Source organism: Mustela erminea, chromosome 11 (assembly GCF_009829155.1).
Source record: "Mustela erminea isolate mMusErm1 chromosome 11, mMusErm1.Pri, whole genome shotgun sequence".
Lineage (NCBI taxonomy): Eukaryota > Metazoa > Chordata > Mammalia > Carnivora > Mustelidae > Mustela > Mustela erminea.
The window spans coordinates 15995114-16139292 of NC_045624.1; the positions used below are offsets into that span (position 1 = coordinate 15995114).

General features: G+C 42.5%; 1 protein-coding gene across 2 annotated transcripts; it reads left to right on the plus strand.

Annotated features, from left to right (window-relative positions):
- The first annotated feature begins 10099 nt into the window (after window positions 1–10099).
- Window positions 10100–111524, plus strand: PTN (pleiotrophin). Of its 2 annotated transcripts, none has more exons than XM_032304973.1 (5): window positions 10100–10388; window positions 86364–86479; window positions 88120–88293; window positions 90275–90436; window positions 110976–111524. In XM_032304973.1, the coding sequence occupies exons 2-5, from the start codon at window positions 86365–86367 to the stop codon at window positions 111026–111028; spliced, it is 504 nt and encodes a 167-aa protein (XP_032160864.1). In that variant the 5' UTR covers window positions 10100–10388; window position 86364; the 3' UTR covers window positions 111029–111524. The 2 variants fall into 2 exon arrangements, with proteins under 2 accessions (XP_032160864.1, XP_032160863.1); XM_032304972.1 differs by having other exon boundaries at window positions 10104–10388; window positions 110973–111524.
- Window positions 111525–144179: the final 32655 nt, after the last annotated feature.

A 144179-nucleotide genomic window follows, 5' to 3' on the forward strand; every position in this document is an offset into this window, starting at 1 on the left:
TAGTCTGGTATGTCCTTGAAAGGAAAATTGCTTTATAGACATAAGATACTGTGGGTTAACCCTGGACAAACAAGGAACTCAGTATCTTAAGGCTTCTTTTGCTTTCTCCCTCTCGAATAAACTAATGACCTCTAAATTGCATCTCCAGGAGTAGCGATTTTGGCAAACAGAATTTGTGGGCACATTTGCTTCCATTTCTAGACATGTGTGTTCGCGAGTACCTGCGTGTATAGCTTTGCTCCCGATCCTTCTTTGCATGTGTGTGTGTGTAATTGTGTGTTTGTGTGAGGGTAGGTGATGGATGCTTGGCAGAATCCATCTGTACTAATAGGTCCTGGAGCCACATTCTATTTGAATCTCCGAAACTGTTCTGCTGAGTTCCAAAGAGTAAACTTTGGTCTCAAATAATAATCATCTTGTCTTAAATATTCATATGCAATGGAAACTGAAAGTCATTTCCAAAATAAAACTAGGACTATGAATTGCTAAATAGCAACTGATCTTAAAATAAACCACAGAGCCTCAACATATCATAACAAAATGACTCAGGCTCACATCTCTTTGCCTGATTCCCCTTAAAAAATTTTTCAAAAACCCCTTTCGATACAAGAAAGGAAGTATTAAAGTCTTAAGGAAGGTCTAAATGGAGTGCATGTGCATAAGCTTTTCGTTCTATTACAGAACTGTCATTAGTGAGAAATTAATCTCAGATATGAAATATGCATACTTTCTGGGACCAGCTGAGTGGCAGAGGGCGTCAGTGAAGAACCGGGAGAGAGGACATATCAATGCCTTTTGAAAAGCTGTCACTCCCCTCTTTCCTCATTACTCGACTAAGCTGTGTTTCCCCAGCTACAAAGTAGTAATAATGATATCCATCCTTATAAGCTTCCTGATGTGTATCCAGTGAGAAAATATATGTGGAAGACTCCCTGAAACTTACATTATTTAAGGGGGGGGGTGGAGTTGCAGATCCCTTGGGGATGGCCCTGCTTAAGAGGAGAAATTAAAAGAAAGATGGATTTTGTTCCTATGAATACACGTTAGGACTTCCAAACTCCTAAAATTATAGTAAAATGTCTAATCTAATCCTACACCCAGAATGGTAGGAAGCTTGAAGATTCCTGGTCTTACTATATTTAGTGATAAGAATATCAACATCCGGGGGCGCCTGGGTGGCTAAGTCATTAAGCGTCTGCCTTTGGCTCAGGTCATGGTCCCAGGGTCCTGGGATCAAGCCTGGCATCGGGCTCCCTGCTCAGCAGGAAGCCTGCTTCTCCCACTCCCACTCCCCCTGCTTGTGTTCCCTCTCTCGCTCTGTCTCTCTCTGTCAAGTAAATAAATAAAATCTTTTAAAAATAAATAAATAAAACCCCTAAAAAAAAAAAAAAAAGAAAGAAAGAAAATCGAGATCAAGAGCCATCAGCGATTTATCCGAAGCCGGAAACTAACCAGCGGTCGCTGGAGGGAATCTCACTCTTCTAACCCTGTATTCTTTATCTTCATTCCTTACTAAGGACAGCTGCCTGGGTTTTGTTGTTGTTGTTTGATAAATGGATTATGAACTCTGAGAGAGGTGGCCCTGGTGATGGGACAGCTCCTTGGTTGTGTCATTCTGGAAGGCTTCCTGGTACGGGAGGAGATTGACGGAAGGGTAGGGTGTTGGCAAATGCAGAGCAGGGAGGAATTATCTTGCAGAACAGAGCTAGAGCCCAGGAGGAGTCACGCAACACGATGTACCCAGAGGGCACTGGGGACAGCTACCTGGCTGCAGTACAAACAATTCACTGGAGATGATAAAAAATTAAGCGTGTTATCAAAGGCCAAATTTTTGATGATGCCCTTCAAATAAATTTTACTGGGTTCTATCAAAGCTTAGGCTCTCAAATGACAGATTGAGGAGATGACAAGTTCTTAGCAGACTTTCTTTCATTGAGGCTGCCTCCATGCTTTACACATCAGTCGTCCTAAATGATACATGAACATGGTCAGTCTGTTTTAGAAGCCCCTGTGTCTCTGTCCCGTCCGCCACAAAGTCAAGTTCCAGATCTGCCGCACGTGAACCTCACTCCAGCTCAGGTTTGCTCCCAGACCTCGCCCCTTGCTTCAGCCAAAGGGTCTACAAGCCATTCCCATTATTCTTGTTGGACGTCGTGAGCTTTACCCGCAACTGGAATGATTACAGTCTCTGACTCCGTCCGCCTCACTTCTCTAAACCCGTTCTTCAAAACCCACTATACATCCTTCCATTTCTATTAAGTTGTTTTTTTACCCCTAACTTCTGATATGGATCCTTTGACGGAAGGGTAGGGTGTTGGCGAATGCAGAGCAGGGAAGAATTATCTTGCAGAACAAGAATGGAGGAAACCACCTTTTATTATAAATTTCTGTACTTTTATCAGTGATGCTGTATGCGTATGTTCTTTGAGGACAGGGTACATGTCCTTACACATGGAACTGTGTTTGTAGTCCCCTTGCTGCCCCCGCAGGAGCGGGTCCTGGGGCAGAATCTCAGAGGGTTGCCTGGTCGGGCATCTATACACGGCAGACATCCTTCTGGGTTAACTATCAACTGAATATCTATTAATAACAGCAGTTGGCAATCTACTCTGGGAAATAAGCAAAGAAAAATGGATTTCTTAAAATAAAGAAGTTGGCTCTTGGAAGTCTTAGGATATGGTTTTTTTTGACATGGATCTATTCTAGCCCAGAATTTAGGGTGGTGATTTTAAAGCTTCTTTGTTAATGTGACAGATGGTGATACCGTGTTTATTAATTAGCAAGTAATGTTCTAAACGGTTAAAAGCATAATTTTCTCAGCAAACTTAGAAGGCAGACACTGTCATTACCCTCACCACACAAATGGTAAACCAAGGCATGGAGGGGTAAATTTACTAGTCAAAGTTCAGACCACCAGCAAGTGAAAGGTCCAGGCTTCGAAGCCAGGTAATCTGACTTTAGCCAATGCTGTTAAACACTATCTCTTTATTTTACTTTCTAAGTCAACTTTATTGAAACACATGTAATAATTTTAGTTATGTACAATAAAATGTACCCATGTAAAGCATACAGCCTGATTTTTGACAAATGTGTATTTCTTTTTTTTTTTTTTTAAGGTTTATTTATTTTAGAGTGAGTGAGAGAAGGTGCAGAGGCAGAGGGAGAGGGGCAGACTCCCCGCTGAGCACGGAGCCCCATGTGGGGCTCGATCTCATGACCCTGAGATCATGACCTGAGCCAAAATCAAGAGTCAGACACTCAACTGACTGATCCACCCCAGCGCCCTGACAAATGTATATTTCTGTGTAAACACCACTTTAATAGAATATTTGATGATTCTATCAACCTCTCCCCGATCTCAACTTGATGTCACAGGTACAACCTCTGATCTATTTTTTGTCAATGTAGATTAGATGAGTTTTTTCTAGAATTTGATAGAATGGAATCATCCAGAATGCACCTAGAAGTGTCTGGCTTGTTTGGCACAGTGCCATGTTTTTGAAGTTAATTGAGGTTGTTGCCTGTATCAACATTTATTCTTTTATTTCTTAATACTATCTCCTTGAATGGATCCACCAGATTTTAGTAACACGATCATCAACTGATGGATTTGCAATTTGGGGCTATTATAAATAAGGATGCGATGGACATTTATGTCCATTGTGCGGGACACACCTATATGTATTTAACTGGAGTTAATATCCAACAGCAAAATGTCTCCATCCAATGGTAGGTGTATGTCTAATTAGGAGAAGCTGCCAAACTTTTATCCAAAGTGGTTGTACCATTTTATATTCCCACCAACACTTGGGATTGTTGGTCTTTTTAACTTTAGCCCTTTCAGTAGGTATGTGATTGTATCTCCTTGGGATTTTAGTTTGCATTTCAAACTTGACAAGGAAAATGATGTGAAGCATTTTTTTAAAATATGCTTATTGGGATTTACAGATTTCTCCTGTGAAGTGTCTGTGGAGACCATTTTTTAAATGGGGTTGATGGACTTCTGATTATTCAGTTACATGAAATCTTTAATTTCCTGGATCATGATCTTCGTCAGACATACATGTAGTTGAGAATATTTATTTGCATTCTCGGGATTGTCTTCTTCTTATTTTAATGGTAGCTTCCAAAGAACAACATTTTATTTTTATGAAATTCAATTTATCAATTCTTAATAACAATTGATGTGTTCTTCATATTTTATCTAAGAAACCTTTGCCTACTCCAGGGTAACAAAGATTTTTTTCCCATTATTTTTCCTAGAGATTTTATAACATTCACTTTTACATTTAGGTCCACAATCCATTTTGAGTTTATTTTGCTCTACAGTGTGAAAATGTATTTTTTTCCCATGATGACTCAGTTCTTTGGGGACCATTTGGAATGACAATCCTTTCCCCATGAAATATGTTTGAGTCTATTCATAAATTGGTGGTTTTGTTCTCCACTGATGTGAAAGTCTATCTCGATGCCAATATTGCACAACAATCTTGATTATTTTTGCTTTATACTGGGATTTGATATCAAGCAGTATGAGCCCTCCAAATGTGTTCTTTATTTTAAAAATGTTTTGCCTATTTGAGATCCTTTGCACGGCCCTAGAAATTTTGGCTCCAGTTTGCCAATTTCTATTAGAAAATCTGTTGGCATTTGGTTTGGATTACACTGAATCTGTAGATAAATATGGATCAAATTTATATCTTAGCAGTGTTAAAATCTCAGATTGATGAACATAATGAATTTCTCCCACTTATTTCCACCACTCCCATCAGAAATGCTTGGTGTTTTTCAATGTCTAAGCCTTGGACATGTTTTCTTAAACTTATCTCACTACTTGTTCATGTTCTTGAGATACAGTTTTTAATATTTATTTTTTCAATGATTAATTGCTAGAATATAGAAATAAAATTGAGTTTTATAATTTAACTTGTATCTAGCTAAGGGCACTTGGTTCTAGAAACTTCTCTGAATTACTGACAATTTTCTGAGTGTAACTCATGCCACATAACAATAAAAATTGTACCTCTTTCCATTATTTTTATTTCTTTTTCCTGGCCTTATTTTACTGGCTGAGATCTCTAGTATAATATCCATTGAAAGTTGTAACAATGGAGATTTTTGCCTCGTTCCTACTCTTTGATGTAAAGTATTCGCTTTCTCTAGTAAGTGTCCCAGTAGCTGAGGGCTTTCTGCAGAACAAGGATAATCAGTTATATTCTTAACCTGCTGAGAATTTTCACAATGAATGGGTATTGAATGTTTTCAAATGCCTTTTCCTCCCTGTATGTATATGTATTCTTTTTGTTCCTCTAATTATTTTGCTAATATAGTGAATTATGCTGTATGACTTTCACGTAGAAAACCAAACTTGCTTTCCAGGGTTAATCACCCAATGTGGCAGAATACGGTCATATTTTTACACATTCCTGGCAGTGATGCAATGATATGTGTTAAGGGCTTCAGCATTTATTTTCCCGAGGGATACTGGTGTGCAGATTGCTTTCTTGTAACTCTTACGCTCCAGCTCTTGGCTATTTCAGGCCTGATTTGCTGGGTGAGTGTGGAGGAGGCCCAAGGCCTGGTCCTCAGATTTGCCAGTTTAGAACCTTGATATTTTAGTCACTCTTGATAAGAGAGACAAGACTGACGTGCTTAAGCCAAGCAACTGAGACTCATAGCTGCTTGACTGATAAAAGTGTAAGTTTATAAAATTTATAGGCATTGTTTGTTGCTTCCCAGATCTGTTCTACCTCTTCCTTCTGTGGGCGTGGTCTCTGTGGTCACAGTGACTGGGGAGGCTAGATTTTTCTCTACTGGGTTTGGCCTAATTTACCTATCTTTTTAAAATTTTTGATTTAAATTCTATTTAGTCATATGGAGATATATATATGTGTGTGTGTGTGTGTATAGTTTCAAGTGTAGAATTCAGTGATTCATCAGTTACACATAACACCTGGTGCTCATTACGTCCCGTGCCCTCCTTAATACGCATCACCCAATGGCCCCAACCCATCCCAACTACCTGGGCCTTATTTGCTTGAAGCCAAATATGCCTGAAGCTCCTCAAAACCATCCAGAAAAGCCTCGGTTCACAAACTGAAGACGCAGAGTCAAAGATGGAAACACCTGGGTCCTGGAAGGCTTTGAAACACTGACTTTACCAAGTCTGGTTGAGATAAAGTCCCAAAATATTTAAGCCATTTTGGTTGAGTTTTCTGTGTTTTTTTTTTTTAAAAGATTTTATTTATTTATTTGACAGATAGAGATCACAAGTAGGCAGAGAGGCAGGCAGAGAGAGAGGGGGAAGCAGGCTCCCTGCTGAGCAGAGAGCCCAATTCAGGGCTCAATCCCATGACCCTGAGATCATGACCTGAGCCAAAGGCAGAGGCTTAACCCACTGAGCCACACAGGTGCCCCTACTGTTTTTTTTAAAAATAAATTTAAAAACCCACAAACATTATGAAAATTATCTAATAGAGAAGTACATTTTGTAATCCAGTTACAGTGATCGAAACAATACAGGTTTTTTTTTTTTTTTTTTTTTAATCTTTGGGATATTTCAGAGAGATGAGGAGAAGTGTATTAATGGGACTTCCATCAAACCGAGGGAGCCTGATGGCTTGTCCTTTTGCATTCTAGGGGTACTGCAGCACTCGGAATGGTAATCGAGAATCCAAACATCCTGCCAAGTAGGGGATCTGCGAGACACGTGACAAATTTTTCATCCGGTTCCTTCACATTTTTTTACTCCATGCTGATCACACTTCTCCTTGTATTTGTCACTGCAAAATCAGTGGCCTCATTTTCAAAGCACCCCTAGGACACGTTTTAATTGCTATGTCTTCAGATTGTATTGCGTGGGTTATATTTTAGCCTGGTAGCCCTCATGCAGGGGACCATTAATTACACCTGGAGAGGCTGGCCCCTGGCAGGGAGGGTGGGCATTTGCAAACGCTGGGGCATGTCTGGGGGCAGGGGAAGTGTGAAAGGGTGTTTGCAGTTCATTGTTTTTCACAGGAAACAGGGAGAAGAATTTTGGACAGTGGATTACTATCGTAGCCTTCTATCTGGGACCTCTGGTTCTGCACTTGCCCACCTGTGGGCTATTCAACACAGAGAGACCATAGTGAATCGGTCAGATTTTGTCACTCTCAATGGCTTCCCACCTCATTCAGAGCAAAAGTAGAACTCCTTACATTAGACAAAGGCCATGCATGATTTGGCCCATTACTTGCCTGGCCTGAATGCCTTTCTCCATGCACTGAGTTCCTGCCATAGTGGCTTCCTTCCTGGTCCTCTAACACATGGGGCAAGGTCAGACCTCAGGGCCTTTGCACTGACTGATCCCCTTGCCTGGTGGTCTCCTCCCAAATATTTACATGAACAACATTTTATAATTCTTTTAGGTTTTCACTCAAATTTCACCCCAGGACCTTCCCCCCCCCCCCCACAAATTGGCAATTTTATCTTCTTTCATTGTCTTTTTCCACCCCTACGGCACTCCTCACGTCTTTTTAAAATTTAATTAATTAGTTAATTAAACATGTTTATTTATGTAAACAAAAATTTAAACTCTATCGCAGGAGGGATTTTTATCTGTTTTTGCTCATGGCTCTATTCAATCAAAAACTTGAGTCTTCAAAGGTTGTTGGCTAAAGGAACAGAATGAGTTGAAATCTTGAATCGGCAGACCCACAATGAGGCAACAGGAGGAAGGTTGGATTTGGAAGTGAACGCTTCAGAGTCCCGGTGAAAACGTCTTCCATTTGAACTTTGGTGTAAATGCTGTGTTGAAGTAAATTATGACTAATCTCAACCTCAGAGATTACTATTCCTTTAAAAAGACTCTTTAATCTTCCTTTATGTTTTAAAAGTACGATAGTTAATAAGGGATTCATAATTTCGGCTCTATTAACATATTGGGACAAATAATTCTTTGTTATGGGAGCTGTTCTGGGCATCATAGAATGATTGGCAGTATCGCTGGTCTCCACTTAGTAGATTTGCCTGTAGCAACCGTCCTCCACCAAGCTGTAACAACCAAAAATGTCTCCAGACATCGTTTGATGTCACCTAGAGGGCAATGATTCTTGCTCCTGGTTGAGAAGCCCTGATATCAATAATTCTCATATATCTGTATTTGAATAGAGGGTTCTATTTTTTATATAATACATGTTATGGCATGGAAATCATGGGGATACCATTGCTTACGTTATCAACTCTGTAGTGTAAGCCCCGTAATGACGAGCAACATGTTATATCTGTAAATGTTAAGATAAAATTAGGAAGAAATAGAAAATGAGTAACCCCTTGTTTAAAGGCCTAGAAACTCTACACTTCAGGAGTGACAGTGAATGTGGAGAAGCGTGTCTCAGAAAAGAGCCTTGGCGAAATAAAAACAGTAAAGAACAAAGTGCGTACCTCTCCAATTTATCCAAGTGAAATCACACTGAAACCAACATGGCTTCGTCAAAAATTTTCCTCGTAAAAATGGAATCACAAGGAGAAAGAGGCAACGTGCAGTCCGTGAGTCAAGGGGACACAGCTCCTTATTCACTTATTTCTGCTTTAGGATGGTGTGTGACTTGTGTATGAAGACTTTAGGTAAAGGGATAGACTGGAAGTTTGTAAGCAAATTTCTGCCCCTTTTGACAAAAGAAATGATTGGTTGACTGACTGATTAAAAGGTCTACTGGTGGAGACACCTCTTTGACCCTAACTGGCGCCCTCCTGGGACATTTGTCCAGGTGGCGGTCAACCTAAGAACCCCAAATCTCTGGGAACTACTCGCCACAAAACGATGCTTCTAGTTTGGGGGGTTGGGTATGGGGCTCAGCAAATGCAAATTTTCAGAGTTACTTAAGGCATTTAGTAGATACTAACCAGACGGAACTGAAGGGATGTAACCTCAGAACTGTGGAAAACGGAAGTTTACTTTGCAACCATGTGTAGGAGGATGCCGTCCAATGATAGGTTGAAAGGAAGTGAAGGAGAAAGACCAGCAGCAGGCAAGAACTGATAAGTGGCAGAAAATCTCAAAATTCACTTTTTTAAAAAAATGTATTTTATTTATTTGCTAGAAAGAGAGACAGAGAGAGAGAGCAAGTGCTAGTGAGAGAGGAGAGAGCGCAGAAACAGAAACAGAGGGAGAAGCAGACTCCCCACTGGGCAGGGAGCAGGACCCTGAGATCATCATGACCTGAGCCAAAGGCAGACGCTTAGCCTACTGAGCCACCCAGGCACCTCTGCAAAATTTACTTTTTGAAATGTTTGGGAACATTTGTTTTACATGTCACGATTATGACATGTAATACTTTTATCTCATCGGTATCATAAACATCTACATGCTGCCCAAACAACCCCCGCCCTAGTATCTTAGCCTGGTTTCTCAACTCAACATAATGAAAATCCGGAAAGCCACGCAGCCCAGCCTCCGAGTTTCACGGAGACCAGAGTCTGAGCTCCATTCATTAAGCCTCTAAACCCTGGGGTGTCAAAGGCCTGTCACTAAATAGGTCACTCAAGGCACCAAGGAAGCCAAAAAAGGAAAGAGCCCCCTAAAGGAAAGTGGCATTTAATTGGGAACCTTCAGACATCTGTCACTCTTGGTGACAAGCGCGAGGAAGGACTTCGCACATTTGTGACGCGCAGGTGGGACGGGGCTGACAGCTGGAGGCACTGGAGCCGGGTGCGGGCGAGGGTGTTGGCGCGTGGGGAGGAAGGAGAAGCTGCTTTTGAAGTCAGGGCTCTTTCATCCCGAATATCATTTAAACAAAACAAAACAAATGTCTGAGGCCATCACTGTATCCTAAAAGGCCATCCGCTCTCCACTTAAGCGATCCTCTCTGTGAAGGCGGGCGCGCACCCACCTAAAGCACAGGTCCGCACCAAGTTAGGAAAAGAAAGGTTGTGCGGGTCCCTGCTCCAAACAAAACACAGTGTCTCCTCTTCCGGCCTCTTGGTTCAAACCCGCGTGCTGGCTCCTGCGGGGAGAGCGGCCCTGGAGACTCCAGCCTTTAATGAGCTTCCCAATCAGCTCGCGAGGGAAAGGCGCGCTCCCTCCCTCGCCCAGCCCGCGTCCTCGCCCTGCCCGCTCCGCTCATCCCTCCCCTTCTCCATTTCCCTTCCGTTCCCTCCCCGGCAGGGCGCAGCGCAGGCCCAGGCTGGAGCAGGCTCCCCGCCCGCCCGTCCCACAGCCCGCCGACCGAGCCGCCGCGCGGAGCCCCAGCCGGAGCGGGGACAGGGGAGCGGGAGCCCGGGGAGGCGCGCTCGCGGACGGAGGGCGCAGCAGGCGCGCGCGGGCAGCGGCCACCGGCACCCGACCGAGCGCACAGCCTCGCCGCGTTCAACAAAGGCAGCCGGAGCGCGCGCGGCGTTTGCAACTCCAAGTAAGTGGGAAGCGGCGCGCCGCTCCGCCGCCGCCCCGGGGCCACTTTCCCTGACCCTCGCCCACCCGCCCGGGGACAGCCGAGGATGGCGCTGCGAGTGGGAGCGGGCTGCCTCCGAAACGGATTCGCTGCGGGGGCCAACTGAGGCATGGGGGGGCGGCGCGGAGGCGGGGGGGAGAGTCGGGTGCGGGAGTCGGGGTGCAGGTAGGTGAGCGGGGGAGAGCAGCGGGGGCCATGCCCTGCGCGCCTCCGCGCCGCGTGCCAGCGGCCCGCGGGGTCCACGCCGGGGCTGCGCGCTCCGGAGGCCCTGCCGTAGGAGGTGTGTCCGCGTCTGGGGGGAAGCCAGAGGCAGGGAGGCGCCCCGGCAAGCGGGGCTCGGCTCCGCGTCCTTTCTCCGCGCCTCCGCCTGCACCTGGGCTTGCGGGCGGCCGCCCGTCCGCTGGCTTTTGTGGGTGCGGTGCCCGGGGGCGGGGGCGGCGGGGGCTGCGCCTCCCAGGGCCGGGGGACGTCGAGAAGCCCTCACCGAGCGGGGACACTCCTCGTCCTGCCCGCCAGCCCGGGAGGGGCTCCGGAAAGGGTCACATCCAAAGTTTAGAAAGACACACCTGAAACCCATCTCGTTTGAATGCGGACTTGAACCACCGCCCCGGACACAGGCCCTTGAACTCTGAGGCTCCCGCACAGAAAGGTGGGGTGTGTTCATTACGAAGTTGCCCGAGTCGTCGTTTCCGAGTTGATGTTTCTAAGAAATGAACGTTTTTAAAGCAAGGAATATACCCACCTCCTTCCTTGGTTCCCATACGAAACCTAAAACTTCCTCTCCTGAACACACACACATACCTCTTTCTCCTTAACAAAAACACACAGAACACACACCTCTCGCTGATACACACTTGGCTGTTAACTCTTTTTCTCTGTTAACAGCTGCTTTCTAAGTTTGGGGATACACTGAAAAAAAAAAATAGGAGTGGCATGGGGGGAGGGGGAAAGGTGGCCGCTGAGGGAGAGTGAACAATGGGCGGGACCTCGAAGTTTCTTTTTAGCATCTTTCCTCTCGGTGGGTTTGTTGGTGTAGCAGCTTGGGAATGGTGGTGTGTGCCCGCGTGCGCCTGCGTGGGAGCCACGGGCCTGGGAGAGGACTGAGATGCTAGTCACCAAGCAGGGCTCTGGGACTAAGAACATCAGGAAGCAGTTTCATGGTCCCGGGCAAATGTGAAGTTTGATGAAACAGTAGAGCCCATTCAGCCCGGCGATCGCTGGGGACTAATTGATATGTGGAGATATTTCAAGGTATTGATAGTGAAACAAAGACGTGTCTCCCAGCACAAAATAAAGCATGCATTTTCCATCTTCATTATATGCCCTTTTAAGTAAATGATGCACTTTAAAGACCAAATGATTAAAAAGCACGCACAGGAAAAAAAAAAAAAAAAAAAAAAGCACGCACAGTCCAGTTAGATTCAAAGGAAATTAGAGCGGGTATTAGCTCTCGTCCTCTTTGGGGCTGTGTGTGCCTTCAGAGTGGTGAGACTTGCACTCACTGAAACTATAGGATGCAATTTTTTTTTTTATTTTATTTAAAAACAAAACAAAAACAAAAACAAAAAAACACCTCCTTCCATTACCCTGTGCTTAAGAAACTTTTGTGCTGGGAGTTCTCTAATTGTGCTTTACGTCTTCTGAAGGTGATCTCCCCCGACCCCCTTCCGTTCCTAGACACCCTTGGGGACAGTTTTCTTCCCACAAGTGAGATCTGTGAGGCGTGCCCACCTGAAGCCATTCAGGACCACAGTAGGCGCTCTCTCTGCTGGTCACGCGTGGATGCAACTGCAATGTGTTTTTTCCTCTCTCTTACTTCCTTTTTTAAAGATATATTTATTTATTTGAGAGAGAGCAAGTGCACGCAAGGGGCAGAGGGAGAGTCTTAAGCAGACTCCACAGGGACCATAGAGTCCCATGCCAGGTTCATTTCCAGGATCCTGAGATCAGGACCTGAGCTGAAACCAAGTGGGGTCCCTGAACCAGCTGAGCCAGGCAGGCGCCCCTCGCATTGTATTTTCCAAGCCAGAGTTGTGTTAATCCCCAATTATCATCCTGTTAATATATAACTTGAATCACCTGATGTTTAAATGAGGCATTATAGAGATTGAGGTTAATTTAACAGTATACAGAGTATAATATAGATTATATAATAATACATAGTTCTGTGGTTTCCTAAACCTCTTTCCAAGATATTTGGAGTAATAAATTTGCCAATTTATTGAGAGCTTCAGTGCACTTTTTTTTTTTTACTCTAGTAAAAAAAAGCCAGTGGCCTTGTGGAATTTTCACAGAACTTGATCATTAGAAATAACCTGAGAGAAATAAGGTCCACAAATAGTTTAATCGCTTTTATCAATAAGATCCATCTTAGAAATGAAATATTTTAGGTTTAAATGCTTTTTCCCCCCCTTTGAAGATACTCTCGCTTTCTCATTTAAATGACCTCTCATGTGGATTCTGATTCTCTTTTTCATATGTGGTTTATTTTTTTTTTTAATTATTACTCTTCAAAATTTTCCCAGGAGACTGAGTTAAGTTGGCTTACTCAAAATGGTGTGTGTGGTTAGCTAATGGCAGATCGCGAATACCAGAAATTAGAATTCAGAATATACATTCAAGTTCTCCACTCCTGCTGTTAATATGGTGGCGTCGGTATATGGGGAACGGTCCTTGACTTCCCTACGGAAGGTAATGTGGTAATGTTTAAACTGAGAGTACCCAGGGCAACCCGAGAGCAAGCGTGGTCCACACCGGAGGGCATGGAGTCTAGTTTAAGGTATGGCTTACTGTGGGGCTCTGGGGGGAGTCCAGGCTTCCCAACTGTGCCCTTCCATTGCCTGGATGCTGAATGGGGCTTCTTCAAACGGTGAAGGCTGCCGTTCTCATGAATAATCAGAACTTCTGTCTCCTCTTGGCACGAGGCCATGCCTTTGCTCTGTGGTAAAATAATATTCAGATACGGATCTTCTCTTTATGAGCTGGGCTGACTTTTTTCCATCCAGAGCCAACCGGCTGGAGTGGCATTCGGGCCACAGCCTGACTTTGGTTCTTCATCCCTGATATTTATGGCCAATGGAAGTTTCCATCCATCGAGCCATTTTTCCACACACTTCATGCCAGTCTTGTATGTGGCAGAGTTCTCCGGGTCTCACGATCTTTCCAGGTTGTCAAATATAACAAGCCTTTTGTTCCGCGCTGTTTTAGTATTTGGTTAAAGAAAAGAGAGAGAGAGGTTAAAATGTCTGTGGTTTAAAAGAGTAGCTATACCATGACATTATCGGAGGGCATTGTGTTTATGGTAACATTGTGGATTCGATTATGTAGATCACATTCACCACAAATCCCTATTTCTTAAGCTCAGGCAAAGAATACAGTCAACAGTTGGTGCTTGAGACAGTTGGAGAAATAAAATTTTAATGTCTTCTACTGGGATTTGTTTGTTAGCCATTTCTTCACAGTAGGTTTAGGTAAAGTGCCATTTCCAAAAAAAGAAAGAAAAGAAGAGAAAAAACCCATCATAATGTGTCTCCTAAAAGCAGAATTCTTAGATTCCTAAGCATCATCCTTAGTTGAAAAAAAAAAGTATATGAATCTTGAAAGACGTTGAGTCATGGTAACTGACACCGACCCTATGCTCTTAATTCTAAGAACCATTCGACAACCAAAATGTCACTGACAAGGCAAATAGCATGCTGTATTCCTAACCTTTTGTTTTCACTTCTTCTAGCTTTAGCACTTCCCCATCCCCCTCCTCTGCTGTCATTCTCGAAGCTCCCTTCTGTTCATCCAGTGCCATCATTTCCCATTTAACAAGTCCCAAGATGTCTTGCCCAATTTCTTCCCTGTATCTAGGGTGGCAAATACGCCTTCACGTACCTATGTATCCGGAAGGGTCGCCCATATCCTGGGATACTTGGAAAGCTGGACCTTTCTAGCTACGATTTTCACATTTTTCTGGCCTGGTTCATTCAAACCTGTTTTCTGGATTGTTTCCCTTCTGACTAAGACCCCGGCCAGGATCAGTTTATGCTTCCGTCACTGAGAGCAGTGTTGACTTCATGCTCCTCTTAGTTCCTGAACTTGAGTGGAGCCGGGATTACTCACCTGCATCCTCCCCATCCCGCCTCCGCAGGAGAAGATTTCTTGCTCCTCTGGTGAGTCAGTTCAACCATAATAAGCAGTTTTTATTATATGTATGCTAGATGCCTAATACTGAGGTAGGCGATGTGATATACTCAAGAAATAAAAAAGTTTCTTTTCTCTAAGGCTTACAGTTTCACAGTTCCGTTTGTATATGGAAATGGTGCTAACTTGTGAAATCCTTTATTACAAATATATTTAAAAGAGATGCCAGACCATGAAAATCCATTTATAGCCCTGCCCCCCATCTCTGGAAAAAAAACACTTGAAAAGTCACAGGTCATTTCATCAAACAAATGACTTTTTACATTTCTTCCTTTCCCTTAACATGCAACAGCATCGTTTGCCAACACTGCTTTCTTATGATTATCTGATTATCTTTTACTGCAGCCTCCCTGACATATTAATTTTTTCCAACTTCCTTGGCCACTCCTCAGCATTTTTTTTCTTCTTTTCTCCTCAACCTCCACATGTGGACATTCATTTCTAAATACTCAGATCAACCCCCGCCACCGCCTCTCCCTCTCTCTCCATATGCTTCAGTATTGATCATGACTCTTTGGGTTTCTACTCCAGTCTTCATGAGAGAGCTCTCAAATCTCTCCATTCTCGGTTGCATTTTGGTGTCACACTTAAAGAAAAAAATTTTTTTTTTTTTAAATGAATACTAAAGGCAATCCTAGTTGGGGAAGGAGACTAAAGCAGAGGACTTCTTTTTATTTTATTCTTAATCCCAACAGACTTCTACACATAATGACTGACCCATTACTTGTCAGGTAGTGTGATAGGGAATACAAAAATAAATAGGCCTTCAAATAGCTTATGGGCTACTCAGTGTATGTGCGAGTACATTAAAAAAACTACAACACGAGTTACAGCAAGATATGTACATACAAAGTTTTTGCCCTAAGCAGTTCCAGCAAAAAAGTGATTAAAAATTTTTTTATGAGAAAAAAGGAAGTTTAACTCAAAAAGGTTAAACGGAGAAGGTGATCATATTTATTTCAAAATTATCACTGTCTTTTGGTTATTTTATTGCCATTTATTCTGGAAGAGAAGTTGACTCTGGGTTCCTTTGTGTTTTCATTTCACATTGGCCATGTCGTGGGGCAGACAGGAAATGACTGAAAGTGACATCTTAGAATTCACTCCGGGTTATTTAGAATAAATGTAATATTAAAGACTTGACACATCACCATAGATGGATTCTTCAGGAAAAGATATACCAGACATGAGATTTTGACTGTCCTTCAGGGGACTGCTATGCACGGAGGAAAAGAAAGCAAATCCTCCATGTCAGCTGTGGAATTTGGATGAAACTGAGTGAGTAGGTTGAAGGCACCAGCGGGGGGGCGTTTCCCTGGCAAATCTGTCCTCTAGGTGGCGCTCTGATTCTGCCCTGCTCTTTTCTCCTCCCCCTCTCCATCAGCCCATCCAAGTGACTTTAACTCTTGCTTTTCCCGGCAGGGTTGACTCTGGAAAAGCTCATCTTTCCCCCGTCATAGTTACTCACCATTCTCAGGAGCTCCATCCCACCCACACCGTGCATCCAGAAAGGCAGGGGCTCTGTCTCATTCATCTCAAGAACCCTAGACTATCAAGCTCCAGACCTCTGAAAATGACCAATAATGTCTGGCAAATGAGTGAAAAAAATAAATGACTCTGAATACCATTCTCTCTGCCTCTCATGCCCCAAAGACCTTGACGATCCGTCCTTTATACGTAATTCCTCTAAACATCACCTGGTGCCAATTTCTGATTTAAATCTGAGCACCCCCATTCTCAGCCTTGAACCTCTATAAGGAAGCCTATCCATCTCTCATTTCTTCACCTCTGTCATTTCACAGGCCATCTAAGCCTGTCAGGTCTCTGGCCCGTCTTCTAATCATACTCCTCCTTGTCCACTTCATGCCCAGAACTTGAAAGGTCTCTGACTCATGGTTGCCTCCATAATGGAGAGAGAAATCTGACTTCCTTCTTCTTTAAGAGACCGTATAATTCAAAGCTACAAGACTGCTCACTTAAAGCCTTCTTTTCATCGTAACTCCAATGCGGCTATAGAACATTTGCTTTTCAGAACTTTTTACATTTATTTTTTAATATTTTTATAACAATTCCACTTAGAGCAGGATTTTTTTTTTCTTTACACTGATACAGCTAAGCTTAGAGAGGTTAAGATGACCCCAGTAAGTGCCATGAAAGTATTAAAACAAAGCTTTTGCGGTGCCTGGTTGGCTCAGTCAGTTAAGCATCTGCCTTCGGCTCAGGTCATGGTCCCAGAGTCCTGGGACCGAGCCCCAAGACATATTCCATGCTCAGCGTGAAGCCTGCTTCTCCCTCTCCCTCTGCCCGCTGCACCCCCTGCTTGTGCTCGCTGTCTCTCTCTCTCTCTTTGACAAATAAATTAATCTTTAAACAAATAAAAATAAAATTTTTAAAATACCTAGTTTGGATATTTTCTTCTCTATATCATAATGCCATTTCGTCCTTTGACTAATTTTTATGCCCCAGTTTCCTCTTATATCAAACCTAAACTCTAAGGTATATATGATAAGAGGCTGAATAACCTGGGGTAGCGGTTCCCTGTCTTCTGTTTATGGAAATAACTAGAATCATGTCTTAGCTTCCGGGTGCCGGGGGCCCAGCCCTACAGATTCTGACTTGAGAGGTGGAATCAAGGAACGCAGACATGTGACAGGCCACCTGGGTATAGAGGACAAAGTAGGCATATTAGCCCTAACAGGCCCATATTTGAGCTCCAAGGTCAAGGAAATCAAGGTAGAAACCACAGTTCTACTTACTGCTAGCTCTGTGACCGTCAGCAGATATCATGGTTTTTCTTCAATGGCCTGACCTCTCATTTTACTGAGAACATGAATACCTCCCTTGTAGTATTGACATGACTGTTAATCTAGAAAATGAACATGAAGCACTGAACCCAGAGTCTGATGGGTAGGGAGTGTTGGATGAAGACAATGAAGGTGCTAATTCCGGGGGCTCAGTGACCCTGCCCGGTGACACGACGCTCCCCATCACTTTTATTTCTCAGGCCCAGGTGGCGTCTCAGCCAGGCAGACAGGTGAGACCTGGGTGAGACCCTTCCGCTGTGCCTCGCACTCTCAGATCATTCTCTGTAAAGACAGCTCCCCAATTCCCTTCCCCTGAAAAGGAACATGCAACCTGTGGTCGTGCTTAAGGCCTGAGGTCTCCAAATCGGGCTGCTGACCTTGGCCTTCCTTGGGGCCTCCAGGAGATCACTGGGCATTCAGGGCCCCCCAGTCCAGGGCAGTCATCCCACTGCTGGCACTGGGGATGCCCGTAAACACATTCTCGGTGATTTCGGCCGCCACCAAGGAAGCATCAGCTCCGGGTGGGAGTCCCCATGAAGCTGCAGAAACCTGATGGTTTCCCTGCAGCTCTGCCTGACATTTGGTAGGGACGGGGCATGTGTCACCGACCCTCCCGAAGCCTCAGGGGATCTTGGCTGTCAGATGGCAGGGAGGCTGGGGATGGCGTCCCTTGCTTTTGCCTTCAGTGATGAAGGTACATCGTGACAGTCTGATGTTTATAAACTGTAAAGTCTTAGGCTGTGTGTGAGCGGCTCGTAATAAAATCTGCGGAACCACTTCTCCTTCCCCGATTCTGCTGCTTGTTGCTGTCCTTTTCCGAGGACGCCTAGAGATCGCTAAAGGTGCCCGAAGGTCGGCTTGACTGGACAAAGAGCACAGGAGGAGAGATGTGTGAAGGTTGTGAAAATATGAAAATCTGAGTCAGAGCTGGGGGATGAGGAGGCAGCAAGAAGACAATCCTAAAACAAGGCTAAATGAAAATGGTTTTGCATTCTTTTACTAAATATTGTATTATAGTTCTTCCTGAGAGTTGTCAGGAGGACATGCCAAATTGTTCAGTCAGTTATGCTCGCTAAATTTAGGTCTTTGCGACTGAAGAGCGACACTGCGCTTACTCCGTAGCAGGTGCTCCTTACGCTGTCACGGGCGTTTCTGTCCCCTGGAGGTCTCCGGGCAACGCAGGCTGTGGTTTAGCAGGCGCCTGGCAGACCTCTCCCACAGTGAGAGCCCAGCTGCTGGCCTGGGGACCTGACTTTGAGCAGCCAGCCACCAGGATTGGGATCCATGAACTTGAGAGAATGGGAGAAGGACCAGAACTCTCCAGGCATGACCTTTCATAGCTTAATACAAACACTGAGGGTCCTGGGCAATAACCCTTCTTGCTGTGCACAAAAACAGCGCATGCCCATACTTCATGTCCAAATATTTACAGTGTTTGGTTTTTCATAAAAGAAATTTGCAATCACCATCTGATTTCCTGCTTGGCTCAACTGAAGACGCTTAGAGTAAGAGGCCCCCTGCCCTGCATGTACCAGTGTCTCCTTCCAGTGTTTTCCCTGGAGAAGGGAGAAGTGATTCATGCCTTAATTTGTCTTAAAAGCGAGTGAGTGAGAAGTGTTTAGGAAACTTCCTTCTTCATATGAAAAGGATATCATATCGTTTGTTTTCTTTGTGCTAGAATATTCTCTTCTTTAGGTTTTGAGTATGATTTTCTTTGATTGTCCCTTCCGTACTGTAACGGAAGTCGAGCAGGTGTCCTCCATCTTGGTGACTTCTGGGAAGACCCTGGGCCTCTGGAGATTCTTGCCGCAGAGCCAGGTTTTGGCAATAAGGAACATATCCCAGTACCGTTCTTGGGTAAAAAAATCTTCACTCAAGCTCAAACAAGGGGAGACCACACACAATTTTAGAACAGTGTTTTCATCCTGGCCTTACTTCTTTGCTAATAATTCAGCTTTTTCTAAACCTTGCCCTGGGAGTCTTGCCCATAATAGCCAAGGGTTATCCCTGAGGTTTTGACAGATCGTGGTCTTCCTGTTGGATCCTAAGAACACTGGAGGGGTTTTAGTGGGCACGTGCCAGGAGGTCCTGTGGGGCGCCCATGGTAAGCCCAAAGTGGCTTCAAAGTAGCTTTGAGGAATTTTAGGCAAGGGTCAGTGTTGTTGTTCAAAAGATATTTTCTACCAAAAAAAAAAAAAAAAAAAAGAAGAAGAAGAAGAAGAAAGAAAGAAAAAATATTACCTTCTTGTGTAATATATTGCAGTATTTCTGTAGGTATGGTCCAAGGCATGTAACTGAGGAAAACTCAACTGTTCTAGGAAGGAAAACAGGTAGTTGATTAGATTATTGTAATAGATTTAGGTACTTAAATTTTGAAAAAAGAGCCTGTCTTCCTATGCACACTTTAAATTTACAGCATCCATTTAACTATTAAGTTCAGTGTCTTTGGCGGTATTCAGAATCTCAGAGCACCGTGCATGTCAGACTTGTGAAAAGGTGGCTTCACTTTAATCATGGGGAAAAAAATGAAGTTTTTCATTATTATATTTGTTATTAGAAAAAGAGAAATACATACCTGAAAAAAAATCATTTTTTCCTCATTCTAGAAAAATTTATCTTTATGGCTTAAGATGCTCAAATTTTTAAAAACTATAAAGAAGAAAAACTCCCTTCGAGTCTTGCTCCAAATAGATGCTGCTATTAACACTCTGATACACATCCACAGCTTTCAGATCTGCTGATGGAACTGTAAGAAATAGTTGAATGAATAATTGCCTGTCTTTTACAAATCAACATTACAATTAATGCATGCTCTACTTTTAATAGCTTTACACCCATTCCTGTGCATTTGTTTTTATGAATTAGGCCAATTAAGATGAAAATTCAGTGTACTTAGCTTGACATGGGGGAATCTGAGTCATTAAAAAAAGCCTAGTCCAATTGGGGAGGGTATGTGCTTTGGTGAGGGCTGTGAAGTGTGTAAACCTGGCGATTCACAGACCTGTACCCCTGGGGATAAAAATATATGTTTATAAAAAATTAAAAATTAAAAATTAAAAAAAAAGATTTTTATATACAATGTTTCAGACTTTAAAAAAAAAAAAAGCCTAGTCCATTACTATTACAGACTCTCCTAATAAAGTTGGAAGTAGAAAAATGAAAGCAAACAAACAAAAGAAGTCTTTGTCACAGCAAAGGATGTACTGTTTAGACGAGAACACTTAATTCCGTGGAACTTCGTGTGTTTCGTGTGTGCCAGTTAAAGGTCAGGCTGAGTAAACAGTGTCTTCCATTCTGACCCCGAGGACCCTTCCAGATACATATAGGGGTGGGGAGGGGGATAAAGTCTCCCCAGGGAAGCCACAGCTGCCAGGACCCATCTAACCCTGTAGCAGCTCCCAGGAGGCTAGGGGCCTTCCAGACTGCTCTGGGGCTGAGGGGCTGGACCCAGAGCCCTGCGTGTGGGTAACCTGCAGGGACAGCAAACCTTTTGAAGCCTGTGGCTCTCTGATGCATTGGCACCCAAAGGGGAGTTGTTTATTTGCTCTGTTGTTATTTGGAATAACTAATGTACAAATGGGCTCAGGTTTAAAGGAGTCCGATCAAATTTGCGTTGGACAACCGCATCGCTGATTGGAGAGGACAGGCAACAGTTACACGCTTTGATTGTCTCTGCCAGTACTGGGAGTCCCACCAACTTGAGCCCGAAATGATTTTTAGCCCTTTTTAAATAGAGGTTTTAGTCTGACAGTTGGGGATCACAGAGTTTGCCCTCTGATATGTGATATCTGGGAATTTGGAGATGCAACTTCAAGGCTGTCATAAATGAATTTGGTTTGGAGAAACAGATCAGAAGCAATTCAGCAGGAGTAAGTGGGTAGAGGTGGATTTCTAACCAGTTTCTCTCAAAATAGATCCGCGTTTCCAAAATCAGCCTTACTCTGGTGTCTAACGTTTTGTCCACTGATGTGCTCTTGCAGGAAGTTAAAATGACAGCGGTTAACTTCAAAGGCTGCAGAACCAACAGACAAAAGAAATGGAAGTGGACTTGGTATTGAGATCTTAGGGAAAATATCCCCAAGCCTGATAGTTGGAAGCCCTGTGCCTGGGGAAAGGAACTTCAGGCCTCCCAGAAAATTCTATCAGAGTTGAGGTTTCCTCCACTGTGGAGGCACCAGTGAGCCCACTGGCTTTGGCGGGGTTTATGAGGAGACTTCTCTGGGCTGGACTGGTCTTGTTTGCTGTCCCAGTCTCCCGGGCTCTGGATGCCTCTATGTATAACGACGCCATGAAGTCAGTCAGGCTCTGGGCAGCAATCCTGGTCCCTCCTTGTTCTTCTCATAGGAAGCTCTTGAAGACCAAACAGTAGCAGCCATGCCAGTGCCTCAAATAGGACCTGAGCGATCTTGGGTACAAGACCGTAAGGTAGTCCATTTGGTCGCTGAGCCCACTCTTCCATAAAGGCACACGTCCTCTAGCCCACTGTTTACATCTGTGTCTTCTCCACCCTGGGGGGTGTGGGGGGGGTGCTGTCAAGAAAAGGGATCAAGGAAGAGCCAGGGAGGCTCCCTTTCATGTCCTGGAGCAAGCAGAATCCTCCAGACCCAGGGCTTGGCTGCACACACGCCATGAGCTTCCTGGGTGGGTTTTGTTCCTTGCCTTTCATCACCAGCTGTAAGATGTAATGTTAAGCATCTTGTTTAAATCGGAAAAAAGTTTAGGCTTGGCCCCGCCTATTAAAAAGTCCAATTTTATGTTGCAGAACAAATTGTTATCCCCTTGTCTTCTTCTTTCCTCCAACTGACCTCTTCCTTATCTGATTTCCAAGTCCATGCTGAGGCATGGCTGGGTCTCTTATCATGCACTAGAACTTGAGCAATAGTTGAAAACCAGTGCAGAATCAGGGGAAAGTGTAACTTCTCTTTGTACTGGAGTTTGAATATAATCTTAGGTGGAGAAGATCAGCTTAAGTACCAGAGGCTGTTTTTCTCAAAGGGGAGTGGATTTCTTGGCTTATCTAGTGTGATAAGCAATTGCTTATCTCTATTCTTGGTGCATTTTGAGCAAAATCATGCTCTGTCCCTTGAGAGTGTTAAATATTTGTATCTGTTAGGACTCAGGATGCTGCAGTGAGGTCGGGATGATGGTATTCGTGCAGGGAGGCGGGGAAGCTGGGAACTGGAGGAGGTAACAGCAGGGGCGGTCAAGTGCAGACCAGTTAGTAAGGCTTTAAGGAGCAAGTGACCACATTCTCCCAGTGGACGCAAAGGGAGCAACTCCGGGACTGTGGCTTATTAGATAAGATTGACTTTTACTGAAATAAGGGTGAATGCATCCCCCCAGGAGCACCAGCTAAACTGAGGGACACTTGAGGTACATGCTAGCAAGGATCAGGGACACCACTAATGACTGGCGATTCTTGAAGCAAATCTGCAGATATTAGGACACATTCCTCTAGCTAACATCCGATACTGGTTCTGTTTGTAGATCTCCATAGGAAGAGGCTTCCATTTTTTTTTTAAAGCTTTAACTTATTATTTTATAGAGAGAGCGTGTGTGCAGGCACACACGAGTGGGGAGCTGGGGACAGAGGGGGAGGGAGAGAGAGAATCCCAAGCAGACTCCTTGCTGGGCGTGGAGCCTGACTCAGGGCTCCATCTCGCAACCCTGAGATCGTGGCCTGAGCTGAAATCAAGAGTCGGATGCTTCCCCGACCGAGCCCCCCAGGCGCCTTTGAAGATGCTTCAGTTGTTCAATCATTTTGGATTGTTGGTCCTTCGTATTTAACAGAAATCTTTGCATTAGGTCTGAGTTTCAGTGGTCATGCGTCTTGTCACTGAAGCTCATCCTTCTAAACTCTGTTGCTGGGTAATCATTTCTGGTTCTTTCTCTTTGTCGCTGCCCAGGTCTATGCCCTGGCATAGAGCCAGCTGCTCAATTCACATTTGTTGCTGCATAGCATTAGGATAACATTTTACCTCGTTTCTACCCCCCACGCGCTCCCTCCACCAGCCCTGGCAAGACTGAATATTACTTGGCTGCCCTCGCCACAAACTGTGACCTGAGCAGTCGTTTTCCTTGGCATCTCCAGCTTTTCTTCTCCACTCGGTTCTTCGTCCTCAGGGATATTTCCGTTATCAATGTTCCGACACCCAGAGGCCTGCCGTCTGCTGTTCTCTGAAGACCTCTTGTATCCAGGCTTCACGCTGGCCACTGGCATCCCTTGCTACCCTTGATGTGCTCTGGGGACACATGGCGATCTGTCAAGTTCGGGACCTGCCAGCACCTCTGGGGTGCTGTTTCTAGGAACTTTCCAGGGCCAGACTTTGTCCCTTATCATCAGCAACTTTGAGAAGCGACAGACCTTGCTCGCTTTTTTGTGTGATTTCCTCCCCTTTCTCCTTTCAGAGCACCACCCATCGGCTCAAAGAATGCTATCTACTGTCTGTCAGGTGCTTTCTCTGTGTGGGACACAAGGCGGGAACTTGACATTCAGTTCCAGATTAAATGTTCCCAAAAGCCTTGGGGGAAAAAGACTGTTTTGCTTCTTAGAGATGAGGAAACTGAGTCTTAGGATGGTGAAGTAATTTGTCCGAGATCACAAGCTAGAGGTAGAACTAAGATTGTGGTCCAAGTAGTTCTGACCACAAAGGTCTTCAGCCGCATGCTGGCGCCCCCCCCCCCCCCCCCCCCCCCCCCCGTTCCATGACAAGGGTCCTGTGAGTATCTGAAGAGGTTTTGGTTCAACATTCCCCTCTTTCCTCTGGCCAGGGCCCAGAAATACGATCTTGCACTGGATAATTTATATCTACCTCCCTCTGATCGGGAGAATACCCTCCCTCGGTAAAAGAATTCTGCCATTAGGCTAGACCTCTTTGGCTGCATATTTTCATGCATTGGTTCATTTTCCATGGTCTCCTCAAGAGTCACTTGGCCTGGAATGGTGGTTCAAGGGGCTAGTGCTGAGGAAGGGACCGGGGAGCACAGGCAGGAGGGTGTCCTGGAGACGCTCCCTCTGGGCCTGCGGCCTGCTATCACCTGACTAAATTGTTTGTGGGAGTGCTGTGTTCCAGCCCTGGGGGAGGCCACAATGCCGTGTTTGTTTGTGTATGAGAGGCTCTGGCTTTGATTAGCGGCTAGTTCCAGTGCAGCTGAACATACAATAGGGACCAAAAGGATGGGGGTGGGGGGGAACCCTGCTGCAATTTCCCATTGGAAAGCATTCCCTGTCAAGCTTGGACATCCAACAGTGGGGCCCAGATGGACAGAGGCTGGGAAAGGTTAGGCGATGGATTCTCCATGCCCCGCGGCCTGTTGTGGGGGACGAAGTGTCGAGCCCTGTGCCCCTCCGTGTCTTTCACGATTAAGGTCTAAGACTGCTATATTGATGTGGTTTGATGCAGGGCAAAGCCTGGGGGTGGGGGGGGGGCTGAAGAGCAGGAAGGGGTCCCGAAGTCACAAGGGCTGGCACGAAAATGGTGGGAAGGGTGCACCTGTCTTAAAGGGCCAGTCACACAGTATGAATTAAAAAAAAAAAGGCATTTCTTTGGTCGTGTGGACAAAGTAAGACAAACTGTGACTGTAATTTTATCAAAGAAGTACGAAGTTCTTATTTTGTAACAGCGGCAGAGTTGGTCATTTTGTAACAAATGAATACTAGAATTTTATTCTCATGAAATTCAATTTTGTGTCGTAAGCCCCCTATCTATGGGTAGCTGAATAAGAAGATATCTGCCCGAATTACAGACCCCCCGATATATTCTTAGAGGAGTATTCCATTCAGTGAGAATTTTTAGCCAGTAGAATGTCTGTCTGAGACACAGCATGTTACGGAGGGATACTATCCTTTATCTCAGACTGGCAGTCCCTTGTCTGGGTCCTCCTAAGAGGGGCACAGCAGACTTGTAGTTAGAAAACCATACAGTATAGCATATGATGAATTGGTAAAAGAAGAGTTTGATCAAGTTCCCTAGAGGAAGAGAGTGCTGTGGTCTGCAGGGGCAAAGTGGGGCTGCTGGAGGACGTAGGATTTGCAAAAAGAGTGCTGTTGAGTGTGGGAGAAGGGCAGGCTGAGTGGGGGGAGTATCGGGACAGCCAAGGAGGTGACAAAATTAAGATACAGAGGACCGATTGCAGACGGGTCCAATGTGTGCACACAGTAGGTGGCCAGAGGACCACAGTTAGGAGCAGAAAAAAGTGTAGGGCAGCAAGAGCCCTGAATGCAAGCTAATGTGCTTGAATTGCACTGTGTTAGGCAGAAAGGACTCACTGGAGGTTCTCCACCAGTAAGGAAGGGGAAAAAATGTAGTAGAGTATAAGAAAGATGATTTTTAGAAAAGCAGTAGATTAGAGGTGGAGAGAATCCATTAGGTGTTGAAAAATAATCCTCTGCGTACCATCCCTGCCCCTCAAAGATCAAAGCCCTGGATCTTTCCACATTCTAGAAATCCTGTTCATGCTTCAGTGCTTTGTTAAATACCACCTCCTCCAAGAAAATCGTCTCCACTGCCCCAGCTGAAATGAATACTTCTTTCTCTGTTCCCCAGCTTTCAGCGATTTCTCTTCTAATTTTCATTCATTGCTTCAAAGACATGCAATGGACACCGTGTCCCGAGCTCCGTATTAAGTGCTAGGAATGCAGAGATGAATGCGACCCGTCTGTGTCTTCACATCCCACTGTCTGGCTGGGGGCCAGACACATCTATCCTTGGAGTGTCCGTGCAGGGATCAAGATAGGCACTTCAGAAAGTCCTTTGGAGAGACACCGAAGTCCGCTGACCCTGGATTCAAAACTGGCTTCTTGGCGATCATGTCTCCTGACTTGTGTTTAAAGCTTGATTAAGATCAGAGAGAAAGGGGACATTGTAGGTAGGGACAATAGTGTAAGTCCTGATTTTATTCTTGTCTTGAACAGTTACTTTAAATGACTTTCTTTTCCTTACTTATCTTTGGAGCTCTTCGCCCAGTGCTTGGGCACAATACCGAATGAATCAATTCTGATGCGTTAGTGTAACGAGGTACTTGGGAGGGATCCTTTCCAGAGACACTATGAAGGAAAAGAAAAGCCATCTGAAACCTAGATGTGAGGTTGGAAGGTGGGTATTTGAAGGATGGTTGGAAAATGGAATGTTGAAGTTGACCAGTTTGGGAGAATTCTGGTGTTGCGGATAGAAAGACGACATCTAGAGAAAGGGCTGATTTGGGGGAAGAAGCGGATGTCCTTGGACTGAAGAAAATGTGGCAAGACGGGATTATCCTCAGACCTGAACGTGAGCTGGACCCACATATCCCACATGTCTCTGAATTTTGGGGGGAATCCTTAGTGTCTAGGGAGGCCCTTTGAGGAGCACGAGCTCCAGGCGTGTCTCACGGGGTCAGTGGAAACCAGGCTCCTTCCTGTACCTTCTGCCCCAGGAGGTCTTGCTACTCCGGCTACAATGAGGTAAGACAACATGAACAGTTTTATTTTCTGGGGAATATTTTTTGTTCCTTTGCTCCTTGCTTTAAATCTGCCTCAGATGTCGGCTTCGAGAAAGCTCTGTAATCAGGTCTGGGCATTTCATATGGAATGGTTTGAAGCCACTTCTTCTAAAAGAGGTTGGTTGTTCTCCAAGAGCCTTCTGTAATTTGAGTAACCACATTGGAGATGAGCACCAGTCGCTCCCAGTGAGATGCCTGCTCTTTCCCTAAAAGGGTTCATTTTCCTTTCCTCAAATGAATGATCTCGTGCCAGTTGTGGGTAGAGTCACCACTTGGGCAGCCCGTTGAAGAAAGTAGTTACTCATGATGCGCAACAGCAGAGTAACAATGAAGCCAGAATGTTCTGGCTCCACAAATTTTGATGAAAATTACGTGCAGAAAAAGAAGAGCCGGGCCCTCAAAGAGAAAAAGGTTCTTGTGTTCTTTGTTGAAAGAGCTCCTGTGTAGGGGGGATGTTTTGTACCAAGATGGCTTCTTTGCTGTCCTCAGTCAGCAGGCTTCCTCCACACATCCTGCTGGGATAGGAACACTCTCCCTTCCTTTTTTGGCGTCTTCTTCATCCAACCCTGGGGATCTTCTTCTCGGTGAAGGCAGAGTAGAGGTAAATGGATAGTTTTCGTTTTTCTGCTTTAAAAATTATCTTTGCAGCTTTACTAAAAGAAAAGAAAGCTCAGGGAGTTGCAGTTGTCTGGTTTCCAGTCCAATTTGAGTCAGGAGAGGCAGGAAATGTCCTGGGGACAGAGATTAGACAAGATATTTTCCAAGAAAGCCATTTAGCCCTGCATATATTATGCTTAAAATTGTTCCAGCTTTGACGTTAATCTGCAGATTCTGGGCCAGGTAACCTGGGGCTTCTTGGGGTAAAATTTTGTGATTTCATGGAGATGTTGCCTCGTCTGGTACCCTTTGACTGATCAGTAAGCTTCTGCCAAGATGAGCCAACTATATTACAATTAAGAATCTTTTATCTGCAGATACCCCACTTGATTTAAAAAAAAAACAAAACAAAAAAAAAAAACTTACCCTTTAGGCTTCTCTGTAATGAAGCTAACAACTAATAACCAGATAATGTTTTACCCTTTGCAATTTGCTTTCATAGGTCCTATCTCATTTTGTCCTCAGACCAGTTGTATGAGATCAGATGTAATATTTTTACGCATTGGGGCATCTTGGGTGGCTCAGTGGGTTAAGCATCCAACTCTTGATTTCGGCTCAGGTCATGATCTCAGGGTTGTGAGATTGATCCCCAAGTCAGGCTCCACACCCATCATGGAGTCTCTTGAATTCTCTCTCTCTCCCTCTGCCCCTTCCCCCAAACTCACTCTCTCAAAATAAATAAATATTTTAGAAAAGACTTTTACCCCTTACACAGATGAAGAAAAGGAGGGTCTAGGAAGGGGAAGTCTTGTCCAAAGTTTGTTCAAGAAGGAAGAATTGGTGTTGCCTCATCCACCTCATATGAGAATGGGGGGAGTTATAATCTGTGGAAGTATTTTGAAAAAAAAAAAAAAAGAAAGAAAAAATTCAAAGACATTTGGTATTCTGTTCTTTGCAGTGTGTAGGTTCTTTGGCTTAAAACACTGGCAAATTACCCAATGTTTCGTGAAGAACAGTTCCCCTGCATTTGAATCCCATGGGGTTGCCATCTAAAAGTGCCTTCTCCTCCACCTGTGAAGTCAGAACCTTTACGTGAGGGCTTAGGAATGGCAATTTTTAGCCAGACCATTTCATACTCAGTAAGTTTGAGAGAGTGTGTGTGTGTGTGTGTGTGTGTGTGTGTGTGTGATCTTTTCACCATATGTCTATTGAGAATATGGTCCTTTATGATGCTGGCTGTCCTCCAGAAATTATTGGAAATAGATTCTAAGTTCTAGAACAGACTTTAAGACTGGCTAACTTCATATTTTAAGTAAATCATTTGAAGTTTGCAGGCTTTCATGTTCTTAACTGTAAAATAACAGGGCTTAACTGAAGGATCGCTAAGCCACCCTCAAGCTCTAGGATTCAGTGTCTATGCTCTTGCCAGACTTAGGTTCCTGAGACTTTGCGCTCCCCCCATGGAATAGGCTGCGTGTGTTTAAGTCTGTGGTTCGTAAATTGGGGTTCCTTATCTGCAGCATCCGGTACCTGGGAACTTCCTAAAAATGCTCCTTCTCAGCTACCACCTCAAGCCTACAAACTCAGAAACTCAAGAGGGTGGGGTAGCACTCAGAGGGTGCCATAAGTTAATAAGCCCTACAGGAGATCATAACACAGGATCAAGTTCAAGACCACCAGTGTAAGCCTTTTTGATCCTGACCAGTAAATGCAAATCTTTTGCTCTGTAATTACATTTTGTTTTTCCGGGAGCTCTGACTACATGCTGCTGTCTGTTTCTCAGGAAAAGATAGTAAGAAAAGTAAAATCTCTCTATTTATAATCCAAGACTTCTGAGGGTAAAACCCCAATTTCCCATATTTCTAAAGTAGCTTCTTCCATCCATAGAGGTATTTGGAGGTTACAGGAAAGCTTGGCAGAGCAATGAAATTTGCAATGAAAAGCACTTCTTACTTTACATGGTTCCAGTTTGCCTGAATTGTGGTTATTGCAGGTTAGTTAATTAACCCTCATCCCCCAATAATGTGGTTTAGATTTTAGCATATTGACCATAAGTAATTGTACACAGGACAGAGTTCACTCCAGGTAGTCAGTCTGCACATCACAGCATAACTAACAGATGTGCCTTCTAATTGGTGACCGAGCACATCACTTCTTTGATCATCTGTATGCACTGGTCACCTTGTGTCTGTTGTTCATGCTCTGCGAAGAGAGCAAAGAAGGTTGTCTTCTTGCCTTCTAGAAGGTCTCCCAGAATAAGCCTACATGACATTTTCCAAAAATGGGTAATTAAAAGAAGAAATTGGCCAATAACGTTGAAAGTGTGGGCAAGACATGGGCGTGATTTACTGCTGGACGTGAAATTGAAATGAAACCCAAATGGACATAGGAAAGGGCGGGGAGTGGGAAATTGGACACATGGCCATTTTTGAGAGGCTGCTCATACGCAGCTAAGGGCATGTGGTGAACACAAACTTGACATAAATGAGGCAGGCAGAGAAGACAAAGAGGAGGAAAATGTGCCAAAGTGATTGACGCCGGCCAAAAACTCGCTTGAATGGAATTCTCAAGTGTACGCTCAGACTTGAAAACCTAAAGAATGAAAGAATAAAATAATCTCCGCTTAGAAAGGCGTAGGCGTTTGCCAAGGCGTAGGAAAGATGTTTGCTCTGCATTGTGATTTGCACAATGAGAAAAGGAAAGCAGACTCTGCAGAAGATTCTTGATAACTGTTTTATAAAAACAGTGATGAAACCCTTTAAGTTTCAATATTTCTAACATTGTAAATGACAGTATGCTATTAGTTGTTAGTTTTCCTGTCTTTTTTTAATTTCTCCGTGCATTTATAACTGACAGAGTTTTGAATGATTTGGTGAACAATTTTCCAAGTTGAAGGAACGGTCATAATTTTTCCAAATGATTATTAAGGTTGCTTTGCCCGGTTTCAGTCTGTATGCCCATTTTTACGTGAGCAGTACTGGGCAAGGCCATGACCACCTGTGTGTGTCTGTGTGTGTGTCATTTCCGAACAGCAACTATGAGATGATGCAGTTCGTGTTTTTACAATAGAATAGCGGTCACCACCTGAAAACATCCGTTTATTTGCTTCTCCAGTATTTATAGGATGCTCCCATACTCCTCTTAGCATCCTTGCAAAACAGAGGTGAAAAGATCAGAAGTGCCTGCTTTCCCTGAGCTATCATTCTGCATAAATGAAGAACCAAATAAGCAGATGGAATTTCAGTTAGTGTTGGGGTTAGGAAGAAAATCAAAGAGGGGAATGAGACACATTATGAAGGTGCCTGGGCTGGGGAAGGAGGGTGTCAAGGGAGACCAATTTAGTTTCTACCACAGGCTGTCCCGGGGTGGGGATAAAACTACTGTTATATTTTATCTCCTTCAGTTTCGGTGACAAAGTCCAAACTTCTTACTCTGCGGTATAATATCTTTATGAAAATCAAATAGTTATTAATAATAAACATACTGTTTTACTTAGCCTAGTCATGTGTGGCCTCTTTTAAGTAAAACAAAAAACCAAATCATAAATCTGTAAATAGAGCCTTAATTCAAAACTATGAAATTTTTTTCTTGCATAACTTAAACATTAAACAATATTTTATTTTTGCTGATTACCTATATTGAAATCTGGGATCCTGTGTTTGAATTCCAAAGGCTATGACTATACTGCAACTGAGAAACAGAGCTTAAGTAGTGTTTAGACAAGAAGAGGAAACCATATTCTGATGTTCTTTAAAAAAAAGAAGAAGAAGAATCCCTGAAGCTTTAGCCTAGATGAAATGGATGCATTCCTGGAAACCTATAAACTTCCAAAACTGAATCAGGAAGAAACTGACAACCTGAACAGACCAATATCTAGCAATGGGATTGAAGCAGTGATCAAAAACCTCCCAAAAAACAAGAGCCCCGGACCTTCTCCTGAAGTTGTTTCAAAAAATAGAAACAGAAGGAAAACTTCCAGACTCTTTCCACGAAGCCAGCATTACCCTGATCCCCAAACTAGGCAAAGACCCCAACAAAAAGGAGGATTTCAGACTAATATCCCTGAGGAATATGGATGCCAAGATTCTCAGCAAGATCCTAGCTAATAGGATCCAACAGTACATTAAAAAGATTATCCACCACGACCAGGTGGGATTTATCCATGGCATGCAAGGGTGGTCCAACAATCACAAATCAATCAATGTGATAGAACAAGTCAGTAAGAGAAGAGAAGCCACATGGTCCTCTCAATTGATGCAGAAAAAGCATCTGACAAGATACAGCATCCGTTCCTGATTAAAATTCTTCAAAGTATGGGGATAGAGGGAACATTCCTCAACTTCATAAAATCTATCTATGAAAAACCCACAGTGAATATCATCCTCAGTCGGGAAAAGCTGACGGCCTTCCCTCTGAGATCAGGAACACAACAAGGATGTCCAGTCTCGCCACTCTTGTTCAACATAGTACTAGAAGTCCTAGCAATAGCAATCAGACAACAAAGAGAAATAAAAGGTATCCAAATTGGTGGGTATGTGCTATGTTGAGTGCTGCTAAGTGTGTAAGCCTAACGAGTCACAGACCTGTACCCCTAGGGCTAATAATACATTATATGTTAATAAAAAAAAAGTATTCAGATTGGCAAAGAAGAAGTCAAACTCTCTCTCTTTGCAGATGACGTAATACTTTATATGGAAAACCGAAAGGACTCCTCCCCTAAACTACTAGAACTCATACAGCAATTTGGTAATGTGGCAGGATACAAAATCAATGCACAGAAATCAGTTGCTTTCTTCTGAAAATATAAGAAAGGGGAGTTTGAGAATTGATTCCATTTACCATAACATCAAGAACCATAAGATACCTGGGAATATACCTAACCAAAAGAAGTAAAGGATCTGTACTCAAGGAACTACAGAACACTCATGAAAGAAATACAAGAAAACACAAAAAGATGGAAGACCATTCCATGCTCATGCATCGGAAGAATAAACATTGTTAAAATGTCTGTACCGCCTAGAGCAATCTATACTTTCAGTGCCATCCCAATCAAAATTCTACCTGCATTTTTCAAAGAGCTGGAACAAACAATCCTAAAATTTGTGGAATCAGAATAGACCCCGAGTTGCTAAGGAAATGTTGAAAAAGAAAAAACTGGGGGCATCACGTTGCCTGATTTCAAGCTTTACTACAAAGCTGTGATCACCAAGACAGCATGGTACTGGCACAAAATCAGACACAGAGACCACTGAAGCTTTAGTCAGTATCTAGCAAAGATAATACTATTATAGAGACATCACAAATCCATGTATTTAATATCTTTTATCACCTATCATCTAGGAATTTGGCATCAATGATAAAACATTATTGATAAGAGAAACCTTGCCACTGTTACCATATGAATATATACAGAGAGAATATAGAGAGAACCTATAGAGAGATAAAATATATTGAGAATATATACCATATATAACATATCTATTTTTTTTACCAGTTAGAGAAAGAAAAATCTATATAAAAATACGTGGTTAAAAACTATTTTGAAGCTAAACAGAAAGAAAAATCTATATAAAAATACGTGGTTAAAAACTATTTTGAAGCTAAATTTTTAATCCATATTTGGATTAAAGGATTTTCTTTGGACAAAATAAACGTGTCTTTGATTCTTAGTCAAGCTGGGAGCAGGTAGAAAGCCTGCCCTGAAGCCAGTTGGATGAGCGCTGTGAATCGTGGCATTGGATGTGTGTGTGGGGGTGGGGGACTGTGGCATCAGTGAGGAGCATCTCTGCTGGCTCCCATAATTCAGCACTATCCGGAGCTTGGAAGCTAGGCTGGCAATAGCCAGGGAGGCCTACCAGCTGTTGGATTGTTTCCTTAACTGCCCATTAGCTTAGATGCTCTGAACACCTGTGGACTCAAAGGGCCTCGATGAATGGCTCATCACAGAGCCACAGCACATACCCTTTACCTCAGCTTCCTTTGAGTCTGTGAAAAATAATGCCCGAAGTTTAAGCACAGAAGGTTCTCCTAATCCTAGCTTGCTCTGTAAGATGAATGGCCACATCATGACCTCCAGCGAGGAATGGCGAGGTCTCCCGTGGGACAGGCTGGCGATAGGGCTGAAGGACCAGAGAAGCCAGGGTGCTGGTGTGCGTAAAGCTGCTGCTGTTAGGAATAAATTTTGATTGACAAGCTCAGGTCGGAAAATCAAGAGAGAGTGTAGAGTGCAAATCTGAAGAAAAAAAAAAAAAAAAACCACTGTGTCATAAAAGTTTGCTTGCTTCTATTCATTATCTGGCGTCATATTTCTTTTTATAGGACTCCCCATGTGTGTATTAACTCTTTATCCTGTTTAAACATCTTCCAGAGGTATTTTTCTCCCTTTCTTTCTCTACTACAGCTTTAAGTCCGAGAAGGAGCGAACGTGGTTGTCATCTTCATAATAAATACTTATTTATTGATACAGAGACAGGTGTTAAACTCAGAGAGAATAGCACTGTGAAACTTCCTAGAAGTATGAAATGAGTTGATAAATTGAGTACAGCGGATAGGATAGTTAGGAAATGAGAACCACATTTTTAATTTGACGCTAAAATGTTCGAGAAAGATTTTATGCGCCAATGTGTGGCTCTTAATTTTCTATCAGGCAAGTGAGTGAGCACGAGGAAGGGTGTTGGGGTGCAGGGTTGAGTGTCAGTGAGTGATGAGTAGAAAGAGAAAATACAGGACAATTTTGTTCTCCGTGGCATGAAATACTAATAATAAAGGGATGATTCTCAGAAGATGTCATTTAAATACGAATGTATAGGTGTGTGTCTTGCAAGCGTGCAAGCACATAGTGGGTATACATGTGGTATGCAAGGGAATTTCAGAGCTAGAAAGAGGGAAGCATTTGTTTTCTGCCCCTTAGAGAGTCGTAGGTACCCGGACGTGTGGATTCTCAGTGGGTGGGATGTGTGTTCAGGGGGCCTGTCCAGGCAGCGAGGAGTACTGAGTACAGACTGGAAATGGCCCAGACCATCTTCACAGTCCTTTTGACCTTTTGATGTCACTGAAGTCCTACCCTACATATAGAAAGATACAATGTCACTGAGCCCCAGCAAACCTGGAGAGACCGGAGAACAGGCCCCACGCCCTTCCCACTTTCCGGTGACATAAGCCTTGTGTCCAGCCTCTGGGGCCTGCAGTCTTGGCAGCTTGTCCCCCTCCTTATCGGTGCAGGTTTGAATACTCTTTATGGATGCCAACAGGACAGTCTCAGGTCTCAGTCTGATTCTGATAAAATGGCAAACAAAACCCTCTAGGGGAAGAATCCAGAGTTTTCCATTTCAGTGACTACGGAGGAAGCTGAAGAGCTAAGGAAAAAAAAAAAAAAAGGCTTGCAAGCTTTTGGAGGAGGGTCACTGCTGTCTTGGTGAAATAACGAAGAGATATTTGTCTCAGTCCCGTGGGCCTTGCTTCAATGTCAGGTTTTAAGAAGGAACTCAAAAGAGAGAGCTCGGGTTATGGGTATTCAAGTCATGCCCTCTTCAGAGGCTTCAGCCTGCAAAGAAGCGGAAGGGAGGAAACGCCAGTCTATCCTTTATGCGTCGGACTTCTGAGAATCCTCACCGTAATTCAGTAAGGTGGGAAGCAGTTGATCCCATTTTACAGACGAGAAAGTTGAGGCTGAGCGCTGGTTAGTGAAATGCACATGGTCTTCGGGTTAGGAGGGGAGGCAGGTGTGGGCGTGGCTCTGGAACACAGGTGGTCAGCAGTCATGTGGTCTCTGTACCACCCGTAGCGTAGACGTTAGTCGGGGACAGATATGCAGGGCAGAAAGGTCTCCCTTTCGTGACGTGAAAGGAGAGAGAGACGTGACACTAGTCACTCACGTGCCAGAGAACAAACCAACTTGGTGCTGGTGGCGGGAAGGTTGTTTTGGGCATCAGAGGCTCTGCTTCTGCCTTCACTCCCCTTCCTGAGGGGGTCTTGTCCCATTTTATCCATAAGGAAAATGGCAGTTCAGAAAAGGCAGGTCGATTTCTCAGTCACCGGGCAGTATGTGGCGAAGGTTAGATTTTTGAGCGCTGGTCGTCTGACACCAGAGTCCCCGCTCTGTTTCCAGCCTCGGGGTGACTGGAAGCCGACACGGGACAGGCGGCGGAGGAGGGACACGCCCTCCAGAAACACCCGCGGCCCTTCGTTCACCCACTTACTCCTTTGGGGCACACGCATCTGTGTGTCAGGTCTCTGGAAAGGAATGCAAAGTTAAATGAGGCGTAGAACCTAACATTTGTTGTCTTAGAGTTATGTCTGATGAGCCCAGAGGATATAAAAATCAATACTTACTGTGGAGTCACATGTGATAACTTGCCATCTAGAAGAACCGGTGGACTTCTCCGTGGCTTTCCTATTGTTGGAAGTGCCTGGAGTTGCTGAAATGGGGAAGGACGAGGTGCTGAAATTCTTGGCTCATGGCAGACCTTCATCTCTAGGCTCTCGGCCATTAGATTACTTCTTGTGAGCAAAGGGTCCAGCCCTGGTCATCCAGAACGTCTTCTTTAAACCCTCCAGCCCCCTTAACCATCCGCTCCTCGAGCTCCAAGGATACTGACCCACGTTGACCCTAATCACACACGCTGTGCTCTTCACCGTCTCAGCTGATGCCTCTTCTTCCTGCAAAGACTGTAAACTATATGTGCCTGTTTTTAAATTTTTTCTATAGCACAATCCCCTGCAAGGCATCCTTAGGTCCATACTGAATGCTCTAGAAACAGTGATTTCACTGTAGGGAGGTGTCCCCTCGGGAAGGCTCTGTACAATCCAGAGACGTAAAGAGAGGAGGCACGTGGTTTTCTGTCTGAGCATTTGCTGATGTGGGACGGGGACCCTGTGAGGTTTCTAGGTTGGATGAAAAGGAAGTCGTTAAATTCTGGGGTCCATAGGATTTCCCAGAGTTGGGACCTCCGTGTGCATGCGGTCAGGAGTTTGGGGGTGGTGGGGTGGCCACGTTGGGGGTCAAGTTCAGGAGATTCCGCTCTTGCCGTCTCCCCACATCCTCACACCCGCTGCTCAGGAAGGAAAGTTGAAAAAGAAACTCTGATTCCAGAGGAACTTGGACATTTATAAGTCTTGGTTTTTAAGTCTAACCTTCAATAACCCCCTGGGGAGAAACCTAAAAGTCACCATCTGATCCCTGAACAGAGGGTACGGAAGAATGGAAGCACAAAAGCTCCTTGGGTTGGGGGGAGCAGGGCCGGGAAGGAGAGGGCAGGTGCCCGAGGGCCCCTTCCCCGCTCTCGGCACGCCCATGCCCTGCCAGCGTCTCCTTCTCTCAAGCCTGCCCCCCGAGTGATGGATGTACTTGCTCAGCGTCAGAAAAGCTCGAGGTGACTGATGGGGTTTCTGATGAAGGATGCCGTGCGTGTGGGGCAAGAAGAAAGAGTGGCAGGGGAGAGGGACCACCAGACTGAGACCAAACCCCCCATCCAGCAGAGAGGCAGGCTTGGTGACAGACAAAGCAGTGGGCTGTGAGTCGGTCCACGTGGGGGCCTGGGAACCGGCAGCACAGAAGGGGCCCCTGTGACCCATTTGGCACAGACCACGCTGGCTGCGCGTTTTCCAGCATCCTCGATGATCAAACACCTGGGTCACCTCCTGGGTGCAGCCCTGTTCTTAGAGATTGATGATGTTTACCAAATCTGGCAGCTGGCTCATTTGTAGGAAAGGTAATGCTTTGGGAGCCCACTGTGCAACCCCACGAGCCCCAGGAGGCCTTTGGTCTCCTGCTTATTGTTCTTGCTGAATGGCCGGTTTCTACAGCAAACAAAGTGCTTTGCACTCTCCTAGGGGCCCTCTCGGTCCTCTGGTCTCTTCCAGCAGTCATTTTTTTGAAATTAGCCCCCTCCTGTTTGAAAGACGAGAGCCTCCCCCCACTCCTCACCCCTGCCATCATGAATGCGAGGTGGCCCTGGACCGTCTTTTAGTCTTTATAAGGTTTGCTTCCCCTGCGTCACCTGACACGCGGAGTCGTGGAAAATGCCTCCCTCTGAGTTTCTCAGGAACACGACTTTGTTTGTGCCCCCAAGGGGTTTTCTTCTATGAATTGTGTTCCCTCCCTCTGGAGCAGGCCTTCCAGATCGGAATTCCAGGGATAGAAAGCCCAGGGTAAGCCCCTTTCCCCAGGGGTACACAGCAAGCCAGTGGTGGGGCTGAGGCCTTTGGAGTTCGGGGCCTTGAGAATGTTCTACCAAGCCTCCCGGTGGCAGGCAGGCTGCTGGTCTGGGGACCTCCCTTTAAGAATACTTCCTTAGACATGACGAGAAAATCTCTGTGTCAGTTATCTGTAGAGCAAGAAGGGCGTTAAGAGATGACGTCCTTCAGAAGTTGATTGACCACAGTAGAGCCGTAGGCTTCTGAAGAGGGGCCTCAGGATAAATTCGGGGAGCAAGGCGAGGGTCCCCTGTTTGGGGACCAGATCTAATCAGAGCAGCTTGTTTTTATGCGTTTTATCTATTAGAGTTTTAGATAGGACTTTGCTTCTTACAAGGGAAGGGAAACCACCACCAAGTCCAGTATTTTCTTTTCAGTATGCAAATCCAGAGACAGAGGCCGAGACTGACCTAAGATCCTCGGACTGCAGAACGGGCTTACATACATCCCTCCTTTCTTGCAGCCTGGCACCCACCCTTCTCCGCTCTGTCCTGGGGTGCTGGGGCTGGGACGCCACAGACCACACTTCTGGGTGGCCGTTTGGCTCCACGTGAAGCTGTGGTGGGGTTCGCCGAGGGGAAGCTCCAAGTAACTCGGAGGTTGAAGAGCCTGGGTCTTTTGTCAGAGCCCCGGTAGACCTCCCCTTTCCAAATTTCGGGAAATCTACTTCCCAGATAATGTCCTGACTGGCATGTGAGAGGACTGGTCAAGTTGTAACTTCAACACGGTTAAGTCCTTCTGTAACACACACTTGGAGGTGCCGTGCTTGATTTTCAGGAGATCAGTCCGGAGTTTACTAGAGATTAGAGAGTCCTTTAGGGCTGCTAGATAAGTTCTCTTCTGTGATTTGTGAAAAGAATTTGGAGTTGAGCTTAGCACTTCTTTCTGCAGTCTCTCCAGAGAACTCAGAAGAACCCAGCTCCCATCACAGGGCTCACACCATGATGTAATTGTCTGGGACAGAAGCCTTCTGGGCTCTGAAGACACTTTCTTCAGGAGGCACTTGATCACAGCCCTCCACAGGTGTTCATTTGATTAACTGTGATGCTGTCAAATCACATAATTATTAGCATGCTCTTTTCCCTTGGCCGAGAGCCCATCACTGAGTTCGAACCCAAGGACATACCCAACCAATCCTAAAGGCCATCTATGAGGGTCTGATTCCTGATCTCCTGTCTGCTTTCAATTTCTGTATCAATTAGGACCAATGAAGGGAGAAACCATATCAATTATTTTAACAGAATGAATATTAGCTAACTATGTATAAAGGTAGTAACTAGATAACAAAATAAAACACTAAGGAATTCTGGAGCATCACAAAGGCGTAGAAGGAAGGTTGGGCTTGGACCCAAGAGATAAAAATAGGCATAGCGTATATCGTACATTTGTATATATAATTGTCCTGAACTTCTAAACCTATTAGATCTCCTGAAGTAGAGTCTATATTTTTACAACTCTGTTCATGTCTAAAACGCCATCTTTGCATTGCGCTATAAGTATCTTTATACATGTCTGTTATAGCAGTGGGTACCTCAGTGGTGACATGGAGCAGAGTAGGTCAAGAAATGCAGAGAAGAATAGCGGGCCATGATACCACTGAACTTGCTTTAGTTAACGGAGTACACGGTATAGACGTTATTCTTGGGAGCATGTCTTAGGATTGTACATTTTAGGGCATTATCTAGCCTTCTAAAAATTTTAGCTATGTTGTATAGCTGAAAGATCGCCTTCAGTGACTCCAAAGGTAGATACTCTTCTGTCTTCATAGTGTGACTTCCTGCCTCCTGCTTATCACCCAGCAGCTGATGAAAGCAACAGAGGAACAAACCTGCCTGGACCCCAGGCCAGTAAGCGGGTCCTGATAACAGCCGGTGCCGAGGAGAGGGGCTGCTCCAAGAGGGTGTAGGTGTTTTGAGGAACCTCCATATTTCCATATTTTTTGCTCTTGTTTGCTTTCCCACCAACAGAGCACGAGGGTTCCCTTTTCTCCTCATCAACGCCAACACCTGTTGTTTCCTGTGTTGATTTTAGCCATTCTGACAGGTGTTAGGGAATGGCTCATTGTGGTTCTAAATTTGCAATTTTCCCTGAGGACCGGTGATGTGCCACATCTCTTCATGTGCCTGTTGGCCATCTGCGTGTCCTCTTTGGAAAACTGCTCAAGCTCTTCTACCATTTTTTAATCAGGCTGGGTTTTTTTACCCCCTTTTGATATTTAAGTTGTGTAACTTCTTTATATTTTGGGGATATTAACCCCTTATTGGATATTTCATTTACAAATATCTTCTCCCATTCAGTAGGTTACATTTTGGTTTTATTGATGGTTTCTACACTGTGCAAAAGTTTTCAAGTTTGATGTTATCCCATTTGTTTATTTTAACTTTTTTTTTTTTTTTGCCTTTGCCTGTGACGACTGATTAAAAAAATTATTGCTAGGACCAATGTCAAATTGCTTACAGCCTCTCTTCTTCTGGGAGTTTTCTAGTTTCAGGCTCTTTATGCATTTGTTTTGTGGGAAGTTATTTTAAGCCAGAGTATGAGTCTATTTAAAGTTTAATACTTAAAACTTTTATAAAGAGAAATAGAATTTTCTAGCCCTTTCCTAACCCCCACCCCTCCCCCCCTTTTTTTTGGTCTCTCTCATGGACCAGATGTTGGAAAATCTCTCTGTTAATAGCTTCTACTTTTTTTCCATTAAATATGAGAGAGAGGTGGTGGAATGGTTTAAAAAAAAAAAACAAATTAAATTTGCCACAATCTTTCAAAATGCATATTGAAAGTGAGTTGGAAAGCCAGGGTAAAGAGGGGGCAGAGATTATAACTAAGGAGCAGCCGGTAAAGGAAACCAAGTTCCCTGTCTCGCTTACCCTGCTCCCTGGCTTCGGTAACAAAGCAAGGAAAGTGCTTTCCAGTAAAGCTCTCCAAAAAAAGTATAGACCGCAGAGACTCCCCAAAGAGAAAGAGATAGATTCACTTGGCTGCCTCATGGCTGTATACCCTCATTTATATTCATTTTCACTAAAGAATGATCGCAACAGTATAATTTAAAAATTGGCTTTGAAAACGATCAGCACCAAGAACAGATAATAATTAATAAACTGTCCTTCAGATCGGAAGACATCACACTTCTCCCCTGTCGGCATTGTCTGGTAGGTTTTAAATATTTCTTAGAGCTTTGGAATTGCTACCTGCATCTTAAAACCAGGCCCGTCTGCTCTTGTGTAGATGATACAATCAAAGATACAACTGGTTTCCTCCGGCATTCCAACCACCCATTTCCCCGAGAAACTGTATCCGACACTCATTCTTCACTTTGCTTTGGGATGTATTTCAGTGTCTGTTTTGTGTCCCATCATCTTACTTTCTCTTTCCATCTCAGCTTCCTATGGCCATTTGAACTGGTAGAATAAATTAACCTCTTGGGTGGAGAGATAACTCAATTTCCAGCCAAGCCTGTTAGATGGCAGAGTACCAATCTTGGACAACTCAGGGTCCTCTGGTAAATGTAGAGATAGCCAATTGATTCAAACCTTCTTGCTCTTCCCTAATAGTTATAACTCCCAGAATACTGTCTCAGTTCCAGGGAACTTATGGAAAGCCAGTGTGCTTGAGAGAACTGCAGAGATGAAATTTGGGTTGGGAGTATCCTATCCTTGGCTGTCCTGTTTGCTCTGAAGATTTTAATCCTCACCTGTCGTAGCATATAAACGGTCATTGTGACGTGGTCACCCCAATGGAGAGCCATTATTATGATATCTTTAACAAATACTGCCTTCATGCTCTGAGCATGAGAACTCATGAACAACTGGGCGTAACCTACCATTGAAAAGGAGATGAGGCAGATGGCTAATTTCTCCAGAAGTTTCCATAGGCTTTGGTCAGCTGATTTGAGAATCTAATCACCACTGGTAGGATATATGAGTATACCTAAGTATTTACATATTTCTATGAAGTAATGATGTGAAATAGATGAATTAGTTCTGTAGACAGAAGTTCTGTAAATAGAAGAATCAGTTCTGTACTGAATTTTTTCTCTACTTGTAAATCCATTTTTCTTTTTATCCCTTCTTCCCTTGAGCAGCTACATAAAATCATAATGCAAACCTCAAGAGAAAGTGGTTATAGCAGATCATGAGAAAAGAGTAAAATGTATGACTTTTGAGTAGCAGTGAATTTGGGGGCTTTCAAAGCCACGGGGGGTGGGGTGGGTGGGACTCAAGGCATAAAAATTGTAACCATAACAATGAATTGAACAATGAAGAAGACTTATCATCTTCCCCTTGGACTAGATAACGTTTTTTTAGGCTAGGAGAAAAGCACGTCAGAGGGGGCAGGATTGCTAAGATGCAGATGTGTCTCTCAGTAGGGATTTTGTAATTTGAGGGAAAGAGGGCAGAAAATATAATCCTGGGTAGTTGAGAGATCCCATGAACAGATAAAGCTATATCTTACTTCCAAAGAACACAGCAAACTTTGCAATGTCCTTTCATTCCAGCCCCTGACACTGTGCAATGGGATAGGGCAGGAATAGAAGTGGTTATGCAGGGTATTTGGGGGTGGCAAGGGGGTGTCACAGATATATTCTGGCCCTGGCTCTGTCCTTTATCATTGACCTTGGCCAGTTACTCAGCATCCCTTTCTACTGGACAGTGTTCTTGATATTATCAGGTAGAATGCTATATGTTAAAGCACCTGGGAGTGGTAATCACAGAATTATAAACCATATTACATGTAGAAAACACCAACCCGGATGACCCACATTAAATATATATCTTAAATACATATTAAAGCTATGTATGTGTACATTGAGTGGATACACACTATAGAAAATACATATTCAAATAAGACAAACTTATAATAGAGCCAGATATGATATGATAGAAAAAGAATTGGCTTAGGTATTTTGAAATACGGGTTCTGATTTCAGCCCCACCACAAGCCATATATATGATTGTACGATTTTGAGCAAGAAATGTATCTTCTCTCCCCTAGCCTGGTAGCTCTGAAAAATGGGGTAGACCAGATGGTCTCTGTCATCTGTTCCATTTCTTTATATCCCTATGATTTTGACAACTTATATGTTTGGTCTAAGTTCTTAATAAGGCAACTAATTTTAATCAGTTGATCTGGTCAGAAATAAAGATTAGGAAAAATGGAATTTTGGAAGGCAGAACCACTGTGAATAAGTTAGCCCTCCATCCAATTAGAGGCATTCTGAAAAACATTTCAGTGGCTCTTCTGTTCATAAATGCATGTAACTGAGTGACTTCTAGGTGCCAGGCTCAGGAATCTAGGCATCTTTCCTGTCTTGCCCTAAAAAGGAACTTGCGTTGTCAGGAATTAAGTAGCTCTCAGACAGTGTACATCAGTAGACGCAGCGGGGCACCATGTCGGTGTGTTGGGAACGGAATAGGAATGCACTTTCATGGAGGCTGAGGCGATCCATGGAGAAGGTAAGTGTCAACATCAAAGTCCCAGTATAAAATCTGAAATTCAAATTAAGTGGCATGTGCAGCATTGATATATGGATTCAGTTTCAGTCGTTCATCTGACCGCAGAGAACCTGTGGCCTGTATGGAAATTTAGGATCATAGATCAAGTGGTGATAGTCATTGGTGGACATCAACCCCATCATTTTCATCTGTGAAATCTGAGGCCTTGGAAAGGGCAGTGATGGCCCAAGATGGCGTGCTGGTGAGTGGTGGAGACTTAAAGGTTGATATCCCTCATTCCTAGTGCTGTGATTTTCCCCATCATAGTTAGCCTCCTCCTTGAACAATGGTTCATTATCATGACATCCTAACGTAAATGTGACCTTCCTAAGACACAAGTCAGATTTTATTTTGAGCCTGTGTTTAGAATCTGAGCATCTTAGGAGTCCTACTCAGTGATGCCAAGTAAAGACCGGTCAATACGAGCACGGAGGTAAACAATGCAGAGTACGTTTCCAAATCTGCTGAAAGATGAAAACTCAGCTATTTTTGTTATCCTTGGTCAGAGTTTTCTTTTTCCATTAAAAAAAAAAATTTGTGAGTTAAGCTGTATAACCATTGGTTTTGGCCTTTTTTCAAAGGGTTTCTTTCATTTTGCAGAGGACCTCATTTATTCCTAGCGCTCCCTGCTCCCCGGGGGTTGGAAACTCAGCCAGGGCATCTGATTTATATAATTAGCCTTTCGTGAGGATGGATGGCCTCTCGCTCCAGCATGAAGTGAGGTGAATTTGAGGAAAAACACTCTTCCTTTATCCTCCTACTGACCCTCCCTCCCCATTCTAGCTCTCCTTTGTAACCCGATTTACCGGGGAAAGCCATGATTCTACAATCTGATGTGATCTCACCCTGTCAGAGCTTTTAGCCAGAAAGACTTAGAGCCCATCAATTTCATAATAATGGGTGTATAATGACGGTCCCTTTGGTATTGCTCTCACCCAAGTCCCCATTTAGAGACGGCGACTGGAAGGACAAAGGCTAGTGTTTTGGGGAGGGCAGATTTAGGGTAGATCAGCCATGGAACTCAGCGTTGGCTCACATGTCCAGGACCTAATGAGAACCTGGCAGAGGCCCAAAAGGAATTGAATCCACTCTGCCTCTGCATTCTGGTCCCCATTTCAGCGCTTTTCATGAGAAGCTGCAGAATTGGAAGCAGAGGAGGTGAAGGAACACCCCGGGGAGGGGTAACCACCCCCGTATTTACCGCAGGGTCATCTCTGTCCTTCGTCTGGGGACAATGCAAAGAGCCTCTGGCTGTTTCTTCAGTGAGGGCTTCTTCCGGACTCCTCTCTATGTCCCATTTTGTGGTTTCCTGAGTTGCTCAGGGTCCTTGATCTTCCCGGTGGTGAGTTAGTGAACTTGAAGTGCGCAAGCTCTCACCTGCTGATTCAAGCTCATGGAGATTTGCCACCTTGTCCGCCTCATCCTTCTCATTTCCCCGTGATGATACCTCACCCCCTTTGTGCGCATCCTCATGCTTCAAAATCTGACAGTGCTAAACAGGTGTCACCAGAGCTCAAAATAAAAGTGGTGAGGGGCCAAATTGTCTGGCAAAGATCATTTCAGAATTTGTTTTTTTAAAGATTTTATTTATTTCTTTGACAGACAGAGATCACAAGGAGGCAGAGAGGCAGGCAGAGAGAGGAAGGGAAGCAGGCTCCCTGCGGAGCAGAGAGCCTGATGCGGGGCTTGATCCCAGGACCCTGGGATCCTGACCTGAGCCGAAGGCAGCGGCTTAACCCACTGAGCCACCCAGGCGCCCTGATCATTTCAGAATTTTATAAGAAAGTAGCTGGACTCTGTCCGTGTGAAAGGAGGGAGACTGTTTCCTACCTTTCGAGCTCTAATGGTACGACTGAGGTCCCTTTGGTGCAGGAGGAGTGAACAGAGGGGTGATGGAAACATCTTCTTGCCCAGTGGTGCATGTCATGCCCAGAAAATGAGAACCTCTTGGGGGGCTAATCTCAGAGCTAGCACTCGCATGGGAGAAACAAACCAGCTCTTCAGATAGATGATTAATACATGAGGAAATGTTTACCTCTCATGGGTAGTAGAGAAAGATGGTGAATGCTGCAGAAATACCAAACTCTGTCTTGAGGTTATCTTGAGCTTCACCTGAATTTAATACTGATTTCCCCCCACATCTAACATGCTTATATTGGGAGGAATGCTCTTGGGTTTGCTGACCTCTGTGCTGCAACCAGGTTGGTTAACGGTGAGGCCATCTTGTCCGTCTCATTTGGGTCACTTTCTTAGGTGGCGGTTTGACCTTGGGTGGCGGTTTGACCTTGGGCACGTCCAGTTGCTCAGGCACGACTGCTGGAATAAAGATCGACTATATGAGGCTCGCAGAGAATACATTGGCCGTCATGGCTGCAACTTGCTTTCTGTTTTGCAAAAACTTTCCCTCTGAATGCGTGTAGGATAGGAGGGGGGTTCTCAGTTGCCACCTCTCCAGCAGGTGCTCTCTCTCTCTCCCCGTATCTCCCAGCTGCCACCAAGAAAGGACAATCCTAGAGACTCTGTGCCTTCTCCTTTTGATGCTTTCTCTAGGCGCTTTTGTTGTAAGAAGGTGTGGTGCGAGTGATGGGCACTCATTTTGAAACAGTTGGGCCCTCGCAGATAACTCGGTCGGCGGAAATGTGCAATGCTGCTTTTCCTCTTTGGGCATTTTCTTTTTGAGATGTCGCAACTTGCGGTCCACGCTGGTTCCTTACTCTTCTCTATTTCTTTCCTGGCACTCCTCATTTTTTTGGCCTCCGTATTTCTTAGCTTGCTTTTCAGCCAATAAGGCTTTCTTCTTCATCTCCTGCTTATTGATGAATGAGTTTCATTCATCTTTCTTTCTCTCTTTTTTTTGGGGGGGGGATGTGGGGAGCGCGGTGGTCTGTGAATAGCTATAGACTTTGCCTGCTCCCATTTTTCCACTTGGCTGTTCAGTTCCATGGAGACAGAAATGGAGGGGAGCCGCAGGGTGGGAGGCAGCAGGGTCAGAGGTCGAGAGTGGTCACCTTTGGAATTACAGCTTCTGATTTCCACTGGGGATAACATATTGTAACCCAAAGTAACTGCAAGTTGTTGGCTGTCAGAAGGCTCAAAACAAAAGGAGGGCGGAGAAAAAAGGAGGGAAAGATCAGAGAAAAGCGGAGGAACGCAGACCCTGGAGTCAGTTAGCATTACCGGCAGCGCTTGGGAAGACAGTGTTGGTGACTCCACACAAGGGACCTTGGGCTTCGTACTGCTCTGCCTGTCTTCTCAAGGCTTGACCCCGGAATATATCGCGCGGTCCATTTACAGGCGATTACAGTCTTCCCTATATCTACCCTATAGATAACTTTATTCAAAACTATTTAGGTAGCAAACTATTGTGCAACATCAAAGCTTTTTTGGGAGGTGGGAGGTTACGCTACAAATTCGATTGAAAATGTCCCTTCTTGGAGACTTTGTAGACCCACACTCAAGAAGCCATTTGTGTCCTTTTGCACATATGCACACACTTTAGTGGGCCTATTTTAGTGTGTTAGTGGTTGTCTCATGGCTAAACTGCAAGAAATTTTCTAGAAGTAGTTCGGCGAATGAGATTTGCTTGGTTTTTCCCTCCTATGTGCCATTTAACAATCCAGATTTAATTGTGATGAGAAATGGATTAACAGCAAAATCAAGCCGTAATTTTCCCATAGACTTTTTAAGGGCTTGGTCGCCATCTGATTTGTCTCTATGCTCACAGCACAAACCTCAGCAGTGTCCTATAATTGCGTGTGGGGGAATAGAGGATAATGAGGATTTAAGAATTTTTCGGACATCATAAGCACTTTTTCCATGCTAGGATATTACTTGGCCTATAGCAAATGGTCCTAGTACAGACTGAGGGTCTTACTAAGGGAGGTTTTCAAAGAGTTAGGCTTTAGTGTTATCTGGGACAGGGTTTTCATGCTAAGGATACATTAATAATAAGGATACATAATAAGGAATCCTCAGAAAACAGTGATTCAACTAAGATCCACAGAAAAATAAAAGAATGTTCCATAGAACAGTCACTTTAAAATCTGAGAAGTCATCAGAATCTCTTGGAGGGAATGTAAAAATTCTTCCTGGGCTCTGTCACTTGTGATTCCTATGTGTGCCTTGTCTTGTAATTTGCGATCACGGCAGTGACAAAGTAAAGAGGGAGTGAGTCCTAGAAATACACTCTCCAACCCGAAGCCCTTAGTAGAATTCAGAGCCATATATGACAAATGCTATTACAACAACAGCAACAAATACAAAGGGAATGTTCTAAAACAAAGCTATTTCCGTGTCTCATGCAGCTGGTCCATAGAAACAGTGCCTTATTGATATGATCACAATAAATACTATACAATGAATAAACATGAACAGCAGGGGCTTGCTCTTTGAGGCCATATAAGTAATAGCTATTGTTTCAAGAAGGAACTACATTGTATACAGTTTACATTGACAGAAGGGGGAACAGAGCTGAACTGATACATTTTTGAGACATTTTGATGCTATATATTCCAGCCACCTACGGAGACTATAAAATGAGATGATTCCAATGGAAACGCCTTGCAATGATAAGCACCAAGTTAAGTGTGAGCCAGAGTCTGCTATTGCCTTCCTCTCTGCAAAGTTTCATTTCAGTAAGAGCGACAGCAGTGCGGGATCCCTCTTGAAATTCCTTATCCAAAATGTCAGTTTGCAGAACACACCCAGAAGCGCTTAGAGGGCTCGGGCACTGTGGTCCAGCAGAAGTGCACGCGAGATCTGACATCTGGTTGATAAATTCAACTCCTTTGTATCCTTTTCTGATACCCATTTTCTTTGCTTTATCTGGTATCACCTTTGGAATTTTTTCACCAAATTTCACCTGCTTGCCAGAACTGTTTATTTTCATTTTACAAGCAACCAAATGTTTCCTCTTGCCAGTAGTTAAAAACTACATTAGGGCAGGGACAACATTCAAGCCTTTGGGGAACTAGGAATCAGCAGATTGTGGTTTCTTGCCTCTGCTGTGTTTCTAACTAGCTGTGTCCACGTCTCCCTGATAGTTAGTTTCTTTGAGGATTAGGTTTCTCTTCTGGAAGATGGGAATAATATAAATTGCCCCCTTTCCCTTCACAAAATAGCTAGGATCAAATCAGAAAATAGGCACAACATTCTTGATAAACCGTAAATTGCTAAATAAATATAGGGGAACTGGTTAGGCTTCATGTTCTTTCTGTATCCTACTGACTTCTCTTAAACCTCAGAGTGATTTTTATTTTACACAGACAAAAATTTTTTATAATACATATTTCTAGAAAGAATGCCTTTAGGATTTACTATTTAAAAAATTAACAAAGATAATAAATTACTAGAACTCTTAAAGGACATGTATTCATTTTGTGATTCATACCCTGGATTTTTGACAATCTAGAGTAAACGGTTTGTGGGTTACCTCTACTTTGTTAAGTCGTTTTTTGTTTGTTTGTTTGTTTTTCCTTTAAGTAGACCCAACCAGAGGCTTGAACTCATGACCCTGAGATCATGACCTGAGCTGAGATCAAGTCAGTTGCTTAACTGACTGAGCTACCCAGGTTTCCCCTACTTTGTTAGGTCTTGATCTTCAAATGCTAAGATAAATTTTGTTTCAGTTATAACATTAATGTAAACAAAACGGGACAAACATACTTCTACTGAGTTCAAAGAAAAACAACAACAAAGGTTTGCCTATTTGTTCAGTTTTTTTTAAAGTTTTTAAAAAATTTTTTTAAAGATTTTATTTATTTATTTGACAGACAGAGATCACAAGTAGGCATCGAGACAGGCAGAGAGAGAGGAAGGGAAGCAGGCTCCCTGCTGAGCAGAGAGCCCCATGGTGGGGCTCAATCCCAGGACCCTGGGACCACAACCTGAGCCAAAGGCAGAGGCTTTAACCCACTGAGGCCCCCAGGCGCCCCTATCTGTTTGTTTTAATCTGAGTTCCCAGAGTTCTGGTTATTCTGCATCTGTCAGGGAGCATCTTGGGTATTTTTCCGCAAGAATCCAAAATTTAAACATCTGTGATATATGACACTCTGCCCCAGGCAGGCTTGCTATACAATTCTATTGCCTTTGTGTCTATAATTCTCAGTTGCTCTTGGCATCCTACAGAGAAACGGTGGATCCTTCTATTTATTCCTTATTTATCTGATTAATCAATACGCTTACTCTTCCTCTCTCTTTTGAAACATGCAACTTTGATGCCACCTGGTCCACTTCCGGCACTGGGACAGCTCACTGCTGCCCCTCCTGGTGGGGCTGCGCACTCTCCCAGGGCAGGTCCCGCGGACAGCGGCTATCCCAAGTCTTCCCCCCTGAGGGTCCCTCCCCCTAGCTGAGGGCTCTCCCCTTCCCGCTCTCTTTTCCATGGCAGCCTTTAGTTTCACACGTCTGCTCTACTCCCCAGATCGTCTGGGTTCACTTCTCTCTCAGGCGTATTTTGCAAATCTTCAGGATATTGTTTAGGAAACTCGAGTGTGTAAGGATGTTGACAGTCGGAGCTGCATTTCCAGCAAACGTGGTACAATACCCTGTAGACCATTTCTCTCTAGAACCAGAGCCTGCCTCTTTTGCAATGATCCAAGTCCTCCTGGGAGAGCTCATTAGCACAACGTGAAAATGGGGAACTGGTCACAGGTCCATTTAATGTGTAAGTGAAAGGATGAAATTACAGAAGGGCTCGTCCATTATAGCGTGGAAGGAATAGGTTTCACGAACTTTGTACTGTATTCAGACTAGGATCTTGGAAATGGAACCTTTAGCTGGGCTAGGCAGTGCTCAGCAGTTTAATTAGCTCTTGAGGTTGAAGTGGGATAAATTCAGGGGAAAATCCAAGCCCTGTCAAGATCACCCAAGACACAGAGAATATCTGCTTCCAGGCACTTCCTGCGACTCTTCTCCAAACCCCCCAGAGTCCTTTCTTATCAGTCAGGAGAACCATCATGCTGAACAGGCCTTGTCTCTGCCATGAGATCAACCAAGGCTAATGACCCCTCATTCCTTCCAGAGTCCATCAGGCTTTACTGTCTCTGAAACACCTGCCCTAACTCACCCCTGACTCCCAAGGAAGACTTAGGTCCTTGCTCCTCTCTGTTTCCATAATGCCTCCATACCCCCTCTGCTTTTGTTGGCTTACTTGTCAGTTTTACCTGTCAGTTGTGATCTCTGTGAGGGCAGGTCCTGTGCTGTGTTTGCTTCTGTGCCTCTGCTCTCCAGCCCAGTGGCTGACATCGAGGAAGCACTTGGTGATGAATGAGTGTGTGAAGGAAGACGGGACAAATTGTTAACTTCCCTTGAAATTGATGCATTTTTATGCTGCTCAGATTGTACTCCTGTGAACAGCGAACCGGTGCCTTAGGCCTAAGGCAGTTCTGATGATCACAGAATTCTGAGCCAAATGGGGTAGAAGATACAAAAACATGTAAACAAGGAATTTTTATGTAGTATCATTGTTCGTTTGTTCTGTCTGTCTGTCTGCCCATCCATCCATCCATCCATCCATCTATCCATCTTCCTTGAAAGATGATTCTAGGATTAGAGAACAAGGGACACTTCTTCCTTGGGGTGGGACAGTCACCTCCCCTGAGATTTTTGGTCCCCACACTGCCTCCACCACAGACTTAAGGTAAAAGGACCTTGTCTCTTCATGAAAGGATTTTCAGCTCACATCTAATGGAGGGGACTTGGAGGACTTTGGTAAAATTGGGGGCTTCCCTGGCTTTTTAAATAATAAGTACCTTTTACTTGGAGGCCACTACAATTTTAGAGCCAGGACCAAGGTCTCTGGCAAAGGAGACCAAAGCTGCATTCATTCCTTCGGTGTGGCTCCCCTTTGAAGATACGACCCACCGTATTTGGTGGTTCCTCAGGAATAGTCCTTTTTGTGCTGCACGTAGCTATTAGGTGTCCCTCAGAGACCACTCGGAGGTGCCTGGCCCTGTGCACTCTGCCCTGGGTGGAACAGCACTTTCTAGTTTGGGCCCTAGCTCTCTCTTCCTTAAGAAGTTGGCCAGATGGCTCGATCCTCTTAAACCTCGCTTTCTTGTTTGACCAGTGGGGTTAACAGCGATGACTGGTGAGGTTGCCATAAGGTTTCATGGGATAAGAACATGCAGAACAGGGTATGGTGCCCAGAACTGAAAAGAAGAAAGAGACAACAGCAGATCACAGTTAATGTGAACAGTTACAGTTAGAAGTCATCCTGTCCGAGCCCTGGATTGCCTGAAGAGCATGACCTGGGAAGCTACCCCAAGATTGGCTGTAGGTCTGGACACCCTGACAAGAAGTAGGCAGCATTTGGCTCAGAATCCCCACCGGCGAGTAGCACGGACCCACAGAGGAAGGGTGTAGGAAGGCTCAGTGCAACTTTTTATTGAATTCCGAGGGGCAGAGAACAGCCTCTTGCTCTTAGTACTTACTAAAAACTCTCTCGAGTTTCCCAGTCATTTCTGATGAGCCAGAGGCTCACCTGGTGTCACCTGGAACTGATTCCCGCAGTGAACGTGAAAAAAGGCAGGGCTGCCGTCTTGGCGATCACTCGGGATGGTTAACCGGGCCCGGAGCCATGTCATTTCTCGAAAACCCTGGATATATTACAGATCTTCCTTCATTTCTTTGCTCACAAGCTAAGTTCTGGATAAGAAACCAAAACAGAGTTAGCTTTTTCGAAATTCTTGGCAGTGAACCCGAACCCCTGCAGAGAGGTGGTACCCTAAGCAAAGCGGGTTGAAAGAGTTGGATGCTTCCTGCTATTTTGGGCAGGAAGGCAGGAAATAGTCCCGCTTTACAATAATTATGGGCAGCAGGACTGGGAATAAAGCAAGGCTTCTATTAAAACAATCTGTTCTTGATACGGTGTGCTGAGCCACCAAGAATATGCGCAGAGTTTTCACTGGGTCTCACGGTGTCTCACTGACCAGCCCCCCAGGGGCTTATTAACATAAATTATAATAAGAGGTTTAGAACTCTTTCATTACCAACATTTTTATGTCAAAGCCCATGGAAGGATCAGAAAATTTGAAAAAAAAGAAATTCTCATGAAAGAATCTGTTGTATTCAAAGACTAGGATACTTTCCTCTTTTTAATATCTACTCCGAGACCCCGTCAGCTTTTAGCTGGTTCCAGATCAATATCGGGCCAAGTCAGGAAAAAGCAAATCCAAAGCATATTTGCTCAGCTAATGAATACAGAGTTTAGGATTAGTTCAATCAAAATTTAATCAGAAAAACTGGGATTAGCTCAAATCTCAGGATGGTAGAAGGCTCAAGATGAGAAGCGACAATGTTTTCATATCTAAGAACTCTTAATGTATTCCTGCAGTTGTACGTGGCCTTGTTTCTTGTTCATTCTTGCCCCTTAATGTAGGTATTTCATCTTGAACGCCCGCAGAAGAGCTGCTTTACCAGGTCTCTGCTCTTGCACCACGAGCCACCTGGGTCGGGTGGACAGTGGGAATCAGAATCAGGGCAAGCTTGCAACAGGAGTGGGTAGACGGGAAATACACATTCCCCCCGTTCCCACCCGCCCGCCATAGGGAATATTCTAGCCCCATGATATCCTTTTGATCGAACTCATCAGCTCTCTGGGTTATGTTCCATTTTTCCCTCCAGTCCCCTTCTCCAATCTTCTCTATTCCGCTTGAAATACCGGGAGGCTGACCTTCATGGAAAACCAGATTCCTTTGCCATCTGGCTTTTGGCTGGCTTTGGCCCACATAGGCCCTGTCAAGGGCTCATAAAAGGGGAAAAGAATGAGTCTAGGCTGTTTATTTCTGTCCTTCCTTCCCTGCTCATTTGGTGAGTTTGCAGAGTCCGATCACCTTTGGCCTGGCCTGGCCTGTCGCTCTCGCTGTGTCGATGCCCTGAAAATTACCGCGTCTGCTTTCCGTCTAGATCGAACGGTGGTAAACTTTCTTGCTGTTGCTTACCCCACACTATGTTTCAGTATCTCTTTTGGTTTGGCTTAACTCTCCTCACATCATTTTATTTATTTTTTATTTTTAAAAAAGATTTTGTGTATGTATTTGAGGGAGAGAGACAGGGACAGAGATCATGAGAGCAAAGGCAGGAGGCAGAGGGAGAAGGAGGTCCCCGCCGAGCAGGGAGCTCCACACGGGGCTCGATCCCAGGATCCTGGGATCATGACCTGAGCCGAAGGCAGGCGCTTAACTGACTGAGCCACCCAGGCGCCCCTCGCATCATTTTCAATAATGAATCCATTAAACTCTCCTCCAAGAACCCACGTGAGCGTGCTGCCGTCTGTGTCCTGCTGAGACTCTCCTCTGTATGCCATGAAGTGAAACCTCCATTTCTTCAGACGGGTTTGCTCGCTGTGTCGTCAACATCTTCTCTGTGGCTTTTCCGCCTCCACAAGTGTGGTGCCCCGTCCCCTCTCATGCCACAAAACCACACTCGACCCAAGCTTAACCATGCTCCCCTAGCTGGCCATTCCAAAGGAAAGTGATGGCCCCGACTCTTTGGAAAAAATGGTCATGTGCTGTTTTATAAAAACGGTATATTAAAAAAATATTATTTAACATAATCTAATCATGTCTTTTGGAAGCTTCTTTAGAAAAAGTCAGTTTCTTGCAACTGTATGCATTTCCCCATCATATCAACCTCTTTGTCATACTCACTGGAGCATGTATTTACTGGTTTAAATTAGCTCTGATTTGGAAAGCTTTTTGAATCCATTGTGCAGCCAAGGCATAAAACAGCTCAGTTTTTTGGGTTTCTTTTAAGCTTCCCAGACTGGCAAGCAAAACCAAAGTAGGATTTCTGAAGCCATTGGATCTGCCTTGATTTTTAGGGTTTGATGGAGACCAGGAATGTTGGGATCAGTTCAGACGCCAGGAAAAATCATCACATCTCTGTGTTTCACTCGTGTGCAGTTACGGGCTAAGTGGCGTGGTGCGTGGCATCGCTAAGCCAGAAGTTGTACAAAGTGGCCTCTGTTTTAACAGGCTTCCATTTACACAGTGTGACATCAGAGGCTGACCGTCCACCTTTGTTACTGCAGAAACACTCAACTGATCACAGTATAAATAGGGCGAGTTTGGTGGTTGGTTGGTTGGTTGGTTTTTTAATCACTAGTATAAAAAAGAGAACTTTCTTTTGAAAGGCGAGTAATATCAAAGTGATCTCTTGGAATAGGGCAGTTGACATGATGCAAACTCCTAAACTAAACTGTCCCCAGCTCTTGGACATGCTTCCGTTCGAGGTCCCCACCCCTTTATCTCACCTCTGCCCTCGTCAACCTTACTCCTGAAACATTAGTATTTTAATATTTGTATTTGAATTTTTGTTGTTTGGGAATTTTCCCAGAATGAAGGTATTTTAACCTTCTTTGTCCCCCAAGTTTTCTTCTTTATGGAAGTATTTATTATAATATAATATATTATATTATAATTATGATGATCATAAATGATGATAATTATGAGTTATTGCTTATCAGGTGGTTTCTCATACATTTATCTCACGGACTACAATTCTATCTACAATAGGACAGATTTTTAAAATAGTTAGACCTAATGAGATGGGAATTGTGCAAGATCTCATGGTTTGCTCTTGATTTTTCAGTAAGGACTCCGAGACCGAAGGTGCCAGTTTTCTGATTGAGAACTAGTGCCTCTCCCTTGCCTGGCGCTGTCTCCATTACTCATCCAAGATACAAGTGTCCTCAAACAGAAAATAAAAGAAGGGAAACTGAGGCAGCTTATAGCGCCTTAGATATCACGTTCCTCCATCAGTGGTTCCACAGCTTCTTGGGGACCAAGCTCCAGTAGGGTGGGTATTTGCAATGATGGAGTAGAAAAAAATCAATAGAGAGAAGTGTAGATGACTACGTGAGCCCCATATGGCGTCTTCGTTGTCCTTCGAACCACCTTTAACAAAGCAAAAGAGAGGCCAGGTTCCTCTTCATAATCCATTTCATGTAATCCAAAGTTGATGCATTATTACCATTTCATCATAGGAAGGAAATACTTTATATTCATGTTTTCAGACTGTCCTTGGAATCCCACATGTCACTGCCAGCACATGGAAATTCAGTGAGAAATGGCACCTGCTCTGGGAGGCCATGGGTGCGTACCCCCAGACTGCGGTGCTGCTTTGAGAATATCAGAAGCGTACTCCTAGTATTCACGAGAACGGCCAGCCACTGGGGGAAGAGAACTTTCCGTGACAGCTACTGGACTTGAAGCATCATGAGGGCTAGGACTGAGCTTGTCTTATTCCTTGCTCTATTTTTAATGACTGGCCCAGTGCCCTCCTCTTGAATCAATGCATGAACTAGGGATGAAATGAACACGATCGCTGTCTCTGAGGGAGCTGTACATTGTTTTTTCTTCATACCAGATCTTCACATTCTGGGGTGCGTTGCACACTGACAGCCCAGCATCTCTGGGCAGGCTGCCCGTGTTCGGTGTGCTCTGTAGCCACACGTGGCCAGTGGCTCTCCGGCTAGGCAGGTGAGGCATGGATGGCTGGGATTTAAGACGGACTCTCTCGCCATCATTAGTCACCAGAGAGATCCGATAGATAACCCGTTTCGAGTTCTTTTCTTTCTTGGCCAGCTCTTTGGAAGCCTGAATCCCAACTTAAAACTCCGAGTCCCCTTATAAAAGAGGAAAGAGACGGCAGAGAGATCCAACTCCCATGCTTCTGGAGTCAGAACAACTACCATTACCAAATCATTTGGCTGATGAAAGTGGCATAGATTTTATTTGCCCTCCTCGCCTTCTCCAAAAGTTACACACATACAGTTCTGTCAGAGCACATCACTAGAAGCCCTGAGAGGCCACGTGAAGACATAGTAAATAATAGGCTTCAACAGCTACAACTTGGCCTGTTTTCTGGTGGCTGGGGTGGATGGCAGAGAAACTTGCTACGAGGCCAACCTCTCTCGGTGGGGTATGAGATGTCCCGGTAGGGAGCGAGTGATCCTAATTTGGCTTCTGACTAGATACTTGGCTGCCAAGCAAAGTGGCCAGAGACTAAAAAACAAAATGAAACAAACAACAACAACAACAAAATACCCCTAAGTGTCCAGGACCAGGACTGGTCCACGTCACACAACATGATACAAAATTGTGTTCTACTCGAGGGCGCCCAACCCAGGCGTAGCAAAATACGTGGCCAGCGTTCCCTGCTGGGGGCTTGTGTCACCCGGAGGAAGTGGTACGTTGTTGAATCCTGTATGGGGACATTTCCTGGAGCATGGGTGCCCGCCTCTGGGACCTAAGCAGCCATGTTCAACACTCAAGATCTGTCTAGAAGGAGGGACTCCCTTCTGCTAAAGCTGTAAAAAAAATATTAACAATGGCAATGAAAAAGCAATTTATAGCTAAACTCTAAAATAGAGAAGCTCTAATATACCTGAAATTGGTCTAAATACGAGTGACTATTATTTCTTTCTAGGAAATAAAAGGGAAAAAAAAAGAACACAATGAAACTTTCTAAGTACACAGATAAAGAACAGATGCGAGATATCCACGTGACACTCTGTTGATCGTTGTTGCTTGGAAGGTGTGTCAGGACTTTTCTTTTCCTTAAGTATTTTTAAAGCAAGTCCTAGACATTTTATTCTTTCATCTGCAATTGCCAAGATAAAAGCTTTATGAAAATCATACCCACAGTACCATTATCGCACCTAATAAAAAATAACACTGAGGGGTGCCTGGGTGGCTCAGTGGGTTAAGCTGCTGCCTTCGGCTCAGATCGTGATCTCAGGGTCCTGGGATCGAGTCCCACATTGGGCTCTCTGCTCCGCGGGGAGCCTGCTTCCCTCTCTCTCTCTCTCTGCCAGCCTCTCTACCTACCTGTGATCTCTCTCTGTCAAATAAATAAATAAAATATTAAGAAAAAAATAACACCGAGGACTCCTCGTTCCGCCCTTTCTTCACATGCTCTCTCTCTGTTTTCGTAACCAATCGTTCAGTTTAGAAAGTGAGGCCAGGACATCGTTTGCCATCTTCACGGTGCTGCGTACAGTGGATTCATCCGGAGTGGCGTTGCCCAAGATAAAATATTTCTTTCTTCCCTTGGCACCCTGCATGATGAATTGCACCCTTAATTACTCGCATTTCAAGTATGTTGGCCCAGAAACTTGACCCGTTGCATGAACCATCTACAAGGTGGGAGATGTATTTAGGAAAGCTTGCATTTTGCTTTTTCCCCAGGAAGGAGTTGTAATGTTTGGGAGGTCGGACAATGGCTGCCCCATCTCAGCACAGACCGGTTTCAGTCACTTATTTCTGGTCCCATGAGTCAGGACGTAGGTTCCCCCCCATCTATTTACGGATTACAGTTTTGCTCTCTCTTATCGCCTGACTTGGCTGTTAACCAGTTTTAGGCCTAAACTGTTGTTTCATTTGGTGGCAGGATCTAGCCTCAGTTAACCAGTTTGCAGGACCAGGAGTAGCTTAGGAACGAAGAGCAGCCCAGGGAGGGGCATGAGCGAGAGCTAGACGGGGACCAGAGGGCCGCACGACAGGGCTTTGCTCTCCTGCCTGTCCTTGATGTCCAGGCAAGGACCTTCATTTTTGGTGACAAGGGGAGAAACAATTTTGGCATATCCAATGGTGGTACCTCTAGTTGGGAGAAATCATGCGGCCTCTTACAAAGAGAAGTTAAGATATTACCGCGAAGCATGGAGAAAGTCTTACAGCTTGTTAAATTTTGGGAAGAACCATGCAAAGTTGTGAGCACCTAAGATGGCAGTTGTGTGAAAGTCAGTATGGTGTTGGGTCAAGTACTAAAGACAATTAAACATGACAATAATTTCCGTCGGGGGTTAGGACGAAGGAATCAGGTTTTATTCTTTTTCACACTTTAAAACTATTGTTTTATTCCACATTCTCAGTATTTCTTTTCCCCGTTTTGAAGACGACCCTCCAGAGATGCCCAAACTCAGTCTCTTGACCCTAGGTGGAATATTTTCTAGGGGCGGCAGTGGACAGAAAACCATTAAATTCACATACATTTTCATCGGTTCAGAGCAGGCCAAAGACTCAGGGTCTCCACGTTTTTTTAGAGTCGTGGCTTTGTTCTTCAGACACAGAGGAACACAGGGTGGGGATGGGGTGAGTGTTGCGAGGTCATGAGAGAAGGGTCCCAGAGGACATGGTCCCAGTGCGATTGGGCAGTGGAAACCCCAGCCAAGTTACACCTACTTTTTTAAGAGTCAAAAGAGCTCGCTGTCATTTTTATCCGGCGGCCTTTGGAGACAGATTTATATCTCAGCAACCTGATTGGAAGCCCCATATCAGGCGTCTGGCGTTTCCTATGAAGGAGGAAAATTCTCCTTGTCTTATGTCATTTGGGGCCTTGAAGACATGGAGTCAGGAAAGAGTAGGAATTTCCCCCAAACTCAGGTTCCTGGTTGGACTCCTGGCCAACTCTTGGCTGCTGTTGGCCATGGTAATTGGCCCTGGCCTCTCAGTCACCACTGGGGCCATGCACACAGGTGTAGATGCTGGGGGACCCAATTGGGGGTCAGGGAGCACACCCAGCTACGGTCATGGGAATGAAGCATAAATTCCCAACCTTCATAGAGATTCCTGGATATTTTATGATACCCATGTTGCTTTAATACAACTAGACTGAGTGTTTTGAACCCATTATTTTGTAAAATGAAAATGGGTTTTTTGGGATAAAAATACGCTATAAAATGTGGTATTTCTAAGAAATGCAGAATATTTGGAAAAGCATCAAAATGCCCCCATTCCACAGATGACCTCTCTTAAAAATTTGGGGGGGATATATATATATATATGTGTGTATGTGTGTGTGTGTGTGTGTGTCAGTGTGTGGATGTGTATTTTTTTTTTTTACAAAATAAGATTGTAGTGTACAAAGGGAATCAATATATATGTGTGAATAAATATATATCATCTTTTCAGTGGAAAAATATAGATCTCACTTTTTTTTTTCCAGATTTTTTTTTATTTGACAGAGAGAGCACAAGAAGGCAAAGCAGCAGGCAGAGGGAGAGGGAGAAGCAGGCTCCCCGCTCAGCAGAGAGCCCGATGCAGGGCTCAATCCCAGAACCCTGGGATCATGACCTGAGCCGATGGCAGGTGCTTAGCTGACTGAGCCATCCAGGAGCCCCATAGATCTCACTTAAGCAGGAACATAGAATTTCATTTTGCAGACACAGTTTATGAATCCCATATTGGCTATTGAAAACTTTTTGTTATCCTACAGCTTTAATCCTTTTGAAGTACAGTTCAAACTTTTACAAAATCAGTTTGAGTGTTTCTAAGACAGCAAAAAAAAAAAATTTATAAACAGAGATGTTTTTCTATATAAAAATAAATGTCTAAAAAATGTTTTTTAATATCCCACATTGTGTGAAGGGTAGGAAAGTTGATGTGGGAAGAAAAGCAATTATTCCCAAAATAAAATTATCTAGTTAATTCTTCTATTTCTTGAAATAGAGGAGGAAAGGAGGAACATAACTCCTTCGTTTTGCCAAAATGTTTTAGTCAGCCTTGAGAATAAAATGTGGTTTTGAGAGAAATTAGAAGACCTTGATTGTCACCTACTGCCTACTGCAATGCACCACCGAATTCTTGTGGTTTGCCTTGAGTTAGTCACCTGCCCTTTCTACATGCTCTTTTCTTGAGGAATAATAATAATAGTAATTGTTTGTTCCCCTGAGATATAATAAGGCTCAAATGATACAGTGAATGCAAAAGTACATTGAACACCCCAAAGCATTATTTCCATATTACTGTTATTATAAGTCCACGTGGTTAGATGACCAGAGGAATTTGATGCACCTGCCATTTATTTATACACCAATGACGTTTTCTTGGAATTGTGTTTGTAGAAAATCGGTTACACTGCTTGCAGATAAGGCAAGCGAAGTTTCAGACTGACCAGAAGTGCTCATCACTCTTCTAATCACAAGTTAACACTCTTGCTTCATAGACATGTGTAGCTCTTTGTTTTGTTTTCTGTTGCCAGGTGACAAATGACTATAAACCTTGTGGTTTATTAGTTCACACTTCTGGAGGTGAGCTTGGGCAATGATGTGGTTGGGTTTTCCCATCAGGATCTTAAGGCTGAAATCAAGGTATCAGTCGGGCTGTGTTTATTGGGGAGGTTTGAGGAAAGAATCTGCTTCCAGACTCATTCGGATGATTAGCTATCTTCAGTTCCTTGCAGGTGTAGGACTGAGGTCCCCCTTTCCTGGGACCTCAGCCCCAGGCCACTGTCAGCTCCTAGAAGCCATCCACCTTCTGACCACGTGACCCTCAAAGCCAGCAGGAGCATGTCCCTTGTGCCAAATACCTCACATTTCCCTTGTCACTGACCACAAGGCCCTAATTTAATGGCCTCCTATGATTAGTAGGTCAGGCTCACCGAGATGGTCTCCTTGTATTATGGTCGACTGGTTTGGGACCTGAATGCATCTGTGAGGTCCCTTTGCACAGCACTTACATTAGTGTTTGCTCGAATAACTAGGAGACAGTGTGTGTACCCAGGGGCTGGGAATCCGGGGGACATCTTAGTATTCTGCCTCTCCAAATCCAAGGTTCTTCTCCTCCAGTGAGTCAAAGGGCTACTCTTGTTCTCTGAATAAAGAGACTCCACCGCACACACACACAACCCCGCCCCACCCAGTGCAAGAGTCATGAGTAGGTCTGTGTTCTAGAGAGTTGGGAGATGATATTTGATTACTGAGGTTCTAACTTCATGATAATCTCCTCTTAGCAGGCCCAAGGGAACAGGCTTAGAAATCAGATACACAGGGGCACCTGGGTGGCTCAGTGGGTTAAGCAACTGACTCTTGATTTCAGCTCAGGTCATGATCTCAGGGTCGTGAGGTGGAGCCCATGTTGGGCTCTGCGCTGGGCATGGAACCTGCTTCTGATTCTCTCTGTCCCTCCCCCGACCTCTCTCCCTCCTTTAAAAAAAAAAAAGGAAAAGAAATCAGATACACCAAGTTCAAACATAGCCACACCTGCATGAGTTGGGCCACATACGTAATCTGTTTAAGTCTGTTGTCTTTCTTCCTGTAAATTGATGAATGCTACCTGTTTGACAAGGGTGTTCTCACTAAGAAATAAGAATGCGTGTGTAACAAGCTTGAGTATGGCACCTGAATTTAAGTGCAAAATGAATAATAATTCAGTGTTACTTCAGTGGGGAGGAAAACAAAGAAAATGCAGATTAGGTTATTTTTTTCTCTCAGATTTTTAAAATTAAATCCACCCTCCAGCAGCAGGGCTGATTCTGCCTTTTTAGTGCTTTTACCGAAAGTGCTATCCCATAACAGTGTCATTTTTAATGAATATATTATTTATATTTTTAACTTTCTTGAAGAACAGTAGGTCCAAACTTGGCAAACTCCAAATGAGGATTTTGTTTTCCCCAAATAAGTGTTTCTTTCCACCTCTGTGCCGATGAATATATATACAACACTAAATTAAAAAGTGAAAAAAATTGACTTTCAATAGCATTAAATATATTTGATAATAAATGCATGTGCTATTTTCATCGGCAGCCCCTAGAATGTGACTGAATATCCTTTGAAGTATAAACAATAATCACAAATCACATTTTACATGTGAGTAAGAAGGGAATTGAGGGAAAAACTAGACCCACGCATAGCTCCCATCATCCCAGGAAATATTGGCCAGGAAGATGGGGCTATAAGGGTGCCTGGGTGGCTCAGTGGGTTAAGCCTCTGCCTTTGGCTCAGGTCATGATCTCAGGGTCCTGGGATCGAGCACTGCATGGGGCTCTCTGCTCAGCTGGGAGCCTGCGTCCCCCTCTCCCTCTGCCTACCTCTCTGCCTACTTGTGACCTATCTTTCTGTGAAATAAATAAATAAAACCTTTAAAAAAAATATATAGGGCTATAAAACCAAGTCATAACTTTGTTGCTTCATCAAATTCCTGGAAGCTAATACATCCAAACACATGGTTTAGTCATCTGAGCAAATTGTTCTCCTATTAGAATGATAGATGGCTTACCTGGGTGAAGAGTTTGCTTCTTAAACAATAGTTCACTTACCGAGACTCTCTCATTCCTGGTCAATTCCTTGCCTTGAAAGATTGAACTTCAACCACTTGAGATCAGACCCCAAAGCCCCACAGATAGCCTCCAAAACCCACTTTCCCTGAGACACGGAGACACAGTCAAGGTTACATTCTTCCTTACTCTTGTGGATTTAGTGACGTTAGCTTTGCTGAGTCAATAGAGTTTTTTGGTTGGACTTCCGGGGGAGTCCACAGTTGATGTTAACTACCATATCCACCATTTCTAATTCAGAAAATTTTTATTAATAAAAAGAAGTCATCTAATAGATCTCCCTGGCTTCCCAGTGGACTGTGCTATAAACATTTTGAGCAGCATATATGTGCTGCATAAGGTTATAATTCTGGGGCACACCTTGTCATGTCGAGCAAAGGAACTGCACTTTAATTTTCATGAAAATCTTCAAATTTTAGTGCAGATTCTTTAAGGATGAAGGTGACATTTAATTTTATGTCCACCAGGTCTTGTCTATATGAACACTAAATAAATTCTCATTGATGAATAAGTAGCTGAAGGATTCATTTTTTAAAAGACTTTATTTATTTGCCAGAGAGAGAGATGGCACTAGCAGTGGTAGCAGCAGGCAGAGAGGGAGAAGCAGGGTCCTCACAGAGCAGGGAGCCCTATGAGGGACTCGATCCCAGGACCCTGAGACCATGAACCGAGCCGAAGGCAGATGTTTAACTGACTGAGCCACCCAGGCACCCCTGAAGGATTTAAGGCAACTCTTCTTTCTAAAATTCCCTGAAAAAACATGCACAATTCATTTGTACTTAGATGGTATCCTGAAGGACCCTAAGTAGAAAAGAACTCCACGTCATCCCCAAAAGAGTTGACAAGCTTTACATACACACAGTAATCAAGTGTGGCAATTCCTCAGCTACTTTTTACCAGCACTCTGGAAGCAGTAGTTATTTAAAAGAAGTACTAGGAGCAGAGCTAACAGTGGATTCGTACACAGATTGTCCACATGGAATGCCAAGAGAAGAGAAAGAAAAACTTTACCAGCAAAGCAGCAGATCATCTGCCATTTGGGGAACAGGCTTCATTTAGTCCATGTGCTTTATCATAAATATAACCCCAGAGTGAGAGTTCAGTCTATGAAATGGGTCAGCTAATGATTTCCCATCATAAAACATGAATGACATTCATCATATAATAGAATAATTAATTAGGATCCAGTCAAGCTAGCTTCTTCTCTGGCCTTGCTGTTAACTAGCTGACTAGCTGTGTGGTTTGGGGTAAGTTACGCAATCTATAAAATCTTCAATTTCATAGTCTATTAACTGCAGATTAACAATGCTTGACATTGTTTATTTCACAGTGATTTTTGTGAAATTGAACAAGATAGAATCACATCGTTTTGGGGTTGAAAAGTAGTTAATGGTTATTTAGTCTAATTAGAGCTTTAAATGGAAAAGTGCTTTAAAGACAAATATCTAGTACCATATGAGGTTATTTTAAACCTATCAGACCTTCTGATTTTTAACTCATTCTGAACTATTCCTCCAATTACTTATGTTTGTTTCCCCAAGAGGGTTGCTTTACCCCTACTCATGCATCACCCAGCCTGGGATCTGGAATTTAGCAGACGTCCACATCATGAATGCAGCCAGTCTCCGTGAATGATTACGTGAAAAACAAAATCTTGACCTTTGAGGAGTAGACCAGCCTCCCTTTCTCCTGATTCACTTTCTTTTGTGTTAATTTGGCTTGCATATCCATCAACTGGATATAACATCCTCATTCTACCACTCTGGACTGTTAGAATAATTGAGGTAAAAACAGAAATTGCCAGAAGATAAGAACGGAAGTTGCTAAGGTTTTCTGGAAGTGTCATGAAACTGACACTCTCAGGAGCTCAGGCGAGGCAAGTCACCACAAATAGTGGAGTCTGGAGTATTTTTAGAGAGCTGAGGGTTTATGCCTTATGTGCTAAATTTTTTCAACTAATTAACATTGTAGGTATAATCTTGTAAAGCTACTTTGTGCATACTTTCCTATGTTGCTAATCACACAATGCCTTATAAACATTAAGTGTACCTTGATGATCTCTGCCATCTTACAGATATCAGTACTGTGATGTCTGTGGGTACTCTAATTAAGGAAAACTGAGTGTTCTTGGGGGTTGACTCGACTCTAAATGACCCATATGTGCATATGAATTTTTAAAAATAATTTTTTCATATTTTCCTTTATTTTTATGCTGATACCAGGATACTTGATGATGGCCTTTTTTTCTTTCTTTCTAATTTACCATAGGCCTGAGAACCACTTAGCCAAGCCTGCAGAATTACGTGTAAAATTCAAAAGATAGTCATTAATCCCCTAAGGGAGGCCAACCTTAATATTGTTTCAATAGGTTTGGCTGGTCAATCTTTCAAATTTTATTCATTCATTCAGTAAATATTTGCCAAGTACTTAGGTAAGCGTGGGAGTAGAAAGACATATAGGACAGAGTGTTTTAGAAACACGAAGTTCCTGGATCTAGATGCCAAAAAAAACAAGACATCATTGTATGGTTTTTAAGGAAATAAATATGATCTAGGTTAGCAACTACTCAAAATCTAGGTAAAATTTTGCAGCTGCAAGGTAGTAATCTCTAATCCATTTGAGCATTATTCCTTGCTGTCATAATCACTGTTAGACATATTATAATCAGAGTTAATTTTATATCCTGGTGTTTTTATGTTTGAGTTACCAAGAACTCAACCTCATTCCTCTCTGAGAATGATTAAATGAAATTGACAGTGAAAAGATTCCAGCTCCATATAAGGAAGAACTTGTTAATAATTGGAGCCTTTCGGGTCGCCTGGGTGGCTCAGTTGGTTGAGCGACTACCTTCGGCTCGGGTCGTGGTCCTGGAGTCCTGGGATCGAGTCCCGCATTGGACTCCCTGCTCAGCAGGGAGTCTGCTTCTCCCGCTGACCTCTCTCCTCTAGTGCTCTCTCTCTCTCAAATAAATAAATAAAATCCTTAAAAATTTTTTAAAAAAATAATTGGAGCCTCTCAAAAATGGAATGTACTGATTTTCCCATATACTTACCATTTGTATAAATTTTGTGGTCCGTAAAGCCTTCCTGGTATCCTATGAACCACTTTGATTGCTCCAGTTGTTGAATTTCAAGTTGATACTGTAGTCCATTGAAAATACAATTTTGATTTTGGTCACAAAACCATTTTGTATTTGCTCAGATTTGAAGTAGCCTGCACATTTAACCAGGATCCTTTTGATATTTTTATTTCACTTATTCGTACATGGTTTACAGAACAAGTTTAAAGAGAGGATCTTCTGTGGATTTCTTTAGGTGCCTCTCCAGTTGACTTTTCCAGAGTGGTAGTTACCTAAATTTTAAGTGTACCCACCTCATAACATTACTGTCTAATTCAAATTTCCTGGTCTTACTCAGAGGTGTGTTCTCAGAATATGTGTCAAATATTGCCTGAAACCCAGATAAGAATTACTTGCAGGTAAATGATTTTCTAAAGCAGAAAGGAAACTGGTCGTGAGATCACTGTTATTAGCCACTTTCTCACATAACTGAATAAGACTTATTTGGCAGGACTGAACCATTTTGATGTCTCAGTTCCTCTTTTATAAATTGCAATGGTCGTTTTATCCCTTAGGCTAATTATTTATAGGAAGCGCGGGGGTTTCAATGAGTAGGGCATTTGATGCTTCCAAAGAAAGGAAGGAAGAAATTAACCCGCTTTTTTTGGTGGGAAAACTGTGCAAGGCACACTTTGGGGGAATCTCCGAAGGGGTAGGAGGCAGTGGATTCTCACACACCCTTATGAGATCTGATGCTCGTGTCTGGATTCATTTCAACATTAGGTACAGAGAATCACCAGGTGCTAGGTGAATGAGTAGGACTGTGTATGAGAGAGAAGGATGGTGGAAAGAGGATCAAATGATCATGAAAGTAAAAAAAGAAAGTGGGCTTTTAGAGGACTAAGTGCACGAGCAGAATCACAATCCCCGATTTTAGTGTTTTTAATTTCCAATAAGTCCCATTTCTTTCAGCTTATTTGGTAGCTGCCTTTTCACTATCGATAAAAATATGGGGAGCAGCGCAAAGACTGAACCAGACAGAATGAATGGGGACGGGGTATCCCGACCAAACTACAAGGTCATTTGATGTTTTAAAGGAACCTGATGTAATGTTCTGGTTTTAGAAGATGTCACTAGGTCCCTAATGAAGTGAGTTTGCCAGCCTTCTAACAAGATTTTCGCTTTCCCAAAGCAACACTCTGCATAATCAATTAAGCCTTTCCTTGATTTCTTTTCTTGTGGGTTTTTTTTTTTTTCCTTTCTTCTTTATTTTTTTAGTCAATGAACTCAGCCTGAAATGAAAGCTGGAGTTGTATGAACTGAATTGGCTGGAACTCGTAGCTGAAAGGCGTGTAAATCAAAGCTGGCAAGTTTCGGCTCTTCCGTTCTTGAAGGAGAGGCTAACTTCAATCCAAATGGCTTCCTGGGCAATTCTTTGATTATCCTAGGGCTTTGTTCCTGGTATGGAACCAGACATTAATAACCCAGCTCTTGTAAGCTAACCCAAGAAAATAGACACCACCTCTTTACCTGGCGGTGTCTTCCTGGTCGTGTGGACACTTCCGGTAGTGTGGGAACTGTGGACGAAGAGATTTCACTTGACTCATGGGGTTAGGCGGAAGAAGGGTTGTCTTCGTCTTCTTGATACTTCTGGTTCCGTCCTAGCCTAGCACAGGGCCTAATCTACAGACAGGAGAAAGTCTAATTGGTCTAGGTTCTGACCCCATTTCTCAGACTTTGTGATCTAGGCAAGTTATCTCAACTTTCCCACTTATATTTTTCTCACCTCCATAATTGGAATAATATTGACTGCCTTCTAAAGTTTTGAAGATAAAGGTTAGATAAAGCTCTTGGCACAGGGCAAAGCCTTTAATCCATGGTGACTATTATCTTTCCCTACGTTTATTTCTCTCAGCCTTTTTCTTTATTTTTATTTTTAACACATCCTTAAAACCTACCTTATACTTCCTGGAAGAAGCTGGACTATAAAGAAAGAGAGAGAGAGAAGGAAGGAAGGAAGGAAAGAAAGAGTGAGCATATATTCAATTTTTAAAAATATTTTATTTTTTTATTTGAGAGAGAGACAGAGATAGCAAGAGAGAGCACAAGCAGGGAGGAGAGAGAGAAAGGTTCCCCGCTGAGCAGAGAGCTGGACACGGGCCTCGACCCCAGGATCACATGATCATGACTTGAGCCAAAGGCAGTCGCTTAACCGACGGAGCCACCCAGGCACCCCAATATTCAGTTTTTTATTTCAGAAGAAATGATGGTTCCAAGGAACTGTCTACTAAACTTCCATGTACGTTGGAGTTCACCTGGGGATCGTGACCTTGTTAAAAGGTGATTCTGGTTCCGAAGTTCTGGGGCGGGGCTTGGGAATCGGCATGAAGGGTTTCAGAGGAGAGGTGTGGAAGTCATCTTCACAATTATAACAACACGCAGTGTCCAGTGCTAGGACTCCTTGCATCACAACCGAAAGCAGTGAGATGGTCTCTTATTTCTCTTATTCTTTTACGAGTAAAAGCGTCCTCTCTCTAATCAAATTTACCTGACAGGGTCTCCTCGGATTCTATTTCTAGCAAGAGCCATTGTCTTCGCCCTCCTTCTGAGTCACACCGGCACCTTGAGCAGCTCCTTTTGGTCCCTTGACTCTAAGACAGTCTTTTCCATTATATTGTGTGGGTTCTCAAAGCCTTTCATTATGTCACACTGAATATTTATTAGGCTCTTCTAACATAATAACTTGGCAAAGTCACACAGGATATTCACCAGCCCAGAAACCGTCTCCAAACTAATGTTATCTTAACTTAATGATTGTTTCTGTGATAGCTGTTTGCTTTTTTTTAACTCCACAATTATACTGAAATGTATCTCTGTGAGACTGCTAGTGACCTCTATTGCTAATTCCACCTATCTGTAGACTTTGACTTTCCTCACCATTTTTCACTTCTTGAACTTCTCTTTGCTTGGTTCCCATGATTCAACTCCCTTTGCTAACTCCTGTTACTCTTACCTTTCTGCTGCTAGCCGTACTTACAGAAAAACTAGAATTGTTTTCTCGTTTTGCATACCTCTTCAGTTCTTACTTTGTGTCTTATCCTCTGGTGTCTTTGGGCAGCCCCAAGGCTTCCCACTCACTCAAGGAGCCAGTGTTGACGCTACTGTAATCTTTTTTTTAGATTTTATTTATTTATTTGATAGAGATCAATCACAAGTAGGCAGAGAGGCAGGCAGAGGGAGAGGAGGAGGCAGGCTCCCCACTGAGCAGAGAGCCTGATGTGGGGCTCAATCCCAGCACCGAGACCACAACCCAAGCTGAGGGCAAAGGCTTTAATCCACTGAGCCACCCAGGCACCCCTCCACTGTAATTTTGATCAGCAGACCAGCCAGTGCTTTTTTTCCAGATCAATTACTCCTATCAATTTCAATTCAGACATCCTCCTGGCGCTTCAAAGTCCAAACAGGTCTTTCCTAGCTCTTCTTAACCTTAGTCGCTCAATGTCTTTATGCCTTAGTGACTGATCTGAAAAGTCAAGATAGTAAAAGAAACTAAAAGTCATGTTTGCTGAGAATTCAATCACATTTAATCCATGTCAGAGGCTTAGACTACTGTCCTTAGAACAGGTCATGGTTTGTGTTCCTTATGAAGTGGTCTATGAGCCCCTATTCTCTGCGCTGGCCCTTGTCCCTGGATTGACGATCAGAACTGGGAAGATGGCTGAGATTTCTCCATCCTTAGGAGATTCAATTAATTTGACAAATCCAATCAATTTTAGCTCTTTGTTACCTTCTCTTTTTCCCTTCACTCCTTTTCCAGTGCCACAGTTGTCTTTGTCATGCCCCAACTGGACTACATCCGATGGCCTTCTCTCAGCCTCCCTGACTCCAGTCCTATGTCCTCCAGTCACTCTGCCGACTCCTCTCGGGGTGCGCTCTCAGAAACGCACTGACGATCGTGCTCCCGCTGGGCTCCGGGCTCCCGAGGGCCCATGTGTCCTAAGTTAAAACATCACTGCCGTTCTCATGGGACCCTAACACACAAGGAAGAAACACCCAGAAACGTAGCTTCTCTTCATTCCTTTTCTATTTCCTAACTTTTCTCTCTGACATTCTAGCAGTCTTTAACTAAGAGTTGACTCCTGGAATATATCACACTTACTCAGGTCTGCACACTTAACTCAGATCTGCACACTTCCTCAGCCTGTGCCTGAGTGTTCTTCCTCCCCTCACCTCATCTGATTGGGACTAAACTCAAAATTACTGTCCTCTGGAAGTTTCTTAAAATCTCTAAACATACTCAGGTAACTGTTTTATGCCCATTAAAAAAAATGATTACAGCAGTTTTTAAACTTTAGTGCATCAGTTTTACATATAGAAATAGTGTTGGATTTGATTTAGTTCTTTTATGGCTTTCTGTTGAAATGATCCTAGGATTTTCCTCCATAATTCTGGTCTCCTATTAATGCAGTGAAATCCATGAGCATTCGGTTGTTAAAACAACCTTGCATCATGGAATAAATATCACTGGTGATGATTTATTAGCTTTTTAAGTATTTGATATATGGATTTGATTTACTAATATTAAAATATATATTTTTATGTTTACGTTCCTCAGGAATATTGGTCTACAATTTCCTTAATGTCCTTGTCAGGTTTTGGTATCAAGTAAAATTCATCTATACTGAATTTTTTTCCTAATTATTTCAGTTAATCAGGGAGATTTTAAAACCCCAGATTATGATTCTGGATTGGTCTATTTCCTTCTTTAGTTCTGAATAATTGAGTAATTCATGTTTGAAATTTGGTATTATGTCTTATAGATTAATATTTTCTAATTATAAAATGTCCCTCTAATTTTGTTAATTGTCCCTTTCTTCAAGTCTGTATTGAATAGTGTGACTATAGACACTAGCCTTTTTATGACTGCTGATTTGGTGGAATATCTTTTCTTATCTTTTTACTTTTAGCCTTTTAAAAAATAATCCTTAAAATGTGTCTCTGGTAAATAGCATACAGTTTAGTATTGCTCGTTTATCTAGTTGGACAATCTCTTTTTGGTTAATATTTTTAGTGTATTTGTATTTCATGCAGTTATTTGTGTAGGTTTAAGTATACTACCTTGCTATTTCTTTTTATCTCATGTGTTCTTTATTCCTTTGTTTCTCTTTTCCTGATTGTTTTGGGTTACTCAAATATGTATCTTTGACAAATAACTTTCTATTTAAAAATGAACATTATTGAGGTGCCTGCGTGGCTTAGTCATTAAGTGTCTGCCTTCAGCTCAGGTCGTGATCCCAGGGTCCCGGGATTGAGTCCCACATCAGGCTCCCTGCTCAGCGGGAAGTCTGCTTCTCCCTCTCCCACTCCCACTGTTTGTGTTCCCTCTCTCACTATCTCTCTCTCTGTAAAATAAATTAAAAAAAAAAAACATTATATCACTTTATGTAAAATGCAGAAGTTCTTAAAAGAGTATAATCGCATTTTCTTCATTTTCATTTGATTGTTGTCATACATTTTTCTTTTACATATGCTATAAACCCTACAATTTACAATATATATTTATCATGTCATACGCACACACATGCACACATACATATATATGGCTATAATTACATATTACATATATTTTAACTTCTATGATACATACATAGCCATAGACCATTCCCTTCAGTCTGAACAACTGCATTTAGGATTCAGTATAAAGAAAACTTGCCTGCGTCTGATTCTGTCACCTTTTTTCCTGAGAATGTATTTATTTGCCCTCGGTTTTTAAATACATGAATTACAGTTTGGGATTTTTTTTCTTCTGTCAGATGTTCTTCCCCTGTCTTTCACTTCCTTTGTTTAAATCAGAAAAAGTCACCCTTCTTCAGTCTATATCATGCACCTCTCTCCATGGTTGCTTGAAAAGTGTTTTATTTGTTTCTTTAAATTTTGTTTTCAATAGATTGAATATGAAGTGTCTTTGTGAGGAATATTTATTTTTACCATGCTTGGGGTTTGCTGAGCTTCTTGGTTCTGTGGGTTGATGTTTTAATCAAACTATAGAAGTTTTCAGTGATTCTTTCTTTTTTTTTTTTTTTTTTAAAGATTTATTTATTTATTTATTTGACAGAGAGAGAGAGAGAGAGAAAGAGATCACAAGTAGGCAGAGAGACAGGCAGAGAGAGAGAGAGAGGAAGGGAAACAGGCTCCCTGCTGAGCAGAGAGCCTGATGTGGGACTCGATCCCAGGACCCTGAGATCATGACCTGAGCCGAAGGCAGCGGCTTAACCCACTGAGCCACTCAGGCACCCCTCAGTGATTATTTCTTCAAGTACTTGTGGTGCCACATTCTTCCTCTTCTCTACTTCTGGGGCTCCCTGGAGCATGGTAGACTGCTCAACACTGCCTCCCAGGACAGGACACTGAAGCACTATTTGTTTTTGTTTTTGTTTTAATACCTCAAGTTTTGAATTCTGATCATTTCTATTGATCTATTTTCAAGTTCAGTGAATCTCTCTTCTGCTGCATCTAATCTTTTGTTAACCCATCCAACAAATATTGCATATGTATTTTTCAGTTCTCTCATGTCCATTTGATCCTTTTTTAGTTTCCATTTTTCTGCTAAGATTCTTCATTGTTTGTTGTGTTTCCACCTTCTTACGGAACCAGTGACAATATTCATCATATCTACCGTACTCTTTCAGTTAATTCCAACATTTATGTCATCTTCGAATCAATTTTTTCTTTCTTTCTTTTTTTTTAAGATTTACTTATTTATTTGAGAGAGAGTGGGGGAGAAAGAATGAGCAGAGGGAGGGGCAGACAGAGAGGGAGAGGGAAAGAATCCCAAGTGAACTCCCCACTGAGCATGGAGCCTGGGGCTGATCTCATAACCCTGAGAGAATGACCTGAACTGAAATCAAGAGATGGACACTTAAGCAACTGAGCTACCCAGGTGCCCCTTGGAATCTATTTCTGTTGACCAGAGTTTCTCTTGATTATGCCCTGGTTCGCAATTCTTTGGCATGTGCAGTTTTAAAGCTTTATTGAATTTGACTATATACCACAAACTGCACATTTAATCTATTCATTTTATGACTTCTGATTTATGTATATACTTCCAAAATTATAACAACAATCAAGATAATTAATATGTCCATCACTTCCAAAAATTCTCTGATCCCTTTTTGTAATCTTTCTCTCATGGTCCTCATAATGCCCCCAGATTCTAAGTAATGATCTGTTTTTGTCACTATATAAATTTGTGTTTTCTAGAATTTTATGAAAATAGAATTGTGCAGTTCACATTATTTTTTAATAACGTCCTTTACCCAGCACAATTTTGAAATTCATACATTTTGCATGTATCAATTATTTTTTGTTTGTTTATGTTTAGTAGGAATATGAGAATACCACAGTTTGTTTACCAGTTTTCTTGTTGATGGACATTTGGGTTGTTTCCAGTTTGGCTATTATAAATAGAGTATGCTCCTATGAATATTTGTGTATAAGTCTTTGTGTAGTCCTAAGTTTTCATGTCTCTTGGGAAAATGCCCAATTAGTAGAGTCGTTGGTTTGTACGGTAGGTATATGTTTGGATTCTTAAGAAACTGCCAAAATGATTTCCAAAATACTTGTAATCAGAAGATTATGAGAGTTAAATTACTCAACATTTTCCAGCCCTTGCTATGGTCAGTCTTTAAGTCACTTGAGTATGTAGGAGTATCACATTGAGGGTTTCCCAGTAATGTTGAACATCTTTCATGTGCTTATTTTTCCATTTGTATATCCTTCTTTGAAAAGTGTTCAATTCTCTTGCCCACACTTTATTGGATTTTCATATTGCTATTGAGTTAGAAATGTTCTTTATATATTCTAGATAAACAGCCTTTGATAGATATATTGCAAATGCATAGTTATATAATTGCTACTTGGATATTGATCTGATATCCTACAACATTACTGAACTCACTTATCAGTCCTGGTAGTGATAAGAGGAATTGTGAATTGTGAACTGAATCGTGAACAGAGTCCTGCTCCTTACAGACTCCTGGGTAATTCTACGTTCTTGAGTGGAGAAACCAGGTACAGCCTTTGAGATACAATTCAGACTTACTAGGTAAATATTTTCCTAATTTCTTTGCAATCAAAAATAATAATAATCAGTTCCTTTTCTGGTACAGATTTAAGAGTCTATGACCAATCAACAAATTTAGGTCCCTCTTCAAAAGTCTCACTTCCCAGGTGGGGCACTTTCATTGGGTCTTTGACTTTTGGCAAATGTAGAAGAGCTTCCACTCTGAGTTGGTGCTAAATGCTTCCCTGATAATTCTCTTTCTCATGCAGCCATACAGAATATACAATATTGTCGGATTATATTTATTCACTTAGCGGTATATTAGTGAATGTGAAAGTCTCCATCTTTTTTTTTTTTAAGATTTTATTTATTTATTTGACAAACAGAGATCACAAGTAGGCAGAGAAGCAGGCAGAGAAGCACGCAGAGAGAGAGGAGGAAGCAGGCTCCCTGCTGAGCAGAGAGCCTGACGAGGGGCTCGATCCCAGGACCCTGGGATCATGACCTGAGTCGAAGGCAGAGGCTTTTAACCCACTGATCTACCCAGGCGCCCCTCCATCTGTTTTTAATTGAGTCACTTCATGTAAACAGATAAAGTCACAAGCTATTAGAGATCCCATCTGAGCTTTGTAGTTAAAAGTTGTACTTACTTATTTAGAAGACTATGAAAATACAGAAGTGATCTTGATGGAAATACTTTTTTTTAGTTTGAAGCTGAGAGTTATACTTTTTTTTTCTCCTAAATCTAATTTTGTGGCTGATGCTTGACTTTTGACTGTTAAACCCACCTTGCGTTTTGGGGAACAAACCCAGAATGTAATTCCTGGTTGATTTTGGTATCATTTTGTTTAGGAATTTCTTCATTTCTGTTCATAAGAGGGGTTTGCTCTTTTTCTTCCTGTTTTCCATGGTCTGGTCTTGACATGAGGATTATATGACCACATAATATGAGTTAATGAATATTCTTTATTTTTCTTATCCTCTGGGAGAGTTGTGTCATATTGGAATGAACTGGTCTTTGATTGCTTTGTGGATATTGCTTTTCTGTTTAACCTGAAGAGACTTCGTACTTTTTTTTAATTAAAGTAACATGAAAGCTGCAATAAATCTCTGCATATGTATGTGCCCATGAAACCATTGCTCAGATTGGTTGCTTTGCTGAGCTAGGCTGAATGAGTATGGATTTGTCTTTTCAGGCAACAGGGGGCATTTCTTTATAACTTGTTAATACTGTTGAGAAATTAGCTCAGTTCCTCAATACAGATGACTTTCTTTTGATTTTTACTGCCCCAAGTTGAGAAGTGTCCTTCCAACTATTCAGAAGAGATTTTGGGAAAACATTAGACACTTTTATTGTAAACACATTTGCTTTTAGTTACAGCTTTTATATCTCACACAAAATATGGTACATGCTTTAATTGCCTTGGTCTCTATGATGAGTTAGTAATCTCGTAGGGTTCATGAGATCAGGTATAATTCACATCTGTGTCTCCTTTATAACATAGCCTATTATCTTGCATATGCTAGGTGGTCACCAAATATTTACTCTCCTCTCTCTCTCTCTGCCTGCCACTCTGCCTACTTGTGATCTCTGGCTGTCAAATAAATAAATAAAATATTTAAAATATTTAAAATATTTAAAAAAAAAAGATTCTCTCTCTTTAAAAAAAAATATATATACACACACACATATATATATATATATATACGTGTATATGTATATATATCTATCTATCTCGTATTGCCACCCTGTGTATTAAGCTGTCCCTGGTATCCTTTCATAAAGATACACTCTCTTCCATCCCACTCTCTTCCCTAAGAACCACAGGAGCTCCTGGAGCTACCACTGATGGAGCTCCTAAGGTACCTGTCATATTATATTCGCTATCTCGTTGTCATCTTCAAACAGATCGTAAGCCTACATAATAAGTTTCCATAAAGGAGGATATTGAGCATAAAAGATTACCTACTTTGTCCAGATCACTGATACAATAAACGATGGAGTCAATGTGGAGGAAATCCTGCAGACTCTACAGCCTCTTCTCTTTCCATCGTATTAAAACAAAGGTTTTATTGCCATATGACTTTCTGTTATATTATCCTTGTAATTATGATCGTACTTGTTAAACTATGTGTTTGATCTTTGATAAGAAGATAAAATCCTGTCAAATTCTAGTAAAGTCTGGAATAGTCCAAATAACACACTTGTAAAATTTCTATTTTTACATACAGAAATTATGGAAATTCCTCTTAATACCACGAGCAAGGTATTTTGAATACTCAAAATATATTTCACATTTCCATCACCATACCTTGCGACATCTGTTCAGTTCCGCGTTTTAAACAGATAGTTTTGTGTTATTGGCATATCCCCTCCAGTGTAGACTTGAGATTAGCTAGACAGGTGACAATTAAGTTTTCATTTTTCACCGATGACAGTTAGATGGGAACCAAGGGGGAAAGGAGTGAAAGAAAAGCTGCTCGAGCCGAAGCGGAGATGATGGTGAGGGCTGGCGGCGGCTTTCAGCAAACCTGCTCAGGACGCACTCAGTGCCTTGCACCAGCCTTTGATGCCTCTCTGGGAAAACACCAGTGCTCTAAAAAATCACTGCTTTAGCCCAACTTTGTTTTCCTATGAAAATCAGAAGGGGGTGGGGTGCCTGGGTGGCTCAGTGGGTTAGGCCGCTGCCTTCGGCTCAGGTCATGATCTCAGGGTCCTGGGATCGAGTCCCGCATCGGGCTCTCTGCTCAGCGGGGAGCCTGCTTCCTTCTCTCTCTCTCTGCCTGCCTCTCTGCCTACTTGTGATCTCTGTCTGTCAAATAAATAAATAAAATCTTAAAAAAAAAAAAAAGAAGAAGGGTGTGTGTGTGTGTGTGTGTGTGTGTGTGTGTGTGTTTGGAGTCTTAGATCTTGTTCTTGACTCCCAATTATAGTACCTTTAGTACCTTTGTAATAAACACCTGAAGTTGAAGTCCCTAAAACATCTATAAATTGACGAACAACAACCAAAATCCCACAGCCCGAAGAGGAGTCACGTCGAGAGCATCCGGAAGGACCGCTGAGTGTGGTGGCTGACATCTTGGCGGAGACCTGCAGTTGCAGCCACACTCGCACAACACGCAGCCTTTCCTTCTCTCTGTCACCTTCGCTTGCTTCTCTTCTCCAGACGAACGTGTGACGCTGTCTGTCTTCCTCTCAGGATGTACTCATTCCCTCTTCCTCCTTCTGAGGTCCATCCATTGCTAGTTGATACCCTGTACTCCGTGTTCTAATCACTTTTGGTCCCTGAATAGATCACAAACATCTTCATACATTTGCTGATGTGACTCCTTCTGCCTGAAGTTGTCTTCTTTGCCTCCTTCCTTAGAAGACTTCAACTATTTTTTTTGTCCAAAAAACAGACAAAAATGCTCCAACCCTCTACCTCACTCAGACTTGCTAAGCAAAATAAGTACTTGGGCCCATACCCTCAGAAAGCACTGTGTGTATAATTTTTCCATAATATTTACCACAGTGAATTATCATACTTGTTTCTCTTTCCTCCCAGTTGGAACTCTTTTGAGGAAGGGCTGTATCACGTTCATTTCTCTTATTCCCATTCCCAGCATAGACCCAGCCCTTAGCAGGTGCTCTAAAAGTTGGCAGATAGATGTCTAACAAAAATGTCCTAAAATATCACACTTCTCCAGCAGGTGCCACCATGCCATAAAAATATTTTGGCCTGAAAGTTCTCTGTATTTGAGGCATTGCATTATGCAAAATCAAACGAATGCCCTACTTTATCAATCTAATTGATATGCACTTAGTTAAAATCAAAGGTGGAACGCTGCTGAATTTACTTCTGTGCTGTGAGCAGAGCGTACCTGAGGTTGTGCTGAGGTTATGCATGCACGTGCTTGGGACACATTCTTTTCAAGGCTTAGTATTTAAATAAGACAGCTTAACAAGGCCAAAATGAAGGGCTGATTTAGTAACAGATTTCATTATAAACACAATGCCTATTTACGTGAGAGCAGGAGCCTGAGACAGTAATGAAACCATTCAAGAATAAATCAATATGATGATTTTAGGCTTGAAGAAGAGTTACTGAAAACAAAGGGAACCTGTAAGCAAGGGAAAATAAAATTAAAACAATGAATTCCCAGGGTGCCCAGATGACTTGGTCGCTTAAGCTTCTGCTTTTGGCTCAGGTCATGATCCCAAGGTCCTGGGATTGGCCCCATGTTGGGCTCCCTGTTCAGGGGAGAGGGAGAGCCGGCTCCCCCCTCACCCCCCCAACCCCGCCCACTGTTCCTATGCCTGCACGCACTCACTCACGCTCTCTCTCAAATGAATAAGTAAAATTAAAAAAATAAAATAAAATAAACCACTAAATTCCCCATAGAAACGAATCTCTCTCAAAGATAGAAGGCAGAAGAAATCACCATTATTAAGTACAGGTATTATATGGGAAGATAAAATTACAGTGGTGTATTTGTCTAACCAACCCTTTGTCTTTGTAACCTTAGAACACCTACCTCTGTGAATATTGTGTGTTTCACAAGCAAGGTGGAGAAAGTGGGCTTAAATAAATAATAAACTACTCCAAAATCAAGGGTCTTGAGCTGTTCAGGGAACGCATGAATTCAAATGTATTTTCATTACAGTCGCACCTACGTAACACCCAGTGCTCAACGCATCCCCCTGGGATGTCTTTCCACTTCTCTGTGCTTTCCGCACCCTGGTCTTAGTATGATCTCAGCGGCCAGCACCTACAGTTCTTCTCCAGAGGTCTGCTGTCTTGGGAGAGAAGATAATTAGCAAACAAAAATAAAGACCTAATACATCCCACATGGGCTTGTGCCAAGGAAAACGTAAAGCCAGGTGAGGGAACATACATGTATGAAATTGGTGACATTTTAGATAGTGGAGTGAGTTACTCTATTGGACACCAGGCTATTTTTTCTCTTATTTATGTTATTCTATTCATCCATTTAGCAAATAGATCAGTGACGTTTCTGTGTCAGACACTGTTCTGAGCTTTACAAATGAATGTAAGGAAAAGATGGTGTCCTGTCCCTTAAAAGCCTTATGGATTACTGCAGGGAAATGCATACAGTTTGTGTATATACACAACTATATACATAGATACACAAATATAATCACAATCACACATGCACACAACGAAAGTTATACTAGATGTTAAGGCTTTTTATTTTTTTTTATTATTATTATTTTTAAAAGTAGGACTATGCCCAGCATGAAGCCCAATGCTGGAATTGAACTCACCACCTTGAGATCAAGACCCGAGCTGAGATCAAGAATCGGACGCTTAAAATGAATGATCCACCCGGCACCTCTGATGTTAACGCTTTTGATAGAAATTCAGTTTAGTGGCTACTCTAAATGTCAGTCATTCTAATAGGACCTTGAAAGGTTCAAGGCTTGTACTGTTGGCAGTTTTCCAAAGATGGGCACTTACTTCCTGGCCGGTGTGTGGGGGCGAGTCAGCTAGCTAGAAAGGAACCTGAGGAACCTCCATTGACTGCTCCGTGACTACAGTTTTTTATTCTCTACGTGCTTTGTGCATGACAATTAAAATGTATCATTTCATTTTTTTTTTTTTTAAGAAAGGAATGATTTTAAGAGAGACTCAATTGCTAGTCATGGTAACAAAAGAAGACAAGTCAAAGGGGACTTACTAAGTGGTGGTTACTCAGTATAACAGGGTAGTGGGCTCATGGTATTTTTCGGTTTTTTATGCTTCGGTTGATAGAGTCAATAATACGCCACTTGTATGGTCAGGGTTTGTGAATGGAAAGTCTATGGATTGGACATGACACAGTGAGCTCCCAAGATAAAGAGGACAATGTGGCCTCGACAGAGGCCTCATTAGAGGTGAAATCCCTGGTGGCAAGCCTTGGGAGGTGATAAGAGTTTGCTAGGTAGAGACATGTGGGAAAGAACTTGTACGGGGTAGCAGGGGCCAAGGATCAGTTGACTGAAACACTGTTTTTGAGTTCAGAGAATTAGCAGTCTTTCCAGCTAGAGACACACGGAGTGGGTGCAGGAGGGAGAGCACAGGTCAAAGGAATTCCTGTGAGAAAGAAAGATTGGCACATGTTCTAGAAATTCTGTCTATACCTAGGCTTTACAAGAGTATAGATCAGAGGGAAGCAAGAACGGCCACTTCATGCTAGAAGGTAAATTACAAGATAGTGTCGTCCTCTGTGAGGAGGAGAATTGGATTGCCATTTTTGCCCAGGGGAAATTCAGCTTTTTACCTTCTATTCTAGGAAGATCCCACGCAAAATGCCAATTTGTTGTCCTAATACCATTAAGGACGAAGGGTTTAGGGGGCTGCGATAGAAGGTAAGAAAGCCTACTGGGTGGCTCAGTCAGGCCTGGAATCAAGCCCCACGTTGGGGCTGCCTTCAGGTCCTGGAATCAAGCCCCACGTTGGGCTCCCTGCTCAGCAGAGAGCCTGTTTCTCTCTCGCACTCTACCCACTGCTCTGCTTACTTGTGCTCTCTCTCTATCTCTCTGTCAAATAAATAAGTAAAATATTTTTAAAAAAAGGAAGGAAGAAAGCAAGCAAGCAAGCCTACCAACCAAAGGCACTGTGGGTCTGCCATGTGCCAGGTACTATGGTGCTGACTTCATGCATCCTCTCCCCTCTCAAAACATGGTGGGCAGTCTTCACAGCCCTGTCAAGAGCTGAAGAAGATAAGTTCCAGAGAAATTAAATACAGGGCTTCATTACATAGCCAGAGCTGGGATTCTAACTGAGGGCTCACCTACTACAAAACCCTTACTTATTCCTCTGTATCAGGTTGCAGTGAACAGATAGAAAAAGGATTAAGAGGAAACTAGAACATTCTAAAATTCTAAAAGCTCATCTCCAGTTACTTTTGATTATAGCAAATGAAAGGAGCGAGGGAATAATACAACTGACCCAAGTCCCTTTTGAACTCATGTGGCTCCAAAAAATAGCTGAATAAACATACCTTCACGTCACTGCCATAGTATGAAGGGTAACCAAATTGATTTCCATTGAATTCTTGCTTCAGTTGATTGATTTTTCCCCCCTTTCTTCTTCCTGGAAGTTTTTGTGTTTTTAGAGTGGAGTTGGAAATAGAAAGCCATTTTCAAGAAACCTGCACATTCCTGTAAAGATTAATAAGGGTCAGAAGTGAGGTGGCTAGATGGTTTTAGTCAAAATGGGTTTCCTGCTTTATTACCAAGTCAGAAAACAGGAGAAAAGAATACGCTGGGATATCATGTTTAAATTAAATAAATGGTGGTCATTATTTTTCTTGAGAAAGGTAAACATTTCTTAAAATGATGATTTGGTTGGTTTTCTTTTTTGAAACATGAGATTAGATATTCATACAGATTATACGATGGTAAGACTTCAGCTTTCACTGGGCTGCTTACTAGTAAGTCAATAGGAGTGAGAAATCGTTGGTTGTTGGCCGAACCTTAAGTGGATCCAGAGATTGTAGCGGAGTGGAGAGGACAAGGTCACTCAGGAGGAGTAGATGGCTAATTATTGATTTTCAGAAGAATTATAAAAGCGATTAGGCCTATTCCATCTCTGAAGACAAGAATGAGAAATGAAAGTGATAATTAGGAGGCTTGATGCAAAATAATTATCAATAAGATATACCATAGTCTTCTGGCTCTTCCTCAGTCACATGGACAAAGCCATCTGTCACCACCCTATCTAATCAGTCCTCTTTGACTCACTGTTTATCACATCACCTTTTATTTTGTTTATAAAATTTACCACCATCAGAAGTTATCTTATTTTTGAGTTTCTTTACTTGCCTATGTGTTTACTTTTGACTTTGCCCACCAAATGTAAGCACCACGGCATCAGTACTCTGGTCCGTGTTGTTCAAATCCTTGTCACCGCTGCCTAGACCAGCTCAGGCTATGAAGGCTGCAACTCCTACGTACACAGAGTTTTTGAGTAATTGAGTAAATGGATACACCATTTGTGATGTTTCAAGTATTAATATTAACATATGTCAGTATTCATAAAGTACTTAAAACAGGTCCTCGCATATAGTACAATAAATGCTTGTTAACCAAGTGAGTACCTTCCTAATAGAAGCTGACCGATCTCCCTCAAACTAAATTAAAGTCACTTCTGAGAAGTAAGAGAACACAGACATTTAAGTCTATGACTGCGGTCATCTAGAACGTGAGTCATAGTTCATGCTCCGTAACAGAATTTCTGACCATCAGTGGTTTCGTTTGCTTTGTAGGAAACTTAAAGGAAATTAAATCTTTGGCCTTAACTGAATCCCTGTCTTTGGTTTGCCCTCAAGAAAGAGAAATGCAAAGTAGTGGTCCTTCCCTCAGACATCATGACATTCTATAGTTCTTATCAGAACAGAGTGAACCGTTATTGGCCATTTGACAGTATAAACTTTATTGGGGTGTAAGCTTCGTGAGAACAAGCAAAAACTTCTCACTGGTCATTGTTGTATCCTGAGAGTTTAGCTCCATGGCTGGTATATGGTAGGTGTCCCAAAAAGGTTTAATGGAAGAATGTGCTCATGTGGGGAGAAAGGAAACATTAGGATATTTTTGGAATCTTCCTGAATCCTCACATAAATACAGATGGGGGGGTAGATTGATAACAAAACTACAACCAAGGAACAAGGTTTAAAGCAACACTCAGGGTAGATTTTTATTATTTTTATTATTATTTCTTAGCTCCGGAGGCTCGAAGTCCGAGATCGGGGTGTCAGGATCGTTGGGTTCTGGGTCATAGGCTGCCAGCTTCCCATTGTATCCTCACATGACAGAGAGCAGAGACAGAAAGAAAACTCTCCTAGGAGTCTCATAAGGGCATGGAGCCCATTCAGGAGGGCCCTACCCATATGACCTCGTTGGATCCTAATTCCCTCCCAAAGGCCCCACCTCCTAGAACCATGTGGGTGACAAGGGGTACGGCTTCAACATATGAGTTTGGGGGGGTACAAATATTCAGTCTGTACCAGTCCCCCGGGAATCACTGAGCAGGACCCATTGCTGTTCCCATCACAGAAGAGCCAAACAAAAGACTGTGCAGCTCCTGGGGAAATAGCATGGTGCCACTTACAGCCTCGCCAAAGGGATAACACCTGAGTCTGATTAAGCCTCTGCTCCCAGCCTGCCAGTGTGCAGCAGAACAAAGGAATGTTGGAATTCATCATGAGTTTGCAATCATCAAAATCCAGAATGTGGCCCACTGCTGATTGCATGGCCTGGTTCTTGTAAAAAGTGAAAAGCAGGAAAAGAAAGAATAAAAGGGGGCTGGAGGATAATCCTACTTAATAAAAGAAATGTAAAAGATAACCTTTTTTAAGATTGGTCATGTCTAAAGAAGCACACTCGAATAAAAGCCTCAGGAAGTGCAAAGAAGGAATTGCTGCCTATTTGTGTTGGAGCTCCAGGGCTCTCATGGCGATGGGGAACATGGTAAAGCCTTTGGATATGAGTGGAAAATTAATTCATCTTATAATTCACTAAGTTGTGTGTTTGCTTTGTGTGGTTTTCTATACATTGTGTTTTATTTTACAATAAAAAGTTTAAAAAACTATTTCCCAGGAGTTTGGGCAAAGAGAGCACAAAAAGTCTAGAAAGTTCTAGCGATGTGTAATACATGGTGCAGATCATTCTCTGATGATGCAGTCTGTACGCTTGTGGACACTGACTGTGTATGTCTGCTTTAGATTCTGACTGTTGTCTCCAGCCCGGCTCCTTCAGTAAATTTCATGTCCCCTGGCATAGACAAAGGATGGAAAAATCAGTTGAGCATGCATACTAATTCCTGTGCTTGATGCTGTGTTTTGGAGATATTTTTCACTAGCAAAAAGCTGACCGAGCAGCTACTCTGGGCTGGGTCCCGGACCTAGGTATTTAAAACAAAAAGAGGGGACTGGCACGGTTTCTGCACGCAGAGGGCATAAAATACAGTTGCAACAGGAGATTTTTGTTTTCCCCCATTTCATACAAGTTAAATTGCATTGGCATGTTCCCTGAGTCTCAACGTGGAACCTCTCGACTTCCCTGAACTTCAAAAAAAAAAAAAAAAAATACTGGGGATAAAGGTCCTTGAGTTTATTTTAACCTAGGAGGTCCAAGGTCAGAATGAATTTGTGCCCCGATGATGCTGAACAAGTCTTCAGTGGACAATCAAATCCTCTCTCTCTCCTCTTTTTTGTTTCATTCTTTTGTGTTTTGCTTTTAAATAATACTAGATAGTTCAAAGTGTGATGCTTGTTATTTCTCAATAGAAAGCAACATTATCGTTTTGCAATACAAATATTGAATCAGTATGTTGTACACTCAAAACTAGTATAATGCTATGTGTCAATATACCTCAATTTTAAAAATTGAAGAGAAGTATTTCCTTGTACTAAGTAATAAGAGTGTAAGGGTGGATTAACTTTATTCAGCAATTAATAATACATTTCTTAAGATTCCGAGTTGGCTCTCTGTCTACATCTTCATTTTCACAGCAAGCCTCTCAAGCAGTTGCTATAATCACCGCCACTTTGCAGATGTCAAAAGAGAAGTTCCAGTGGTTGTGATTTGCCTGAGGACATCCCCTAAATTAGGTGGTCAGGCTAAAGTTTGAGCCAACATTTCCGCCTCCGGGTCCCATGGTCGTCCTTCCAAACAGATCGCTAAGGGGCCAGTTCGATTCCAGGATTCTAGTCTTGCGTTTACACCAGAGTTTGAACGCCTCTTAAAGTTCTAGATCCTGTTAAAATGCTACAGGAAGGAGAGCTCTCTTTTTCCTTCTCAGCAGCTTTTTCTCTAGGGAAGGGATGAGGTTTTTGTAAACTAACTCATCTCCTTTGGGTTGATTTCTTAATCTTTAGTTTCCTTTGATCTCTGAGCTTTAGACTTATTAGTGACGGAGATGAACTCAACAGAGTTTCCACACACCACCGTCTATGGCAGTTTTCCAGTTGACGGTTCAACCCCATGAAACTAAATCAGGGCAAGTGCAACAAAAAATGGCAGTAAGAGAAGGTGGAAATAAGGAAATGATTCAAAAGAACAGCCGATTTAGCAAGCCTTCTGCCACTGTTTTATTTCCCTCAGTGCCAACAATTCGCCATGAACCAAGTCCTTTTGTCCGTTCATCTCGTACGCCCCTGGAGAGCGAACAGGGTTAAACTATTTAGACAGAGAACTTTTGCCTTTACTTGATGCTAAGGACAGATAAACAATCAGCGATGCAAATACCACAAGCAGGGGACCCGTGAGCCACACATGTGCTAATTACTCAAGTATTTCCTACAGCAGCAGGCATCAACGTGCACTTTGGGCAATGTTTGGGAACACTTGAATTTGGGGATGATTCTAGTCCTCCTTTTTCTAAAACCCCTTACTTTCTTAAATAACCGTTATTCATTTTCTCCAGCCAGAAAAATGGAAGCTATCAAAATATAGGCCCATGTAGAATAGTAAGCAAAGTAGGAGGAAGGGGAGAAGGAGATGAAAAGAAAGATGGTCTCCAACTCAACCCTACTGCTGGTGGCTCCTTTTACACGGGCGAATTCCTGTGCACAGGGACTTGGGTGCATTTTTCCTTAGTGCATCTCAAACTACATTCACCCACTTCTTCAGGCTCTGAATTGTTGCGAATTCATATCAGAAGCAGAGAGGGTGCGTTTCCATTCTAATTCCAAATGTCATCCACTTCCTCTTTTTCCTTCCCGTTAGCTCACACTATGGCAAAATAACCCCTTGACTCAAAACAAGGGTATCCTTAGGAAATTCTGGTCTGGGTGGGGTTTTTCTCTTCAGAATTCAGTGAATTTAACTTGAAACATTTTTGAAAATACATATAAAAGTAGGAACTTAATAGTGTAAAACTAGAAATGCTGAGGTTAGAAGTAACCAGTGACAACAGCTTTCTACTAATACCCATTTGCCTGAGTGACCGTGGTTCTTCACGCGGCTCCAAGGGCATTACAAGGCTCTACAAAGATCAGCCCGTTGTGTGGTTGGAAAGTTCACTCGTGAGCTGTGCTTTCTCAGTGGGAACTTCTGAATCCTCAGAGGACAATGTACACATTGTAGTACACTTTGTTCTACAATAAATTGTAGAACAGAATAATATCAATTCTGTGTGTGTGTGTGTGTGTGTGTGTGTGTGTGTGTGTGAGGTTTTATTGTTCACACTCAAGGGAATCTAAAATCACTCTTCTGGAAAAAAAAAAAATCCTCAGAGCTAATGACCATGGGTAACCATGCTGACAATTAGTTGTCACAAGTGACTTCAAGTTCCAGGAGAGTCTTTCTCCCATCCAAGTACTAACCAGGCCCGACCCTGCTTAGCTTCCGAGATCAGACAAGATCGGGCGCGTTCAGGGTGGTATGGCCGTAGACTCCAGGAGAGTCTTTCTAATGTTATTCTAGGATTTTAGACTCAGAGCAAATGTGGAGAATTTCAAATTATGAGTGAGTGTAATCTCTTTATTATCCTAGAATTGAGAAGATTTTTAGATTTTATGTGAGCTTATACATGTATTTGACATAAAGCATGCTAGCCCAACTTCTGTCTTGCACCTCCCTCTTGGTGGACCAGTGACCATTAACTGTGTTCATTCAGATTATCCATGTGGACTACAAAACCAAGGTTGTTTCTAGGAATTGTCAGGAGTCACAAAGATGACCATAGTTACAGACCTTACCAGCAAGATTCACTGCTCAGAATTATGCCATGAAAATTCTTTTGCTTCCATAATTCTTGAGTCATACTTCAGCAGGTAATTTCGTGTGAGGTTCTTAAGTGGGGAACCATTGTATTTTTGTCAGTAAACACCTAATTGCAGAAGAACACTTACTTCAGTGGCCGTGGGAGAGAAAAGAAAGAATTCTGCTCAAGAGCACTGATAGAAACCTTCTGAAAATCTATTCCAGAAGTGGAACATGGCGCCCTTCCTTAAGGAGTGCCACCAGCCTTCCTCTCTTAGGCTGACACCACCTTCTGTTTCTCTGTTTATTCCTAGAATGCAGTCCCAGCAGTATGTGCAACAGCGTCGAAAATTTGCAGCTGCCTTCCTGGCGTTCATTTTCATCTTGGCAGCTGTGGACACGGCTGAAGCAGGGAAGAAAGAGAAGCCAGGTAAGCTGTAGGGTTAGGACTACATAACCCTACATATGACATACTTAACCCTACATATGACATACTTAACCCTACATATGACATACTTAACCCTACATGTGACACACTTAACCCTACATGTGACACACATAACCCTACATGTGACACACATAACCCTACATGTGACATACACAACCCTACATGTGACATACACAACCCTACATGTGACACACATAACCCTACATGTGACACACATAACCCTACATGTGACACACATAACCCTACATGTGACACACATAACCCTACATGTGACACACATAACCCAACATGTGACATACATAACCCTACATGTGACACACATAACCCTACATATGACATACACAACCCTACATGTGACATACACAACCCTACATGTGACATACACAATCCTACATGTGACACACACAACCCTACATATGACATACACAACCCTACATGTGACACATACAACCCTACATGTGACACACACAACCCTACATGTGACACACATAACCCTACATGTGACACACATAACCCTACATGTGACACACATAACCCTACATGTGACATACACAACCCTACATGTGACATACACAATCCTACATGTGACATACACAACCCTACATGTGACACACATAACCCTACATGTGACATACACAACCCTACATGTGACATACATAACCCTACATATGACATACACAACCCTACATGTGACATACACAACCCTACATGTGACATACACAACCCTACATGTGACATACACAACCCTACATGTGACATACACAACCCTACATGTGACACACATAAGGCAAGACTGTTCATGGATTAGTGTCCGTCTAATCCAACTGCCTCATTTTTGTCCTCTTCCCCTCCTTCCTTCTTCCTTCCTTCCCTCCCCCTCTCCCTCCCTCTGTTCTTTCTTTAGAGGAACCTAAGTGACATCCCCCGTCCTCACCCTGCCATAGGTCCTAAAATATGGCTGATGGTTATTAACATAAGGACTGTATTGTAGCCCTTATGTACGGACTGCTGAGGAGCAAGCAGGTGTCTTACATTGAGTCTCTTCCTCAAAGAAGAGTCCCGCAGGGCATTTTTGTTTTATCTCATATGAACAAAGGGGGAATCTGAAGCTCAGAGCGATACAGCATCTTCTCTCTGTCACTCCCAGCGTCATGCACGGTAGGCTGTGGAGCTGGCAGTCTGTTTATGTCTGTGAGGCACCACATTCAGCTTATGGCTTCCAGCTCTAAGACAGAGAAGGGAATATTGACTTGCAATGAAATGCTAATCTGACAACCCTTACTTCTAAAAGAATGTTGCCTTATCTTTCATGTTTCACTGGCTTTGAACATCTTTACCAGAAGAGTTTGCTTCTAAAAGGAGATGTCATTAGATCCTTTGTACAGCCCCTAGCCCCTGGAGTTACACTGATAGTTCTGTCTCCTTCCGTTCACCTTCTCTCTTCTCGTGATCATTCACCGATTCAATCACTTGGCTACCGTGGGTCAAGGTGCTACAGTTCACCGGACAGTGAAGACAGAGGTCAAAAGCACAGACCCCGCAATTACGGCGTCCTGGAATGAACTTTGTTGTAGGAATCAGAGTTTCCCAGAGGTGGACTCGTGTTCCTTTCTTCTTTCCAGAAAAAAAAGTGAAGAAGTCCGACTGTGGGGAGTGGCAGTGGAGTGTGTGCGTGCCCACCAGTGGGGACTGTGGCCTGGGCACCCGGGAGGGCACCCGGACCGGAGCCGAGTGTAAGCAAACCATGAAGACCCAGAGATGTAAGATCCCCTGCAACTGGAAAAAGCAATTTGGAGGTAAGCCCCACCACTACGGTCCTGCCGATTTGGTCTTCCACTCGGGGATAATGCTTGCGTTCTAACACCAGTTCTCTTTTTGAGCTTGACTACTGTTTATTTTCAATAAGTTGATCTCATCAGATCGCAAGTAACCAGATACCTTGCCTTACCTCCCAGGTTTCTCGACTTTTGGTGCTACTACCATTTGGGGCCATGATGCGTCTATTGGGGAGGGCACTGTAGGATACTGTTCCGGGCATTGTAGGATATCGAGCAGGATCTCTGGCATCTCTCCACTGGTTTCCAGCAGCACTCCCCGCCCCCATCAACTGTGACACATAAAAATGTCTCCAGATGTTGCCAGATGATCGTTGGGGTCAAAATAATCCTAATTGAGAACCACTGTCCTACCCATCAGGACATAAACCATACCCTTGATCCCTCCTGAGTGTGCCTTGACCTGTCTTTTCTTCTCTCTCTCCTTCTTCTAGTTCTCATTCCTTTTTTCTTCCTTCCCCTTCTCTTATTTACTCTCCTCCTCCTTCTCCAGACATCTTTCTGGGGCTCTCAGGCACCCCCCCTTTTGATCTTTCCCCACCATCCACCCTGGTTAATAGATTTGCTTATCAAATCTAGCCAGGCTGCTTACAGGCAGTTTCCATAGACTTTACTCTCGCTAATTATTGTCCTTTTCCTGCTAGCCTCCTCTGCCTGTTTGGGAAGGAGCCTTTCAACACTCCCAACTTTGAAGCCCACTACGGAACACCCAGATTACCTGTCTTCTCCGCATTCCAGACTTTTTGTCTTTCTTGGCCTTGGTGGTGCGCAGTGCCCCAAATGTCCTCACTCTTTGCAGAAATGTATTCTGACTTATAAGACTGTAAAGAAGGATAATGAATATACACACTGTATCTTTCTCATTCTCTATAACCTCTGGGGTGCTTCTTGTGAATGCTGGTAAGTTCTAGAGCACATGGTGAAATTCAGATACATTTGGTCTTAAATTGTATAAGGGTTCCCTAAAGACTCACGGACAGAAAGTTTTTAAAAGTGTGTCTTAAAGAATGAATGCCTAGAATATATAAAGAGCTCACAAAAATAAGAATCCAGTTATACAGTGAGTAAAAGACATGGACAAATATTTTACCATAGACGAGATACAGGTGACAAACACTTGAAAGATGTTGAACATCTATCTCTTCCGCGCTAGGGAAACGGGAATGAAAACCAGTGAGATGTCACCGTATACCACGTACGTATCAGAAGAGCTAAAATGACAAATAAGACCAAATGCTAGAGAGGAGGTAGAGAAACTAGGTCCTTCATATCGTGCTGATGGAAATGTGACATGGTACAGCCACATTAGAAATGAGAATGGCACGTTTTGTTTTGTTTTTAGTAAGAATAAACATCTGTTTACCATACAACACAGTGGTTTCACTCTTGGCCATTTATCCTAGAGAAGTGAAAACTTACGTTCCTCTAAAAATTTGTACACAAATAGTAGATAGCTTAAAATGACAAAAATTATAGAGATGGAGAAAAGATGAGTAATTGCCAGGGCTTAAGGAGATGGGAAGGGAGGAAGGTGCGTAGGCAAAGGCTATGACAGGATTAACCCAAAGGACTGTTGGAACTCTTCTGCCTGTTAATGTGTAGATGTTCACTCATATCTACAGACCTGACCGCGTCCCACAGAACTAAATGCGCACGCATACACACAAATGAGTGCGTGTGAAATTGGCAGAACTTGAATGACTTCTGCGGGATGTATCCCTGTTCATTTCCTGGTTGTGCTCAGGAATTCTGGTTATGCAACACAATCACAATCGAGGGGAGACAGGGTGAAGGCTATAGGGGTCTCTCCAAATTATTTCTTTCAACCGCATGGGACTCTACGATGATCTCACTACAAAAAGGTATAAACAGAAGTGTGTCTACCTTTATGGCACTACTAGAGGAAATCAAAGATTTCTGTTTGGTCCTACCCTGCCTTTAGCGGAGTGCAAATACCAGTTCCAGGCCTGGGGAGAATGCGACCTGAATACCGCCTTGAAGACCAGAACCGGAAGTCTGAAGCGAGCGCTCCACAACGCGGACTGCCAGAAGACAGTCACCATCTCCAAGCCCTGTGGCAAGCTGACTAAGCCCAAACCTCAAGGTAGGTTCCTGTCATTGCACTGCAGTTTTCACGTGTGTGTGTTGATGGACTCACGTGGGATTTTCAGGTAAGGAAACTCGAATTTTCTGGAAGGAAACCTTAGGTGAATCACCTCAAGAAAAAGACTGAACAAGCCCTGTGTATTGAACATCACACCAGTGCTTTTCAGCAGGCAATTGACGAGTCCAGATTAGAGTCCTCTGCACAGATGGGGTGTGGGGGCGGGGATTGGAACAGCCTCCTCGCACAAATAAACAACTTAGCAGAATAAGCCAATTAAGACATTTGCTGTGTGGTGACTGTATATTCCAAGCCCTAAACTGGGACTGCATCCTGACAAGTATGAACAAATTCATGAAGACCGTGAGGCAGAAAATCTAAAATCGGGTCTCTCCTAGATTATCCAATGAACATAGTTTTCATGAAGTCAGCTACATTATTTTACCTTTTTCCTATCTCCACTGCAAAAATTGATAGGTCCTATATTTCCTCCACTTCTTTCAGCCTCTCTCTCTATATATATATATATTTTTTTTAAGTTATTTTACTAAGTACATTCATCATGAAATTTTCAAATTATGTAGAGCTGTCTTTCTATTTATTCCCAGAAAGTTACACTCTGCTCTCATGCCAGAGAAAGGGAACCAAAAACAAATATCATGGCTATGGTTTTGTAGAAATAGGATCCCGGCTGAGGGAAGACAAGGAGGTATTACACTCTTATTTCATGGGTGTTATGGGCTGAATGGTGTCCTCTTCCCCCCTCCCCCATTCAGATGTTCAAGGTCTAACCCTCAGTACCTTAGAATGTGTCTGTGTTTGGAGATAAGGCTTTTAAAGAGGTCTTTAAAGTGGAATGCAGTCATATGAGTGGGCCCCAGTCCAATCTGACTGGCATATGAAGAAAGGAGATTAGGACACAGATACATGGGGAGAGAAGACCATGTGGAGACATAGCGAGAAGATGGCCGTCTAACAGCCAAGGGGACACACCTCAGAATAAGTCAGTTGCTGACAGTTGGTCTCACACTTCTAGCCTCTAGAACTCTGAGAAAATACATTTCTCTTGTTGAAGCCATCCACTCTGTGGTACAGGGTAAGGCAGCTCTTGCAAATGATACGGCAGGTCTCAGGGAACTCTAAAATATCTCCCTGGTTTGTACTCATATTTGCGCTCTAAAATTCATACTGGCCAGATTAAATATAAGGAGAAACTCAGAAGAACTGAACTTGAAGCCCACAGGAAATGAAAATAGGAAAAAAAAAAAATCCTCCAGGAATTAGGAGGATTGGCTGGCTTGCTACTGATCATCGGAAAGGTCTAACTTCACAGACCTAGCGCTTCCATCTCTGGTGGAGTGGACGTGGTTGCCCCCAGTGGTAGGGTGGCCAGATGCAGGCCACACCTGCCAATGGCACATCTAGGATTCAGGCTGCCCTTTCCAGATCATGGAAATGTGCTGGTTCCAGTGTGTGTTTGGAATGTAAGAAGTGGGGCTGGGGTCAGTATATGAGTGTGTGTGCCCACTTTATAAGTATTACTTGTCTGGAAACAACTGCTCAGATCTAATGAAAATTAGCAGCCTTGTCTATCCAGTGACACATTTCCAAAACTGGAAGAACTCAGAGATACACAGTTTTCAAATTAATTTATTTTTAAGGCAGTCAGAGAACCAAAATATTGAGCATAAACTGAGCATGGAAAAGAAAAGGAATGAAAGAAGTCCCCATGCTCGACCATCGTGGTTCTCAACCTGGGTTGCACATTAGAACTTCCTATGAGAGCTTGTAAAAATCCCAGGTTCCAGGCCATAACCCACACCAACTATCTCAGCCTCAGTAGCTTTAAAAATTAAGATGTTCCTTAAAAGCTTTCAGTATCAGCCAGAATCAAGAATTACTATGCTAGTAGGAAACTCAAAGAGACTAGACACACTCACACATGCATACACACACGCATGTACACATAAGTCCACAGTCCATTCTGGTTCTCTCCAGTGCGTGAGAGAAACTGCAGCCTAATGAATGAGGAGGAAAGAATGAGAGAGGGACTGGGCAGTGGGTGGTGGTAGGGCTGGGTGGATACAGAAATCATTGCAGGGTTTGGAATAAATAGAACAAAGTGGGGACATGATTCAGAAAGACCCCTCAGGATACTTGGTGAAGACATTAAGTGAGGACTTCTTTGGACTTGGACCAGTGGATAATTGACCTGTTTACATATTTCTCATCTGGTGATATGTAATGAAGGTTGTAAGTTCAGCTCAGGCTTTCACCTTGAAAAATAGCAGTTAAAAACATTTTAAGTAGGTAAACATTCTGTCCTTTGTTTCTATATCAAAAATGAAGGTATATAATGAATTAAGCATGGGATTAGCCTGAGTGAGTTCTCTATGTCACAGCACTAGGTAAAGCCTACCACGGTGTGCAAAGTTGACTCCCAAATGGAAGACACTTTCTAGAGCGTGAGCTCTTTTTTTTTTAAATTTTAATTCCAGTGTAGTTAACATACAGAGTTATATTAGTTGCTGGAATATAATCCAGTGATTTAGCAATTCTGTATATGCCTCAGTACTCGCCACTACGAGTGTACTCCTAATCCCCTTCCCCATTCCTACCCCTCCCCTCTGGTAACCAGTTTGTTTTCTATAGTCAAGAGTCTGTTTCTTGGTTTGCCTCTTTTTCTTCCCTTTGTTTTGTTTCTTAAATTGCACATATGGGTGAAACCCTATGGTATTTGTCTTTCTCTGACTTATTTGCTTAGCATTGTACTCTCTATTCATGTGCGCCCTTGCAAATGGCAAGAGTTCGTTCTTTTTTATAGTTGAATAATATTCCGTTGTGTATCTATACCACATCTTCTTCCTCCACTCATCAATCGATGGACACTTGGGCTGCTTCCATAATTTGGCTGTTGTAAATCAAGCTGCAGTCAACATAGGGGTGTACCTGTCCTTTTGAATTAGTGTTTTTGTATTTTGGGGGGTAATTACTTGGTAGTGCAATTACTAAATCTTAGGGAAGTTCTGCTTTTAAATTTTTGAGGAAACCCCATACTGTTTTCCCGCGTGGCTGTCCCAGTTTGCATTCCCACCAACAGTGTGTGAGGGCTCCTTTTTTTCCACATCGTCACCAACACTAGTTGTTTCTTGTGGTTTTGATTTTAACCATTCTGTCAGGTATGAGGTGATACCTCATTGCCGTTTTGATTTGCATTTCCTGATGGTGAGTGATGTTGCCCATCTTTTCATGGGTCTGTTGGCCATCTGGATATCCTCTTTGGAGAAATGTTCATATCTTTTTATTTTTTATGGATAATTTGGGGTTTTGGCACTCAGTTGTATAAGTTCTTTATATATTTGGATACTAACCCTTTATGGGATATGTCATTTAAAAATATCTTCTGCCATTCAGTAAGTTGTTTTAGTTTCATTGATTCCCTTACTGTGTAGAATCTTTTTATCTTGATGAAGTCCCAGTAGTTTATTTTCACTTTTGTTTTCGTTGCCTCAGGACACATCTAGAAAAATGTTGTTATGACTGATGTCAGAGAAATGACTGCCTGTACTCCCTAGAACATTATTTCTAAAAACTGTTCTAGAAGACATCTACCAGAGTGTAAGTTTCAGGAGAGCAGGGACCTGACTTGTGCTGTTCCACTACTGTATCCCTTTTGCTTAGAACAAGGAGTAGCCTGTAGTAGGTGTTGAATAAGCTAAAAGAAAAAAAGGTTTCACACATGAAAATTTATCATAGACTGGTAGAAGCTGTGGTAAAGGAAGTCATCTTAGAGTATATTTTCATACAGTTTATGCAATTACAATTATTTTTCCCTTTCTTCAGGAAAGGGCTTTTCTTCATCAGGGCTTCCTGCTACTTTAACTCAGGAAAGAGGGAGGTAGGGAACCCACCAACTTTGAGTCGGGCACTATGATGTGATAGGCACTCCTCATTTCAGCTTCAATGCAACTCTGTGCATGAAATTGTATTTCTATTACTTTATATTTGAGAAAGCACAGACCAGAAAGGGTAAGCAACTTATTTAATGCTTCACAGCTTATAAGTGGTGATTCAGATTCAAGGTCAGACACCAAGACCGTGCTGCCTCTGAGTATTATACGCCCATGAAACTTTGGCCGTGTTAGATTAATCTCGATGTCTAGAATCTTTCAATAGTAGAGCTTCTGGGGACCTTGCCTTCATCCGATATAACCCTGGGGGACCAGATGAGGACAGAGACTGTCAGTGATTCATCTAAATCCATCCTGTTGCTGAGGAGCAGAATCCGTTCCGGGCTTTCTTCTCTTTCAGCGCCATTTTCTGCCCCTTTATCCCAGTCCCTGAGCTCGTACCCAGAAAGTACCTTTTACCCCTCCATCGTTACCTTCTCATCAAACAAATCATCAGGTTCTGGTCTTTTGTCTGCCTTTTTTTTTTTTTTTAATGTTTGTTTTATACAACTTTTCAGTTTGATTTCTGTCCTCTTTTGTTTTGGAAAATGGCAGTGGCTTGATAGGCAGATGATGGGACGCTCGGTGTGGAGAATGCGCTCTTTAAATTTTAGAGTGGAACATAAAGATGTTGGTTAGGCTGTGACTACCCAGCATTAAATTGAGAAAAAGCTGGAGAATATCACTGTGACTTGATTCCTAATAAGGCCAAAAATGTAAAAGACTTGCTTGGGGGAGAGAGGGCACTTTCTATCCCGAATTGACACCGAAACTCGGGGAGCTGGCTAACTATGCCCTTGCTTTAGTTAAAAATCACCTTAAAACTCACCACGCTCCAGTCCGTTGGGTAGAAATGGTTCATCCTGTGGTTACGTCAATATTGCAGAAGCTCCACACTCTAGCCTTGGTACAATTTCATCGACACTAGATATCAAGTTGGAAACTCTTAGTAAAGATTCTCCTCTGTTGAAACCCCACTTAATCCAAGAAGAGGGTTTTGTCCTCTTCTTCCATATTATATACTCAGAAGAAGAGAAAGTATTGATATACTTAACGCAGACATAAGAACTGAAAGGTGCATAACTAGAATACAGCTTTCCTGGGGATGGGGACAGGGTTGCTCTGGAATGGTCAGTGACTGAGGATTGTAACTAGAATTTGCTTCGTTGCTGCTAGAATCCACCAGGGATATATTTGGCGAGCAATTGTGTTGGACACTGGAGATTTTAATTTCTCAGGGAAAGAGATGGAGAGTATTAATTACAGTTATTAAGTAAGAACTAATTAAGAAAATTAATTATGAAAATCCTGTATCTGTCCAGGTTTTTAGTTGCAGCAAGGTCTACTCTAGTTAGTTGAGCAGAAAGGGGTTATTCCGGGGGGGAATAGCTCACAGACTCTCCAGAAGGGCCAGAGGACTTGAGTTGGATCCGGGAGGACTGCAGCAGAAAGCAACAGATCAAAGAGAAATGTCTAATCATGCCAAAAGTGACTGATGCAGAAACCCTGCTGCTAAAATTATCCACAGTTTAGCACATATGCTAAGAATTGAACGCCATACCTTTCCCCTCGAAACCAGATACCTTTGCCTCCTTTCTTGCCAAAATACCCAATTTCCCCCAATTTGGCCCTTTCTTTCTGGTTGCTGACTTCTACCTCTAGGACTCAAAGCGTACCTGCTTGCTGGAAACGAGGTTACCTATAAAATTCCACTGCAAGGGACTCTGGGAAAATGTGTCTTTTACTTTCAAAACTCTCCTTGTAAATCCGAGGAGCCGGTGAGTGGGTCTTGAATTGGTATTTAGTGCGCAGCCGGCGGGGCAGTGTGCGGGAGTGCTGGAATGTATGGAAGTCCTCATCGGACCTAACCCTCCCTCCTTTTGCCTAGATGAGGCCTTGATGACATTTCTTGGAGAAGTTGCCACGAGTAATGTCCTATCAGACAGTTCCCCCACTGCACAGTGAGTGAGGGCTCTCATTATTGAAGCCACCGGTAGTTTTTTTTGTTGAGTCATTTCGGTCTTTTCAGTTTGCGGGGGAGAAAAAGTGAGGATAATTGAGCTGTGGACAAGTGAAGAAAGTGGGAACCAGAGTCACTCTCTGCAACAGTGCTTACACAAATGACCAGAGCACAGAAACCCTTCAGAGGGGCGAGGAACACGTCTCTAAGCCACAGTGTCTCTCAGTAGTCCTCCTGGAGGATGGGCTCACTGAGGAATGAAAAGGTAGACAAGCTAAGTGGAGCTGGCAAGATGGCCCCCCTGTGGGAGAGCCGTGGCCCTGCCGGCAGTCCGGACAGCGTGAGCAGGGGCAGCACAGTGAAGCAGGCTTCTGGCGGTTACCACTGGAGTGCAGAGTCTGAGCTGAAGCTGGATTGGGGCTCATGCAGAAGGCCTTTGTACGAGCTGAGAGTTTCCTAGGGACTACAGAAGATGTGGCCTAATGATCATCCTAGAACATTCTAGAATCTTAAGTTATGGTCGAAATGGAAAGTATTAGTTGTTACTGTTTAAACAAGATACATAACATTTGTATCAGCCTCCAGATTTGCCTGGGAAGGAAGAGGAGGGAGCACAGGAATGTGTGTCTGTGCTACAGATGGGCCAGGGAGCCAGGTTAATCTACCCCCTCCCCCTCTACCCCCCCCCCACACCATCCTGCCCACCCCTTTGTACTCTGCTGTCACCAGATCCTTGTTACATTTTCCCCTGCTCCGGAAAACCCCAATTCCTTTTACTTCTTCTCAGCTATTTCTCAATGTTTTACCGTCTTGCTGCTCTTTTTTGGGGCAGTTGCCTAGCCCTCTCTTAGGTTTGACAATTCATCCTTAAAGATCAAAAGGACGGCCACTGTTTCAGCACAAGACTCAGCTTGTGTGCAGGACATGGCACTGGGCAGCCGATTATAAATGAGAAAGGGGGTCGGTTAAGTGATGTTCCCAGGATTCTCAGTTCTCTCCTGCTCAACAGATATTTTTTGGTTGCTTCTTTTAAAAATAAAAGAAGTTACCAACATTTCTTTCTAGACTCTGGGCTCTGCCATCCCTTAGCAATGAGTGTGCAGATGCGTTTTTCTAGGCTGAGAGACTCTCCACTGTGTGGAGCGGGGCGGCGGGCAGCCTGGGACGGGCTCCCCTTCTCCCCGAGACCCCGACAGGTTGGTGGTTGCTGCCCTTGTGTCTGACCAGAAAGAGAAGCCTGAGGAATCAGGCAGGAATTTAGTCCTTCTTGATCAGAGGGAAGCCCTTGCTCTGTTTGGTCTTAAGGTCTGATTTGGTTTTTATTCTGTTGTGGAAATTGTCTTTCAACATCTGTATTTTAGTTCTCATTCATGACACTAGCTGAAGTGAGGAGATCTAATTCTTATTAGCATGTTAGCAAGATCTCTTATTAGCATAACAGTTTTGTCTTCTGTAAGCTAAAGTCTACAGTGACTACCTCATCACTGTCAGGATGGAGTGACTGTAAAAATGCTTGATAACCATGCAGTGTTTCCTTCCTTCCAAATGAAAAGCTTGGGGTGGATGTTTCCCTCAGTACCTTTTTGGGCTAAAGAACTACAGCGATTACAGCCGGAGTCATTACAATTAATATTTATTGAGAGACGTGTGTGTTTGGAGGACATTTTAGCGTACTGAGTCTACACTGTGTCCTTGAAGAATCACAAAAGCGCTGTGAAAGGGTTGCTATCATCATTCCTAACTTTACATCCAAGGACACTGAGTCAGAGAAGTCAGATGCTTAGCGTGAGGCTGTACAGCTGATAATACAGGTATCCTGGTTTCTTACCCAAGAAAGAATGAACTTCAGACCCAGCCCTACACTCCCTCTTCTATCGCGGCTTTCCATCAGCAGTGGAGTCAGATCTGGACTCCTCAGCAGGACAGGTGGCTCCGCCGTCCCGACTGACATCTTGCCTGACCCTTGCTCCCAACTTTGCCCATGTGCTCTGCGCCAGCCGCGTCACAGCCCGGGGAGGGCTAGCGGCATGGCCACGCGTTCTTGCACACCCGCTTCTCTGCACCCGTGGGCCTAGAATCCTGGCGCCTGTTCTCCTTCTAGACATCATGCATTTCGTTCTGTGAAATCCAGCTTGTTCATTTGTAAAGCGTTTACCACTGTGGGCCTTGTGCTAGAGTTGGCACCGGATCAGCTACGGCCCTGGGCCCTGCGTGGACCCACAGAGCAGAGGGAGCAGCAGAGAGTGCTCCCATGCACCTCGGAAGGGCGGGTGCTGTTAGCCATGCGGTCCTCTGGCTTGGTCTCCAATTTATTCATTTATTTAGAAAATCTGTGAAGAGCCTGCAGTAGAATGGGTGGTTAGGCAGGCTCTGGGGATGCAAAGCAAGTTTCCTGCCCTCTTACTGCTCTGTTCTAGTTGGGGGCATTGTGGGGGGGGCGGGTAGATAATAGTGACAAAAACAAGAACTAAAAGGACAACCACATATTGGAGGAAGTGCGCTTGGAAAAGGCGGTTGGGGGAGAGGAGGGCGGCGAACGGAGAGCGAGAAACCAGGGCAAGCTTCTCTGAGGGGGAGTCCAGAACTTGGTCTTGAACACAGCAGGAGTCAGCCCTGCTGGTTGCTCAAAGAAGACCCAGTTCAAAGTCCCTGAGGCCCACCAGGCTTTGTTTTGTTCCAGGACTAGAGAAGAGATCAGTATTACAACTCGCTCGGCTTCCCTTCCCCTCAGTTCCTCCTGCCTTGCTGCAGGACCGGCTGCTCGGATAAGACATTCATTCGTTCCTCCTCCGTAGTGAGTGCGTCTTTGCCTCTCGCAAGCCTGAACCTCGTTCCCCTTTGTAGTCCCTAGTCCACGAGAGGATTTCAATGAACAGCACCGACTGGAATGAATGAACCCACCCGTCCGTCGGTGAATCAGGGAAGACCCCTCCCCATCGTCCTGTCTGGCTCACTAGGGCACATCATTTGTTCCCCGGCTCCAGACGGACAGAGAGTCCCTGCCGGGGCAGCGTTTGCTCACCTGCAGTACGAGTCATCGGGCTGTATTACTCCCGGCCTCGTGAAAGGATTTTTAGTCCTCATCACCCTTGGTAAACCCAGCGCTTCACAGCGATTTGCGTGAACACGATTCGCGTGAAGGAAGGCCGCGCGTGATACAAAGTGTGCGCACGGGCGGGTTGCCAGGTTGAGGGACCTTCCCGCTCTTCCCCTGCTGCTTTTGCGTTTCTCCCCGCTGACTGCTTCCCAACTGAGCATTTGTGCTTTGCGTTTTCGGTTGTCGCTTGGGTCGTCATTTCTGAGCCACATACAGGTGGGTCCCGTGGAGTATTTTTGAAGCCGATGGCATCGCACTAAGTTGTGAGTGTGCATCGTCTCGCTTACTCCTCCCAGGAGCCCCAAGGAGTTTTGTGCCCATTTTACAAATAGGACATGAAGGTTGCAGTTTGCAGGTTACCCAGCTCAAGAGAGGGTCAGGTTTGAACTCGAACTCAGAAATAGTCCTTTTTCCAGAGTTCTTTTTGTCATGTCCATGCTTCCTAAACCAAGTGCTCCATATGGTGTCTCTTGGGATATTCTGAAATAAATTAGGAATTTTGGATTCGATTTCCTCGATAATCCTAAATTATTACCATATGCGTGTTCGGGGTCATTGATTGAGCTGTGGGAGATCATTTTTGGCTCAATCCTGTGTGTACTAAGTGCTCTAAAGCAAATAATAACCTTTAGTGCTGCATTTCTCAGGCTGAGGTCTTTTAAAGAGGGGGACACTCCTGTAGAGTAAGAGCATGGTACAGGGTAGCCTGCTACCCATCGGCCTCCCAGGCCGGACGCTGAGCTGGACTCGGACTGCCGCCTTGATGTGGTGAGGATCAGAGCGACTCCAGGGCTTCACGAGGACCTGAAGCTCTGCTGTCCTTGTAACCAGGGGCGATGCTTCGTGTGCTCTCCGTGACTCCAGCCAGCTTTGCCCTGATGCAAAGCCTCTGGGAACCCTCAGGGAAATCAAAGCAGGCTGGCTGTTGCTCAGCACAAAGGCCGGGGGTGGGGGTGGGGGTGCTAAAGGACTTTTTCTAGAGGGGTAAACGGTGTTTGTAGAAGAGCTCATCAGAGATGCAAAGAGCAGAAAGCAGGTAAAATGTTCGTGGTTTCCTGCTGCTCAGGCATGCAGGGGACGAAACCTGGCACTGTTTCCAGTGGGTTCACATATTCATTTGCTTTTGAGAGGTTTTCAAATCTTATTTTCATTCATAGAAAAGTGTATTTTCAAATCTTTACCCAGATGCAGAAAAGCACTATATTAAGCCACTGTGAGGGCTTCTCTCTGAAGAGAGAGAAGTCTGGGGGCACCTCTTCAAGTCTACCCTGGGCTTCTGCTGGAGACAGAGCACTGGGTGGGGTAGTGGGGAAATCTGGAGGACACGTGTGCAGGGGTGTGAACGGGTGACTGAGGGGGGCACCCATGAAACTATTAAGGGACATCAAATCCTATATTGTGTGCCAAAGTCACATACCCTGGGGGACACATGTAAGACACAGCTGACATATTTTGCACTTCTGTAATTAATTTTTGTACCAAGAAGAAAGTGTGAAATCTAATTCACTGGGGTATGGGTTCACTAGCTCTTGGGTGACATAGTACCCAGCCTGGCTGGCTTCAACAGCAGAAATCCGTCTTCTCACAGCTGTGCGGGCTGGAAGGCCAAGATCAGGGTTTCTGCAGGGCTGAGTCTGAAGGCTGTGAGGGAAGGATCTGTCCAGACCTTTTTTTTTTTTTTTTTCTTTTGGCTCATAGATAGCCGCCTTGTCCCTGTGTCTTCACATAGTTTTCACTCTGTGCATGTCTATGTTCAAATTCCCTCTTCTAAGGACACCAGTCTTTGGGTGAGGGCCTGACCTCATTTTAACTTACTTACCTCTAAAAAGACCCTCTCCAGGAAATTCAGATTCTGAGGTATGAGGGTCAGGAACTCCATATGAATTTTTGAGGAAAACCTAATTCAGCCTGTAGCAAGATACACAGAATCAGTTGGAACAACAACAAAAACCCACTGGGGAAGGAAATAAGAAATGATTTATGGAGCTGTACCTACTGAACTTTTAAGTATTCTAGACTTCAAACTTTTCCCCTTGGCATAAATCAAAATTTGACTTTCCAGTAGCACCGGTCATGTAATGTTCAACATCAGGTACAATAAGAGAAAGCGATGATATGCTAAGTGGGAACTACTTATTATTGATTCTAATAATACTCTGCATTTCTGGTTTAGGCTACCGACATATAAGATCTGATCGTATGACAGCTTTTCTCCCTGGGCCTTCCTTCTTGCAGAAACCAGCTTTTGAACATTTACCTGTCATGTCAGAAATATCTCTTTCCTGTGTGGGGGTAGAAGTGAAGAAGGGGGAGGTCTTCAGAGTGGTGCGCAGAGTGAGGGAGGGGCAGATGCTTTTGCTGAACACAGGAAACCCCTCGTTAGTTCCCGGCCCCATGTTTTTCTACGTCTGTGTGAGCACATGCGCACATGGACCACTGTGCCTAACTCGAGTTCTTTACACTAACTTTGGAAGACATGAGAATGAAGTCAGAGCTTCATTCTATCTGTCACTACTAGCTGTCACTACCAGCAGCTGTGACAACGTGTAGTGACGGGACACCCCCGCACGTGCACGCACACCCCCGAGCATAAGCATCAGAAATGCATGCCTTCCACAGGCAGTTTCCCTTGCATTAGTTATGTTTGCCGCTCTTCAGTTTAGCTAGTATTTAAAAACAAAATTTAGCACGTGAACATCAAATTCACCCCCTGCAACACACACAGCTGTTGTTTTCCTTCTGTAACTTGTATACAAGTGAGAACACCATGGATTAAAGGCCTTAGAGATGATGCCCTTCTGATCCCCTTCCTCTCTGCTCTTCTCCTGTGACTCAGAGGGAAAATCCACACAAATGTTCAGCTGTTCCACACCAGTGAATGGGTGGAGCTAATATAGGAGGTTCCCTAGGCCTGCTGCTGATGGTCTTTCCGGTCTCCCATACACAGAGGTCCGATCAGGGCATCACCCCAACACACTCATGACTGCTGAATAAAGAAAGTGCGTCCTAACAAGGGTCCCTTTCACGATTGGCTGGGGAAGCCAAAAGGTGTCTCCACTTCCTTTAAACAAAGGAGAATGGAGAGATGGGAGGGAAAAGTGGCTGAAAGGCTAGAGAGCCGGGTCTTGGGTCAAGGGAGGGCGGTTACTTTACCACTGCTGGGTGACTTGCTTTGGCATGGAACTGACATGTTTAGTGTTTTATTAAGCTTCCTCTGTGTGATCAATGAAGTAATCCACAACAAGTACAGTTAAATCTATATTACTCACCAGCATTTTCACAGTTGAACTTTGTTTTGAGGAGATGCAGTTAAACGCTGAGTCACCTCTCAGAGTAAGTGGGGGCAAGACAGAGAATCCCCATGAAGCCCAGACATGGTTAGCCTGACAGACGTCTAGACAGACGTGTACTATCTTTTATCTAGCACGCACCGTCCTGTCTACTTAATAGCAGAAAGGACAGGTCAGGAGGACGGATGGTTGAGAGGGAGAGGTAGGTATTGTGCAGCACAACTGATGAGTGCAAAGGAAGGTAGATGGTGAGGGAGAGAACCCGTATGCGCGTGTGGGCAGCACCGAGGAGCGGTTTGGATGTATGCAGTCCATACGTAATCCTGGAAGTAAATGCACAGAGTCAACAAGAGGAAACAAAGCAAGTGGTATTCCAAAATGAGAAATCGAAGAAGAAATAAAAGAATAATTGCACAGATATAGACTAATCAGATCAGAGAATGATTTAAGAAAAAAAAATGTAAAGATTATACGTTGGATTTTTAAATAGAAAATTCTTTCTGTGTTGTGCAACTTAATATATGCTACCCCACTTTAAACTGAAATGTTGGGAAATTTTAATGAAGGAGGCTGAGCTGTCTAGTACCCGGTCGGATTTTAGGCGGATCACTGAGTTGTGTAACTCGGGATTTAAAAGCCTTATTAACAGTCCTAAGGAAGAGCTAGGTAACACGAGGGATTAGGTATTTTCAGGTACATGGGTGGCTAATTCTGAAGCACAAGCAAGTTCCTTTAAATAGGTTCATCAAACAGTAAAAGAATGTTGGTGGTTTCCAGCCTTTTGGACATATGTACATTGTAACTATACGCTGACAGTGATATGATCCTTTCCCTTCACTCAGTTCTAATGGTTTTTTTAAATAAAGTTTTTATTGGGGCGCCTGGGTGTCTCAGTGGGTTAAAGCTTCTGCCTTCAGCTCAGGTCATGATTTCAGCGTCCTGGGATCAAGCCCCACATTGGGCTCTCTGCTCAGACGCTTAACTGACGGAGCTGCCCAGGTGCCCCAGTTCTCATGATTTATTGAATGAGTCTCCAAAGGCTAGTTTCCATGGCTCTGGCATGGCTCTGGCATGGCTCCTGCTGGCCTTGCCTTCCTGCTCTCTGAATCTAACATGTCCGTTTCTGACTGTCCATAGCCTCTTCCTTTATGAATTCTACCGGTAAGAAGGTGTAAATCTCTTTTTTCTATTCCAGTAAGTAGTTCTTGCCACTGGTTTAGTGACCCAAAGCTACTTCACTGAAGTCAATAGCAAACAGAGTTGAACTCACGGTAGTTAAAATCCAGGCTCCACTCAACCATTTCATCCCTCAATTCCTTTTCATGCTTTCTGGGGGCACAGGCAGGCCCTCTGAAAAAAAAAAAAAAGCACATCAAACCAAGACGTTTTGCTAAGAAAATGAGATAAGCTTATTCCAGAATTCTCAACTCTTCTACTCTTGACATAGCATCTCCCTGGAGTTCTCTGAAAACCTTTACATTGTTATCTTTCTTCCAAGATCCACTCCCCCAACTTTCTCTCCGATTTCCTGAATCCTGAAAACGGGAGCAGATGTTTACTTGTACCAACTGCGTGGTGGTCCTGTTCCTAAAAGGACCTGTGATGGATGAAAAAGAGATGACTGTTGATTACTGGCCTTTTGAGAACAAGTTTGCTGGGATGGGGTCCGACAGTAGTCACTGCTAGGAATGTCGATGATTACTGCCTTTCCAGAAAGAAATTTGTCAGTGCATATCTAGAGCTTTCCGAAGGCCCTACCCTTTGGTCCAGCAGATCCTCTTCTGATAATCTGTACAACACTGTACAATATTGTGATTTGTACAAAATGTGCATTGCATCCCTATTTGTGGTAATAAAAAGTGAGAACAAGCTAACTGACCAACAAAAGAGGGAAGGTTACAAAACATATGGACCGGGATGCCATAAAGGAATCCTCTGTGGGCATGCTTCAAAGTAGATACAGTGGTATGGAAATAAGTTTTAGTATAAAATACTTTATCAACCGTCAATATATTCCTACTAAGAGTATATGTTAGATATAGTCATGGAAAGAATACAAATAGAGGGGCGCCTGGACGGCTCAGTGGGTTAAGCCTCTGCCTTCAACTCAGGTCATGATCTCAGGGTCCTGGGATCGAGCCCCGCGTCGGGCTCTCTGCTCAGCAGGGAGTCCGCTTCCTCCCCCTCTCTCTGCCTGCCGCTCTGCCTACTTGTGAACTCTATCTGTCAAATAACTAAATAAAAATCTTAAAAAAAAAAAATACAAACAGAACCCACGGTGAAGAGTGTTCTGTCTGTATTTTGAAAATATGGGTGATTTCTGTTAACATATATCTGTTTCTTTACTTTCCATATAAGCCAGTATTACTTTTAAAACCAGCAAAGTAATATTTTTAAGAAGAATAAAATAACAGAACTAAGAGAAACTCCTTACCTTCAGGCTGAATTTCCTGTAGACTTTCTTTTTCTCCCTAGTAACTAATTCTTCCCGAGGATACTGTATCTTTTACAGCGTAGGCATCAATGATGCCATGAGAAACTAGGAAGAAGAGAAACAGACATTGAGGTCATCAAAACAGCTGCCACATACCCATGATTCCAATTAAAAATACATACTTTTAGAGTACTTTACAATTTTTGGAAGACTCTAACAGCATGCACTCTTGAAATCTTATAAGCTCTACGAAAGCAGAATTTTGCCTTGTTTGCCATCATCTCCTAGCATCTAGAACAGTGCTGGGTACACAGTGGATATAGGGTTATATTTGCTAAATGAAGAAATGAATGTTTCTTGAACAGTGGTGGTCAAATAGGATATTAGAGGTTGTAAGCTCACACAATATTCATGATGTCCCTCTCCAGAGGACAGACTAGGTGTTCTTATCCTCAGTTTATAGGAAACAGATGTAAAATAATCAATTTGCTCAACATCACAGAGCTGGTAAAAGGAAGGATCCGGATTAGAATAATTCTTTGAGGATTTGGTTCTTAGTATGATTCGAGCAGAATTTCATGGTTTTCTTATTGCCCTACTAAACAAAGGCCCTGATGCCACTTACTTCTTAAAGATTCTGTTTTCTAATCAGAATTTTTAAAATGTATAGGTTCAGAATTGACTGTAGCATGACTCTCATTAATCCCTATGTTAAATTACTACGTTAAATTTTAAATTAAAAATTCTCATGATGCACAGCAAGAGCTATGCTTCATGAGAATTTTCCTTGGCCAAATTTTGATTTTTCAAAATAGAATACTGTCAGGGTGGCCCTCCAGGTGACTCATAGCCATGTGAGCAACCCGAATCCTTTCTGGAGTGTTCCTCCTTAAGGAAAGTCTTGGGACTTTCTAAATACTTTCAAATATATCTTGAACAAAACAACCTGTTTCTTTCTGAGCAACATGAAATACACACATATCAGGAGAAAAGGACTACTATCCTCCATCACCTCAAAAAGTGGCCAAAAAAGAATGAAAGTCTTTATAAACCTAGGAAAGGAAAACACACTAAGGGCACCCCTGTGAGTGTTCGTGCAGTGAGGTCCCAGGAGGGATCATCCAAGCGAACAAAACAAGCCACTCTTCAGGCAGGTGCCCTTTGAGCTCACATGTCCACAGTGGCTCACTTCCTGTTGGCATCCCTTTGAGTTCCACATCCTCAGTCCCCGTGGGGAAGAGTGACATGGAGCCTGGGGTGTTATTTCATGTGCGGCATGTGTGTCCTTCCTTCCGTTGTCTTGGCTCTTTTCACTGGGAACTACGGTGCCCGGCTGTTTGACATCAGGATACCGCTCACAGAGGCTCTTACAACCTTTGAGAGTAGCCGCTGTGTGACTGTCACAAACAAAACACTTGCTTATGCTGGTGTAGCCCTGCTCCAAGCCGATTCGTGACCCTCATACTCACGGCAGATTTCTCTCCCTGTAACCACGATGGGCTGCTAAGACGGGACAGAACTCTCTCACAGAGTTAATTCGGTCTTCTATTTTAAAGACAAGAGAAAGGGTTGAGGAATCTGGATAGCGTTCAGAGATGTATGTTTGTAATTTTCTTCTTCATAAAATAGCTTTAAGGAGATACTGAAATACTGCAAGATAGTGACGGCACTCCTTCCTTTCCTTGAAAAACACGAATGAATTGACTGTTTCCTATCCACGTGTTCATTTCTTCACTTTTAGGCAACAAATACTTCGTGATCACCTATCATGTGCCAGGCACTAAGACACCGATGTAAATGATAGATACGGTCTTCTGCCCTCACAGGAAGAGGGAAACGTAGATTAATTAGGTCTGAAATTAGAATTGAACAATGAATTTTCTAAGAGCAGTGAGAGGCACATGGAAGTGTCTGACTATGGGTGGAAGCTGCTTAGTTTGGGGGTTCTGGGCAGGTTTCCTTAAGGAACTGAAGTTGAAACGAAGGTCTCAAGGATGAGCCGATGGTGGCTAAGCAAGGCTGAGGGGGTAGGAGGAAGAGCGGGAGGAGAGAATGCCGCGCATAATGGCTGAGGTCATCTGCGCATTCCTTTGACACACTGGAGACCATTTTTGACACAATTTAGTCATTTGGCTGAGGTGAAAATAAGCAAAGAAACCTCAAGGAAGCACCCTCAGGAAGAGGAGGGCGTGGTGAGCCAGTGAGGCAGGAGTTCTTGTCATGGGAGAGATTCATGTACCTCACTGAGGAGCTGCCAGTCAGCTGTCACGCGCTAGGCCCTGTGCTGGCGGCTCGGGAAGGAACAGTGGGGCGGGATTCTGCCCTCACGTAGCTTATGCTTAGGGGCAATGACAGTACGAACGGTCAGTGCTCTGAGAGAAGAGATACAGAGAGAAGGCTTCTAACGCAGACCAAGCAGAGAACCAACTAGAAGTTGGTGTCAACACTGGTACCTAAAGGATGGCAGGCATTAACCAGACGGAGGTGGGGGGTGGGGAGGAGGTGCAGACCTGACGGAATGAAAAGGAGGTTTGAAGGCCAAAGACTAGGGGAGAAAAAGAAGGATGTGCTCCAGGAACTGAAATAGGCAGAAGGGTAGAGACTCAAGCCAAGGGAGGGCACCTGAGTGACGGCCAAGAGACGAGTGCAGAACGAGACCAGCTGCATTTACTAGAGATGGGTGAGCAACGGAAGCTGTGGGAGGAGGTCAGAAGAAATGGAGTCCAAAAGAGTGTTAGTCATTCCTCTACCTCTTCTTCTCCCTCTACCTCTGCTTCTCCCCTGCTTGTGCTCTCTCCCTCTCTCAAATAAATACATAAATAAAATATTTTTTAAAAAAAAACACCCTCATGGAGAGTGGGTAAAGCCTGAGAGGCTGTTCCTGAGTTTTTGAGGCCACAGAGACAAGCAGTGACAACATTGACACACTGGAGACAATTTTTGACACAATTTAGTCATTTGGCTGAGGTGAAAATAAGCAAACATTCATATAGTCTGTCTGTAAAATGTACATAAGTCACCAAAAAAAAAAAAAAGTGCTTTTGTTTGGAAGCAATATTACCAACCTAAGTTTCTTCCTTATTCTTTTTTATGTGAGAAACCAAACTGACCTCATGCAAATAGAATTTAATCCTTCTTCCCACTACTTTCTACTTAGATTTGAACCCAGAGTGGTCTTAAGGTCTCCAGTGTGTCAAAGAAATGCCCAAATGACTGGCCAGCAGTGTCAAAAAGAAAACTTTCTGATTGGCATTGTGCAGATTAAATGGGCAATTGGTTGATTTCTTGGTATTTAGCATGTTGTTAATTAGTGAATTTAAACTATGGGCATTCCCCAGTAGGGGATTTGGAGAATTTGAGATCAGAGAGACTAGAATTCTACTCCAGCTGACATCCCAGATTATTCTCTGAGGATACCTTCCTAATAAACAGCTGTTGATTAAAATGTCAACCAAAGACTGGGAATTATTCAATGTTAAGACACTGACTATTCAGAAATAAAACAGAAAACAGAATTTGACTTTATAGGTATCTTTGAACTCAGAAGTTCTGGTCATCTTACCTTTCATGGGTCCAAAGGAGGGGACATTTATAAAGAGCAGCAAAAACAGAGTGAAAGTTTAAGTCTCTTCAGTTTAGGCGGAAAGGGAAGGACAAAGTGAAAGCTGGCGAACAGCAGTTTAGCAGGACGTTAGCAACTCCGGGAGTAATGGCGTGTGATGCCCTCTTGAAGCTTGAGTAAGGAGCATAGGACTTTGTATGGAAATATTACTTCACCTAGTAAATAATGCGCTTTCAATCTTTTTTTTTTTTTAATTTATTTGACAGAGAGAGATCACAAGCAGGCAGAGATGCAAGCAGAGAGAGAGAGAGAGAGAGAGGAAGAAGCAGGCTCCCTGCCTAGCAGAGAGCCCAATGCGGGACTCGATCCCAGGACCCTGAGATCATGACCTGAGCTGAAGGCAGAGGCTTAACCCACTGAGCCACGCAGGCAGCCCTGGGCTTTCAATTTTATCAGAAGAAATGATGAGGATTAGGGAAAAAAAAAGTTCAAGCTGTGCCTAGGTCTAAGCTTGGGTTTTACAATGTACGTGTTTGGCATTACGTTCCCTAGGCCCCTCTTGGACACAGGCCCCGTGATCCAGTGAACGGGGTCTGCTTATCACGACTATTGTCCCAGTACTCCTCTGTCACTCAGCACATTCAGGAACCTGCTCAGTCAGTGTGTCTTGGAGATGATGAAGAATATTAATAATACGGAGAAATGGCCTCTTGTTCTTAGCAGGTTTCATTAGGGTGATAATAGACTAACCTTTATTGAGAACAGGCTGTTAAACCATGCTCTGTTCTCAGGGAATTTTCTACAACTCATTTAATGAGGATATCGACCCTAGAAAGTGGTACGATTCGTATGCCCATTCACAGGTGAACACGACTGGCTTTCGGGAAGCCTCAGCTTGGCTTAGTGGTGGAGCCAGGACTCACACGCCAGCAGTCCCACTCCAGAGCCCGTACCTGACCCCTCTGTTTCTACCACTACTGTGGGCCAGACAGGGGGAAGGATCTTAAAAACATTTGGCAATAGCCTTTCACTTGCTAGCCTAGCGATTCTGGCCGTTCTCCTCTTTGGAGCCCTGTTCCACACTGCATTCTCTTTGGCCTAGGAAAAGGGAGACAGCAGGAGGATTGACTGGAAAAGGACGGGATGCTTTGATTTAAATCCTCATGGTTGGGGCATGTGGGTGGCTCAGTGGGTTAAAGCCTCTGCCTTCAGCTCAGGTCATGATCTCAGAGTCCTGGGATCGAGCCCCGCATCAGGCTTTCTGCTCAGCGGGGAGCCTGCTTCCCCCTCTCTCTCTGCCTGCCTCTCTGCCTACTTGAGATCTCTCTGTGTGTCAAATAAATAAAATCTTAAAAAAAAAAAAATCCTCATTGTTTTACTTACCCAGTTTAGCTCAAGTTGGGACTTTCCATTGGCTTCATCCAAGGCGAGAAGACTATAGAGTCAAAGCTCCTTGTGGTTCAGAGCTGGTCCTTCAGATACAGATCGCTGGCGAATATATAAGCAAAGAGCAAATCAGGAGAGAAGGCACTTTGAAATTGGCCGGAAAAATGCTTATTAACAGCCCCATGGGAAGGGCATATGGGGCGTGAGGGGGCTAAGCAGAGCTTTTATACCTCTCCACCGAGCCGTGGGGATCCTGGTGTGTTCTCTCACAGAGGTCTGCCCTGCTTCTCTTTTCTAAGTAGGAGCCTCAGACAGTATTTTAAATACCAAATGGGAGCAACCAATAAGATGACAGGCATCTACAGGTGTCCGCATGAAGGAAGGCTGTATCCCTCCTGCCTGCTCTCCGAGGCACTCTCCTGGCAAAAGCAGGTTCACACACACATGCGCCTTGTCCCTCTATCTAATCATTTCATTCCCAGATGACGACAGCTGGCCCATGAAAAACGAGGGGTAGAACTGCTTGGGTCCACTTAGATGTGAATTTTTTTTTTTTTTTAAATAAATACAGTACTGTATCAATAGCATTTTTTCTCTAGCTTCCTTTATTGTAAGAATACGGTATATAATGTATACACAAATTGTGTGTTAATGAACTATGTATGTTATTAGTAAGGGATCCAAACAATAGTAAGCTATGAATAGTTAAGTTTGAGGGGATAAGAAGTTACATGCAGATTTTCAACCACATGGAGGGTTGAAAATCCCATGCATTGTTCTAGGGTTAACTGTAAAAGAAAAGTACCCCCATTGTTTACTAACGGGATGATTTTTTTTCCCCCTCTTTTTCATCACAGCAGAATCTAAGAAGAAGAAAAAGGAAGGCAAGAAACAGGAGAAGATGCTGGACTAATGGGTGCCGCCTTCTGTGGAACACGAAAAGGACGTCAGCAAACAGGATCAGTTAACTATTGCATTTATACCTATGTAGGCTTTTTATTCAACAGTTATCTATAGCTTAAGTACACGATAGGCAAAAACAAAAAAACAAAAATTTTGTAGTAGTGTTTTTTTTTAAATGTATACCATAGGACCACTAGGGGCTTATAATAAAGGACTGTAATCCTATTTAGAAAGTTGACTTATAGTATATGATACATGGTAGAGAACTGAGGTAAGTTTTTTTGGAGTTATGTGGTATTTTACATTTAAATTTTTTTTTTTTACTTTTTTTCTTTTGCCAGCAATTAAGTGTTATGACCATGTAAACTACTTTTCTTGTTAATTTTTTCACCTAGACTTTTTTTTCCCAATTGAGAAAAACATACATACTAAACAAAACAGCAATAAACTATAATCATCCTATCTGAGGAAAATATCTTGTTTTCTGCCAATGGATTAAAAAAAAAAAAAACTTTGATTAGCAAAATGGGGGGAGGGGGCACAGGAAGCCCTAATTCAATGTTGCTTTTTTTCTTTTCTTTTCTTTTTTTTTTTTTTTTTTAAGAAAAGCATTAAAAGAAATTCACTTTGGCAGGAACATTTGTTTTCTTGATGAAATTATTTTTCCTTCTGAGGAAAAAAAAGACTAGGAAAATAAATCAAGGTGATGCTGAAAAAAGGTGCTTTTGTGTGCAGTGATTTACTATTGCAACTCTCTTCCATGGTCTCCTACACTCCCACATTAACCTACTATCAGACAAACTAAATCACTCAGGCACAAATGTTATAGAGGGTTTAGGTATACACAGCATAGATGTAAATGTACATCTCTGTATTATTTTTTAAGATTTTATTTATTTATTTAACAGAAAGAGAGCGAGAGAGATCACAAGTAGGCAGAGAGGCAGGCAGAGAGAGGGGGCGAAGCAGGCTCCCCACTGAGCAGAGAGCCCGATGTGAGGCTTGATCACAGGACCCTGAGATCATGACCTGAGCCAAAGGCAGAGGCTTAGCCCACTGAGCCACCCAGGCGCCCCATACATCTCTGTATTTTTAACTATCAATATTTAGTGTTAAAGAATTGAACAAAAGTCCCAAAGTAACCCAGAGTTTAATAGACTAGGAAAACACTCTTCCTGATTTGGATTATGCAAGCTCAGACTTATCCAATATAAGAACAAAGTAACACATGCAAAATAGTAGTTTGTACTTGGCTTCTGTAGGCTAACAATTCCAACTCTATTATCTACCACATGTACCAAGATATCTACCAAGGACTATCTGTACAACTCCCTTATCAGCTGGGTTCCAAGTACAATCTCTAAATAAACAAGTCAATGCTTCTATTAGAGAAATAACACCTCAGAAATCAGCTGAGATTAGCTAGTATTACGCTTGAAAAAGCCACTGCTAATTTTAAAGTGGTAAGACTCGATAAACAAAACACCTATCTACCAAGATAACTCCAAGTCCACTTTCAGAAATAATGGTTTCAGCATATCTTGGGCTAGCCATAAAATCATTACAAACTGGTCTAATGATACAGCCAAAGAGCCTTCAAAGCTAAACTGCTCTGCAGTTGAGTCAAAGACTCCACTTGAGCTAGAAATGTTCAAGGGGGTCCTTGCTCCCCACTGAGTCAAAACCAACTGCCAGTGAGGAGTAGAAAAACCTAAAACACTTATGGACTCATGCTTGATAACAGCAGAGCACCTGGTAAAGAGCGAATGACAGAGACATGAACCATGAATGCAGTCCTTTTACCAGAGGACCTTAATAGGAAAAAAGCACTCATGGGGATGGATGGAGGAGAAGAAAGTTTTGCGTCGGGTTCTTTCTAGCAAGTCCCATAAGGCTAGAGATGGTGGAAGAGTCTGCAGCAAATTTTGTTAGCCTCTCAGCTAATACTGCTCCTCCATCATTCTTTAGCCAGAATAGCAGCTCAGGAATCGGTAATGAGCTAAGGTAAACTAGAACAAAATCTCCCCAAAGAAAAGCAGCTCTGTAAGTGATCGTGGCATCCCCTCCACTCACAGGGCATGGAGGATGATTCCTAACAAACCATAAGATAACCCTCTGATTCTCTGTTAAAGCAAGGGCAAGGGTTGGAATGTTCATTGCTGTTGCATAGGCTATGAAATGAAACTTCCCCTAAGTCTTGAGAATTATTCTACCCCAACTCCAGCTTAAAATATCTTGCTGAAGTACTGAAAACATAAATACAAAAGGACAAGCTCCAAAAAAAAAAAAAAAAAGATTCTCACAAATAGGAGAAAACAGACCATCATTAGTCATTTCAGAGAGTGCACTAGCAAACTCTTCTTCCCAAATGTTCTGAATTTTATGGACTTTACCTTAAAGTTTATTTAGCCTTGAGGTAGGAAAGGGAAATATAAAGAAATCAGCTATGATAGAAAAAGAGGCTTGGAAAGTTGGCAGAGTAGGAGGACCCTGAGTGCATCTCATCCTACATTTACAACTAGTTATCACCATATCCAAGAACATGAATTGGAGAGCGAAGCAAGGACTGGCAGAACAAACCCCACAGAAGCTGCCACATTAGAGAGGTTAGAAATCGGAGAGGTTAGTAAGGGCCGAAATGGTAGTTGGGAATTGACCAAAGGAGAGAGGAAGCTGTAGGGCTCCATGGACACAGAGAGGGGAAAACCCAAAGAAGCCTGCATGGGGAAAATGAATCCCTGTAATATATGGCCTTGAAACCAAGAAGGGCTGAATTCTGTGAGTCTGTATAACCAGTGGGACTTGGGGCCTGGAGCTTTAAAAGTCTGCTGACTGAGCAGTGAGTGAGCCAGGATAGCCAGTGGTAGCTGGGTCTCTACCCCTAAAGAGACAATAGCCCAGGGAAAGTCAACATAGAAGCCACAGTTTGCACAACATCAGGGAGATCTGTTTATGGTAATTTCAGAGAGAGTTGGGGGAACTTCTCTGGGAACAAAGGAGCCAGCAGCATACACAGAGCCACCTGAGTGAGGTGGCACTGCACAGACACTTACCACTTACCCTTCTAGCAATATGCTCTGCCCATGAGTTCTGAGGACTCACCCACTCCAGACATGCTGGTCTGGGCCCTGGGCTCAGTACAATGCTGTGCAGGCCCCACCCAACTGCAATGCACACAGACACTGCCTGTCCCGGCCACCAACACCATGACCATGAACCATGCTCCCAGCAGCTCAATGCTGCCCTGCCCCTGAGTCCTTCTGTGGTCATGCCTCCTGAGACCCTGCATGCTTGGTTCTCGCTAACATCACAGAGAGCAAGCACTGGCCACAATAGGCAGAAAATCTATGCAGACAGCTGGGCTGAAAGGTAAAGGGACTCAGACACAAGAGCAGGACACTAGCAACACACATAGGAGACTCCCCTGAAGTGCTGGGTTCTGGTGAACAGGAGACAGTGCACTGCAGGGCCCTACAGGACCTCTTCTTCCTAAAGCCACTACTCGCAAGAGCAGAACACATAGCTGACTGACCTTAACACACAGGAAGGGCAGACACAGAGAGGTAGACAAAATGAGACAAGAGAGATATGTCCCAAATGAAAGAAACAGGACAAAGAATAGGACAAAAGGATAGGAATATAGGAAAGAATAGGACAAAATCAGAGCAAAAGGTCTATGTGAAACAGAAACAATATGCCTGAGACAGAATTTGAAGTAATAATCAAGATATTCACTGTGCTTGGGAAACCATGGAGGACATCACTAAGACCCCTGACAAAGAGATTAAAAAATAACACATCAGAGATCAAGAACATAATACATGAAATTAAAATGCTATAGATGGAATAAGTAGTAGACTACAAGAAGCAAAGGAAGATATCAGTGACCTGAGGATAGAGGAATGGAAAGCTATCGAGCTAAACAGGTGACAAACAAATCCTGCATAATGGCAATAGACTTAGAGAACTCAGCAGATAACATTCAAGTTAGAGGGATGCCGGAAGACTAAGAAACAGGGAGAGAAAATGTATTTGAAGAAATAATAGCTGAAAACTTTCCAAATCTAGGATTGAAAACAGAGATCCTGATTCAGGAGGCAAAGAGATTGCCCAACAGATTGAACCCAAGGCAATCCACACCTAGACACATAGTAATTAAAATGGGGGAAAAAAAAAACAGAGAATGAATTTTAATGTTTCCAAGAGAAAAGGCGGCAGATACAAAGGAAATCCCATAAGGCTATTTGTTGATTTTTCAGCCGAAACTTCACAAGCCAGAGGAAAGTGACATGATGCATTCAATGCTGAAAAGGAAAAATATGCAGCCAAGAATACTTTCTCCAGCAAGGCTATTTATTATTTAGAATAAAAAAAGGAGAAAGCATTTGCAGGCAAAAGTTAAAATTCATGACCATTAAACCACCCCTCTAAGAAATGTTAAGGGGTACTCTGAGTAAGAAAAACAGAAAACAAAAAACACAACTGAGTGAAAGAAAAATAGAAGCATGAAAGCAAAAAAAAAAAAAAAAAAAAAAACCAAAAACCTTTTTAAGTATATCTGTAAAAATCAGTCAAGAGAAGCACAAAATAAAAGGATGTAAACTATGATGCAAAATATCTGAAATGGGGAGGGGTGAGGAATAAAGAATAAGTTCAAAATTAAGTGATCATCAGCTTAATAGAGACTGCTACATGCAGAAGATATATATAAGCCAATGGTAACCACAAATCAAAAAACAGTGATATGAAAAAAATAAAGACTAAGGAATCCAAGTATATCCCAGCACACCATGAAAGAGAGAAAGAGAAGGATCAGAGAAAAATCATGAGAACAAGAAGTAACAAAATGGTAATAAATATATATCAATAATTTTTTTGAATATAAACTGACTAAATGCTCCAGTCAAAAGACATGGGGTGATGGAATGGATAAAAAAAGCAAGTCTCATCTATACACTGCCTACAAGAGACTTATTTCAGAGCTAAAGCCATCTGCAGATTGAAAGTGAGGGGATGGGGAAATATTTATCATGAAAATGGATGTCAAAAGCCAGAGTAGCGATACTTGTATGAGACAAAATAGACTTTAAAACAAAGCCCGGAAAAAGAGACAAAAAAGGACACTATATGATAATAAAAGGGACAATCCAACAAGAATACATAACAACTGTAAATATTTATGCACCTATAAATACATAAAGCAGCCAATAACAAACATACAGGAGCTAATCAATAGTAACACAATAACAGTAGGGAACTTTTAACACCCCGATTACACTGATGGACAGATAATCCAAACAGAACATCAATAAGGAAGAGATGACTCTGAACAACACACGGGACCAGGAGGATTTAACAAATATATTCAGAACATTCCATCCTGAAACAGCAGAATACATCTTTCCAAGTACACATGGAACATTCTCCAGAATAGATTATGTATCGGGCCACAAAACAAGACTCTACAAATTTTGGAAGACTTTTCTGCATCTTTTACCATGCATCTTTTCTGACCACAATACTGTGAAACTAGAAGTCAACTACAAGAAAAAATCTGGAAAGAGCACAAACACATAAAGGTCAAATAACAGGCTACTAAATAATGAATGGGTCAACCAGAAAAATAAAAAAGTACACGGAAGCAAGCAAAAATGAAAACACAATGACTCAAAACCTTTGGGATGCAGAAGAATTCATTCTAAGAGGGAAGTTTATAGCAATACAGGCCTACCTCAAGAAGCAAGAAAAATCTCAATCTAACCTTATCCATCAAGGAGCTGGAGAAAGAATAAATGAAGCCTAGAGACAGCAGAAGGAAGGAAATAATAAAGATTAGAGCAGAAATAAGTGATATAGAAACTAAAAAAACAAACAATAGAACAGATCAATGAAACCAGAAGCTGGTTTCTGAAATGATCAACAAAATTGAGAAGCCTCTGGACATACTCATCATAAAAGAAGGAGGGAGTGAGAAAGGGTTCAAATAAAAATCCTAAATGAAAGAGGGTGAATAACAACTAACACCACAGAAATACAAGCAACTGTAAAAGAATACTGTGAAAAACTCTACACCAACAAATTAGACAACCCAGAAGAGATGGATACATTCCTAGAAACATATACCTACCAAAACTGAATTAGGAGGAAATAGAAAATTTGGACTTATTACTAGCAAGATGATTGAATCAATATTCAAAAAATTCTCCCAAAAAACAAAATTCCAGGACCTGATGGCTTCATAGGCAAATTCTACCTAAAACTTTAAAGAGAAATAATACCTATTCTATTCAAACTGTTCCAAATAAAAGAAGCAGGAAAACTTCCAAATTCATCCTATGAGGTGATTATTACCCTGATACAAAACCAGATAAAGGGGCGCCTGGGTGGATCAGTGGGTTAAAGCTCTGCTTTCGGCTCAGGTCATGATCCCAGGGTTTTGGGATTGAGCCCCACATTGGGCTCTCTGCTCAGCAGGGAGCCTGCTTTCCTTCCTCTCTCTCTGCCTGCCTCTCTGCCTGCTTGTGATCTCTGTCTGTCAAATAAATTTAAAAAAAAAAATTAAAAAAACAGATAAAGACACCACAAAAAAGATCTGCTGGGCAATATCTCTGATGAACATAGATATAAAAATCTTCAATAAAATACTAGCAAACCAAATCCGACAATACGTTAAAAAATCGTTTACCATAATGAAATGGGATTTAGTCCCAGGATGCAAGAGTGGTTCAATATTTGCAAATCAACCAATCTGATGCATCACATCAACAAGAGAAAGGATAAGAACCATATGATCATTTCAATAGATTCAGATAAAGCAGCTGACAAAGTACAAAATCCATTCATGATAAAAGCCCTCAACAAAGTAGGTTTAGAAGGAAAATATCTCAACATAAAAAAGGCCATAGACGAAAAATCCATAGTTAACATCATCCTCAATGGGAAAAAAAACCCTGAGAGCTTTTATCCTAAGGTCAGGAACAAAGGGCACCTGGGTGGCTCAGTGGGTTAAGCCTCTTCCTTCTGCTCAGGTCATGATTTCAGGGTCCTGGGATTGAGCCCTGCATCGGGCTCTTTGCTCCGGGAGGAGCCTGCTTCCCCCTCTCTCTCTGCTTGCCTCTCTGCTACTTGTGATCTCTCTGTCATAAAAAATTAAAAAAAATAAATCTTAAAAAAAAAAAAAAAAAAGAACAAGCCTGGGTGGCTAAGCCTCTGCCTTTTGCTGAGGTCATGATCTTAGAGTCCTGGGATCAACCCCATGTCAGGCTCCCTGCTAAGTGGGGCATCTGTTTCTTCCTCTCCCTCTGCCCCTCCCCCTGCTTGTGCTCTTTAATGAATAAAATCTTTAAAAAATAAAGAAAAATTGGTACACACATGCGCACACACACACACACACACACACACACGTACACGGAACATTATTCAGCCATAAAGAAGAATGAATCTTGCCATTTACAATGATGTACATGGAACTAGAGAGAATAATGCTAAGCAAAATAAGTCAGAAAAAGACAAATACCATATGATTTTACTTACATGTGGAATATAAGACACAAAACAAACAAGCAAAAGAAAAAGAGAAGAGACAAACCAAGAAACAGACTCTTGGCTGTAGAGAACAGTCTGATGGTTACGGGGTGGGGGGTGCTGAAAAAGGTGCGGGGGACTAAGGAGTGCTCTTGTGATGAGCACCAGTAATGTATCAAAGTTTTGAATCACTACATTGTACACCTGAAACTAACATAACACTGTATGTTAACTATACTTTAAAATAAAATGAAACTAAAAAACAAACAAACAAAAACACCCAACAACAGTTGTAAGTCCTTAAATAGACTTATAGTGAAGACAAGCTTTCCTTCTAGTGATTAGGAGGGCACAAAGGAGCCTATCCAAAATCCTAGCAAAAACATTCCTTTAGTCACCAGAAAAGGTCCTTGTTCAGCTGGGTGATTACATCCTTTGCACATGTACCCTGGTAGACTTTGTGATTTATCCTGAATATGTGAATGCTGCTACATTACAAACAGACAAAGAAGATCTGGGATAAAAATATTTTGACTTTATATATGCCTGGAGTGACATCCTAACTTCCTGTCAACCCGTAGGAGGAGAAAGCCAAACCCAATTATGTTCTGAATAGCTCTTAGGGCCTACTAAATTGTATTGGTGGGGATGCATGGGTATTAAAAAAAAATTAATTTCATTTGTGGTTTCTTATTTGAGGAAAGAAAAGCTACACTGCCATGGAGAAGAGATACTTCTTGAAGAATAAGAGACACATACTTTTTTTTCATAATAAGCAACTTAACTCTATGTTCCTGAAAGTCTTAAATTAATTGTTTTATAACTTCTTTAAATGAAAACCAGAGGTAAATATGCTTTAAGAAGCACTGAATATACTACCTTTCACAATTCAATTATTTAAAAATAGTCCCAAACATAACATTTAGAACTTTATCAACCTTCAGTCATGAGATTTTCTAATGGAGTAAAGCCAAGGGCTTTTTCCCCATTCATCTTCTTTAAAAAAAATAAATAAATATCTTTGGATGTGGAAAATTCTCTCCATGTCTTTCCCTGTATTACCATGTTTTTCTCCTGTGTTTTCCCGTTAAATCTTGGCTGCAAAATCAGGCAGACAGAATGAAAGAGGACAAACTTTAGTAACAGACAGTAATTGCTCCAGGTCTGTCAAATAAATGCATTTTCGATCTACTTTTCAAAGAAGATACAGAGTCTTGGAATACATTTATATCAAGAGAAAGTGGCAACCAGCAATTCATGCCTACCTCAAACTAACGTAGACTCTAATTCCCCCAGAAATAAGATATGGGACATCTTAATCAGAGGAAAATGTATCACAGTCTGAGAAGTCCACCCCCTATCCCATGGTCTCTGTTCCTCTCGATCGTTCAGTCTTCAAGCGAAGCACCAAAAATAATGTAAACTCCTCAATTCTGTTAGGGTCACAAGTAAAACAATGTAATTCAAGGATATTTCAACGCAAAGAAATCCAGACCTACATGTGTTTATTTTTTTTTAATTTGAAAAGAACAATAAAATCCAATTAGCTCTCAAAATCTGATCTCTGTAAAGGGTTTTATTTTTTTAGGGGACAAAACCTCAACAGGAAGTACATTGTCCAATGACTTCCTACGTATGTAACCACTGTAACTGTTATATTGAGTTACCCATGGGGTTGGTGAAGGAGATTATATGTCTCAATTATCACCATGTATTTTGGTTTTTTTTGGAAAATGTGCATGGAAGCCATACATTTTACATTAAAGAATGAAAACATGCTGACATCATATCCCTAAATTCTTGTGAATAGAGGAATCACGTTAGAGATCATGTAGGTATAGTGATTATATCCATATACTCGACTTGCCCTTAGTGGAGATACAAAGGTTACATAAAATAATAATCTCAGAGAATATTCTGTTTCTTGACTGTCAGATCCATCAAACACAGGCCAAAGTCATCGTCTTCGAGTGTCTCAGTTTATGAGACTTTTTGAGAATTACATGAATAGAATTACATGACCCACAGATTGAGATGCCTGCAATGAGTGGTATGAATTCTTAGACCACTAAATCCAAAAGTTGTATGCTTTTAAGGTAGTCATGCTAACAATTGAAATTCTTACCAATTTATTTAGAGATTTGACCAACTACAGTCTGGTCTGGTTCCAAGGATGAAAGGCAAGAGAGGAGGGGTCTGTTCTGAAAAGTGGCCCAGAGGAGAGTGGGCAAGATACGCATAATTGCTCTCTGAGTTCCTTACCTCTATATTAAGCTAAAGGATACCTGGGCATCTAAGGTAGTTTTCTTTGGGGAACATTTGGTTTACATGTGGGTTATTTAAGCTAGGAAACTTAACCAGGGCTGGGGAAATTGAATTCAGACGTTCTGGTGAATGCATCTTTCTCAAGACACATAACAATATCCAAAATAAGATTCCATTCTCCTATGAAGTGCATTTCTAAAATGTGTTTGAAGAAATACTATTCAGTTTTACTTGTATAGATCAATATAGATTAATTTCCTGAAAATCTCTTTGGGTATATTGCCCCTTCCAAATTCTGATTATACATTTTACCCCATAGAGTAGAACCAGCTTAAATTCACTAACTAATGTGTGAATTCCTTCATTAAGCATGTTCTTTAAGTGCTCAGCTCTGAAATAGGTGCTAGGGATGCAGGAAATCACAAAACGCTATTCTCAAGGCACTTACACTCCCCCTGAGGATCCGGACCATGAATACCGTGGTATTCTGGCAGAAAAGAACTCTCCAAAGCACAAAGTTGGAACCCACCAGCCTTCTTAAAGCTTATGACTGGAACTGGCCAGGCATCATTTCTACCACATTCTAATGATGAAAATGAGTCAGGGCCAGCTCAGATTCTAGGGGCAGGATCTAAACAGGGAGTGAATCCCAGGAAACAGGGTTCACTGGGGGTCTGATTGGGCACAAAATATACACAAATGTAAAACATACAGTAGATGGTATTACGTTCCATAGAAGAAAATGAAACCATGAAGGGCAATACACAGTGTTGGGTAAACACTGCCATCCGAAATACAGGGAGTGAAAAGAGAAGGGGACATTCAAGCCAGCAAAAACCAGAGACAGGTGAGAGAGCAGGTCATGGGGTTGCCAGGCAGAGAGAGCTCTGTAAGGCACAAGGTGCAAAGCTCCAGATGGAAGTTTCCAACACATTCCATGAATAACAGGGAGCCTGTGGATGCAGGAAACCATGGGTAAAGGAGGAAGAGCTCACGAGAGTACAGGAATGAGGGCAGCTCTAGTGAGGTGTGGGGACCAGAGGAAGTTTTATTTCTCCTCTGAGAGTACTTCTTCCTCAACCAAGAAGACAAAGTAAGAAGGCCGGCAGGGGCTTGGGAGGTTCAGGTTTCTTCAGATTCCTCAAATCCTTACTAACACAACTGCTGAACAACTCCTATACATTATTTTCCTCAAGGTTCATACCATCTGTGGCAACGTTCTCCCTTGACCTGATTTCATTTAGTGAGCTGAAGGACCCATCTTTTGGTTTGGTTTTCATCAATCTCAGTCCCATAACAACTAGTAAGAGATGCTTGGTGGCAGGACTCTGGATTTCAGTCCATGCTTCAAAATGAAAATGTTAACATTTGAGCTCGTTTCCTTGGTTTAATTTAGCGGGGTTGACGGCAAAAGCCACCTGTTACTAAAAGCCTCCATTACAGTATCCCCGCATCTCAGCAATAAGTTCATGTACTAGCTCTTCACTCTATATCGTGGACCTTTCATTTCCCAGCTTAGGATGCTGATGTCAAGCCCATTGCTTTTTAAATGAATTTCAGCTTCATAATTAATTCTACACACTTGCATCTCGGAAGGTCAATGCCCTATTCTATACCTAACAGCCTCCCCTATGCTCTTGTTCTCGATTTCTGCATTGTTCAGCATTCCTTTGTTGCAACTAATAGAAACTGCTATTCTTAAACTGAATGCAGTATAATGTGTGTGTGCAAAGACATTTTTTGAAAGGATATTCAGTGGCTCATAGAATTGAGTAGAAAAGGCTAGGGAAGGGTAGAGGATCAGAAGAGCATTAAAAACAAACAAACAAACAAAAAGACAAATATTCTGAACATGTGAGCAGCCCAAGAGTTCCTCACATGATTCAGTTCCAGTGATTTTTGGTCCCTCTATGTTCCCTCATTCATGGGACATTCCTCCTGGGACAGGACTCTGCTTGGCCCAACCTGGGCCACATGGGACTCCCATTGTGTTGGAGTTTCCAGATGGGCAGTCTATCAGAATCACACAAAAATGAAATGGAGCAAGTCTTCTAAGACAGGCATGTTTGCAAAAAGAAAAAGAAAATACTAAAAATGAAGCATTAAAAGAATTGTTTTAATCAATTATTTTCATAATGCTTAATATTAAACTATTAAAAACAAGGACTGCCAGGAAATAAGCACTGATGTGGGCTGGCACCAAGTTGTACAGAAATTCGAATGCAAAGAAAAGGAGCTTGTTGGTTAACAAAGAGTTACTCGTATTTTTAGTAGGAGACTAGCGTGAGTAACAATGCTTACACTTGAAAGATTTTAGTCTGTCACCTGGAAGTGGTTTATAAGATAAATTTGAATAGCAAAGCACTTAAGATGGAGAGACAATTTAGGAAGTTATTGGAATTTTCCAACTGAGAAATAATGAAGATCATTTGGATCTGTCATACATTTGCCTCTGGCCACCCAGTCATTTTCTCTTATTTTTTTTTTCTCTTCTATCACTGTTGCCTTGTTATTTTCTTTGTGATCCAAGGAGATCTAATTTAATAACGCATTTTTCTTCATGCTTTGGGAGCCTAATGTCAGATAGCTATCTCTTATTGAGTATGGCAGATTTAGAAAGCTGACCAGTTGTCACAAACTTCCTGGTTCTATGACTTCATAGCCCTCCCTTCCTATTAGCATGAATGAGGTCACCTTGACCAGCAGACTTAGTCCCAGTATGAACCTTGTGAATCGTCCTCTAATTCACCAGTAAGATATTCCCCGGCAAGCCACTCACATTGTGTCCCATGTATAAGATACAGAATCATGCCTTACACCTGAAACAAAGCCTCCAATTTATTACCTCTTTTCACCATGTCCTTAATTGACTCCCTTGAAGTTCGCCCAGTATTCTGGCCTTTCTAAGAGGAGGCTCTGTTTTTCTAACTCTACCCTCCCCTTCTAGCCACACCATCATCATCCAGATGTAGTCCTGCTCTGAATCTCTAACCACATCTGGACAGACTTGTCTGAAGTGAATCAGGGTATGACTCTGCATTTTGCCTGATCTTAGAGTACTTGCTAGCATATTCCCTGGGCTTTTTTACAGCTAACGTTTTCCTTTATTTTCCTGGACTTCCCTGATGCTAGCCTCTGGCCAACCTGGGGCCTACACCTATATTCTTGGGTTGCTGAGTGCGAGGTTCTTTCCACTGGGCCATCCCTCTTACCATCTCCTCTCCCATCACCTTCCTTTCCTTTCCTTCCTTTCAGCAGCTCCCATCCCTGTGTGGAGATCTCTGCTTCCAGATTTAAGTCCTTCTGAATCATCCCTACCTGCCTGAAGTTATCCACTTGATCTCTGGGTGTGTGCTAAGATAGGGGAAGTCATTTAAATGGAAGAGAATGCACACCCCGGAGAGTGCAGAAAACAACAGAGAGGGTGCTGTAACACCTTATCTTATCCACTCAGGCAGCAAGAGGAGTCGTGCTAACAATCAATCACAGGAGAGTCCCAGAGAAGAGGCTCACAGATGGAGCCCTTCGCCTGGAGACTGGTAGAGAATAATGTGATAGAGCACTGAGAACACTAAAACCAAGATGCTTGTTCTCAAGTTGGGGTTCTTAACATGTTTTTTGTCCCACGAACTCCTCTGGCAGGCTAGGCAAGCCTATGGGTCCCCTCACAGAGCAGTGTTTTTATGCTTAAAATAAACTGCATTGGACTAGAAATGATCCCAAATGTACTATAATACAGTATAACTGTATTTTCAAAAGTTTAATTTAGAAATAATTTACCTCACTACCCATTAAATAACAGGTTCTAGAGTTCAGTCTAATCACTATAGTGATCCATCCAATGGATGCTTCTAGATATCTGCAAAGCTAGAACAATGAGACAATCTGTGCTTTTCTGTTCATGACACAGTCACAAATACTGTTAATACTGTTGTGGCTTGTTGCCCATAGTTGTCATGGAAGAAAATGTCAAATTTCTGTTCAGAGACATGTGAGAATAACCATTATTTTTTTTTCCCCCTGTTTCAGTCATAGATCCCCAAATTTACTTCAGGTACCCATTAGTTAAGAACCCTATTCCAATGGAAGTCACAACCCTAGGCAAGCCCAGAGTGTTGCCGGAAATCTGTTGTCAATTCTTTCCCAAGCATGCCCTTTCACTAATTTCTCAGGCTAGGATTGGCCTTTCTTCTCCAATACCAGGTTGTCCTTCCTGCCAAGCTGTGAACACACCACTGGATCCTCTCCCTGGTGCCTGGGCCCCACTGCTTCCTCTGGGTGTGATGCTAGACCTCCTTGCAACAGTGGAACAATGGCCTTCTCTCCACTTCTTTTAGCTGTTACTCTCTCACTCATACACTGGTTCGTTCATTAATTCAACCAATAGGTTTTAAGTGTACAAAACAGGCATGTTACATCTCTTTCCAGACTGGATTCAGAATCTATTCCTCACCTAACACTCTCATACTTTACCATCCCATTGCTTAATATTCACTTCTGACAATGTTTCTCAGGCTCAACCTTTCTTAAGAGATAGAAAGTTAGTTATCATCATATATAGTTCACATTTGCAGATATGGCAATCTCTGCTGGGCAAATAATATTAATAATAATTTTCCTTTCCAATAGATCAAATCCGATAATGGATTTGAAAACACAGAACCCGAGGACTGTGGAGTAAGATGGTGGAGGAGTAGGAGACTGAGATATCATCAGGTCCTAGGAGTTCAGCTAAATAGTTATCAAACCATTCTGAATACCTACAAACTGAACAGGACACAGAAGAGAAGAGCAGCAATTCTAGGAACAGAAAATCGACCACTTTCTGGAAGGTAGGACATGTGGAGAAGTGAATCTGATGCGAGTGGAAGAAAGACTGCGGGGAGAGGAACCAGCTCCCAGCAAGTGGTAGAGCAGTGGAGCACAAAATCGGAAATTTTAGAAGTCTGCTCCACTGAGAGACATCACTCCAGAGGCTAAGCAGGGGATGGAGCCTCGTAGGGACAGTGTGGTCTCAGGACCTGCGGGAGCACAGAAAGACCAGGGGTGCCTGAGTGTGGCAGAACTCTCAGGTATCAGGGTGGGAAGTTGGCTGCAAAGACGGAGACAAGGAGGGGGACTCTCAGCTCAGTGTTACCTTAAAACGTGATCCAAGTCACATTCTGGCCACTGCTCTTTGAGCAGGGACCCCACAAGCTGCAGATCCGGGGAGACCCCTCCTTCCTCCTTCGGGAGGAGGAGCACAGGAGCGCGCTGCAGGAATCTGCTGGGTTTGGAGACTCCAAACGGGGCCATGACCCAGAGAGAGAAATACTCGATCACAGGCCAGGAGAGCTCAGAGTGCAGCCAGAGACCAGGCAGACAGGACGGATTGAATGCTTTTTCTCTGAGGGTGTTCTGAGGAGGGTGCCCCCAAGCTCTTGGCTCCTACAGGGCCAGAGATTGGGAGGCTGCCATTGGAACAAAAGCTCCCGAGAACAAGCCTGAGCAGATTACTTAGCCTGGCCCCTGGCAAGGGTGGTGCAATTCTGGCTCAGGCAAAAACCTTTGAGAATCACTGCAACAGGCTCCTCCCCCAGAAGATCAGTAAGAATATCCAGCCAAGACCAAGTCCACCAAACAATGAGAACTGCGGAACCCCAGAGCTAGAGGAAAGCAACACAGAATTCATGGCTTTTTTCCCCATGATCCTTTAGTCTTTCAAAGTTAAATTTTTTAAATTTTATTTTGTTCTTATTCTATTTTTAAAAATTTTTCCTCTTTCCTATTTTAACTTTTTTTAAACCATTTTATCTTATCAATACCTTTTAAAAATCTCTTTAAATTTTCACTATGATAGTCATATTTTATCCCTTCACTGTATTTAACCTTATTTCTTGTATACGTTTAGAGTTTTTTCTTTAAAATTTTGGGATACAACTTCTTCTAATCGATCAAAATATACCCTAAGTCTAGCACACATCTTTGTTCTAGTCTCCAGCCTGATCACATTTTTTCATTTCTTTTTCAAACAACTTCTTATCAATTCCTTTTTAAGAATCTTTTTAAATTTTCAACTTTACAGTCATATTCCATCCTTTCATCATGTATACCCTTATTTTTGTGTCTATATAAGTTTTTCTTTCTTTAAAATTTTGGGAGGTAGTTTCTTCTAACAATCCAAAATACACCCAAAATCAAGTGTGTGGCTCTGTTCTATTCACCAGTCTATTTAATATATATGTATGTATGTATATACATTCCCCCCACCACCTTTCTTCTCCACCTGGTTTCTGGTCTCTTCTGATTTGGTTAGTGTATATTTTTCTGGGGTTGTTGCTATCCTTTTAGTATTTTGTTCTCTCAATAATCTCTTCTTATCTGGATAAAATGACAAGGCAGAAAAACTCACCACAAAGAAAAAGAACAAGAGGCAGTATTGACGACTAGCCATCTAATCAATATGGACATTAGTAATATGTCAGAACTAGAGTTCAGAATGACAATTATCAAGGTGCTAGCTAGGCTCAAAAAAAGCATAGAAGACATTAGAGAATCCCTTTCTGGAGAAATAAAAGAACTAAAATCTAACCAAGTTGAAATGAAAAAAAGCTATTAATGAGGTGTGATAAAAAATGGGAGGTTCTTGCTGCTAGGGAAAAAATGAGGCAGAAGAGAGAATTCATTATATAGAAGACCAAATAGAGACTAAAGAAGCTGAGCAAAAGACACAACTAACTACTGGAACACAACGAGAGAATTCAAGAGATAAGTGATACTATAAGACAAAAAATTAGAATAACTGGGATCTCAGAACAAGAAAAAAGAGATAGAGGGGCAGAAAGTATATTGGAGCAAATTATAGCAGAGAATTTATCTAATTGGAGGAGGGAACAAGTATCAAAATCCAGGAGGCACAGAGAATCCCCCTCAAAATCAATAAAAATGGGTTCACACCCAGTCATCTAATAATAGAACTTACAAGTCTCAGTGACAAAGAGAAAATCCCAAAAGCAGCTCAGGACAAGAGGTCTGTAACATACAATGGTAAAAATATTAGATTGGCAGAAGACCTATCCACAGAGACCTGGCAGGCCAGAAAGGACTGGCATGATATATTCAGAGCACTAAACAAGAAAAATATGCAGCCAGGAATACCATATCTAGCTAGGTTGTCACTGAAAATAGAAGGATAGATAAAAAGTGTCCAGGACAAACAAAAATTTAAAGAATTTACAAACACCAAACCAGCCCTACAGGAAATATTGAAAGGGATCCTCTAAGCAAAGAGAGAGCCTGAAAGTAAAAGTAACAGACAGAAAGGAACAGAGACAATATACAGTAACAGTCACCTTATAGGCAATACAATGGCACTAAATTCTTATCTTTCAACAGTTACCCTGAATGTAAATGGGCTAAATGCCCCCAATCAAAAGACATAGGGTATCAGAATGGATTTAAAAACAAAAAACAAAAAACAAAAACAAGAGCCATCGATATGCTGTCTTCTTATTTAAGAAATTAATTTTAGACCCAAAGACACCTCCAGATTTAATCTGAGGGGGTAGAAAACAATTTACCATGCTAATGGACATCAAAAGAAAGCTGGGGTGCAATCTTTAAAACAGATAAATTAGATTTTAAGCCAAAGACTATAATAAGGGATGAGGAAGGACACTATTAAAGGGTCTCTCCACAAGATCATCTAACAGTTTTAAATATATATGCCCCTAACATGGGAGCAGCCAATTATATAAACCAATTAATAACAAAAATTAAAGAAACACATCAACAATAATGCAACAATAGTTGGGGACTTTAACAACCCCTTACTGAAATTGACAGATTGTCTAAGCAAAAGATCAACAAGGAAATAAAGGCTTTAAATGATACCCTGGACCAGAAGGACATCACAGATCTATTTAGAACATTCTATACCAAAGCAACAGAATATACACTCTTCTCTAGTACATGGGGAACACTCTCCAGAATAGATCACATCCTGGGACACAAATCACGTTTCAACAGGTACCAAAAGATTGGGATGATTCCCTGCATATTTTCAGACCACAATGCTCTGAAACTAGAACTCAATCACAAGAGGAAAGTTGGAAAGAACCCAAATACATGGAGGCTAAAGAGTATCCTACTAAGGAATGAATGGGTCAACCAGGAAATTAAAGAAGAATTGAAAAAATTCATGGAAACAAATGAAAAAGAAAACACCACTGTTCAAAATCTTTGGAACACAACAAAAAGGTCCTAAGAGGAAAGTATATAGTAGTACAAGCCTTTCTTAAGAAACAAGAAAGGTCTCAAATACACAACCTAACCCTACACCTAAAAGAGCTGGAGAAAGAACAGCAAAGAAAGCCTAAACCCAGCAGGAGAAGAGAAATCATAAAGATCAGAGCAGAAAGCAATGAAATAGAAACCAAACGAACAGTAAAACAAATCGACAAACCTAGGAGATGGTCCTTTGAAAGAATTTAAAAGATTGATAACCTCCTGGCCAGACTCATCAAAAAGAAAAGAGAAAAGGTGGTGCCTGTGTGGCTCAGTCAGTGAAGCATCTGCCTTTGGATCAGATTATGATTCCAAGGTCCTGGGATCAAACCCCACATCAGGCTCCCTGCTCAGCAGAGAGCCTGCTACTCTCTCTCCCTCTGCCAGCCATCTTGTCTACTTGTGCTCTTTCTCTCTTTGTCAAATAAATAAATTATTTAAAAAATTAAAAGTAAAAATAAAGAAAGGAAAAAAGACCCCAATTAAAATTATGAATGAAAGAGGAGAGATCACAACCAACACCAAAGAAATACAAACAATTATAAGAACATATTATGAGCAAATATACAGCAGCAAATTTGACAATCTGGAAGAAATGGATGCATTCCTACAGACCTATAAACTACCAAAACTGAACCAGGAAGAAATAGAAAACCTGAACAGACCCATAACCAGTAAGGAGATTGAAGCAGTCATCAAAAATCTCACAACAAACAAGAGCCCAGGGCCAGATGGCTTCCCAGGGTAATTCTACCAAACATTTAAAGAATTAATTCCTATTCTTCTGAAACTGTCCCAAAAAAATAGAAATGGAAGGAGAACTTCCAAACTCATTTTATGAGGCCAGCGTTACCTTGATCCCCAAACCGGACAAAGACCCCATCAAAAAGGAGAATAACAGATGAATATCCTTGATGAACACGGATGCAAAAATTCTCCCCCAAATTCTAGCCAATAGGATCCAACAGTACATTAAAGGGATGATTCACCATGACCAAGTGGGATTGATTCCTGGGCTGCAAGGTTTGTTCAACATCTGCAAACCAACCAATGTGATATAATACATTAATAAAAGAAAGAAAAAGAACCATATGATACTCTCAATCGATGCTGAAAAAGCATTTGACAAAGTACAGCATCCTTTCTTGATCAAAACTCTTCACAGCATAGGGATAGAGGGTACATACCTCAATATCATCAAAGCCATCTAAGAAAAACCCACAGCAAATGTCATTTTCAATGGGAAAAACTGAGAGCTTTTCCCCTAAGGTTGGGAACACAGCAGAAATGTCCACTATCACCAGTGCTATTCAACATAGTACTGTAAGACCTAGCTTCATCAATCAGACAACAAAAAGAAACAAGAGCCATCCGAATCAGCAAAGAAGTAGTCAAACTCTAACTCTCTGCAGATGATATGATACAATATGTGGAAAACCCAAAAGACTCCACCCCAAAACTACTAGAACTCATACAGGAATTCAGTAAAGTGTCAGGATATAAAATCAATGCATAGAAATCAGTCGCATTTCTATACACCAACAACAAGACAGAAGAAAGAAGTTAAGGAGTCAATTCCATTTACAATTGCACCCAAAGTCATAAGATACCTAGGAATGAACCTAACCAAAGAGGCAAAGAATCTGTACTCAGAAAACTATAAAGTACTCATGAAATTGAGGAAGACACAAAGAAATGGACAAATGTTCCATGCTCATGGATTAGAAGAACAAATATTTTGAAAATGTCTAGGCTACCTAGAGCAGTCTACACCTTTAGTGCAATCCCTATCAAAATACCATCAACTTTTTTTTTTCTGAAAATAATAGTTTTATTTCTTTTTAATTATTTTTTTTTAAATTTTTTATTTTTTATAAACATATATTTTTATCCCCAGGGGTAAATACCATCAACTTTTTAAGCAAATAATCCTAAAATTTATTGAACCAAAAAAGACCCCAAATAGAGGAATGTTGAAAAGAAAACCAAAGCTGGCGGCATCACAATTCCAGACTTCAGCTCTATTACAAAGCTGTAGTCATCAAGACAGTATGGTACTGGCACAAAAACAAACACATAACTCAATGGAACATAATAGACAGCCCAGAAATGGAACCTCAACTCTATGGTCAACTAATCTTCGACAAATCAGGAAGGAGTGTCCAGTGGAAAAAAGACAGTCTCTTCAACAAATGATGTTGAGAATACTAGACAGCTACATGCAGAAGAATAAAACTGGACCATTTCCTTGGGAACACAGGCAGCAGCCTCTTCGACCTCAGCCACAGCAACTTCTTCCAAGAAGCATCGCCAAAGGCAAAGGAAGCAAGGGCTAAAATGAACTCTTGGGACTTCAACAAGATCAAAAGCTTTTGCATAGCAAAGGAAATAAAAGACAACTGACAGAATGGAAAAAGATATTCACAAATGATGTATCAGATAAAGGGCTAGTATCCAAAATCTATAAAGAACTTCTCAAACTCAACACCCAAAGAACAAATAATCCAGTCAATAAATGGGCAGAAAACATGGACAGACATTTTGGCAACGAAGACATCCAAATGGCCAACAGACACATGAAAAAGTGCTCAACATCTCTCGCCATCAGGGATATACAAATCAAAACCACAGTGAGATGCCACCTCACACCAGTCAGAAGGGCTAAAATTAACAAGTCAGGAAACTACAGATACTGGCAAGGATGCAGAGGAAGGGGAACCCTCCTACACTGTTGGTGGGAATGCAAGTTGGTGCAGCCACTCTGGAAAACAGTATGGAGTTTCGTCTAAAAGTTGACCCAGCAATTGCACTATTGGGTATTTACCCCAAAGATAAAAAATGTAGTGATCTGAAGGGGCATGTGCACCCCAATGTTTATAGCAACAGTGTGCACAGTAGCCAAACTATGGAAAGAACCTAGATGTCAATAAACAGATGAATGGATAAAGAAGATGGACATCTCCTTCTGTATGTATGTATATACACACACACACACACACACGCATGTGCGCACACACACACAATGGACTACTATGCAGCCATGAAAAGCAATAAAATCTTGCCATTTGCAATGGTGTGGATGGAATTAGAGGGTATTAATGCTAAGTGAAATAAGTCAATCAGAGGAAAACAATTATCATATGATCTCTCTGATATGAGGAATTTGTGAGGCAGGGCAGTGGGCCATAGGGAGTAGGGAGGGAAAAAATGAAACAAGATGGGATTGGGAGGGAGAAAACTATAAGAGACTCAATCTCATGAAACAAACTGAGGGTTGCTGGGGAGAGTAGGGATAGGATGGCTGGGTCATGGACACTGGTAGGGGGTGCTGTGAAATGTGTAAGCCTGATGATTCACAGACCTGTATCCCTGGGGCAAATAATACATTATATGTTAATAAAAATAATACACACACAAAAAAAAGAAAATGTAGAACTCTGAAAGCAGTATTAATAACTTTGATTTACTGAGTGCATACTACCTGCAAAACATTGTTATAAATTCTTACTGTGGATTGTCTCTTTAGTTCTCATAACAATTCTGAGAGACAAGGGCTATTAATACCTTCATTTCATAGTCATACTGAGGAGGGGAAAGATGGCAGAGAGTAGGAGACCCTGTTTCAATCGTTCCCCTGAATTGAGCTAAATATCTACCAGAACACTCTATAACCCATGAAATCAGCCAGAGATCTAAGATAATACACTTCTGGATCTCTACGGGAGCAGAGAGCATCAGTGGGGAGGTAGAGTGGAGTGGGAGTGCACAGACCGATATTGGAAGATAAACAGAAGGGGGAGGGAGCCACCAGAAGTGACCCACTGGAAAGGAATACCCCAGTACAAAAGTGACCTGTGCTTGGGGACCAGCATTAACTTGGAATCTGGTTAAATGCACCCCAAACAGAACAAAGGGTCTTAAGGGGCAATTGGTGGGACTGGGAGGCCACACAGTCAAAATAAGATTCAAAAAGGCTAATAACTTGTCCCGTGACACTCAGTACTAAAGAACAAAGACATTGTATCAATAGCTACATTTTAGCCACTTTCTACTCATTATATGAAAATTATATATATTCAGCGTTATATGACTGTATATTGTGATATTTAGCCATATTTAAATAAGGACCACTGGAATCCATTCTGCCATTTGTATGTAAATTACTTCTGGACGTTATTAAGTTAAATAACAGCCATGAAACACAAGGTAAGAAGACGGTTCCCCCAATGACCTTCTTTAGGTGAAATGCAAATACCAATATTCGCTTGTACCTGAGGAGTAACTTACACATTCTTACACAGCTCTAAGTTTCGGCAGGTTTTATTTCCTATTGTATTTTCTCTCATTGTGTTAGGAGTTGGTACTTTGTTATCAACAATTTTGTTCCTCTTTTCGAAATAGAAAGGAATGGTCTTCTTTCAATGATGAGACAAAATCCTGAAATTCTTATTAGAGTAAGAGCAATGATTGTTTTATCAGCTTAATTCAGGAAATGTAGACTAGGTAAACAAGGTAAAGAAAACCTACTTAAAAAATTATAAACTTATAAACATTTGCTATATTCTTTGTAGGAGCTCTGTTCTCATTTTTTAATATAAACCTAACACAATGAAAATATATTAGGAAAAAATTAGTAACCGTCCAATATTTTCTTTCTATAATTACTGTTCACCTTTTTATATGTATTCTTCCAAAATGTTCTCTCTCTCTCTCTCTCTCTCTCTCTCTCTATATATATATATATATATATATATATACACACACACACACAGCAGCTCTAAAGTATGCAGGCAGATAAGATTGGAGCATTGCATTCTGGAGGATAGAACCAAGTCATCCTTACTGGGATGGATTCACATTTTAGATAGGAGTTCACCTTCTCAGACACCCTCATTTTGAGAGGGCTCACAGAACGCAAGAATTACTCAACCTTCAGAATACTGTCTCATACAAAGCCCCATTTTATAGCCAAACAAAACAAAACAAAAAACGAACCCCACTGTAATAGGCAAGTGACCACAGGATCCATTGGTTTGTCCTAACACAGCATTACAAGGAGCTCCTGGCTCAGTAGAACTTTGGAATGGGTTTTGTTATTTTGGTTTTCGGGTTTTTTTTTGTTTTGTTTTGCTTTTTATCTCAACTAATATGAGAGCTTGGGGACAAAACCTGTGCCATTTTGGCTTTAAATTCTGTGACATGTAAGGTACCCAATTTAGCAGTGGTCACAAACTGGGTTGGTTAATATCACGAGGACAGTGAGGCCTTCAAGTAATAGAGGCCAGAATTCAATGCTTAAAAGCCAATAGCCTGAAGGCTGCAATTGCCTTTATGACCAGCAAGGCTGGAGGGACAGCCAACTGGACCTTGCCTTCAGGGGGTCTGAGAGATAATAATGGAATCTGGTGTTCTTAGAGACCAAATGGTAAGACAAGGCAGTCAACAAGGGTGATGTGAAACACCTACAACCAGGAAAAGGTAAGAATAGAAAAGCAGGAGGCTGAGGGTGTTTGCTGCCAAAGTAGTTATGATTCCTTGTTCAGTTACTAAATCTGAGCTAATTTTAATATTCAGAACCCAATGACTGAACAGAACCAGGTCCTAGATGCAAAGACTCTGCCAACACCATACCAAGAAAATACTTTAATGATTCTTTTAGTCCTTCTCCAAGTGGATCTATGGACACTTAAAAGGTTGAATTTACCCCAAGGACAAGATAATACCCAGACATTTTGAGAAATATTGACAAAGTGTCTGACTTGACATTGGTAACTAGAGATCTAAATCGTCAACATCAAGCCCTCTATCCTAGCTTGAATAGGGGCTGAGGGAAACAAGGAAAACACGGTGCCCAGATAAAAATCAGATCACAGTGGGCCCCATCTCAAGACCCATCCAGTGGTCATTTTTCCAATTCCAGAATGAATACTTGGTATCAACAAACTTAGCAATGGCAGTAAACCCCGTGTTGGGTCACTGACCCCCCAGTGAAAGGTATCACAGGCAACCTCTGACCCTGCCCTCCTCCTGTAGCCAATACAGTTAGTCAAAAACAGTATTATATCCTCAGGGCAGATGATGGAGGTAAGAGCCACCATTGGAAACCTAAAGTATACAGTGGGTGGTGGTACTTTGCCAGTCCTCCTTTGAAAGTCCGGCTCCTAAAAAATTACTGTAGGCTCTTGCAAGCTTAACCAAGGAGAAGGCCCAGCTGAAGCGGCTGTGCCAGACCCAGTATCATGGTCAGAGCAGATTAATGAGGCTTCAGGTATTCTGTCGGCCGCCACTGTTTTGGCAAAGATGTTCTTTTTGATTCCGGTCAGAAAAAAGAATCAGGAACAGTTTCTATTTGTGGCTTAGTCTCTCTTCAGTCTTAGTTTTGCTTCAGGACTATATCGATGCTCCTGTTCTGTGTCGTGAGGCAGTCCGATGGGGGCTACCAGGACATCCCACCCAAATCAAACCAATCCATGATGGCAATGACGCCCTGCAAATCCGGAAGGAGGAACAAGAGACGGCTCGTACGTGGGAGACCTGGGCGAGGCACTTGTGTTCCCAGGGAGGGAATGGTAAGTCCTGTGAGAACTCAGGGAGCTGACACTTCGGTGGAGATTTTTGGGGATCCACTAGGAGGGGGGCTTCTGGGATATCTAGCTTTCTAAAGTAGAAGGCTTTAATGGCTTCAGCTTCCATCTGCTACAACAAAGAAAGCACAGGGCCTGGTCTTCCTCTTAGGGTCATGGAGATAAAACATTCCATACGGCTCTGGCTCATCTATTGGGCTATACAGAATGGTCCACATTGAGTTGAGCGGGACCTTATTTGGAAAAGGCATTCACTACAGGGCTAGGCTTTGGTGTAAGTATCCCTGAAGCTTGAGCATCAGGATGGAGAAGAAACTACAGTCCTGCATATGTATGTCAGCAGCGAGGAAAAACACACCACGGTAGGCTGCCGTTGCAAACCCCAGGGGAAGAATTGCAAGACAGGCCCTCAGGATTCTGAAGCAACTAAATTCTTACAGATCTGTTTTACAAAATTTACATCCCACCAGTAGACTATGGAAATTTCCATTACTCTGACGGTGCTTGGAGTTTTGGAGTTGTCACACTTCTGAATTTTCTTAAGAAATCAATATAAACGTGATTTTTTAAAATGTTATTTCATACTATACATATAGAAAAAATAGAAAATAAGTGTATCTTCCAAGCATCTTTACCTGCTGTAGATGGCAGCTGTTTAAGAGAGAAAGACAAACTAGCTAAGATCCAAAGTTCTTTCAACTCAAAACGGTAATTTTTAAAAATCAGGGGAAATGGACATTTAGAACATGGAAGGAAAGAAGCTTCAGAAGTTTGCATAACCTTTACACCAATCGATACCTCATGATTATTTGTTTTTCTGTATTGTTGGTTACTTCTCCCTCCAACTACTCAAGATATGTGATAGTATTTCAACTCTAGAGATTAGGCCTTCCAGTGGCAAAATTAGGTAAAAAAGAAATGAAGAGAAAGTTATCTAATGAAGTAACTAGGAAATAAATAAATAAATAAAAATTGTAGGGAGTGTGTATTTCAGGACTGTTGAAGATTATTTGCCTGTGTTGGACTTGGCTACATTGATGTGTAAGTCTAGAGAACACTAGAGCATCTGACAGAATTCTAGTCAAACATTAAATGGAATCATAGGTGAATGGCTATATTCTTTACTTGTCCTCCCGATGCCCGTTTTTATTTTTTAAAGTCCACTTTCTGGGGCTAGGATTCTTACACTTAGCAGGAAGACTTCTTCTCTGGAATAGGATTCTGGACAGTCCCCTGGGCTCTGCTGGCCTGTTATCCATCAGACTTTAAGGAGCCCACAGCTACTGTCTATGTGATGGATACAGTTAGTTTGGTCTAAAGAAATACGTATTAATCTCTACAGAAGAGGAAAATTAATTCCATGTCAAAGTAATTATTCCAGCTTGAGATGCCATTACTTTTCTCACTAGAAATTAACATTAGGGTGGGAAAGTTTTTTAATATGGGGTTCTCACTTTTTATACTCTACTGTCTTTTGTCTAGTTTCAGTAATAAATGTGTGGCTCGCAAAGAGAAGTCACATTCTTTCCAAGAATCATGATGATGGGTTTTTTTCTGCCATCTACCTTGGACTCAGTTTCTTTAATGGTTACCTTTCATGAACTTTGCTTTATAATTCCTAGTTAAGTTTCCCTTTTCAGACTTTAAGATACCATATTTCAATTTCTAATCAATTATGTAAGGCTATTTATTTATTTATTTTTCTTACCAATTACTAGCAGTTGGAGTCTACAAAGAGGCAGTCTCCAAGAAATTCAGAATATATTTTAAAAAGGAATGCCTACTATCTGCAAGTAAGCTACAAAGTCAGTATTTTAATTGGGCATATGCAAAGGCAGCTTAAAAAGCATGGCTACAAGTTCAAGGAATTGAGGGGTATGAGACTGATGTCACCCACCAGGGTGTGTTGATCAGAACCAGGAGTCTGGGGGTGGTGGGGGAGGTCTGCATAGAGGGGATGGTCTGCATAGGGAAAGGAGAATTGCAGGAGCCCCCATTGTCATGTGGGCATGCTCAGGGGAGGGAGACACATAAGCAAAAACACCTACCTACCTCATCCAACCTCACTGACTTGACAAGACCAATTTCACTGAGAACAAGTCCATACCCAATTTAGGTCAACGTACAGGAAGAAAATCAATGCCAGATCAAAGTGAGTACTGCAGCCTGAGATACAGTTATTTTCATCATTATAATTAATACATGGAGGTCAGGATTTTATGTTTCAGCTCTATTACATGGTTAATTTGAGTTCAGTCTGCCATATGTATCCATTATTAGTATGCTGATAACTCCATCTCTGAGTCAGTGGGGTCAGCCCTTGAACTATGAAATATATTAGTCAATGTGATACTGCCCCATGGGATAACATTTAGTGCACAGCTTGTCTTTTCCAAGGGATAGTTCTGTTTCATGCAACTGTTCCTCAAATTTCTACAGTTGATATGGGTCATTAAAATTACTAGAGTAGAAAATGCTCTGTATTAAATTATTTAAAATATCATCAACTTCAGAGTACTATAATACATATTCATAGTAACATGGACTTCTACTCTAACATCTACTGGGATGAATAGAATTAAACCCAAGTTAGGAAACACATCAAAATTAAACCACCGGGAAATCTCATTCCCAACCAGTGGACTGCCAAACAAACTTTAATAACCTTCTGGAAGAAGCCTCTCCTCACATTTTATGAGTGGAGAAAAGAGAGACTTCAAGATGATAAGTAGGGAGAGGAGAGTTCCTATATGTCAAGAAAAATCTTTGAGACTGGAATGACACTTCTTCCAGGATTTATACAAGCTGCATAAAGTCTCACAGAAAATATGGGTACAGACTGTGTCATTATCAAAGTGACTGACCATGTTCTGGCTACCTAAAATGTCAACTTGAGAAGGAAACTTTAGTAGGGAGAGATGGATAACTTGCAACAGAGGGAGATTTATTTTCTTTTCTGTCATCCTGTTGCATAATGGGCTCATTTTTAGTGATACTCCAATATACACTAAGCATAGTAAGTACTGGTAATGAATAAAATATATTGGCAATGTAGAAAATATGTAAGACGTGTGGTCTATCAGTATCTTGATTACCTGGGTAGAGTCCCAGTGCATCTTGATTAACCATGTGAACTGGTTCTCTGGGTTTTCTAGCCGTGTCTCTCACACACCTCTCCTATCCAGGAACTCAAATTGAACTAGCCTATCTTCAATTTTTTATCTAAATTATTTACTTAAATAAATATTCCAACAGAACAAAGCATGTCCTATGCTTCTGTTTTAGTCAGCAGGGGCTGCTATGACAAATTACCACAGACTGAGTGGCTTAAACAATGAGCAATTATTTTGAACCCGGAAAGTCCAAGGTCAGGGTGCTGGTGGATTTAGTGTCTGGTAAGAGTCCTCTTCCTAGATTTCAGTCAGCTATGTTTTTGCTATATCCTCACATGAGAGAGGAGTGTGTGTGGGGGGGGGGGCCGGAGGGGGAGCTGTCCTCTCTCTTCTTACGAGGCTACTAATTTCATCCACCCTTATGATCTCATTGGAACCTAATTATCTCCCAAAGGCCTCACCTCTTAATACCTTTCCATTGGAGGTTCGGGTTTCAATATACACATTTTAGGAGTAGGGGATACAAGCATGCAGCCTGTAACAGCCACAATGGATTAATTTCTGCATAATGATAACTATATATTTGATACCTTTTGTATTACATCAAAGTATCACATAATTATGCTGAACAGAAATCAGATCTTAATATGCACTCAATACTGAGAAAAATCCTAAAGACCACTCTGATGAATTTTAAATCACTACTCATGTAGTTATATTAAAAGAGTTATAGAAGATTTATTAGACATGGAAAAAAACAAGTTTTATCAGGATACAGGGAAATCTCAGTAGAGCTAGTCGGCACCAAGACTACAACAGGAAAATACTCATTTACTGGCAGTTCTGAAAACCTCAAAAGCAGCAGTTCTCAGACTCTAGCACTCCACAGTGCTTGTGAAGTTAGATATGTTGTCTCTTCCACCATTCCCAATATCCTCCAGTTTGCTCCGTGTTCTGTCTGCATTGTCCGTAATCACACTGGCAGGACGTCCAATATGTATGCAATGTCCAAGAAATTCCTGATCTCACAGGCCCAGCATGATAAGTAATATGTGCAAGACCAAATCATAACCTTAAGACATGATTTGTCCACCAGATATATAGCTCTTCCTCCAATGTAGGGTTTTGCTCTATCACTAATAGCTCCCTTCTGCAACTGCTTTCTAATTTCAATTGCCAGTTGTTTTGATCTCCATGACATTGTTACTAGGAGAGGGACTTCCTAACCTGAGGTAGCTGGGAAGGGTGCCTTTATAGTCCTGGTGGTTCTGTTAAACTTTCTGTTCCATTCGGTAACTACCGTGATTTCATTCAGTCCTCTGTTCACCAATCCTAGAGCTTTCTACTTACACAAAGTAAGTAAAACATTAGTAGGCTGTCCTTGTATATCAGTTCTAGAGATGTAAGGATCTGCTAGCTAATACCAAAGACTTCTGCTGGTGAGACTGTTCCTAGTATTGATTTCAGCCCTGCCTTTCATTCCAGGATTCACACATTTCTTGCCTTTTTTGAGTAGTGCCACCATGGAATCCCATCATCATCACTGAAATCAGACAAGCTGGTCTGACAGCAGTAATTCCCACCACTGAACCTGACCTCTAGAGAAGAGCCACCATGAGATGCCACCTCTAATGAGGGATGTGTCTTCTGGACCCTCTTGGGGATGTACTTAGGGAGCAGATGGGCAAACCTTACTCTACTGGAGCACTCCCATCTTCCTAAACCATTGAATACCACTCCCCTTTTCTTTCTTTCTTTCTTTCTTTTTTTTTTAACAGCATAACAAGGAGAGTCTGGAATTTCATCTTCATTATATTGGATATAGGTTTTAGTCAACAAAAGCAAGCAAACTATCAGGATGCCTTGCAATCACCCATGCCAATGTTTTAAATACAAAATTGTGTCTTAATTCACTAATAGCAATATATTAGAACCAATCCAACAGTACATCCTGACTGAATAAGCTTGCATGGGACCAGCCCTTCATTAGGCAACAATTGTAAGACCTGGTCAAAGCCTAAAACCTAATTATTTGAAGGCCCTTGAGAGTGAACATAAGCACGGAGATCTGGGAGGGGTGTCAGTACATTAAAGAAGGAAAAAAGCACTGGATAAATATTTCATTTATTACAGTTTTCAGCCTTAGGAAAGGTCACAGTCTTTACCATGCAGAATGGCAAAACCTCTGCTAGTAAATCCACATTCATTTTAGTCTATAGAGTTTTGAGAAAACACAGCCAGGAATAATGAGGGAGAAAACCTAGACAGGAGAGAACCAGAGAAATGGAATCTCAAGTTTTAAGTAAATCTCTGCACACATCTCTGGCTAAAACTTGAATCATATATGTATCAGGTGACTCAAAACACCTCACCAAACTACCCCCCCCCAAAAAAAACAAACCCAGAAAACCCTCCTCCCCCCAAAACCAAACCAAACAAAAACAAACAAACAAAAAAGAACTGTACTGAAATGTCAGACACAGGGGCACTTGGGTGGGCCTGGGTCTTGGATCAAGCTCTGCACTCAGCACAGGGTCTGCTTGTCTCTCTCCCCTCTGATCCTCCTCCCACTCTCTCTCCCAAATAAATAAAATATTTTAAAAAGTATGAAATGTCAGATGCTACCCAAGTGTTGGCAGTTTAAGTTCAACAAGATGATTAGCTTTAAAGTTAGAACAGAACAAAACAAAATTCCTCATTGGAAACTATAATAGTATTCAGTCATAATATGCATAATGTCCAGAATAAAATTTAAAACTATTTTATATTTGACTTCCAGGAAGGATGGCAGAGTAGGAGGATCCTGGGCTCATCTTGTCCCACAGCTACTCCTAGATACCACCCATATCAGTGTAAATAATCCAAATAATTATTCCAAGAGTGGCAGAACAGACTCCATTGCTAAATGTAGAGAAGAGTCCACATCAATGAGGGTAGGAAGGACAGAGATGAAGATGGGAGCCAAATGGAACCATAGGACTGTTTGCGAGAGTGAGGGATGTCTTGTGCATGGACAGAGGAGAGAGGAACTGACCTCACACAAGATACTCCAGGCACAGGGGACCCACACTAGGAAGACAAATGCCCAGAACATTTGGCGTTGAAAACCAAAGGGGTTTAACTTCACAAGTTCTCCCAATCACTGGGACTTAACATATGGGACTTTATTTTTTTTTTTTTTAAAGATTTATTTATTTATTTATTTGACAGAGACAGAGATCACAAGTAGGCAGAGAGGCAGGCAGAGAGAGAGAGGAGGAAGCAGGCTCCCCGCTGAGCAGAGAGCCTGATGCGGGACTCGATCCCAGGACCCTGAGATCATGACCTGAGCCGAAGGCAGCGGCTTAACCCACTGAGCCACCTAGGCGCCCAACATATGGGACTTTAAAATCAGTGGTTTCAGCTCTGGGACAGCTGGAGGGCAAAGGAAACTGAATCCCTGTCCTTAAAAGACAGTATAACAAACAGCCCCACTGAGATACACATAAAATCAGTTCGAAAAACTCCTAGGGTATGCAGGAGGGAGATTTGTTTATTACTCTCAGACCACGTTCTAGAGGGGCAGGGCATTGCGAGACTTTTCCAAAAACAAAAGAACTCTTAAGTGTCATTTCCATGTCCTATCACCCAGCCTAGATACAGTGCCACCGGTGGGAGCCAGCACACCATCATTCTCCACCCAGCACACTAACAACATGCCCATCCCACACACCTCCTCAGACCCACCCCCTCCAGCTAAGCCGTGGCTCCTGGTCTCTCTGCACAGCAGACCCACCAAAACATTGTTAACATCACATGTCCTACCCTTGTGCTCTTCTGTGGTCCTGCCCTCTCCAACTCAGCCTTGTCAGTAGCCCATCCAAAGTGGTTCCACAAGCATGACAGTGTGCAAGCAACCCCAACAGGGGCCAGCACCACTCCAAAGTGATTCTTGCCTTGGGACAGGGAAAAAGAACTACACACACCAGTTCTGGTGCGGCCTCAACAGTAGGATGGGGGCAGACACCTCCTCTGACTGCAGGCGCTACCCACCAACAAAAGCCTCCCAGAGGACAACACAAGGAGAGTGCCCTGAAATTTGATACTATTGCAGGTCTGGCAAATGCCTGGTCTGATGCAAAACATTTCCAAGACAGCCTCAGACTGGCCACTAACAACACAGGGACCAGACCCTGCCCATAGCAAGCAAAGAGAGCTATAGCAGATGACTGGACTGAACGCAAAAGCAGCTTAGCCACAACACTAAGGTACACAACACACAAAGGAGACAACTTGAAGTGCCAGGTTCAGGTGAACAATGGACTTTGTACCAGAGGGCATTACAGGACCTCTTCTTCATAAAGCCACCACTTTTAAGAGCCAGAGACATAGCTGACTTTCCCAACACATAGAAACAGACAGAGAGAGTTAGATAGTATGAGGAGACAGAAGAATATGTCCCAAATGAAAGATCAGGACAAAAATCACAGCAAAAGACCTAAGCAAAATGGAGATTAACAACATGCCTGATAGAGAATCTAAGGTCATGATCATAGAGATACTCACTGGACATGAGAAAAGAATGGAGGATCTCAGTGAGATCCTCCACAAAGAGATAGAAAACAAGGAAAAGAACCAATCAGAGATAAAGAGCTCAACAACTGAAACTAAAAATACTCTGGAGGCAACAGACAGTAGACTGGAGGAGTCAGAAGGGTGGGTCAGCAACCTGGAGGACAGAGTAATGCAAAGTAATCAGCTGAACACAAGGGAGAAAAAAGAATAATAAAAAATGAAAATAAATGAAGGGAACTCAGTGACATCTTCAAGTGTAATAATATTTGCATAATAGGGATCTCAGAAGGAAAAGAGGAGCAGAAAATTTATTTAAAGAAATAATAGCTGAAAGCTTTCAAATCTGGGAAGCAAACAGATATCCAGATCCAAAAGGCACAGAGACCTAATAAATTCAACCCAAGGAGGTCCACACCATGACACGTAGTACTTAAACATGCTAAAAGTAGGGAGAGAGAATTTTATTTATCTTAATTTTTTAAAATATTTATTTATTTTAGAGAAAGAGAGAGACAGGGAGAGAGGGAGCACGAGTACGGGGAAGACAAGAGAGAGAGAGAATCTTCAGTAGACTCCCTGTTGACCAAGAGCCGGATGTGGGGTTTGATCCCACAACCTGAGATTATGACCTGAGCCAAAAATCAAGAGTTACACACTTAACTGACTGAGCCACCCAGGTGCCCATTAAAGAGAATTTTAAAGACAGCAAGAGATTAAAACAAAACAAAACAAAACAAAAAAATGGATACAAAAGAGAACTACATACAAGGGAAACCCCATAAATCAGTTGATTTTTTAGTAGAAACTTTGCAGGCCAGAAAAAGTGGCATGATCTATTCAAAGTGCTAAAAGATAA

Excerpts from the sequence above, each read along its gene's own strand:
- PTN (XM_032304972.1), top strand. The coding sequence starts at position 86,365 with ATGCAGTCCCAGCAGTATGTGCAACAGCGTCGAAAATTTGCAGCTGCC. Across the intron at positions 86,480-88,119 it reads AGGGAAGAAAGAGAAGCCAG|AAAAAAAAGTGAAGAAGTCC; the intron begins GTAAGCTGTAGG and ends TCTTCTTTCCAG. Across the intron at positions 88,294-90,274 it reads CTGGAAAAAGCAATTTGGAG|CGGAGTGCAAATACCAGTTC; the intron begins GTAAGCCCCACC and ends CCCTGCCTTTAG.